This window comes from Rhinolophus ferrumequinum, chromosome X, assembly GCF_004115265.2.
Source record: "Rhinolophus ferrumequinum isolate MPI-CBG mRhiFer1 chromosome X, mRhiFer1_v1.p, whole genome shotgun sequence".
Lineage (NCBI taxonomy): Eukaryota > Metazoa > Chordata > Mammalia > Chiroptera > Rhinolophidae > Rhinolophus > Rhinolophus ferrumequinum.
The window spans coordinates 101919413-102063591 of record NC_046284.1 but is presented as its reverse complement, the minus strand read 5'-3'; the positions used below and the strand labels follow the sequence as shown (position 1 = coordinate 102063591).

Below are 144179 nucleotides of genomic sequence, written 5' to 3'. Positions count from 1 at the left end.
ATTTCCTTTGCAGAAGATTAATTTTAATTGATATTCTATAAAAATTAACTTGAACATATTAGAGTTTAGGAACATGTTACATATTCCATAGAGTGAAATTAATATGACATTTAAAATTCTTGGTTGTACTTCAGTAGGTCTAATTTATACCAAAGAAATCCATAAGCTAAGCTCTGGGGCAGTACTGCTTATCTTGAGGATGGGATGATAGATTATAATTGCTTTATTAAGTGCAACATTCTGAATTTCTATGAAGCTATAATAGCTTGTTGTGCACTAGAGATTTTGTTATTTAGAATATAATTGATTGTATTATATACTGTTTGCTCTTGAATAACTCCCATTTTCCACTTCAGAGAGATTTTCATTTTGGCATCAAATAATATGGTTACTGCATAAAGTTTTTGAAGCATTTTGAAATTCTTATAGTTGAAAAATAATTCAAAATTGAAATATGATATAAATTAAAGGGACAAATTGAATTTATCCCACATGCTTCGTTTTAAGGCCACGTATAGTGTATAGAATACCTGATCCTTGTTGTCCGTTACCCTGTAGTTGGCATTATTCAAAAGTAAGAAGGCAAATACCTGAATACGTAAGGAATTACTGTGTTTCCCCGAAAATAAGACCTAGCTGGACTATCAGCTCTAATGCGTCTTTTGGAGCAAAAATTAATATAAGACCGGGTCTTATATAAGACCCGGTCTTATATAAGACCCGGTCTTATTTTAATATTTACATTATATTATATAAGACCCGGTCTTATATTATATTAAAATAAGACCGGGTCTTATATTCATTTTTGCTACAAAAGATGCATTAGAGCTGATGGTCCAGCTAGGTCTTATTTTGGGGAAAACGCGGTAGCAATCCCATGAACTATTTTGGTTTCTGCTTTATAATTTGTCAGTCTTTGCTATTACTTGACATTCTCCTTCTTAATAATCGAGCAAAAATCCCTAACACCAAAATTGAAATCTCTATCATTAACTCTAAAATAAATTACCCCTGGAAATGCTTGACAGAGTTTTGCTACAAGTTCTTGCTTCTTTTTGCCGATTTTTCACATTTCTGCCCCTCTTTCCTAGTTTTTATATTTTTCTCTGTTAACTTCTTCTCTCTCCCCCCAATCTGATGTTCAGGTCTTAGGAACAGAGACACTTCCTCCTCAAGGCAAGATAATACTTCACTTCCTCTATCATAAATTGGTCTTGAAAGAGAAAAAAAAACTTGTTCTGTTCCTTAGTTGAGCAACTGAGAATTTCCATTTTACTGATGTTGTTTGTTTACCTATTCTTTGCAGCTCACGCAAATGAGTGTTTGCATGAACTCTGCTTTAGCCTCATAATGATTTACTTCTTTTAAGACCACGAGGCTAAAGACTCAACCAAGTAATCAATTTTCAACCAATCTCAATTTTCATGCATCAGTTTTTATCCTAAATCCATCTATCTCGTTATCCTTTCTTTTGTCTGCCTTTCAGACTTAAAAGAAGGAAGGCAAAAGGAAAGTTGGATCTGTTAGCATCCTTTCTTCTTCATGCCTCCCTAAAAGACTAAATTAGATAAAAAATACATATTAAATTGATAGGTTAAAATTGGATTTTGGCATCAGATGGATTCCATTCTCCTTACCATCCTTGTCTCTGCATTTTTAGATAATCTGAGCTGTAGTACAAAGATTGAACATGGTAAAACTTCAAATCCAAAGGTGATAGTGGGCTCCCTCAATGCATCTTTCTCTCCCAGCCTGACTGATTTAGGACAGTGGCTCTGGAGAGCAAAAGTCCCAAGCAGTTTAGAAACTGCTCTGCACCTATGCTTTTAATGAAAACTTTAATTTCTGTCACCAAGCAGTTGTTAGAAGTTCATAGGATCCTTCATGAGAGCCAATCGAACAGTTCCTAGTTTGTAGCCCAAAGGTAAAAGGGACTAGAAAAATTAAACCTGCATAATCTTTGTGAAGTCTAACCCCAGCAGATTGTACAATTTGGGTAGATTTCTGAAGAAAGAAGGACTACGTACTCCAAAGCCAAGTAGAAGTTTCTAGCACCCCAGAGAAAGTTCTAGATTGTTAAAACTTCAAATTCTCTTTGCAATGCTTCTTCTTAGTTTTTTCCCCCTTGATTCTATTTTTACCATGCCATTGTACTGACTCATGTTTATAAAAGCAGCCAGGGACCCATGAGACCTAGGGAGAAGAAACTAGAACTTCAGTCTGAATAACATTATTTCACAAATCAACAGGGAAGTGAAAATAGTGCCATTAAACCCTTAAGTCTCCAGATTTCTTCCCTTTGTGGAGAGGCTTCTGGGGTAGAACTTTGTCATCATATCTCCTACTGGCCACATCAAACACTCCTTTGGTTCCTGTCCCTATAGAGTAAAATTCATGCGATGTATACATTGTATTATAGATTCAAGAGCTAGCTGTGTTTAAGCAACTTCTATTTCTAGGTACAACATTTACAACAAGAAGAAAGGTCTATTCTTTGTAACTCTTTCCCTTGCTCTTTAACTCTTGGGGATGAAAAGAAAGATTTTTGAGGCTAATGGGGAAAAAAAAAACTTTTTTTTTTTTAACAGGACTTTATTGGGGAACAGTGTGTACTTCCAGGACTTTTTTCCAAGTCAAGTTGTTGTCCTTTCAATCTTAGTTGTGGAGGGTGCCGTTCAGCTTCAAGTTGTTGTTCTTTCAGTCTTAGTTGTGGAGGGCGCAGCTCAGCTCCAGGTCCAGTTGCCGTTGCTAGTTGCAGGGGGCGCAGCCCACCATCCCTTGCGGGACTCAAGGAATTGAACTGGCAACCTTGTGGTTGAGAGCCCACTGGCCCAGGTGGGAATCAACTGCAGCCTTCGGTGTTAGGAGCACGGAGCTCTAACCACCTGAGCCACCGGGCCGGCCCAAAAAAAAACTTTTCAAGATAAGTTGTAAACTTACAAGTCCCTCTGCATTCACACTTAGTAGAAATCAATCATTGGTTTTGAAGTTTAGAAACTAAAGAAATCTTTTCTATCAACTCTCTTGGAGGAATTACTGTGATGTGTATAACAATGCAAGCTTTCTTTGGTGGGTTCCTTATCAGAAATTCCCATCAAATAATGAGACTAGATGAGAATCTAATCCAGTGGATATGCGTGCTTAATTGCCCAGATATCACGTCAAATCAATTTACAGATCTCTTGGCTTTACTTGGACACACATAGGAATCGCCTGGGAGTATTGTTAACATCCACATTCAGTAGGTTCGGTGCGTGGCCTGACGTTCTAGATTTCTAGCAGTCTCCCAGGGGATGACAATGTTGTTCATCCGCATAGGACCATCCTTTGAGTTGCCACGATCTTAAGGCACCTGTGTTCTGCATCTTAACATGAGGCATTATTCGTAGCAAAAGTTTTTATGTAGAGCATACCTACTGTGTCTGCAGTGCTTACTAGAAAGTTTGATTTATGTCATTTAATCCTCAAAGTAACCCTATCAAATATGATGTTTTTTAAAGAAGGCAAGTTTGGCTTTCAGAAAAGTTGATTCTTTTGCCCACATTCACACAGCTACCAGTAGTAGATGCCAGGGATTTGGACCCAGGTGTTGTTGTTTTTTTTTTACGACAAAAGACAAAAGACCAAAAAAAAAAAAAAAGCCAGAACACTATTCTCTATGTTATTATATGCAAAGTCCTGTACAGAGCACTTCAAGAGAAAGATGAAGAGATGAGGAAGAGTTTCTACCCTTTGGAAATCAATAGTAGCCTCATGGCAGGAATTTGATATATACATAAAAAGATACATAACAGTTTTTAAGTATTGTGCAAGTATCAAAGAAATGTAGACTATTGAGTTAAATAGTAGGAAAAATGGAAAGGAAAAATGAATCAACAACATATTTCTATAAAATTACTTTGAATTAACTCTCATTAATTTCTGTTGTGGTAAACTACAAAAATATTTCCAATACAATTTAAAAACTGGCACTGGCATGCTTAATGGATATAAAGCATATTCAAGAGTTTAGAAAAGAAAGCCCTTGGTCATGGAGAAGTGGAGAAAATGAATATACCTTCAAAAAAAAAAGTGATAGGTGTTGGACGAAGAGTGAAGAAGACAAGGAACGCAATTCATTTTAGGGAAAGAGTATGAACAAAGGTGTATGAACAATGGTTTGTCATGGTGATTGAATGGACCTATTTGACTAGAGCAGAGAATTCCTAATTTGGAGACTACCCAGTTACCCATTGCTGCAGAATAAACCATACCAAAACTTTGTAGTTTAAAATAACAATCACTGGGCAGCCAGGTGGCTCAGGTGGTTAGAGCGTTGTGTTCATAACACCGCGGTCACCGGTTCGATTCCCACATGGGCCAGTGAGCTTCACTCTCTACAGCTAAGATAGTGAACAACCATTCGACCTGGAGGTGAGCTGCCATGAGCAGCTGGCTGTGGCTGGCGACCCACCAACTGGCTCAGCTGGGTAGAGCGCAATGCTAATAATGCCAACACAGGCCAGTGAGTTGCGTCCTCCACGACTAGACTGAAAACAACGGCTTGATTCAGTTGGGGGCGGGGGGGAATAAAATAAAATAAAATAACAACCATTTATTTAGTTCACAATTCTGTAGGCAAGTTCTGGTCTGGGCCAGGCTGAGCTGATCTCACCTGGGATTGCTCATGTGTCTGTGGTCAGCTAGGAGCTGACTGACCCCAGTGGCCTTGCTAGTATGTCTAACATAGTGCTTGGCTAGAGCAATGAGGATGAATGGACCCTTGTCTGTCATCATCAACAGGCTAGACAAGCGACAAGGGCACCAAGGTGACAGGCCCCAGTGAACCAGTGTTTTTCAAGCCTCTACTTGTGTCACATTTGCTGATATCCCATTGATCAAAGCAAATCACATTGGTCAAAGCAAATCACATGGCCAATCCATGTTCAAAAGATTCTACCTCTTGACAGAAGATGAGAATTGTGGGCATTCCAACAACTGCCGCTTGTAAATAACAGTGAAGAAGTTGGAACTATTCTGAGAGTTAGTGTTGATGGGGAGAGTGGGGTCTCCAAGGTCCCTTCAAGATCTGCACTTGTATGATTATGCAATTCAAAATTTAAATTTGTCATTTGAAAAATGTCTATAAACTAGCTGTTCATGGTTTAAAAATATATAATACTAGAGAGCTATAAAGGGAAAAGTCTCCTCCTCTAGCCCCCTCATTTCCACTCCCCAGAGCAAAAAAATTGTTTTCAGCTTTATAGTTATCTTTTCTGGCAGAACTAAGTTTTTCTTACAGGTTTTTACAAATTTTTGGTGTAAGCTTCATTGAACACAAGATACATTAAAGAAATTTGGTATAGAATTATTAATACTTTTGTACATTTTTAGCACTGAGCTCTAGACAAGTGATCACTACTATTATTGAGCATTTATTATGAGCAAGGAATAAGACATTTAGCACATAAAAACTATTAATACTAAGTCTCAGTCTCTACCTCCACTCACTCGTAGTTGAGTGATTTCTTTATTTCTCTGACCAGGAAAAAGAATGTGCTGCAGACAGGAAATTACTATTTAATACTAGGAGAGTCTTCTTCCTGTTTTACCCAAAGATAAAAAGTAGGCATTTGAGAGTGTATTCTCTTCAGGCAAGTTTCATTTCTCCACTGTGATTCCTATGAACCACGTTATAGACTGGAATCTAAGGTAATCCATTTGAACCACTCCTTGAATCTATCTGCCTTCTTACAATTTACAAGGAAATTAAACTGTTGCCTTTACAAAGTTTTTATTCTGGGTTCAAGACAATCAAGAAAAACTGGTTCTTGCCAGTCCTCTGACATAGGTCTTGGGCTGAGGAGTCAACTGCCTATGCAGAATCCACTCGCCCAACCCAGATTTATAAAGTGACTTCCCACAAAACTGTGTGAAACTTGAGTGGCATGAGAGAAAAGTCCCTCCATACAAGAATAGTACCTTGTCAAATAATTAACCACTTTGTCTTTATTCCTTTAAATTTTAAAGTTATTTCTGCATGCAAAATCTCACATTAAAAGGTAATTTCCCAGGGGAACTTTTAAGATGTGTACTCCAAACTCTGTGGGTTGAGTTTAGCTGAGTAATGACTATGTTAACAACTCACACCTTAGCTAGCCTGCCATCAAGAACGAGGAAGCTGGGCCCACACGTTACACTAGCACAGGTGCCTCTTCGCCTCTTGCTTTGGACCTCCTGCCTCAACTCTGCTCGAAATGGACCCCAGCTGCTCCTGCCCCCCTGGATCCTGCACCCGCGCTGGTTCCTGTAAATGCAAGAAGAACTGCCCAGTCTGCCCAGGGCTGCAATCTGTGAAGGAGCATCAGACAAGTACAGCTGCTGTGCCTGACGTTGGGGGGAGCCTGCTCCCCAGTATAAATGGAGCAACGTGTTCAAACCTACATTTTTTTCATTCCACCTGACCTATCTTATCTATGAAATATGTGAAGGATAATAAAAGTTGTTGAATTTTTAAAAAAATGCAACATTATTTACAATAGCCAAGATATGGAAGCAACATAACTGCCCATCAATAGATGATTGGATAAAGAAACTGTGGTGTATTTATACAATGGAGTATTACTCTGCCATAAAAAAGAATGAAATCTTACCATCTGCAACAACATGAATGGACCTAGAGGATATTATGCTAAGTGAAATGAGTCTGAGAAAAATAAATACCATATAATCTCACTTATAAGTGGAATCTAAAGAAGAAATAAACAAACAAACAGAACAGAAACAAACTCAGATACAGATAATAAACAGAGGGTTGCCAGAGGGGAGGGATATTGGTGGGCAGAGTATAAAAGATGGAGTAAGAAGTACAAACTGATAGTTACAAAATAGTCACAGGGATATAAAGCAAAGCATAGGAAATATAGTAAATAATATGGTAATAACTATGTATAGTGCACGGTGGGTACTAGACTAGTCAGGGGGATCATTTCTTATATAAATGTCTAACCACTATGCTGTACACCTGCAACTAATATAAAATAATATTGAATATCAAAAAGAATAAAGAATGAGGAGGTTGGGAAGAGAATGGTAAATGGTACAATGTTTCCCCCCAGCTGAGGCAGTCGGTCGTCCACTCACGGCAGCTCTCGCCGGCTGCTGGTCACTCACGCTGGCCACCGGCTGCGCATGGCAGCACACATGGCAGTTCACACTGGTTGCTGACCGCTCACGCTGGCTGCCGGCCACTCATGGCAGCACACAGCAGCCTGCGGCAGCCCATGCCGACCTCTGGCTGCTCACAGCAGCCCAGCTCCAGGGAGAGCTGTTGTTCACAATCTTAGCTGTAGAGGGTGCAGCTCACTGGCCCATGTGGGAATCGAACTGGCGACCTTGGTGTTAGGAGCACGGCGCTCTAATCCTGAGCCATTGGGCCCGCCCTGGGAAGAGTATTTAATAAGCTTTCCAGATAACTGTGGATATTCTTCTTTGACACAACACCAAAACTCAATAAGTGGTAATTTCTTACAGGTTGTCTGTAATGTTGCATCTAAAACCATATCAATGAACTTATCACGCTGTGTTACATTAAAATCCATTGGTCTACCCTATATTTTGAATGTTATCTTTTACTCATGCATGATTTTGTAACATCATGCATTGGCCATTTGAAAAAACATGGATTCACTGAGTTATGCAGCCCTTCTAAATGCTGACACATTTCATATTGTATAATATCAAAAAAATCACTTTTGTTAATGTCACAACCACTCTTATCAGAAAAATCTTTAAGTGTTGGGAAGCTGTCAAAATCATAATAGTGGATCAAGTATTTCCAAAAATTTTAATTTTTCATTTGAAAACTTAAATTTTATTGCTGATGACATACACTGTCAATAGCTTTCCTCAAGGTGAAAGACTCCCTTCATTTTCAAAAAGACGTCTGCCAAAATTCCAAGTCCAGATAGCAATAGTTTGTCCATTGTTCTTTCGAGTAAAATGGTGTTTTGTGAGAAAATCTACTACCCTGTTTCCCTGAAAATAAGACCTAGCCGGACAATCAGCTCTAATGCGTCCTTTGAAGCAAAAATTTATTAAGACCCAGTATTATATTTGAAGCAAAAATTATATTTGAATTAATTAAGACCCAGTATTATATTTGAAGCAAAAATTAAGTAAGACCCAGTATTATATTATAGTAAAATAAGACCGGGTCTTTAACATGATATAATATAATATGATATGATATGATATAATATAATTTAATTTTTGCTCCAAAAGATGCATTAGAGCTGATTGTCCGGCTAGGTCTTATTTTCGGGGAAACACAGTAGTTCTGCTTTCTACTCAGTCACCCAAGTGCTTTTCCTGGAGGCATTAATTTTACTTCAATATGCAGCAGAAGTGCTTTATACATACTTCACATTTCATTACAGATAATATTTTTAAAGTGTACTCGAGGGTCAAGATTTAATAAAATTAACATTTTTTGCTGCTTCATCAAGGGCATTCTTAAATTACATAGGCATTTTTTAATTGTGATTGTGTAGTGATGAAAAATAAAATGACGACTGGTAGAATTTGATGCCACTGCCTTGATTTGTGCTAAGGAGCCGGCTTTTTTATTTTTAATTGCTTTTGCACCATCGGTGCAAATATGAATGCAGTGAAAAAGGCAAATAGCATCTTGGTATTCTTATGAAAATGGTTTTGACCTCATAGACTTCCTGAAAAGATCTTAGGAACCATACTTTGAGAAGTGCTGACCTAAAAGAACAGAGAGCAGTATTAGTGGGGAAGTTGGGTGGGACAAGTTCTGTTGCCACTACACCAAGTCGTTTTCCTGGGTTGAATTACTTTGGGTTTCAATAACAACTACTAAGACTTAATGAGCACTTATTGTACACTAAAATCTGTTCTCAGAACCTTAAATGTATTAACTCATCTAATCCTCCCTGCAGGGCCCTTATTAGCCCTATTTTACACATAAGGAAAAAGAGACACAGAGAGGTTACTTAGCTTTCCCAAGGACACAGAGCTAATAACTAGGGAGCTAGGATTTTAACCCAAGGAGAGTAACTTCAAAACTATTTTGTTAAACTAATAAAAAATAATAAATATTTTAAAAAATGTTTTGTTAAAATGTCCCCTAATTCAAAACACTAATGAGAAACTTAAAATTATATATATACCAGGGGTGCCAAAAAATGTATACATGTAACTTGTATTCATCTTTTGTTATCGGTATATATTGAGTATTACAATTTTAATACAGTTTTTCCTTTCTTAAAATGTGTATACATTTTTGGCATCCTCTGTATATAGCGTACTTGTAATTATTACTTGAATAAGAAGTACTTAAATACATGAAACGGATCCTTTTGCCTGCTTGCATATACATAAAATGTCGTGCGATCAAAAGGTCTTGGTTTATTTGTTTCATTTCCTCAAGGAGAAGCAAAAGCATGTGTAGGGAAATGTTCTTAAGTGTGTGGAAATTTAGGCAAGAAGTTAATTCACATAAACCACTAAGAATAGAGTCCTAAAAGGAGCATAGTTCAGTTTACATTTCAGATTTTCAAGATCAGGATGTGGTGGCTCAGTTTGCAGATGGGAAAATGATGTGGTCTGTGTCATCTGAACATATGACAGACACCCGTCGAAGAGCACACCTGTTCCTAGAGAAGACTAGAGCACTGGAACAATCATGTGTGTGACAATAGAACCATTTCCTTTACCATCTACCACCACAAGAATTAGTCGCCTTGGGGTATATTTCCTTTTTCTAAAAATAAGGTAGGGGTATTGTTACCTAGTCCACTAAAATGTATTTATAGGTTAACTTCCAAGTCAAGAGCTCTTTTTCCTAAGTGGAACTCCATTTCCCCAGCCAATGGGAGACTCCCCATCTAGAAAGGAAGGTTATTCATTTTTATGTATGATTTTCAGAAAAATGCAAACAGGCTCCCCACTTGGTCCTTCCATGTGTATTCAAGAAACGGCCTCCCTCTGGACACAGAGAGGTTACTTAGCTTTCCTTTCCTCAGAGTTCCTTTCTTGCCCCTGCCCCTCCCCCTCACCAACTGCAGACCCTAATGTCGACTCTGACTCTACTTCCCTGCCACACCTCCATCTTTTCTCAGTCTCCCTTCCCAAGTTCTGATTGCACCTTCTTGCCTTTCTCAGGCCAAAGCAGGGTGGAGGGTCTCTGCAAGAAAGAGAAGGGACTTTAAGGGCAGGAAAACCCTCCCTCGGTGGGCAACAGCATCTACTAGCAAGAAAGCAGGGAAGAGAAAACCCTGTTCTATAACTAAGGACTCCAAACATTTTCACTGCCATTCCTCCTCCTCTCTCTTTCACTTGTTCCTCCCCTACTGACGTTTTTGGTCTCTGCTTATCACACTCAGGAACCTCCCCAAAGGTACAGATGAGAAAGGAAAAGACAACCTACGGTCCTCCCCACAGGAAGCTTCCTTTCCCCAGGCTTATCAACTCCAGCCCCTCAGGCCCACTCCAGCCCTTCAGCTCCAAACCCAATATGGGTTCCTCCCTCCTAAAGCCTTCCCACTCCCCATTAGAGTCTCAATTCTGATTTCCCAATCCTAGAATTCCCAATCCCTGCCCAGGTGGACTCCACCTAGAGCTTGAAACTGGAAGGATCTACCATCCCATTTAGAGTTACCTCAAGGGATCCAGGAGCCTCTGAAGACATTTCCCCTAGAAGTATTGCTACACCTAGTGGTTCTGATCTATACTGCTCTTAACATAGACTCCACCTCCATTCTGCTTAAATTAACTTTTCTGTGCTCACCTAGGAACCTAATTATATTTCTATCTAGTCATTTATTATTTATACACATTATCTCTACTCAAAATATTTTTTGAAACAGAGCCTAAGAACTGTTTGGGGCATTCTACAAAACAAAGTCCCTACTTTCATAAAGGAGGACAATCCATTGATCCAACTTGAGGGCTATCCACCGGAGGTAAGTAGAAATCTCCACCCCAGCCCAGGAATTATAACACCAAGTATAGCCTGGGCCCCTCAGAAGGTTGCCAGAAAACCTGTTCCCTTAGAAAGCAGGGAACAGCCATTAATTCTCCAAGACTTCCACCTCTAGGCAAAGAGCAGAAGATCTCTGAAAAGCTGAAACTCTAGTGCTCTCCTGGTGAAGGTACTGAATGATGGTCCTGGACCCCCTGGGAGAGCAGGAAAAGAGTCTCGAGACGGGAAGTTGACGCCCTCCTGGCATCTGTCCCAGCCATAGTGAAACAGTCATCTCAGGCAGAGTCACACAAAGCAGGCCCACACTGGCCTTGAGAGTTCCATCACGTCAGGGATTGCAAGAGGCAGGAGAACCAACTAGGACAGCCATGGCGATGTGCTATGAAGCACAAACTGTGGACTGTTGCTCGGCAGATGTCTGCCCTTTCCACATACAAAGTGGAACAAACCCAGAGATTCTTCAGGATTTCAGTAGTCCTTGTTCCTTCTCCGTGAATCTCTCTTTCCCTTCCTATCTCTAGTCACTGACCTCAGCCACTCCCATTCTCCCCAGCTTCCTCTCTCCCCAACTAGAAATGAGTAACTCCTTCCCCACCATTCCTCAGCTTCTGGCCAGTTTTCTACCATCCACCCCATAGTTCTTGCTCTTTACCTAATCTCCATTCTCTGTGCCTCGTGATATTAGCAGTTCTGAGTATCACTCAAAAGGCATTAGCTTCTCTTTAATTGTTTTAATTGTCTTAATTGCTGATACTCAAAAAAAAGGCATCTTCGACATTAATAGTTCCTGATACCTAGCAAAAGTATTGAAAATTTCAGTGAACTGAAATGTAATAGATTTTCAAGATCTATTGTAACAAAAATAACAAGATGTTGAATAATGTTTGGGATATGCTACTATTTATGTGGGGAAAATACATATATACTGGGGGTGCCAAAAACATGTATGCACATGACTTGTATTCATCTTTTGTTATTGGTATATATTGAGTCAATTTTAGTACAGTTTTTTCCTTTCTTTTTGGCACCCTCTGTATATAGTTCTAAATACATATATTATCTCTGGGAGGGTATGGAAGAAGCTGTATACCCTTTGGTAATTTTTGAAACTCATATTGTGTGTATGTGTTACCTTTTCTACAAAAGAAAGCAAATATTTAAAAAATAAAATAGTGTATGAGAAAAGTTATTTTCCACTTAATTACATTATAAGCAAGGTTATGAAGAGATTTGACTCTGGGTGGTGACACACAATGCAATACACAGATGACGTATTATAGAATTGTACACTTGAAATCTATATAATTTTATTAACCAGTCACCCCAATAAATTTTTTAAAATATTAAGAAAAATGTTTATCTACATTAGGGTAGTCACCAAAAATTAACAGTAGTTATCTTGAAAATATGTTATTTGAAAAAAATGTCCTGCCCCTACCTTTTTGCTTATTTGAAATTTTGCGTGTTATAGTAAATATTTTGCTCATATATTAAAAATAATAAAGTGGGAACTAAAATGAGCGTGTGGCGGAGGACAAAAGTAAATGGAAAAATCTCTGTACCTTCTGCTTAATTTTGCTGTAAACCTACAACTGCTCTAAAAAACAGTCTTAAAAAAATGCTTGGGGGCGGCCGGATGGCTCAGTTGGTTACAGCGCAAGCTCTGAGCAGCAGGGTTGCGGGTTCAATTCCCACATGGGTCAGTGAGCTGCGCCCTCTACAGCTAAGATTGTGAACAACAGCTCTCCCTGGAGCTGGGCTGCCCTGAGCAGCCAGAGGTTGGCGTACCGGGTGCTGCCATGGGCTGCTGCTGTGTGCTGCTGTGAGGGGAGGGCAAGGCTCATAATACCAGCATGGGCCAGGGAGCTGTGTCCTACACAACTAGACTGAGAAACAACGGCTTGATCCGGAGTGTGGGAGGGAGGTGAAAGAAAGAGGGGGGGAAGTTTGGAATATTGCCATATATAAAATACAAATTATAGAAATTCAAGGAACAGGAAAAAAAGGAAAATAAACTGTTTATGGAAACGTATCATATACGTTTCCGTACATATTTTCCTAATAGCTGTCCAAATTGAAGCTAAAGCTATTTTCTATTATTTATCCACTCAGTATACAGAGTGCCTCATTTGTTATTATAAACATACACCCACACAGCACAGCTTTATATCTATCCAGACACCCTCAACTCTCAAAAAATCCAAGATCTGAGAGCCCCCTCCTCAGGATACTCTCAGTTCAGGATCACCTAGGACATTCTTTCCCGGGTTGCTAGTATACAAATACCTTCGGCCCATTGCCCAGACTCGGTCAAGTTCTAATTTCAGGAACTGCTCCTCCTCCCCTTCAATGCACCTTGATCAGAATACCTTGACCAAGAAGTCAAGGATTCCGGCAGACCCCCTTCTTAGTCTTCTGAAATAACTTGTTACTCCCAGAACTAGGGCAACACGTCATTTCTACATGCCCTCAGCTATGACATTGCCATTTACTTTCCACATGCTGCCTTGTCTTCTACATCATTCTTCTTTATCTATTCAGTCATTTAATCATTCATTCATATCAGTAGTCTTTTTTCACCTAATCCTCTGTGCCAGAGGCTTGGAGATAGCTCCTACTATTAAGCAACTGTCTATATTCGACGTCCTAGTTAGTGACTGCTAAAATTGAGTCATAAATAGTTTCAAGTCAGAATACCATCAATACTTTAGTAGAGAAATTATTTAAAAGGTGCTACTGGAGTAATTAGTTATGGCCAACAGGCTTGGGGGAGATTTGACAGGTGACTAAACATTGGAGCTGAGTCATGAAGAATGAAGAAGCAATCTCCAAGTAGAAACTGATGAAAGAATATTCCAAGGAGAGAGCCCAGCGTGGGTAAAGTGAAGGAGATGTGAACACTGGTGCACATTAAGGGAATAGTCAGTAAGTCACCGTAGTTAGAGCACAGAGACTTGGAGCAGGGTTAGGGTGGGGGGTTGGTAAACGTAAAGGAGACAGAAGGAGAAGAGCTAGGAAAGAGGGGTAGAGAACCCCACTTGGAAAGACCTACCATGTCTTGTGGAGCCTTGACCCCAGCCTCACCTGAGCTGGGATTCAGGCTTACCTGGTATACTGGTCAGTAAAGTCAGGAGGGCTCTATTTGCACAAGAATACCTTTGGGCAATGAAAAGGGCCGCCTGATTACTATCCCATGTATGGGTTCCCTGTCCCTGGACTCCTGACTTACCATGGGGAATACGGCCTGTAGACAGAAGCTGAGGAGCTGGTTTTAAAACGAAATGTTGGGGCGGGCCCGGTGGCTCAGGCGGTTAGAGCTCCGTGCTCCTAACTCTGAAGGCTGCCGGTTCGATTCCCACATGGGCCACTGGGCTCTCAACCACAAGGTTGCCAGTTCAATTCCCGCAAGGGATGGTGGGCAGCGCCCCCTGCAACTAAAATTGAACATGGTACCTTGAGCTGAGCTGCCGCTGAGCTCCCAGATGGCTCAGTTGGTTGGAGCGCGTCCTCTCAACCACAAGGTTGCCGGTTCGTCTCCCGCAAAGGATGGTGGACTGTGCCCCCTGCAACTAGCAATGGCAACTGGACCTGGATCTGAGCTGCGCCCTCCACAACTAAGACTGAAAGGACAACAACTTGAAGCTGAATGGCACCCTCCACAACTAAGATTGAAAGGACAACTTGACTTGGAAAAAAAAAAAAAAGTCCTGGAAGTACACACTGCTCCCCAATAAAGTCCTGTTCCCCTTCCCCAATAAAAAAAAAAAAAAAAAAAAAAAAAAAAAAAAAAAAAACCTTAAAAACAAACAAACAAAAAAAATGTAAACAAAATGTTGGCACAGAGGCACAAGCAGACCTGGGTCAATGCCCAGGAGGTAAAGTACAACATTGAGTGGGGCACAATGAACGTTCTTCCCACTTCTGCATGTAAAAACCACCTCACTTTGGTATATCAAGGACTCCAGGGAATGAGATGGGCTATTGGCGCCTTGAGGGTTTACAGCATTTAAGAACCTAAGAGACTTAGAGTGATCATTTCGTAAGGTATGTAAATGTCTAATCACTATGTTGTATACCTGTAGCTAATATAATATTGTATGACAACTGTAATTGAAAAATAAAAAAGCAATTTTGTAAGCATCAAATTCCCTGTATTCAATCGCTTACTGCTTAAAATGCAAAAAAGAAAAAAATTAAACAATTAAAAATTTGTAATTAAAAAAATTTAAAAAGAACCTAAGATGAGAGTTCCCTTGACACACACATCAGTGTTCTCGTGAAGTGGGAAATCACCATCCGTGATAGGGTGTAGATACCAACCTGGGGTGGCTTTTGTGGGAGACAGATATCCGCAAGAGTACTGACGAGGAAGAACTTGAGATGACAAGTGATGAGCTTATGTGAGACTCCAACCAAGGCTCAAAAAGTTAATAACTGGATGTACACTTAAGATTGTGGAAGGAGGCTAGAGGCCTTTTCCTGTGCAGGAAAGGGCAGAGCCAGAATAATTGGAGTTAATGAGATAATGTGTATGGGACAAAGCCATCTCAGCTGGGAGGCCACTTGAGCAACAGCCTGACCACTATCAGTAAGTGAAGACATCCTAGGTCACTCAGCCTCCAGCGGATCCTGGCCAGAGAAGAACTGCCCAACTGGCACATAGAACCATGAGAACACATACATAATGTTTGTTGTTTTAAACCACTAAGTGTTGAAATGGTTTGTTACACAATAAAAACGAATTGATAAAGGCCCAAGATGAGAACTGATGGGGAAAGCTGCTTACGTATGGTCGACAGCTTGGTCCAGGTCCCCAAATGCTGGGAGCATAAACCTCAAGGACAAGCCTACTTGGGAAGGACGGGGAGGATTTGTATTGTGTCAGTTCAGCTAAGCTGAAACTACGTTTCCCAGAACTACCTTCCCTACATAGTTCCAGTTTAGCTGGGGTCGTGGGACATTCTGCACATCATTCAGAAGGTGAAAGTGGAAAAGTAGTCATTTTCTCTTTAATTCAGAAAGTTGGAGTGGGGTGTGAGATACTGTTGCAGCTCAGGCATGGGGCTGTCACTTGCCTGCTGGATCGCCTGATTGGCATATGGCAGTAGCAGGGCCCAAAGCTCTTCCAGCTTCTAGCACATGTTCCTCCAGCTCCTCTGACTCCCAGGCCAAGTGTATTTAACTCTGTGCAAAAGGTATCAGGTTCTCCTTTGGAACACACCCATCATCAATGTTAGAGGTTTAAAGGTTGGGAGAGACTGACAAGGGTTCCAGTCCCTCTTCCCGGGTTCCAGCTCAGCCTCACAAGTTCCAGCTTTTTCTGTTTCTCCCACTTCATGTTTGTTTCCTTCAGACTCCAGCATCGACAGCCTTAGAAATTACCACCTTATAGAGATTACTTTTAACTAGCTCCCACATTTGGATAAGGTCAAATCCCTGTAATAAATATGTAAATTTTATAATATAATGTACAATATACAGATGACATATAATATATAAATTATATATAAGATTCAAATTATATATATTTAAGTTATATTCAAGTCTTCAATCCATTTCGAGTTCATTTTGGTGTATGGTGACAAATAGCAGTCTAGTTTCATTCTTCTGCAGGTGACTTTACAGTTTTCACAGCACCGTATATTGAAGAGGCTTTCCTTACTCCATTGTATATGTTCGGCTCCTTTGTTGAAAATTAGTTGCCCACATATGTATGGGTTTATTTCTGGGCTGTCTATTCTGTTCCACTGATCTGTGTGTCTGTTTTTATGCCAATATCATACTGTTTTAATTATTGTACCTTTGTAGTATAATTTGAAGTCAGACAGTGTGATACCTCTAGCTTTGTTCTTTTTTCTCAAAATTGCTTTGGCTATTCAGGGTCATTTGTGGTTCCTTACAAATTTGAGGATGTTTTGTTCTATTTCTGTGAAAAATGCCATTGGGATTTTGATGGGGATTGCATTAACTCTGTATATTGCTTTAGGTAATATGGCCATTTTAACTATGTTGATTCTTTCAATCTATGAACATGGATTATCTTTCCATTTCTTTATGTCTTCTTCAGTTTCTTTCAACAATGTCTTATAGTTTTCACCTCTTTTGTTAAGTTTATTCCTAAGTATTTTATCCTTTTTGTTGCAGTTGTAAATGGGATTGTTTTCATTTCTCTTTCTGATACTTCATTTTAGTATATAGCAATGCAGCAGATTTTTGTACATTGATTTTGGATCCTGCAAATTTGCTGTATTTGTTTATTGTTTCTAATAGTCATTTGGTGGAGTCTTTAGGGTTTTCATATATATAGAATGTCAAATTATATATATTCAAGTTATATATACAAATTATATGGTGTGTAAAACAATCTAGTAGTTCTGTTTCTCTGACAAACACAGAGAGCCTAAAAGCCTTGGCCAGCCAAGATGAGTAGAAGGAACTTCTAGTGGCTTCCTTCCACACGGGGTGAAAGTACCACAGCCCTCAGGTGGAAAGAAAAACTGAGATAACCATCAGTGAATCAGAAGAGAGGAAATTCAGAGGACAGAAGCAGTGGTGGTGCTGTACCATCTAGTGTCTCACTAGAGGGACCCTTTAGCCTAAGAGCACCCAGTGTCTTCACAGTTCCTTAAGTGGACATTGAAGGGAGGAAGATATTGCTCAATGTGGAGGTAAAAGATGGCCACATAAAAGAAGACTTGTTCCGTGTTCGGTTGTGAGCACTGCACACTCAGAGGAATTGGGGAATGCACACTCAATGGGGAATTGTGTGTAAAACAATTCCCCATTGCACTTGACGCGATGATCAGATGAAATACCCCAGTCCTTAATGGAATTTTGCAAACATACATTTCAAATTTTGTTGGAAGCACTTGAATTGAAGTAATCTGTCTTTCCAAGCTGCAAAGTCTGTTCTTTTTAGCTGTTTATGTCATAAGTTGTTTTACCTGATGGTCGATCATGTGTTTTGGATGTCAAAAATAATGGTCTCTCATAGTAAGTACTTCACAATTTTTAAAAGTACTTCATTTTCCAAACACATACAACTGTTCTCAAAACTGTTCCGTAATAAATGTAGAGTGAGTATTATTATCTTATTATTACGTACTTGTACCTAATTTTGAAGGTACACATGACTTGCCCCAAAGTCACAGTGTTGGCTCATAGCTGGTTTCTGCAACATTTAGTGGTCTTTAAATTTGTCACTACCCTATGAGAGTAAGAGTAAGAGTAAGAGGGAGGGAGGGAAGGTGGGAAGGAGGGAGGAAGAACTCCTGAATTCCTTCTTGTTGGGGGGACCTGAGTCTTTTTACTTAAGGCCTTTAACTGATTGAATGAGGCCCATCCACATTATGGAGAATGATCAGCTTGACTCATTCTACTTATTTAAATGTTAATCACATCTAAAAAGTACCTTCATAGCAACGTCTAAACTAGTACTGTGTTTTCCCAAAAATAAGACCTAGCCGGATCATCAGCTCTAATGTGTCTTTTGGAGCAAAACTTAATATAAGACCCAGTCTTATTTTAATATAAGACCAGGTATAATATAATATAATATAATATAATATAATATAATATAATATAATATAATATAATATACTGGGTCTTATATTAATTTTGCTCCAAAAGACGCATTAGAGCTGATGGTCCGGCTAGGTCTTATTTTCGGGGAGACACAGTATTTGCCCAAACAATAAGGCACTGTAGCATAGCTAAATTGACACATAAAATTAATCATTAGAGTTGGTATTTGGAATGGCTGTGTGTGACCCATTCTAAATAAACAAGATACCTTTCAAATAAGCAGTCAAAAGCATCAGTCCTAAGCTGGTCTAGTGACTCTACAATCATTAAAGGTCCAGGCCCTTTCCAATTTGTTGCTCTACTATCCTCAACACATAACTTCTGCCTCATGTCCCGAGATGACTGCTTTAGCCTCAACTATCACAATCTCATCGAGTTTGCAGGAAGAGGGGAAAGGAGAGTAGAAGAGCACCTACCTCACTTTAAAGGCACTTCCTGGAAGTTTCACATGTTTTACACATGTGGTCTAGAATTGAATTGCATAGCCACACTGAGTTACAATGGAGGCTGAAAAAATTGTCTTTATTTTGGTGTCTACTTACCCAGCTGCAATTCAAGGAATCTGAACTTTGAAATTCAGGGAGAAAAAAGAATAAATAGGTATTGGGCAGAAGTCTACCATGTACAGATTATTACACAGAATGACTGAAAGAATGCTATGTCTATCACGATGTACAGCATAAATTATTCAGGACTGCTCATATGTGAATGCGAAGTAGTGAGCGACACATAAAAGTAGATGGAGTCTATGAATGGTTGAGAGGACTACACAAATCAAAGGACTCCAGTCAAATCACAGTTTATGTCATGGGTCTTTCTTAATTCCTGATATACTCAATGTGAAAGCAAGCGATGACCACATGAAAGTAGACATTGCATATATGGTTGGGTACACTGCACAACTGAAGGGGGACCATTCATATTCTACTCTATTCCACAGACACAGAGCTTTCCGGATTCTTCATATGCTCAATGTGGAAGTAAGAGATGGCCACATAAAAGAAGACTTGTTCCGTGTTCTGTTGTGAGCACTGCACACTCAGAGGATACCCTTCACCGTCACATCACAGTCTAAAGTTTCTTTCAGGACTCCGAATATGCTCAAAATGGAGGTAAGTACTGATAGATGCACTGAGCAACTCAGTCGGTGTCATTGACATGGCAGTGTATACTATGTACTTTCTGGACTCCTCATATGGTCAGTGTGGAGTTAGTGGTGATCTCATAAAAAAATGTGGGTGTACTCCATAAGTTAAGGGATTCTATTCATATTACAGTCTATGCCGTGACTCTTTCTGTATTTCTCATATATTCAATATGGAAGTGTTGGCCACCTGAAATTAGATTGTGCACGTAATGTGGGTGCACTGCAAAACACGAGCGGTTACAATCATATCCTAGTCTATGCCTTGGCTCTTTTGAATCTCCTTACATGCTCAATGTGGAGGTAATGGATGACCATATTCAAGAAGACTGTTACATGTCCCTTTTGAGTGTGCTGCATAACTCAAGATGTGCCAATAATATTCTTGTGTGTGCTGTGGATTTTAGTGTATTCCTCGTGTGCTCAATGTTCAAGTTCTTATTGCCACATGACAATAGGCTTATTTCATGTACATTTTTTGAAGGTACTGCACAGTTTGACGGGTGCCGTTCACATCACAGTCTATACCATGGATCTTTTGATCATCTCATATTGTCATTGTGGAGGTAAGTAATAGATACATGAAAGTGTACTTATTGCACCCGTTATTCATTTACGTTTTCTAGCTGTATTTAAATGTTTACAAGTAATGGTAGTCCTCACGCTATTCACATGCTTCAAATGCCCCTAGATAACCGTTACAGGGACTAAAGAAGAAAGACCAGGTTAAACAGTACATAGAAAAATAGTAACATTCTAATTCTTCACCAGATTTGCAGAGTAAACGCTTTCTATATGAATATTTTCCCAAATATTTTAGTCCCTTATGAATTAAAACTTAAAATCACAGGTGTCACTATGTTTGATGGAAATTGTTCTAAATAAATTACTAATTTCACTAGTTTCTTTAACAGACAGTCTTAAATGTCATTTAAATTATTTTTTATGAATTGGTACCATTGTAATCATCTGTTATTATCCTGTCCTCAGCGGTTACTAATCAGACCTCAAATAATGGTTTGGAAACTCTTGTCAACTTTTTATAGTTTCTTTTCCTCCTCTCCAACCTGAAGTTAGTTCAAGCTGGCACTCTATTTGTCATGCAGTCTTTGTAAGACTTCCCATCCTTTCTGTTTTAGGCTTCTACTATGTAAACCTACTGGATACTCCCTTACATGTGCCTCTCCACTCTCCATCTCAATGAGAAGACCCCTCTTTGTCTGCAAAGTTGTCTCTCCTTCACTTCAAGGACCAGGCACATATTTATTACGTAGCTGGTTCCTGTCGGATACCAACCCATTTCTCTCTGTCCTGTGTGCTTTGTCTGAAGTCCCTTCACTTGCCAGATAGTTTGATAATTTTGTACTACTGTTTAATCTGGATGTGGTAGATTGTTTGCACAGATGACCACGAAAATTACTCCTACCCCTAAATGTATACCCTTCGCAATATAACTCTTCGCAGACTCTTTGCAATATAGCTGTTCTTCCTATATTGGAATATATATCAAGGGATGATTTTATTTTCTCATCCCTTGAATCTAGGCTGGACTTGTGATTTGCTTTAACCAATAGAATGTAGCAGAAATTATGCCATGCCAGTTCCAAGGTAGCCCTCAAGAAACCTTGTAGCTTCTGTTTCACCTCTTGAGATGCTGAAACTGACATGTGAGGAAGCCCAGACTAACCTCTTTGAGGATGAAGTCCAAGGGAGAGAGAAGCCCAGCTGGCAGCAAGTATTAACTACCAGACACATGAGTGACACTGTATGGGACCATCCATCCATAGTCAACCCACCAGTGGCTGTAGCCACATGCATGACCAGAGGCAAGAATAGCAAAAGAATCATCCAACTGAAATAAGCTCAAATTGCTGACATAAGCCCAAGTTGCTGACCCACCAAATAGTGAGCAAATAAAATGGCCAGTGTTTTAAACCAATCTACGTGTGGGGGTGGTTTGTTATATAGTATACACTGGATATGCCAGCCCAGTTACACTATTCATCATGGGGCTTCTCCTCAATAATTTCAATAAATGCTTTTGACTATCTATTCTTGTCTAGGCCCTGTGCTAGATATGGGAAATAGAGCTGTGGATCCCTAGTATCAGGGATCTTCTGGTGTCATATGGAGCCAGACCCTAAACAGGTAATAACAAGTATGATAAATTTAAGAAATAAGAAATGTAGGTGATACAGAAGTGGATAAAAAGAGGGTACATGACCTAATCCAGATTAGGCGGGGTCGCCCCTGGAAAGAACTTTTCTTTTTTTTTTCTATGTATTAATTTTCTTTTTTTTTAATTAAAGTTGATTGGGGGCAGCCGGGTGGCTCAGTTGGTTGGAGCACGAGCTCTGAACGGCAGGGTTGGCAGTTAAATTCCTGCATGGGATGGTGGGCTGCATCTCTTGCAAGTAAAGATTGAAAACAGCGACTGGATTTGGAGCCGAGCTGTACCCTCCACGGCTAGATTGAAGAACAGCGACTTGGAGTTCCCCAATATTCCCCAATAAAAATTTAAAAAATGCAAGTCAGAAGATCTCAGACAGACATAGGCAACCACTATGCATATAAAGTTCTGTATTAATTAATGTGCTCTGGTAGCTGAGCTTCCATTCTATTCAAAGGAGAAGAAATTTAAGATTTGTAAAAAATCATAATCATAGCCTACACTTGATCTGTTTCTAATAAAACAGTCAACTATGACTGAAGCTAAGAGAGTGCACACACCTCCCCTAGGGGGAGCTCAGCTCACATTGTGAAAAGTGAGTTACGGCAGAGATGAAAAGATGTGTCTAGAGGAAGCCTTGTTCCTCTAGTTCCACTACTACTACTTGTAGTAGTGTCTTGTTCCTGCTGGGTGTGAGCCTTCAAACAGATTCCAGAACGGTACATCAAGACCTTTCTAAAACAACCACTATGTGAATTAACAAATTAACCATTGAATAGTAAACTAACACTAAATTAAAATTCTTAGGGAAAAAATGAGTATTCTAGATCAAAGTCTCCATAACTAAATTAAGCCAACATAGTTCTTTAAGTTCTAGTTTTCGGTCCACTCCAATTTGTCTATCAATGCACTATGGAGTTGCTGACAAATTAGGGAGACATGGTCCTGTTTATAAATACCAGATGTTTCTGGAACCACTGCTTTTGCTAAGGAAATTTAATTTTGCCTTGCAATTTAATAAGAAATAAGAATTGCAATAGTTGGACTGTATTCTCAAAGCTGAAGTAGTCTTGAAGTTGTGGGACAACCAGTAACAACTATACTTATCGTAAAGGTTGAAGTTTTGTGGATGAGCAATTCTATGAATATTCAATGTCTTTTTCACGTATAAGAAGATATCACCCTTGATTGTTTTTTTTGGAGGGCCTAACTTCAATTTAAAGGATTTCAGCATGAGGTACCAGAGCACCAATTGATATAAATATTTTTTTCTTATTTTACTTTCACTGTGTTTCCCCATTGGGGGAGGGGGCGATATACACGCCTCACCAATATCTTCTCTTAGACTGGAAACGTGAATAATACCAATAAAAGAAGAGCTATTTCTGCTTTCCTTATAAAATGTGTTTAGTTTGTTGTTCAAACAAAAGAGTGAGCAGCACTATCATTTTTTTTTTAATTAGAGCACTTTTTTTTTTTTTTTTTGGTTTTATTTGGGAACTGTGTGTTTCTCCAGGGTCCTTCAGCTCTAAGTCGCTGTCCTTCAATCTAATTGTGGAGGGCGCAGTTCAGCTCCAAGTCCAGTCACCGTTTTCAATCTTTAGTTGCAGGGGACGCCGCCCACCATCCCATGTGGGAATCAAACCGGCAACCGTGTTGTGAAGAGCTTGCGTTCTAACGAACTGAGCCATCTGGCCGCCCCTCCAGCAGTTCAGCGGCAGCTCGTTGTCTTCAATCTAGTTGCGGAGGGCTCAGCTCACTGGCCCATGTGGGAATCGAACCAGCAACCCTGTTGTTCAGAGCTCAGGCTCTAACTGACTGAGCCATCCAGCCGCCCCAAGCAACACTATCTTGTTCAGCAGTGACAGTCATGACTCACTGAATGACAGAGAAGTCATTGTGGTTTAATGCCAGCAGAACTTGCTGGAAACCCACTCTAACTTGCTGGGAAAAATCAGTCCTCTAGGATTCTTAAGGAGCTGTTCACAGAGAGGTGTATCATGAGAGGCACTCTGCTATAAAACCACTCAAGATGGGTGCCGGGGAAGCTTCTGGATAATAGATGCTACTGACATCTGTGCACTGCGGGACCTGCCTGCTGAAGAAGTTGCGCTGGTGAAGCCCAGCATCCTGAAAGACACTGCTGAACAAGCACATCAGACCATGATAGAAAATCCTTTCCTCCTGCAGTGTCTCTCCAGCACCTTCTAATAACAAAGCTTCACATTGTGCAGCTGGCAAAGCAAGAAGATTTAAGGAGTCCAAGCCTGTTTATCCATAGCAGGCAAAAAGAGTAAAGAGAGTCAATGTGTGAGTAACTGGCACTGGACGTGAGAAGGAGAGGAGTCAGTAAGCAAGGTGATGAAGACCTAGGAAATGTCCACACAGGACACCTGTCACATACCCACCAGGTTCTAAGGAACAAAGGAGCTGAGTGCTGGTCTTACTCAGCCCTCCCCCTGTAAGGTTTTAGATCAGCTACTACGTAGCTCTCTGCAGATAAGAAGAGTTTAATATTTGCTCAGGGTCTATGTGCATTCCCTTCATAAACCTATGGTGTCTCAGGCAGAAAGAAGTATCTCCATTCTCCACGGTCTTCAACTCACACTGGCTGTACTTATAAAGTGTTAATAGGGGCCAAGGAGCATTTACCCAAAGATAATGGTTTGAACAGATTAGCAATATAGTCATTTTCCCAGCTTACCCTTCCCCGCAGACAACCAAAAGAAAGGGCAATGTAAGAAACATTTATTAAGTGTTCTTTACCACATACTATACGATGCACTTATATTTAGATATGTATACATGTAGTAATAGGTACATTTTACAAAAAACGTATCTGAAAATTAGTGACTTGCCCAAGTGACAAGAACTGTGACTTCAACTCTGAACTTCTGACTCCAGTTCCAGAATTCAGTCCACTCAGTCATGTGGAATATTGCCCCCCGCTCCCATAAATACCAGCTTTGATAAGACAAAGCTGAGTTCATTTTTACTGCAGTAAAAAAGAGTGACCTTGACACAATCTTTGACGGGGACAGGAAAGTCAGGATATTCATGAGATTTTGAAGCCTGGGTTAAGGAAGGCCTTTCCATGAGTTGTCTTGATTAGGATTAGGTAATGATCGTGATATAATAGTTTAGGATTGGTGGTAAACACAGCAAGGTGAGGATTTTTAAGGCAAGGAATTCAGAGTCTGGGAGTGTAATGTGTCTTTCAGGGAGTTCCCAGAATGAGCAATCAAGTTATTTGCAACTGCTATCTTCTTGGGCAAGAGTCTGCTGAGATAGTAAGTTGTAGTGATGAACACAGTGGAATATGGAGTAATAAAGTGACATTAATGATTGCAGACAGTAAGCTCTGTGGGTGTAGATGGTTTGGGTAGTCATCCATAATGGTTTTTTTTTTTCTCGTTGATCAAATTCAAGCATGATATGTGGCAAATTATTAATGGATTGATCATTAACCACTTTTAATATTAAGATCATTCTTAGCACATTAACTAACATTTACATAATACTTTCTATGTATTCTTCCCATATTAACTCATTTAATCATCATAACTATGAGGTAGGTGCTATTTTCAGCCACATTTTGTAGATGGTTGTCAATTGGCAAAAAATAACTCTCCAGGGGTGGCCGATTAGCTCAGTTGGTTAGAGCCCGGTGCTCTAAACAACAGGGTTGCCGGTTCGATCCCCACGTGGGCCACTGTGAGCTGCCCCCTCCACAATTAGGTTATAACAACTACTTGACTTGGAGCTGATGGGTCCTGGAAAAATACAATTAAATCAATAAAAGTTAAAAAAAAATACTCTCCAGAAATCCACCAAAAGAATGGTTTATTCAGGAAAAGAAAAAAGGAACAAAGCCACCAAGGAGTGTGTATACACACACTCGCTGGCCAGTGTCCCAACCGGTGGGAAAAAAGTGGGGGGACCGAGCCCAACATGGCTTCCCCCTTTATTCGCATCCCTCCCGCCGAAGTTATCACAAAGTTCAACAGAAAGTCAAGACTAGAGAGTAACAAGGGGCCCAGCTCCACCCCATAGTCCTCCCAGCTCTATGGTTAAGCATCTTAAGATGCCAGTTCACTTTTATCATGGTGAAATGATGCACAAAGAGGTTAAGTAACTTACTCCAAGTCACAATGCAGTAAGCAACTGAGCTGGGATTTGAACCCAGGCAGTCCTTTCTCAGGACCTAAGTAGTATACTAATTATTCCACGTTAGGGTTTTACAGCTACCACTCCCTCAATTCATGCGAAACTCATATAATTCAGAGAGGTGTTTCAGATCAATCCATTCCCTAAAGTTATTCAGTTACTAAGTTATGACCTTAAAACTAAGTTTTTAGACTTCCTTACCTGAGTAATTGTTTTCCTTACCCCCTACTTGGTCTTGTATAACTTTGGTCTTAATTTCCAAAGAACAATTAACAAATTCATTAAATACTGCCCAACCAAGAGAAAAAAAAACACACCGAAAAAATCTAGATCTTTATTAAATTAGGGGTCTTTGATTCCTGCTATAAAATAGAATAAGAAAACAACACAGAATTTTCATGTTCTTATAGCTTTGACGTGGCTTTGCTAAATGACTTTCATTAAAAGAGGTGACTAAAAGTAATAATCTTTTACTTAAAACAAACACTTAACTCTCACTAGAGAAATGTAAACAGAGCAATGATTTGTGATTTCTCAATATGTTCTTCCTTGCTGAAGTTCATTTAACTGCTTTTGATCTATAGTCAGGATAAACAGTGCAAACTTTAAATTTCCAACAATGAAGACACACAAATAGGAAAGATAAACCATGACATCAATGTCATTTGGGAAAGAAAAAATAAAGCACGGCACCATTAAATGTCTAATACTAATCACTTTTCCCCCATTAACTCAGGAAATAGAGCTTTATAATAGTCACTAGAGTTGACCTTTTTTGGATTTTAACAGAATAAAATCTCTTCTGTCTTTCAGTTGATGTGCCCTTTTTCTGAATTCCAAAGTTAATGGGCAAGTTGATACACAGTCACTCTGAGTGAAGGGGAAAAAAACGGTGTGCAACTTACGGACAATTTCCAATGAAGGTATTACTTCGTTGTGCTTTTCACAAGCAGATTACATAACTTTTTCAGGATATGTCAGCAGATTCAGCAACATATTTAAATAACATATGCTAACTACACAAAGGTACTGGGCTTTTTAGTAAATGTAGTTTGAAGTGAGCTTCATTGTTCCCTCTTTCCTCCTGGTGGGTACAGTGGGAGGAGACCGGGAGAGAAAGGCAGGGTGACAGGAATGTTTTCATAGGGTCTGCTTGGAGAAAGAGAAGCACAAATCATTGCTCTGTTTACATTTCTATTGTAAGACGCTCCCTATTTATCCCCCCCAACCCAACACAGATACCCACATTACATAAGGAACCCCATGCAGATGAACAAAGCTCTTTGCAGTGCCTTGAAAAATGACACAGTAATTGTGTGTCTCCGCTGCCTTTTCCTGGATTTATATGCCCAAAGCCATGCATAAATTCTACTCCTTATCCTAACCCAACACCTCCTTACCCACCCACCCCCACCTCCCACACTTTCCTAACATCATTTCCTTGCGAGCCAACCATTGTGGAGGCTGTCACCTGGTTTCTAATATTTTGCACCTTTAAATCAGGTTAAAAAGGATGTTATACTGGCAAAGAAACCATGTCAAGCAACAAGTGAGTATTTGCTGAGAGCCTGCTGTAGGCCCACACACTTACCTAATACCAAATAGATCAAATACAGGAAGTGCCCTCCCAAACAAGACACTAACCCTGTCCTTTGCCAACAAATGAGGGATTCTCCTATTTGGACAGCCACCTCAGCCTTGAAGTTTTGCCCATCCTTCCGAAATGCAACAAATCAGCATTTTATCTCCACTTTAAAGAGTAAAACCTCTGGAAGTAGAAGTCTGAAGACCTGCACTTAAGTTCTGACTTAGTTCCTTCATAACCCTCATAACCCATACCACCTTTCTAGGTTAGATCACTCTTGTTCATGATTAGCTCCTCCATTTTGATTCATATTAGCTGAATTTCAGATGGTGATTTTTTTTTTCCAACCTCATTTTCAAATTCTGAGTGAAATACTACTAACGCCATGGTGAGGGCTAAAAAAAAAATTTCCTCCCACCTTCTAAGTTCTTCTAGCTGGGCTAATAATCAAATTAATAGAGACAGATTAACAGGAGAAAGTGTCCAAGTTTATTCTATGAATGCACATTCGTGGGGTGCCATAGAAATGTGATCCAAAGAGTCAGTTGAAGTTTATAAGCCATTTTGGACAAAGGGGGACAGTGTCAGGGGTGTGGGATTTCAAAAGGGGAAAAAGGCAATTCACTGGTAGCTGAAGAGAGCGTAACACCCAAGGCTAACAAATTCCTGCAAGACGACCCAGAAACAATGGGACAGAGGGAGGAATCTAGTTAATCCTGCCTAGAGTCTTCCTATTTAAATACTAAGGTAAATATGCTAAGATTTCCTTCCTGGAACAGACCTTTGCATCTGAATGTCTTCGGCAGGAAAGGAGGAGTGTCAAACATTCTTTCTAAGTGTTTTGTTTTTGAATAACAGCATAAATCAATATCCCCAAAGGCACATTTTGGGTGGCAAAACTTTGGTCCCCTTTACCTTGAAATCAGAAGGGAAGATTAAGCTGGGGGGGGGGCGATTATATAATTGTTCACGAAAATGTGCACTTCAGACCTTAGAAAACGATCGACATTCCTAAACAGTATGATTCTGTTTAATTATAGACGCAATTTCTCTTATTATCTCCAAATTAACTTTTACTCCTAAATGTTGCGGGGGGTGGGGGGGTGGGAGGGGTTCTATTTCGTGTCAAATTGTACTCTCCTCTTTTCCTACATAAACCTCCAGAGTAAATTTTGTGATGTATGTCTGTGTGGGTGTCACACAAATACAACTCAAATCAGTGTTGCTAACTCAGAGCTTTTGTCAGTGAAGAGTGATGATGAGAAGTGTTTCAGCAGGGGCTCTCGTGAGTGGTAGAACTTTCTCAGGAAGTGTGATAAGGACAGAGTACTGTGACAGCATGATTTCACACTAGGATGTGGTTGTGTTGGTGGATAAAGGACTCCACAAAAGGGCAAAAGCACTGATGCAGACTTAGGGCCAGCAAAGACATCCTAACAGAAAGGGGCTGGGGGGTGGAGTTAAAGGAATTAAGCAATCAGGGTCCTATTTGCTTCCCAGGTTCAACTCAAGTAGGAAACTAGTGTAACAGGTTTTCCTTCAGGCTACCTTAGACTGAAGTACTGTCAGCATGACATCATAAAGCCACATTCAGCCTCTCTACATAAATTACTAGCATTCCAGCCCTGCTGTCTCCTGTCAGGAGCATCCCTGTATAGTCCCAGAAATGGCCATTATCTTCACATCCTGTGGTGGGCAGAATAATGGTCCCCCAAAATGTCCATATTCTAATTCTTGTAGGTGATGTAGGTGATGTTGGATCTGCCGGCAGTTTCTGAGTGTGGGCCGGGATCATGTCTCGTGAAGCCGAAGAATGGAAACACGGACCAGGGAGAAGCAAAATGTTTTTAAAAAGAGGATAGTTTATCAGAGGCAGGAGAAGAGGTTGCAGCTCCCTAGCGGGAGGGGGTCCCGAATGAGGAGTGCCCTATGACTGAGGCAAAAGCTCTTACTTTTATACCTTTCCTTTGCCTGTTTGGAGAGGAGAACTGTTTGAAGAAGGGAACTGGTGCCTTCTTCTAATGAAGTTCGTCTGCCAGGTTTGTTCTGCTTGCCCATCCTGAAGGAATTAGCAAAGTAACCCACTCTCCATCTATCAGGTCTGCTCCATTTGTCAGGCCAAAATGAATTTTATGATTAACCCCAAGGCCTTGTTACATTATGTCCTGGAGCGAAGGAGTGATTTTAAAACCTGAAGTTTTAGAATATGGCTGTCTTTTGTTTATTCCACCAGGGACTTCCCTGTCTACCTAGGGACATGCTAACTCTCCTGTATCATTTGCAGCCTTTGAATATGTATCCTTAAGGGCCAAAGGAAAATTAAGGTTGCTAATCAGCTGATCTTATGAGAGGGAAATTGTCCTGGATTATTCAGTGGGCCCAATGTAATCATAAGTCTTTAACAATGAAAGAAGGAGAGTGTTAGAGTGATGCAGTGTGAGAAAGACTGGACTGGCTTTTGCTGACTTTGGAGTTAGGCCGAGTCAACGGATGCGAGAAGCCTTTAGAAGCTGAAAAGGGCAAGAAAACAGATTGTCCCCTGGAGCCTCCAGACAGGAGGGCATCCTTGACAACACCTTGACTGAAGCTCAGTGAGATGCATTTTGGACTTCTGACCGCAGAACTGTAGGATAATACATGTGTGTTGCTTTAAAGCCTCTAAATTTATGGTAATTTGTTACACCAGCAATAGGAAACTAATACAGGCCCCCTGTAGCTTCTTAGTGATATTTTTTTTATTTTATTTTTTTACTTTATTGGATTTTTATTTTTATTTATTTATTCTCCCCCTTTTCTTCCCCCTCCCCCCCACACTCTGGTTCAAGCCATTGTTTCTCAGTCTAGTTGTGTAGTGAAGAAGGAATATGTTTCTGTGAGTCCCCAAATGATGTAGGGGACTTTTGAGTGAGTGAGTGCCGGGATCATGTCTCTCGTGAGACCGAAGAATGGAAACACGGACCCAGGAGAGGCAAAGAGTTTTAAAAAGAGGATAGTGTATTGAAAGCAAAGGGTCAGAGCTCCCGGCAGGAGGGGGTCCCGAGTGGGGGTGCCCCGTGACTGAGGCAAAAGCTCTTACTTTTATATCTTCCCTTGCCTGCTTGGGGAAGGGGACCTGGCCTGGCGCCTTTTAATGAAATTCGTCTACCAGGTCTGTTCTGTTTACCCATCCTGAAGGAATGAGCAAAATAACCCACTCTTATCTATCAGATCTGCTCCGTTTGTGAGTTCAAAAGGAATTTTATGATTAACCTCAAGGCATTGTTGCATTTTGTCCTGGAGCTAAGGAGTGATTTCAAAACCTGGAGTTTTAGAATATGGCTGTCTTTGTTTATTCCACCAGGGACCTCCCTGTCTACCTAGTGACATGCTAGCTAACCTGTCTCAGTAGGACACAGTTACCTGGCCCATGCTGGTATCATGAGCCTTGCGCTCCTGCGGCTGAGGCAGTTGGTTGCCAGTCATTGCTTGGCCACTCACAGCAGCTCATGGCAGTTCTCACCAACCTCCGGCTGCCCATGGCAGCCCAGCTCCAGGGAAAGCTGTTGTTCACAATCTTAGCTGTAGAGGGCACAGCCCACTGGCCCATGTGGGAATCGAACCGGCGACCTCAGCGTTAGGAGCACAGTGCTCCAACCACCTGAGCCACCAGGCTGGCCTGGATTTTTATTTTTAAAAAAGTGGTTTTCTGTTCCTCAGAAATCCTGTTCATCTGTTACAATGTAATAGTTATCCTTCCCCAGGTTTTTTCTTTTATGAAAAATTTTACTTTACAACTTGCTTTTCTCACTTACAATTCCATGGACATTTCTCCAGGTCAGTTTACATGGATATAATTCAATATAAAAGTTAAAATATTTATTCTTAAAAAAATATATATTTATTCTTTTTATCAGAGAAATATAAAGAAAGTATACGGAGACCTATAAAGTTGAGACAAGAAAGATAAAAAAAAATTGACCCATGACTCTGCAACATGCATGTTGACTATTTTAAAATATCAGTAATAGAAGTAAATAGGTAGAAAATCTATACCATACAGATTGGTATAAGATATTAAGTGAAAGCTTTCCTCTTTCCCTTCCTCTGTATCCCTCTCTGAAGGCAACTACTGTTCACAGTTTCTTTCATTTTCTTCTAGAATTCATATATATGTATGTGTGTATGTATGTGGATATGTGTGTCCCATACACACCAGGGAACATTCGTGATTGTATACCTTGCTCTTTTTCTCTTAACAATTTATCTTACAGACCTTTCTCAATTTGACATACACAATCTCATTTTTAGTGGTTGTATAGTACTCCATCTGAAGGATATTCCCAGTTTCTTTAACCAGTTTCCAATAAATCAATGCCTTAGCCTTAGCAATTTCTTTTTTTTCCCCATACAATAATGTTTTCATAAGCATCCTTTTGAAGAACTCTTGCAAGTATATCTCTAGGGTAAATTCCTAGCAGTGGGATTTCTGGATGAAATAACGATAGCTATTGCCACACTGTTCTCCAGAAATCACTGTGCCAATTGACACTTCCTCCAACACAATATGTTTCCCCAAACTCTCACCATCACTAGCTAGAATAATATGTTTTAAATGTATGACTAGACTTATAAATGATACATAGCACTTTATTATTTTGATTTTCATTTCTTTAATTATCAGCAAGGTTGAAGTAATAATACTTTTAACATTGAGTTACTCTAATGGATCATATGCTCATTTGGAGATATGGCAAATCTGTTCATAAGAAAATGAGTAATGCTCATATGTAACCTAAAAATGAATTTGCAACCCACAAGTTCTGTGACTTTGAACAGTCCCTTAATCTCCCTGGGCCTCATTGTCTTCATTGTCATCTATCTGGGGGTATTTAAAGGAAAATCTGGGCATTCCTCCAGAGGCTGCATGATGGTTCCAGGGGTCTGCATGGAGCTTTCCCTCTGGCAATGTGGTTCTCCAACCAGGAGCAGTGATGACAGTAACCTGGAAAGAATGCTCGGCCATAAAGATTGTGATCAGTAAGCATGGGGGCATTGTGATCAGTAAGCAAGCAGAAGTTTCAGGGTAATTATCTAAAGCAGGGAACTGGGACAGGGGACATTCTAAACTCAAATTGCAGGGAGGGCGTTAATCAATTGTTAAGCTCTAGGACAGGGAAAGGCGAGGCCAGGGACATTGCAGGGTCTCCTTTGTGGGGGTCCCAACCAGGCCCTGTTTCAATATAGCTGTCTTACACTATAAGTGTACATGGCAGAAGGGACAAGGCAGTTCTCTGGGGACTTTTATGAGGTCACTAATCCCATTCCTGAAGGCTCTGCTCTTATGACCTAATTACCTCCCAAAGACCCCACCTCCAAACACCATCTCATTGGGGATTAGGTTTCAACATTTGAATTTTGGGGGACACAGTCAGTCTATAGCAGTAAGTAAACCACATGCATAGATGTGAAAAAAAATTTAAAGGTAATAATGCACAGCCCCAGAGGAGAATTTAATTTATCTCTGACATTTTAAATGTATTTTCATATTTTTCTGTTTTAACTTTTTAGTTACATGGTATAAAATAAAGTCAAACCAAAATATTTAGGGGAAACCAAAATATGAGGGGGGGAATCTTGGTTTAAAAATTATTTGCTATTAGCAACAGAGACCCTTCCAACCCTACTGCTTATGCTCTAAATTTTATAAGCCTAGTATCAGTGTATGTATATTGTTTATTTAGTTTACTTAACATTATTTTATATGTTTATTTCCATATATTTATATGGTCTTAATATTTCTCAGTTGTAATAGGAATATTAATCCATTGCCCAAACACATCACAGTTTGCCTAGCAATTTCTTTACAGCAGTATTTTAGATACTCTCCAGTTTTGACTGGAATATGATATGCAAATGTAAATATCTTTGTAAAAGTGGGTCCTTTTCCTTTCTTTTGAAGTGTTTCCTTGGTAATGATTGCTCACATTCTATGGGCAATGTATAACAATATCCTTTTTTCTCCACAACTCTATCAACAATGACCTACTCAAATTGATTTATTTTTACTAATCAAATATAGTTAAAATGATACTTCATAGTTGCTCTAATTAACAAAAATTTAAATGCTTCTGGAAGCTAAACTTTGGAATAATATTTGATTACTCCATATATTTCTTCTTATATAACTGTGCAAATTATATTCTTTGACTATCCTCTGATTAGAAAGTAGTTGCTGCCTTTATAAACTAGTATCTCTCTTGCTTACATATGTTGGGGCTAAAATTTCTGTTACTACATATCAATTACAAATATCTTTCTCACTCAATTGTTTCTATTATTCATTATTGTGGGAAAACATTTCATTTCTTATTGTATCCATTTTACCACAGATATTTTTAGTACTTAAATTATCAAGAAATTATCTCCCTTCCACAACGTATTTAAGATCTATGATTCCATTTTTTTCTAGCTTTGTTTATAGATGGCAAAATATTTAACTCTAACTAATTTGAAATATATTTAGGATGTGATATAAGATATTACTGTAAATTAATTTTTCTCCATATTCATATCCATTTTAACACATGTATTAATATTAGTGATTCATTTTTATTACTTTGTGTCACTTGATTTGCTATATTGATATCTTAAAATGTTACTAGTCTACTTTTTATATTTATTCTAATTCATCATTCTATTTTCTCTACTTAAGATAGTACCAAAAAGAATATCATGCCAAGCAAAATAAGTCAGATGGAAAAAGTCAAGAGCCATATGATTTCACTCATATGTGAGATATAAAACTGAAAGCAACAAATGAACAAGACAAACAGAAAATGAAAACTCATAGACACAGACAACAGTTTAGTGGTTACCATAGGGTAAAATGGGGGACAGGGGGTGGTAGATAAGGGTAAAGGGGATAAAATATATGGTGATAGAAAGAGATGTGACTCTGGGTGGTAAACACACAATGTAAAATATGGATGATGTATTTAAAATTATATACTTAAAACCTATATAATTTTATTAACCAAAGTCACCCCATTAAATTGAATAAATTTTTAAAAATAAATTTTATTGGGGAATATTGGGGAACAGTGTGTTTCTCCAGGGCCCATCATCTCCAAGTAGTTGTCCTTCAATCTAGCCGTGGAGGGCGCAGCTCAGCTCCAAGTCCAGTCACCGTTTTCAATCTTTAGTTGCGGGGGGCGCAGCCCACCATCCCATGTGGGAATTGAACCGGCAACCTGGTTGTTGAGAGCTCGCGCTCTAACCAACTGAGCCATCCGGCCAACCCTGAATAAAATTTAAAAAAAAAAAGAGAGAGAGATTTAAAAAAGATAGTATCAGAAAACTGTAACAATCATTTCAATGTTTGGCAGAGTAAATCCTATGCTGTTATCTTTTTTTCTAAAAATATTGCTTGGTTGCATGTTTTTCCATAAAAAGTTTACAGATAGTTAAGTTCTGTTAAGTACTCTGTTGGTATTTTAATTGGTAATGTATTGAATCTATAAATTAAATTGTAAAATACCTTCTTTATTACATTGTCTTCCCAAACATGAACACAAATATTTCTTCTTGTATTGAGGATTATCATTTCTGCTGTTAAAATTGTTGAAGCCTCCTTTATAAGTTACAGTTATCCCTCATTAGGTTTAATAATGTTTTTATTATCCCCTACATTGCTAAAGCTTGGATCATCCAGGATTTGTTTTCACCATATATATAATCGCTTAACATTTTGTTGTTTACATAACAATTTCCCATGTATTATCTCATTTGAGACTCACACCAACCCTATGTGACAGGTGAAGTTTCAGGCTTGTGACTTCAGACATGAACACTTACATTTATAAGAAGTTACTCCAAGGTCACTCAGCCAGTAACTGCTGGAAATAAGCTTCAAGCTCCAATCTAAAACCCTTTCCACCTCCTTATTGGATTTCATAAGAAAACAGTGAAATGCCGAATGTTGTCTTTATTAGTAGTAGTCCTTTCTATCATTTCCTTCAGAATAAAAATTCACGGAGGGTCACGAGGTACAGGAAAAAGTACAAAAATCCTGGCGTGGTCGCTTATTACACTCATGCTAATAAGCAAGGCTTAAATTCTTTGAGCTTTGTTTTCTTATCTGTAAATTCAGAATACCACCTGTCATGTCTACTTCACAACGTTTCAAAGATAAAATGGCACCACATACATGAAAATCCCAAAGAAATGTTACCTGGTAAAGTCATCAAATTTTTCTTAATTTAATTTTATTGTAGAAAATGAGGAGTGATCTCCAAGGTTTCTTCCAAACAAATATTCTATCATTCAAGGCTGTTAATTAGGGGAGCAATTTACATTTAATTTAAGGATAAAATATTCTTGCTTGATAATTTCAGTTTCCACCTTTTACTGAGGGTAGCAGAGCTGGTCTGTGTAGAAAACAGAATTTTTGGAGTTCCAGCAATCTTCTTTAGATTTTAGAAAACCCTTATTACCTCTATTAAATGTCATATATGGCATGTGTATATTTTTTAAGTGGAAATGAGGTGAAACTTTGTTTTGAATTAGAATATAGTACTATCCTATTACTTTTTTTTTTTAAAGGTGGGCGCAGCTCATAGTGGCCCATGCAGGGATCGAACTGGCAACCTTGGCGTTATTAGCACTACGCTCTAACCAACTGAGCTAACTGACCACCCCCCTATTACTTTTTAAAAATGGTACATCATTGGGATGTCACTGGTACTGAGGTTAGAATTTCAGTCAGGTGACTTTGTGCAACTCCAAGCCAATACTTTGCATTTAAATGTTATGAAATTCTTGTGGGCTACCATTACCGCATCTACTTCAGTTCTTTAGGTAGGTTAGAGGTCATCCTGCATCTCCCCCTTTTTATTACCTATATGAATGGCAGTGTGAACCATTGAAAGTAGAGGCGAGTCGGTGGGAAGGGATTAAAGTACTCTGGTCTACCTGCTAGACATTGGATTTTGTATAGTTTACTAAGCAGAGTTAGTCTTGGGCAAACATTGTGAAGGTTATGTCATTATCCTCCAGCTCCTAACTTTTCTTTTCCAACCTCTCCTTGACCTTTTGCTCAGTTCTCTCCTATCAGGAGGAGCCAGATCTGAGAGGCAGAATGTAGAGGAAAGAGCATGGCTTTGGCATCAGAAAACCTATGTTGTCATCCTTGCTCTGCTACTTTGAATTTGATTGACTCCAGATGAATCATTTAAACCCTGAGCCTGGTTTCCTCTTATATAAATTTGGGCGAATGATAGCTTATTGAAGATTGTCAGAAGATGTAACAAATAGGAAAGTATTTATGTAATGTATACATTTAGGTTATTAATTGACCAAGATCTAAATCTAAATATTTAATGTATTACTCCTTATTTGTGAATAACACCAAAGTCTTTGCACATGTTACTGACTTCCCTGGAATGATCTCTGCCCTTTACCCTCAGGATTCTGACTCTAGAAGGCTGATTAGAGTTCCCTTCTTAGAGACCGCAATAGCACTTAAGCTTACTTCTGTTTAGTCTTCACGACATGTTACAATGGTCATTTATTTACCTGCCTGCATCTCCCTCTAGACCAACTAGTGTTTTGAGAGAAGAGACTTTTAGGACACACATCTTTATAGGCCTAGATAAAATATAGGATGTTCAATAGATGTCTAACACAGAGGGAAGAGGAAGGAAAAGATGGATAAAACAATTAAAGGTAAAATGATAATACGACGCAGACTATGAAATGGACTATGGGAGTTAGAGTAGGAATGGGTCATATTTGCTTAAGGAATCCACTTCATGGAAGATAGGCCTTGAGATGAATTTGATAGGCAAAAGTTGGAAAGAGTGAGTGTACTAGATGGCAGGACCAGCATAGTCAAAGACACAGAGTAGGGAAAGAGCAGGATGTCTTTGGGGAATGGAAAGCATGCTCATTGGCAGTGGGTAGAGTACAGATGGGGAAGTTGTGGGGGATGAGGCTGGGAGGGTAAAAAGGAGCTTACTCTGAATTCAGAGATGAGGAAGTTTAAAGAGTTCTCGCTGCTGCTTGGCCTAGATCCCTGTCTTCCCCTAAGTGCTTGGAGCAAGCTCCTCCTCCATTTCTCCTAACTTACAGTTGTGCCACAGCTTCCTTTGCACCATTAGTAACTAGCTTAAGCATTAGGAGCCACTTTCAGGACTCTCACAGTAAACCCTCCCTAATGATTTACTTTTATTACCCCTTCCTCCTACCATAAGTTTACACTTATTGGGTCTTCTGACCTAGTTACCCTGATTTCTCCATAAACTCCATAAACAATCTGAATCAACTATATAAACATGGGCCTGCTCTGAATTTTATTTTGAAAAAAATAGTTACATGATTTGTCACATGACAAATGAAAGAAACAGATAAGACGGAACATGAATTGCCGACTGAGTCATTTAGACAACAAGTGGTATGGTGGGTTGGGGGCAGGAGGCCCTGGGTTTACAAGACAGAAAAGGCACTATGAGCTAGCAGGATCAGTCCATGTTTGTTTTTTCTTGCCAGGCCCTAAAGACTTTCGATGACCTTGCATCTCTGGCCTTAGCCAAGCCTGACCAAAGCAGGCCTTTCAAGGCCTGAAGTAGTCTTTTCCTGTAAGTGCTGGGCCACTACTTGCTGTCATGCTGACACCTTGCCTCTGACCTCATCTGTTAGCCAGATATATGACTGTAGATCTGTGTTGTTTTCTTGATGTACACGGCAGTTTTCTCATTCTAGGGATCACAACCTAGCTGGCTCTCTCCACTGCAGGGCCATCTCATGGCCTAGAGATTGCTGCTATGGCACCACAGTGGATCTCCTGGAATAATAGTATTGATCCAGAGCAAGCCCATATCCAGTGTGTCTTTTTAAACTCTGTCACTTTGACAGTCTTAGAAGTCATTCCTATAGACAAGTTGGTTCCTCTAGGCCTTGGACCCATCACCATTAGTCAACCATCTCTGCTGGTCCAAAGATGAGCATATCAAAGACATGAAAAAAGGGGAAAGTGTACTAGGTTGCATTGCTGACCCCAATGCTTCAGCCTTACGTACAGGCAGACACTTGCCATGGTCTCATGATGGGTGCAGTGGATTTCCCTGCCCCTTGACTTTAGGCTTGGCCATGTGACTTGCTTTGGTGAATGATGTCTGGATGAAAATATTAGTGTGACAATTTCAAGCCTAGCCCTTAATAGGCCTTGCATGTTTCCATTTGTTCTCTTGTACTTTTACCATCACCATGAGATGAACATGCCTAAGACCAAACTATCTCACTGGACCAAGGAATATGATAACACACATAGAACAGAGCCACCCTGTCCGATACACAATCTGAAGTGATAAAAAGGGCCACCCTAGCTCCCACACTCTGAGGCAGTGACACCCAGCTGAGCCCAGACTAGACCCATGGAAATCCAGCCAATGAGCAGATGCACAGTCTTTTTGCCCACCCTATCTGTCCCGTGTCACTACTGCTGACCAGATTGGGGTGACCATCTGATTAAAGGGAAGCTTACCTATAAGCAGTAGGCAAATGAGGTGAGCCAATCAAATCTTTATTTATTTTTTTAAAGACACAAGGGAAGATAATTTTATTTATTTAATTTATTTTTTTACTGGAGTATGTTTCTCCAGGGCCCATCAGCTCCAAGTCGTTGTCCTTCAATCTAGCCGTGGAGGGCGCAGCTCAGCTCCAAGTCCAGTCGCCGTTTTCAACCTTTAGTTGCAGGGGACGCAGCCCACCATCCCATGCAGGAATTGAATCAGCAATCTTGTTGTCGAGAGCTCACGCTCTAACCAACTGAGCCATCTGGCCGCCCCTCAAATCTTCTTTTTGAGGGTTTGTATTTAGCAACACAATGTCATCAATAAGGGATAGAGTCTTCTAGAGTTAGAGACCGAAGTGTCATTTGGAGCCCTGTGCAACATGATGAATAAACAGAAAAAGCCAGTCTTCAGAATGCAGTAGGAAAACAGAACAGATGTTCAAAGAGTTTCAGAAAAGAGTCCCAGAGAGGCAAAAAAAAAAAAAAAAAAAAAAAAAAAAAAAAAAAAAAAAAGATGGTTTGAGTAGATTCAGGTCTCAGAGTCTCTCCAGTACCAGCAATCATGAAGCCTGGCTGAGCTGCAGGTCTTATGTCTAAGAAGGTGTCTATTTTGTCATCAAAACCATCCCTTACCTTCCACTCAGCATGTGCACATGCACACACACACAGCTTTTGGTTTTTTTTTCCACACAGTTTTGTTTTTAGCTAATTTAAATGTATTTGGTTCCTTGTACCTAAAGAACTAGAATAAGATATTTTACATAATGGGAAAAGAGGAAAGATGAGCAACCAGTTGTGTGACTGGTGTTCCCTAGTGATAGAAAACTGAACTGACTACATGTGGGAGTGTGTATCACGCAGCTTTTGTTGCATAACAAACCATCTTAAAATTCAGGGCCTTGGAACAACACAATATCTGATTTAGCTCACAATTCTGTGGATTGACTGTGTTGACTGGGACATTTGTGATGGCTTTTCTGGTCTGAGGCTAGATGTCCTACGATAGCCTCACTTGCATGTCTGGTGATTGTTAAGGTTGTTTTTCTAGGAGGGCCTCAGTAGCCATGAGTTGTCTCTGTTCCATGAGGTATCTCATCCTCCAACAAGCTAGCCCAGGCTTCTCCACATAGTTGTTTGAGGACTACCATAGGAGCAACAAAGGAGTTCTAGTTCAAATGAAGAAGTTCATTTTAAGTCTCTGCTTATGTCATAGTTAGTATTGCTCCCTTAGGCAAAACAAGTCACCTGGTCAAGTATAGATCCAGGGTGATGGAGACTAAGCAAGAGCTTGGATACAGGGAGGAACGAACACATTGGAAACCATTATTGCAACAACATACTACAAAGTGCAATGGACATGGTGGGAGAAAAGCACAGTGCTAAAGAAGAGCCTGTGAGCAAAGGCTAAAGGCCAGCGGAGTGGTATTTTTAAGGGAGTGAGTCTAAGAAAACCTCCAGTTTCCTGTAACTTGACCTGTATAGCTTTAGAAGAGTGCAGATTTTAATTCAGGGACTCATGATTCTAAAGCCATAGAAACACTGGTCTAAATAGTCATAAAATATGCAATAAGTATCTGTAGTATTTTCACTCTCATTTGAATATTAGTATATAAGCTGCCTTTCCTCCTTTAGAAAAAAAAAGAATTTCAGTAGAATTAACAGGGGGAAAATAACAAAAGAATGAAAATAAATTAGTTCCTGAATACAATCCACATAACAAGCTCTCTTATACTTGATAGAAGAGAAGACTGCCAAATAAGAAACATAATTATTGTGGAAAAACTATTCTGCTGCAAAACACTTCACTGGGGGTACCATAGAAAGCACCGAACCCTTATGTGGAATGGGACGTGTTCCTTTACACTTCATAACCTCAGAACTATGAATCATAAGTTAAAAGTGATCACTCTGTTCCCTGTTTCTGAACACATGTGCCAATCTGGGTGTCCATATCTGCAAGACAGGCAGACTGGAGGTCTCCAAAGGTGGAAGCAATATAGACTTTGTCACCTGTGGGATATGCAGGCATCCCAACGTGTCTGGACATAGGGGCAACATCAACGCCAGTTCTCTTTAATAGGCAGAGATGTCATATCACCCCATTCTGAAGAAGAGGGAGTCATACAAACCTATGGTTTCCTTACTGTACAAATACTAATTTACAAATAGAAGATATTTCCCCTTTAACAAGGTTCCTCTTGTTATGTTGCCTAACTGCCAACCAACGATTTTGACATCACTGTCATTTCCAGGCAGCCAGACAGACATAAACAACAAAAAGAAAATTTCCATTTGTAGACTATAGTGTCCTTAACCAGCAGTTAGGGAAAAGGGCATGAAGGGGAGTAGAGAAGTTACGGTATATTTGAAAATGTTAGTACAATGAAATTTTCCTGAAGAGCAGGGTTTTGGGGACCAATTGTTTTTACAAGGAGAAAAAACCCTCTATTCTCCATAAGTGAGTGTTTTCATGTTGTGCTGATATTTTACAAAATGTTTAAAATAGCCTTAACTTTGACAAATGATTAAATTCATAAGCTTATTTAAATACAACTAAAAATAATCCTAATAAAATTAATGTTATCATAATGCAAGGAAGTATACAAATGAAAGCAATGTGGTCAGAAGTAAAAGAGATTGAGACCAAAGAACTGAAATGGAAAAGGGAGGGAAAGAATAGTGAGTTCTTGGGGGCAGCCGGTTAGCTCAGTTGGTTAGAGCTCGATGCTTATAATACCAGGGTTGCCAGTTCGATCCCCACATGGGCCTCTGTGAGCTGCGCCCTCCACAACTAGGATGAAAACAGCTACTTGACTTGGAGCTGATGGGTCCTGAAAAAACACACTTAAAAAAAAAAAGTTTAAAAAAAAAAAGAATGGTGAGTTCTCAACCAAGGTAATGAAGGCCCAGTACTGTGCAGTCAGCCAGCCAAGAGGATAAGTAGGGTACAGAACCATCCAAATTTATCAAAGTATCTCTACAATTTTTTTAAAAAAACATATATTATTTTTTAGAGCAGTTTTAGATTCCAGCAAAACTGAACGGAAAGGACAGACAGTTCCCATATGAGCCCCGCCCCCAGACCTACAGCCTCCCCCATTATCAACATCCCACATTGAGTGGTGCATTTGTTACAACTGATGAACCTACACTGACACATCATTATCACCCAAAGCCCATCGTTTACATCGGGGCTCATTTTTACGGTTCACATTCTATGCATTTAGACGAATGTGTAATAACATATCCATTGTAGTATCAACACGGAGTAGTTTCACTGCTATGAAAATCTTCTGTGCTCTACTTATTCATCCCCACCCCTACCCCGCCTCCAACAAACTCCTGACAAGTATTGATATTTTTACAGTCTCCATAGTTTTGCCTTTTTCAGCACGTCATATAGTTGGAATCATACAGTATGTAGCCTTTTCAGATTGGTTTCTTTCACGTAGTAATATGCATTTCAGGTTCCTCCATGTCTTTTCATGGCTTTGATAGGTCATTTCTTTTTAGCACTGAATGATATTCCATTCTCTGGATGTACCAGAGTTCATCCATTTGCTTACTGAAGCACATCCTGGTTGCTTCCAAGTTTGACAATTATGAATAAAGCTGCTATAAACATCTGGTACAGGTTTTTGTGTGGACATAAGTTTTCAGCTTCTTTGGGTAAATACCCAGGAGCATAATTGTTGGATTGTACAGTAAGAGTATGTTTTATAGAGGATGTAAAACAGAATTGTACACCTGAAATCTATGTAATTTTACTCACAATTGTCACCCCAATAAACTTTAAAAAAAAAAAAGAGTATGTTTAGTTTTTGTAAGAGACTGACAAACAGCCTTTCAAAGTGGCTGCACCATTTTGCATTCCCACCAGCACTGAAGGAGAGTTCCTGTTGCTCCACATCTTCACCAGCATTTGATGTGTCTCTACATTTTTAAATTCCTCATTCTCTAACATAAAGAGATAGAAAACAGAGATGAATACGTAGGTTTTGTGTACAGTGGTGAGGAAGGGGGCCTTGGGAGAATGGAGTGCATAAAGTAAGGTAGGAAAACTCTGAGAAAAGGCCACAGTTATTTTTTCAGTGATGGCTTAATTATTTATACATATAATGTTTATATGTTTATAGGTTTACAGTATCTTTGGGAAAATGGTACTGTTGATTCACTGTAGATTGGCTTTTTTTTTTTTTTTTTTTTTTTTTTTTTAAGGAGGGCGCAGCTCACAGTGGCCCAGGTGGGGATCGAACTGGCAACCTCGGTGCTAGCAGCACCACGCTCTAACCAACCGAGCTAACCGGCCACCCCTGTAGGTTGGCTTTTACTCTGAGATTTTTTTCATAAGTAGTGATAAATTCATAAGACACATTTACATCTCACCACTTGGTGACCAATTTCATAGTACATCTGAGTCACTTTGGACAAGGTACCCCGATTCTTGCCTTTATTTTCTTCAGCTCTAATAAGTGCAGTCGAGCTAGATAATCTGTGAAGTTCTTTCCAATACTTAAATTTTTAAAAATTAAATCTATATGTTCCTTCACAAATAAGAAGTGCCCCCAAAGATACAGGTGCTTTCAGTGGAATGTTTGAAAAATGAGTAGTTAGTTTCCCATTAAAAAGGCAATAAATATACTTCAATTGAGACCATTGTTCCTCTTTCCTTACATGCTATTACTGAGTGATAAATGACATGTTTTCTTCTAATTTTTTTCCTAATCAAGTTTAAATATGGAGCCTAAACAAACTGTAAAGTTACTTTCTCTTTTGAAGAGCACACTTTTTAAAAGAAGAATCAGCAAATGAAGGATTGTAATTTCATTGAGCTTAGTGAATTCCCTTCATCCATTCAACATATATTTTGTATCTACTATGTGACTTGTCAGAGAAGGCACTAAATAATTATTGCATGATATGAATGTGTTAATGGAGGACTTGAAAAGTCAATGCCCCAGCATTATAAATGTAATACATTATTTGTAATCGTGAATGTATTTGAACATAACTGTGAACATAATTGTGGCTACTTGGGCTTCATTTTTGTCAGTATCCATATTTTTTACATCTCTCTATACAGTGACAAAAGGCAGAAAATAAGAAACATATATGTTTGTCTCTCTTAGCCTCTGGAGGCTTAGAGGTGCGCATATAAAAAAAAAAAAGACAAGGGGCGGCCGGATGGCTTGGTTAGAGTGGGAGCTCTTAACAACAAGGTTGCGGGTTCGATTCCCACATGGGCCAGTGAGCTGCACCCTCCACAGCTAGATTGAAGATAATGAGCTGCTGCTGAGCTGCTGGTGGGGTGTCCGGATGGCTCAGGTGGTTAGAGCGCAAGCTTTTAACAAGGTTGCCAGTTCAATTCCCGCGTGGGATGGTGGGCTGTGCCCCCCCCCCAACTAAGATTGAAAACAATGACTCCACAACTAGATTGAAAACAATGACTCCACAACTAAATTGAAAACAATGACTCCACAACTAGATTGAAGGACAACACGGAGCTGATGGGTCCTGGAAAAACACACTGTTCCCCAATATTCCCCAATAAAAATTTAAAAAAGAAAAAAGACAAAACAAGTACACAAAAAAGAAAACGTGAGGAAAATAAGAGGAATGTGAGACTGGAAAGCCAAGGGATCCTGAGGGAAGGAAATAAAAACAGCCAAACTGACAATAGTCTTGCCTTAGGCACTACCTTGCCCTTTACAAGACCTCAAGAGCATTTCAGGTATCATCCCTGCCCCAGAACTTTGAAAACCTCTCAACTTGTATCATTTGCAAATTACCAAATATGTTTGGAAAATGAGAAAACTTCTGGATGCTCATACTTTGATTTTTCCAAAAGACCCAGTGTCTTGGTGGTAACCAAATATGACCAAGAATTAAATTCTGTGAGGAGAAGAGATCACACCAAAATGTACTCATTGTATCATCTATCTGTTGTTGCATAGCAAATGACTCCAAAAGCAAGTGGCCAGAAACAACCACCATTTATTATGTCTCATGACTCTGGGCAATTTTGGCTCAGTTGGGTAGTTTTCCTGCTCTAGGTGATATTGGCTAAGGTCATTCTTCAACTAAGTCACTCATTCAGCAGCTGCAATCGGCTGGGAGCTCTGCTGGGGCTGAAATATTCATATATCTGGAAGTTGGTGTTGGTTAACTAAAGTGCCATAGTTCTCCTCCACGTGGCTTCTCATCTGCTGGTAAATTAGATCAGCTTTCTCACAGCAAGGCAGCTGGGTTCCAAGAGGGAAAGGCCCACTTTTGTACAAGAACTTACCAAATCTCTGTTGCATCATGTTTGCTAATGTCCCATTGGCTGTGCAAGTCACGTGGCCCAAGCCCAGTCTCATGTGTACCTGTGAAGGGACAAAAGTGAGTTGTGACTAATAAGGGTTGAGACTAGACAAGGTAGATTACTTACAAGCAGATGGGAATGTGTGTAAGGTAACAGATGGGTTTTGTCTGCTTATCAAGGGAAATGTTACTGTTTTATACCAAAGGTATTCATATGGGCAGCCTTTGACACAATGTATTCCAAAAAGAGTTTATATTATAGAAGTCATAATTCGTCAGGAGCCACCTATGCAGCAGTCTGTCACATTCATTCATTCATTCATTCATTCACTCATTCATTCAACAATTACTTGTAGAACACCCAGACCCTAGGGATATAATAACTATCAGGACAAAAATCCCTGGCATAAGGACAATCTCCTTGGGTGTGAGGGGTTGGGGTAGGAGGAAGGTGGCAGGAATCTGCATCCTTAACAAGTGCCCTAGGTGCTTCTGACAGACTAATGTTTGAGAGCCTCTGCCTTAAGCCTTTATCTATAATACCAATATTCTAAGTGGATTATTTGATTGTTAGCAGATAACTGAGATTTGCAAGAGAAGGCACTAACACAAATCACAAGACAGATTTCTCTCACCACACAGTTTTATCAACTCCTAGAAAAAGAGATTCCAGCAGCTCCATAGCCCAGAGGTTCTCCCTGTAGCAGCAGTATCAGCATCACCGGGGAACTTGTTAGAAATGCAAATCCTTAGATCTCACCTACTAAACCACAAATTTTGGGGTTGGGGCCCAGGAGCCTGTGTGGGTTTTTTTTGTTTCTTTTCTAAAAGATTTTATTGGGGAAGGGGAACAGGACTTTATTGGGGAATAGTGTGTACTTCCAGGACTTTTTTCCAAGTCAAGTTGTGCAGGGTGCTGTTCAGCTTCAAGTTGTTGTCCTTTCAGTCTTAGTTGTGGCGGGGGGCAGCTCAGCTCCAGGTCCAGTTGCTGTTGTTAGTTGCAGGGGACGCAGCCCACCATCCGTTGCGGGACTTGAGGAGTTGAACTGGCAACCTTGTGGTTGAGAGCCCACAGGCCCACGTGGGAATCGAACCAGCAGCCTTCGGCGTTAGGAGCACGGAGCTCCAACTGCCTGAGCCACCAGGCCGGCCCCGAGCCTGTGTTTTAACAAGTCCTCTAGGTGGTTCTGATATAGGTAAAGTTTGAGAATCATCGCCATATCCTAACACTATTACAACTGCAACATTGCATAAAGTGATACATAATCTTAGGTAGTTACACTGAGATTTCTAACATGCATGTGAAGGGATTCTCCAGTTTGTATGGAGCGAAGGGAAGGCTCCCAATTTGGCTATTTTTTTCAAGTATATATAAATTCTTAGTCTGTCTTTAACTCCTGATACCTGGGGCAAATCACTTCTTATATCTGCCTAAATCATCCCAGTTCCATAAAAATAAAGGAGTGCCTGTGCTATTTGTTGTAATCCTTTCCAGCACTAACTTTCCATGTTGTACTTTCCATATCCATATCAATCCATAGTCAAGTTATTATTACAATAGCAAAGATTAAGGAAAGGCTAGCTTTCCAAATAGACTAGACTAGAAAGAATAATTCAGGCAAATATGAGAAGACCAAGAAGCATTACTGGACAAAAAAAAAAAAGATTCTCTAGGGAAATCTAGTCTTTCTGCTTATATGAATTCTGTGTAAATTAAGAAAGAACAGGAAAAGGCAGAGGAGAAATAAATGAAACATCTAGAGACTCTCCAATGAGGGTTAGCATTCAGAAATCATCACAGTGAGCTTCAGATAACTCAAGCTACTTAAACCATTTGTCTGAAAGACCTTGGTCTTCACCTTTGGGTTTCTTTGGTGGAAACAGACTTGCCAGTGAGGCTACATTTTGCCTTTCATAATAAACCGTGCTGCTTGTAGAGTGCTTTCCTAGGCATTACATAATTTGTTTCACATTAACCCATCCACATCAGTGACATTTTCCCTATTTTACAAATGAGCAAAAGGAAGCCATGGGAGGAAATGAGTTACTCAAGGTCAGGAAGATCAAGTGTTAAATGGCAGGGCCAGGATCAGACCAAGATCCTTAGCTTTCCCATCCAGTGTTTCTTCCACCGCTTTGCCTTCAGAGCTGGGGTGAGTGGTAGGGATATCATAGTGGACTAGCACCCTCCCTTCTTCCTTTCCATCCATTTTCCTTCCTAATTTTCCTCAGCTTCCATTCCTTCAACCTGCTGTAAAAGGGCACAAGGCTTGATGACAGGAAATGGAAATTCTAGTTCTGGTTCTGCCACAGAAGGCTGGCTGGTCTTAGACAAGTCACTTAAGTTCTCCGGGCCCCATTGTTACTTCCAACTCTGTCTCAATGACAGTATGATGAATGAAATCAGAATATCTATTAGTTGATTTTTACATTGATATAAATTTGAGTTGTCAGAATGCAGCTGGGCCACGAAGGAATAGAAAGAGCTGGCAAATGGCAGTAATTCCAAAAGGAAAAGAGAAAGTAGGTCTATGAGAGTCAGAATAAATATTTAGGGTGTGGAGCTGAGATAGGCTTAGCTAGATTCTTCCATTTAAGACCTTTCCCTGATCTCTAGGAAGAAGCTTAGATGTGTGTGACTCCTGAAAGCTCCAGTAACATTTTGGCCTTTCAGTTTTGTTTTGGCGAAAGAAATCAAGATGTGGAATACAGACTGTTGTGGGAACCACAGGATCAACATATTTAAGAATGTCTCATGTACATCTAGCCCTACTTATTCTTAAATGTCTGAATTCTGATCCCACTATACTGCCAAACAAATAATTTGCTGTCCTGTTAGAATCTGAGAGTCAAAAGTATGTGCAAGTTCAAACATGGTCAGGAATTCTTTCTTTTTTTTTTTTTTTTTAAATGGATCGATATGGTAGGTTTGGTGGCTTTCTTTTTACTGCCTTCTAGAGTCATGGAAATCCTTATCTATATCTTTCAATTACAGTGTTTAGAGGCAAGTTAGTTTACTTCCTTTACATTTGCCTGTATGCCTGTGTCTTTTCCTCTTCCAAGAAATTCAGAAATACTGATTCATCTGCGTTCCTGTTCTAAAGCAAGCCAGTTTATCAGTAGTTATCAAGTCCAGCATCTCCCTAAGCAGGCCTCATCTGAAACACCAGAATCTGATTTCTAGACAGAGTATAGGAAAATTTACTTCCAGAGTAAGTATGGTAAAACTGTAAACAGGGAGATGGACGAGTGAGGTAGTGTAGAGTAAGGCTAGAGGGGAAAAACATAGAAATTATGTTTCAGAACACTGAGAGATTGGAAAAAAGTGACAGTGGGAATAGTAGAACACTTTCAGAATTGATAGGAAAACCAATTGTAATTTTCAACCAGCATTTAAAAAAATGATGTGCAATAGAATACAACAATGCAGAATACAACAATGCAGAATACAACAATGCAGAATACAACAATGCAGAATACAACAATGCAGAATACATAGCCTGGAAGGATAAAAATTGTTTGGAAACGTTTTTTCAGTATATGTAAATGAAGAGGTTCAGAACAGGCTTCTCCAAGATGTGCCACTTTGGCATGTGACCTACTTTTATTTATTTTCTATTTTTTAAAATTGTATTTGTTTATTTTTGTTTAAGTGTAAGTGATACACAGTATATTAGTGTGAGGTGTGCCATATAGTGATTTGACATTCATATACTTTACAGTGTGATCACCACACTAAGTCTAGTGATCATCTGTCGTTGTACAAACTTATCACACTATCCACTATTTCCCATTACCCTTTTTCACCCACCCCCCTAGCCCTGTAACCCCTCCCTTCTGGCAACCATCACTTTAATCTGTTTCTGTGAGTTTTTGTTTTGTTTTGTTTGTTTGTTTAGATTCCACAAATAAGGAAAATATAGTATAATATTTGTCTTTCTGTGGCATGTGAATTATTTTTGGCTGAAGGCAGTTGAGACCCCTTGGGCTCAGGAGAAACTTTTACCTTTCCCTTAAAGAATGTAAATTGGGGATTTGCCTAATATAAGAGTTATCAGAAATAACTTTTTATGACCTATCTATAGGGCAGGACAAACTTCTAATTACTGAACATCTATTCTTATCATCCTGAGACTTGCCCTCCTCTCTTCTGAAGCCTCAGGCGCCTTACCTCATCTAGAGCTCAGAAGGCCATCTATGAACCAGGTCAAACAATTAAGTTTGCAAACTCATCCTACAAAAATTGCTATATACCTCATTGCTGAATATCACTACAGTGAGCTTCAAAGTATTCCCCTTGGGAAGCTATGCACAGACCACCCTTCAAAGCAACTTTGGAACTCTTTTTCTGGAATGGCCATCAGAGCTGTTGTCGTATTACCCTTGATATCCTGAATGTCATCCAAATGTCTTCCTTTAAATATTTCCTTTATCTTTGGGTAAAGAAAGAAGTCATTGAGGGGCAGATCAGGTGAGAGGGGAGGGTGTTTCAATACAGTTATTTGTTTACTGGCTAAAAACTCCCTCACAGACAGTGCCGTGTGAACTGGTGCATTGTCGTGATGCAAGAGCCATGAATTGTTGGTGAAAAGTTCAGGTCGTCTAACTTTTTCATGCAGCCTTTTCAGCACTTCCAAATAGTAAACTTGGGTAACTGTCCAGCTGGTACAACTTCATAATGAATAATCCCTCTGATATCAAAAATAGTTAGCAACAGTGTTGCAACAAGTTGGCGAACTTAATTGTCAGACCCTGTATATCTCATTTTAACTTTCTGTCTCTAAATTTCTCATATATGTGGGGGTCTCTGACTCATGTATGTGGAGTTGTATTAATATGTATATAATTAAATTTGGTTATTTTCCCTTATTAATTTGCCTGTGAACTTATTAGACTAGCCAAAAGAACCTAGAAGGGTAGTTTTTTCCTCCCCCACGTAAATATATATAAAATATATTTATATATGTAACTATGTATACACACACACACACAATGAATGTAGATGGACACGCATGCCTGGGGTTGTTTTGTAAATTATTTCCCACAGTGGGTCTTGGTCCAAAGTTTGAAAGCCCCTGGAACATAGGACCTGAAAGGATCCTGGCAAGGTAAACTCAAGGTCAAAGGAGAGAGTCCGTTTTCTCTCCCTTTGCGGGCCACAGCAGTTAATGGGGGCAGAGGAAATGGCGTGTGAGGGAGGGGACACCAACGTGAGTTCCAGCGAGAAGCAAGGGCGCATCAGGACAGGGAGGTGCTTTCTGCCTGGATAGTCAATTGAGGGACTTGGGGAGATTAACTTTTGAGAGCTTCCTTTAAATGCTAAACCGAAAGAACTTCCGCGTTCCTTGTCCCTGAAAAGCCCACAAAAGTGAGGGATTGGTGATGTTTCTGGAGGTGACCCTACTTGGGGGTCAGTCCCTAGAGCCGAGAATTATTATCAAGGGCGAGGAGCGGGGGAGGTGGGCGGGGCGTAAGGAGCGCGGGAAGCCCTGGCTGAGTGGGTGCAAAGGACTCACGCCGTACTCTGCACAAGTCATTAGAGGAACAAGCAGTTCGGTACTTTGGGCACCACACGTGGGCAGGAGGCCCAGGACGCGGGTGGGGTTGTGCCCTTTCCGCCGGCCAGTGCCCCTGCCAATGGGCAACAACCGCCTCCGCCCACAGCCCTACAACAGGCTGCCTCCGTCGCCGCCGGGTCGCCGGGCCCCACGTGACCTACTGCGCCGGCCACCGCCCCCGCCGCACCCAGGCCCCGCCCCGTGACGTCACACAACTATCTAATTGTCTGTACGTTCCGCGTCTTTCAGCGTTTGCTAATTGGCCAGCCCAACAGACAGCGCCCCTCTCGCCACGCCCCCGGAGTCCTGGGGAACGCGATTGGGGGCGTGGCCTGAGCTAGAGGGGCGGGGTGAGGAGACTCCGCGCGGGTAAAGGGGCCGCCTGGAACGCTGTCTGATCGTTCTGCGCTCACTAGCCTCCTAGCCTTCGGGACTCGCCGCCTGCACCTCCCCCACTCTCCGCCGTTACCCGGGAAACCCGGCCGCGATCGCCCGTCGACCCGAAGCTGGTTTCATGGCAGCACCGAAGAAAGCAGTTTTGGGGCCATTGGTAGGGGCAGTGGACCAGGGCACCAGCTCGACGCGCTTTTTGGTGAGCCCGGGGTGACATTTGAGGAGGAGGTGAGCCCGGGCGGGAGCCCCGGGACACCGGCGCTGGGTGTCGCGTCCCCATCCCGCGCCTCTCCCTGTCCCGGGCCCTAGCTTCTAGGCAAGGGAAGGAGGCCAAGGCCCCCGGAGCAGGACCTGCCACGCTGGAGCTGCCCCGCCCGGGCCTGGGGGACCTCGGCCTCTCGCGAACCCGGCGGGCCAGCTGAGCAGCCCTGGCCTTGGTGGTGTAGCGGGGTCATCTACTAATGGGGGCACTCCTCCTCCAAAAGGGTGCTAGGAATCGCCGAGCATCCGTGCGGAGCGGCCCGCTTGCAGCCAAGGACAGGTGGCCACATTGACCGCTGCTGCGGTCTTCCTCCGGAGCATTTGGCCTGCGGGGCGCAGGACGTCCTTGGATGGGGGGAAAGCTGTGTCACGGCTGTGGTAGCCTAACACAACGCCGTTTGGAGCCGTAGAACAAATGCATTATTAGCGTGATGATGCGTTGTCATCCTATCCCACAGAAATTGCAGAAGGTTGAATGGTACCAGGAGGTGGGGGTGGCAGGACACATTATGGAAAAGACAGTACACTGCCTTTACCAGAATCTTTACTTAATTTTGAAGACTCACAAATTTCAGTTTTAATAGTTTGCCTATTACAAACACTTCATGCTTCACAGGGTAAAATGACGGAAATTCTGTTTCTCTTTCTATTTGTCATGCATGGCAGCAGAGTTTTACTTTACCAGTGCTATTAAAGTGATTGCTAGGAAACTTGCTCTTAAAGTGATCTAGCACTGAGTTCAGTAAGATAATTTAAAAGTAATTTAAATAAACGGTTCTTGATTAAGAGCCCTTGCTTTAGTGGACATTTGACTAACCTGACAAGTTGATGTGAATTAAATATTTAATGATTATTTAGCTCCATCTTCACTACTTTACCTCATCATGTTTTGTGCGTTATTAATATGTATATGTATGTGTATGTATATTATATGTATACATTATATATACAGTGTATATATTGTTCCAAGTTTCTGTTTACCGGCCAGTTGACTGAAACCTGCATTTATGCCTTCATTTTGATACTCCTCTCTCTTGTCTAAACTAGAACGCTTTCAGTCCAATTTTAGTTTGAATCTTACTTCATGAGTTAGTTACCCTGCTCTGAGTCGCCAAGACATAGTTTTACAGTCTTTTACATTGTTTGTCTTTTGATCACTCAGGACAGGTTTTATTTTGTCTTATTTTCATAAAATGTTTATAAGGTAATCCTGAATCATAAGTAAGAAGGTCTACCTAACTGGAATTAATATATAAAATGTTTAATCATCATTGTATGTTTAAAATGAAGACAGACCATTACGACTTGTGTGCTGACTGTTGAGTTTTGAAGCCATATTCAAGAATTGCCTGCGCAAATGCCTGCAGGGGCCAGGCAGGTAACAGGGAGGGTGGGCAGACTGGGGAGCAGTATCAGGCCAAGGGGGGGGTAGTCTGTAGTTGCCAAGCAGGAACACAAGCCCAGTGTCGCCAGATGTTCAAATTCTTTAAGAAAGACTGGTCATCTCGAGTTTTCAGTGAAATCTTCCTACTCTTGAATGTTGGCAACTAGTTCATAAAGCACAGTGGGGGGCAAACCAAACATAGTGGTTGTTTTCAAGTTTATACAGCCTTTGCCCTCTCTGAAAGTGGGTAAAATATTTTATAACTTTTGTGGGCTTTTTAGGAGCCAGGCTGACTGTGCTTGTCTTCCATTCAGCTCTTCACTGTTGCTGTCCATGTAGCCCAGCGGTGTTTGTCTACTGCAGGTTGTTCTTGGTCCCTCAGATTCTGTTGCCCAAGAGACATCTTTCTGCACTAGTGGGGAAAGGACTGAGTCTACTTCATATTCTCACAATCACTGGTTCATTGTGTGACATTAACATGGGCCTTTGAAATTGGGTTTCTGTTTATTGGGTTCTGTATGGCCTGATCTCTGAGTGAGCTAAAGTGCAAATTCAGGAGATTCCCATCCTGTTTATAAAAGTAGTGTAAAAGTTGATCAATAAAGTTTTCCACTCCTTGAGAAACTACTACTAGGAAAGAATGCTTCAGAGGTAGAGCAGAGATTTAGAGATCCTGTGCAAAGAACTAGAGAAAAACTGGGGAATGGTTTAGCGAGGTGTTTTTCCCTTTGGTTATAAGGAAAGAGCTTGCTAAACCACTCCCTGCAAAATGCAGATAATAGAATTGCTGAATAAGTGCTTCAATCACAAGATGATTCCCAGGAGTTATTCCAGTTACATTGTTCCATGTTGTAATTATGACTCAAAAATAATTGCTTACCTTTTCACAAAAACTAAGGTGAATAAGACTGTCATAAGGAAGCTTATAAAGTTAAAGGTATTTAAATAATTTCCTGACCATTATTCATTCAATTTGCATATCGAATTCAACTTTTACAGGACCAATAACCTCTCCAAGCTTTCTTCTCCCCTTTTCTCTGCTAGCAATACTAACCTTCTCCCATAAAGGACACGAGATTTTATTTATTTTATTTTTTTTAAGTGTGTTTTTCCAGGACCCATTAGCTCCAAGTCAAGTAGTTGTTTCAATCTAGTTGTGGAGGGCACAGCTCACAGAGTCCCATGCGGGGATGGAACCGGCAACCTTGTTAAGAGCTCTGCGCTCTAACCAACTGAGCCATCTAACCAACTAAGCTAACCGGCTGCCCCCACAAGATTTCTTTATTTATCCTCCTTCATCCAAGGGAAATGCCTCCTCCCCTATTCCCTGTACCTTCTTGAAATTCTACTCTGCCTCCAAATAGGGGCTCAACTGCCTTCTCCTGAAACCCTTAGGCAGAATTTCTCCCCCTTCCTACAGTACTTTTCTTATATCTTTCTTAGTAGCTCTTGTCACCTACTTTGTATTATAATTCTATGCCTGCTGCACTTCAGAGGACCTCCTTTTAAAGTCTTCATCTCTTTCTATTCTTTAAAACATCTTCACAAATGAACACCTGTTTTGCCTACAGGTAGCACTTTATACATATTGAATAAGTTTTGATTTTCATAGGTCAACTGAATTTTAATTCTGGTTATCCTTTATACCTAGTCAAAAAAGTCTTAGAACTTTCTGACTTGGGTATGTTTGATTATGTAATTTCTTCTATTTTACTAATAGACCTGCAATTTTAGAACATACTCATTTCTTCCTCCAGTTGTGAAAGAATTAATCTTGGCAACCTATGCATATGATTTGTACTAAAGGAAAATTTCCAGCTTGTCTGATAGGAAAGTGAACTCCGGTTGGCACATGGTTACTCAGCTTGCAGAGTAGCAACTTCTTGGAAATATAATTACTGTAACAGGTTTTAAGGAGAGGCCATTTGTTTATAAGACAAAGTTGCAGCTTACAGTCATCTTCCTTCTTTCATTTGGTAACTTTGTTTTTTTCATCCATTAAATTGAACCTTAAAACAAAGGCTTAGAATGTGTTGTGACTTAAAGCAAGGACTTTTACAGCATTATCTCATTTAATCCTTATAATAACTGTGATTCTGGTAGTATTATTAAGTTCCTTTACATAGGTAATTAGACCTTCCTGGGGATTGTGCCCAAGGTCACTGAGTATCTGGTGGAACTAGGATTCAAGTCCAGGTCTGTCTTACTCAAGCCTGTCTGTCCTCCCTGTGCTTGGGATTGTCCCCAAGGTGGCAGAGTATCTGGTGGAATTAGGATTCAAGTCCAGGAGACTGTTCTCCCTAACTCCTGCCTTAGGCTCCCTGGCTGCCTGGAGTACTGAAAAGAGAACATGGGAGGCTGGAGAAGACCACCTACCACCTATCACTCAAGCATCAGCTCTGATTATGGTGATAAATGAATCTTCACCAAGAAAAATATATGTACAGCTTGGTTTTGCAATATGTAAAAAATTTTGCCTTTGGATAAGTACTGCTGATTTGATCATACTGTGACTCAGCAGGTCCTGGGCGGGGTTCAGGTGTAGTCACTATGGATAATGGTTGCATAATAATTTTGTTCCAATAGCCAGCGTCTATGAAGAATGACTAGAATTGTACTTCTGTGCTTGTTTTGGCAGGAAGCGGTGCCTTGGCCCCAGTTGTCTCATTATACTTCGAGACCGCATACGAATTTCCGCTTTCTCTCTTTCTTTTATTTATTTAAAACATTTATTAAGCACCCATGAGGGTCCAGGACTAATGAACAATACATTTGGTAAAACTTATTTGGTTCATAGCTGGAATGGGGCCACTCTTGTGATAACTATAGTTGTGATTCTTTGACGCGTTTTTTTCCCCCCACCAAGTTGGTTTATTTTCTTGCCCATCACGTTACACAAATGGCAAGAATACGTTCTCACCAGAGAGCTGCCACCCTCTTGTCCTCTTGCCTTTCACAAGTGTAAGTGTTAGGAGCTTTCAAATTTGAGCTTCTTGAGGAGCCCGAATGGTGTCTTTTCCTTTTTTTTTTTCCCCCTTCCCAAAGCCTAACACAGCCTCTGGCATGAGGTAGGTGCTCATTACATGAATAGACATCAGCAGAGAGGGGCTCAGATGTGTTGACTAGAACTCTTGGGTTGGAAGATTAGGAAGGTAGACCTGTGGGGTCTTGGAAAAAGTGAAATTAATCAACTACAGATGTATTAGATGTATATGTATAAGCAATTGGCTACAATTTCATTTTTAAGAAAAATACAGTGCCATTTGCTATGTTTTCTTCTGTGGCTTGTTGGAAGATGCCGTTATGCCTTTTGTAGTCAAGTTTTCAGTGTAACATATTTGTAGCTAGTATTTTTATTTTAGGGCATTCAAATTTATATAGTGTCCTAGTGTCCTAGAGAGGGAGTTTACATTTCTGAATAAATGTCTTATCACATAGTAAAGTTGAGTGTGGCCTAATAGGGTAGGCTAGTGGGGAAATCACATGGGGAGGGAAATGAATCTGCATGTTTATGATGGGATGGCTGAATTAGTCATAGGAGGAGTGAGGCAAGCCTAAAGGGCAGTTAACTTAGTAAGGGCAGCATTTCCTCTCTCCACCACTCTCCTTCTAAGACAGAGAGGGCATGTGCTGTTTCAGAAAGTTCTTTCTAAACAACTTTTTATAAAAATTAATTTTCCTTGTTTCTTCATTTTTCTAACTATCCCCCTCCTCTAAATGTAGAATTGCGTCATGTCATAATTTGGGCATAGAGATGCGTACAGAGCTAGTGACTTCTTCTTTTTTCTCTTTGAGGACATGATCCACATTTTATTTACATTTTTAAGACTAACTTTAATCTCAAAATCACATATCCATACACCTATTTCCTTTTTGTTGATTTCACTTAAATGCATGGTTTGTCAAACAAAGACTGTAAACAAATATTTACCATGTCTGTTACATGTAACACACAGGAACAGCTCTTAACAGAAATTCATCGATCTTCCCCATGACATTTTTTTTTTTAAGATTTTATTGGGGAGGGGGAACAGGACTTTATTGGGATATCGGGGAACAGTGTGTACTTCCAGGACTTTTTCCAAGTCAAGTTGTTGTCCCTTTAATCTTATTTGTGGAGGGCGCAGCTCAGCTCCAGGTCCAGTTGCCGTTGTTAGTTGCAGGGGACGCAGCCCACCATCCCTTGCGGGACTCAAGGAATTGAACCGGTAACCTTGTGGTTGAGAGCCCACTGGCCCATGTGGGAATCGAACCGGCAGCCTTCGGAGTTATGAGCACGGAGCTCCAACCACCTGAGCCAACAGGCCGGCCCGACATTTTTTAATTATAAATACAGATATCAAAACAATGCTGGATATATTTTTGCTGCTGTTAGTAGTCAGCACCACACTGCTTCAAAAATTAAAACAATGTGTGACAATAGTCATTGTACCTGTTACTTTATATTTTTAAATTGTCTTTCACTTTAAATTGTCCCGTTAGCTAAGTTGGTTAGAGCATGGTGCTAATAATACCAAGGTTGCCGGTTCGGTCGCTGAATGGGCCACTGTGAGTTGCGCTTTCCTTAAAAAAAAGATCTTTCCCTAAGAGAGATGGATAAAGCATGCCATTTCTTTTTCTCTTTTTTTTTCCCCCTTCTGCCTCCCCGCCACTCCGGTTCAAGCCGTTGTTTCTCAGTCTAGTTGTGTAGGACACAGCTCCCTGGCCCATGCTGGGATTACGAGCCTTGTGCTCCCCACCCCCCAGGTAGTCAGTCGGCAGTGGGCAGCTAACAGCAGCTCTTGGCAGCTCTCGCCACCTGCCGGCCGCTCACGATGGCCGCTGGCCACTCATGGCAGCACACGTTAGCCCACAGCAGCTCACAGCTGTTCACAGGCCGCACACAGCAACCCGCGGCTGCTCCAGGGAGAGCTGTTGTTCACAATCTTAGCTGTAGAGGGTGCAGCTCACTGGCCCATGTGGGAATCGAACTGGCGACCTTGGCGTTAGGAGCACGGCGCTCCAATCACCTGAGCCACCGTGCTGGCCCACTATTTCTGTTTCCTTCTTGAGATTTTTACTTTTTAGAAACACACACGCTTCCACAGCTATCTCACCATGCTTTCATCTTGTAAGCCTGAATTCTATTTTGAGTGCTCCAGGTTTATATTTAAATGGCGGTGCCTTAAAAAAAATTGTGCTGCATTTTTCCTTCTGTTACCTGAACACATAATTGGTGTACATATATTAAATGTATTCTTACAAATGTCCAAGTCATGTTTACCAGCTGGAATTCTTTCACTAATGTGTGGGTAGTTTGCATTGTGGTATTTAATCAAGACATTAACATGAGTAGAAGATTGTTGATTTAGGACAAGTTTGATATCCAAAAATTGTATGTTTGTCCTTCTGGTGGCTGTGGAAGTTTCATATTTTCTTTGGATCTCATTAGATGTGTTAGCTCTTGGAGTACAATTTTAATCTGTATGAATTTTGCCATTTTGCTAACTAACACTGTTATGCTCCATGCATCCACCATTCCATTGGAATTATTTATTCCATTCATATTAATTTTGGTTACAAACCTAACTGATGGAGGAGCATCTGGGTATTTAGGTCCACATTCTACTTTCAGGCTATATATTGTTTTCATAATTGGTCCTTGGTGGCCCAATAATCATGCCTGTCCACCTGTTAAGTGTCACATATTCATCATCTTCAAGACCCTAGCCTACTCCTTTTTGTCCTTCTTCAAGTTCTTCCAGCAAGCGAAAATTATAAGAAAATAACTCCTGTGGAGACCGCCATCTTCTGCAGTTCCTGGTGACTTCTGATACTACCACTTGTAGGTAACAGTAGTAGTAATAATAGTAATAATAACAACAAAGACAATAAGTTGCAGTAATAATAACAGTAGTATAATAACTTTTGGGTGTGTGCTATGTACCTGCACTGTGCTCAAATCTTTTCCTACATTAACTTTCCTTGTTTCTTCCGTTTTTAATTGCCCTCCCCGCCAAAACAAAATCTGGAACCAATACATGATTTGGGCTTAGAGGTGAATGTAGATTAGAACTGGTGATTTCAAATCCTAACTCTGTCACATACAGTTGGTGGTGGTAGTAGTAGGAATAGTAGTAATGGTAATAAATATACCGTGTTTCCCTGAAAATAAGACCGGGTCTTATATTAAGTTTTACTCCAAAAGACGCATTAGGGCTTATGTTCAGGGGATGTCATCCTGAAAAGTCATGCTAGGCCTTATTTTCCGGTTAGGTCTTATTTTTGGGGAAACACTCTAGTAGCAGTCATCACAGCACCGGTAGTGGTAAAGTCTTTTGGGCAGGGCTTAAGCTTGACCCCTCACCTCCAGCTCTGCAGGCCTCCCAATCCTGAGCTCTTTGCTTCCCAGTTAATGCCCAGACCAGCATGGAGTTCTCTTCTGCCATATTAGCAGGTCTAAAATTTATCCTTTGGTTTATCTGTGGTTAAAAAGTCAAGAGTAGTTAAACTTAGACTTATTTAGCAATTAATGTTTCAGTAGTTTATCATGTTTGGAAATGATCTACATACTCTGTGAATTTGACTTGACTCATCATTTAACTTAACCTAGCAAAACTGTGAGGTTTCAAGTTACCAAAAGATTTTCAGAAACTATTTAAGGACATATACCATACAACTTAAATATTGCTGAAAAGTTTACCTAAAAACTTTTAAATCCATCTACATCTATTTATTTTACTTCTTCTCAATAATTATGTTTAGGTTAATTATGAAAATTTTGTCATACCGAGTTATTTTGCTTGCTGACAAATTTTGCAACAGAGAAAACATGGACTAGTAAACCCAAGCAGAATAAACGTGTTATACTTAACGATGATGCTCTAAGGACATGCCTATTTAACCAAACCAAACTCGAGCAGGCTTTAATATCAAATATGTTTTCAGATCACGTGATCCTGAAAAGGCATTTCGGTAGTTTTCTGTTTTTGAGAACTTTTATATAAGCATTTAATTCCTTTAAGCCAATTAAACAGAGCTCTTTACAAATCAGTTCTAGTAATATTCTTTGGAGGTGTACATACATACACATAGACAGATGCAACCAGAGACCTGATAGTTTTGTTTTTAACATTTTAGCCATGAGACAGGTACAATAAAGCATAAAACCCACTAATTTATAGCAGTTGGAATAAGTTTATTTGTTCAGATGGCTAAGACTTTTATTAATATTTGTAAAGGAGACAATTAAGATTTGTATTTGTTTTTGGCATGGAGCCTTGGAGCCAGAGCAGCAGTTTATGCTTTAAAAAACAAACAAGGAAATGAAAACCCCTCCTTTGCTATTTTTTATCTTCAGTCTTAGGACTTGAGGATGGTAAAGATAGGTGGGCTTTGAACTGCTTCTAGAGTTGCTTTTCTGGTTTCACGCAGCTTTGTAAGATAAGGACACTTACTCTCAATCCCCCAAAGAATTTGGTTGTAATTTAACGTCATAGGTTGACCTACCCTTCAGACTATATCATTTCTCATTTGCTTCTTTCACCCTGGGTATATTGTTTATGTGAGTTTAGGGGAGGAGGCTTTAAAAAAGTCCTTTTGTCTCTTAGAAGCTTTTGTATATCAATCAAAGAATGATGCAGTCCATTCTCCCTGAGAGGTTTGGAATTCTCTCCTTTAAGGCTGGAGGGAGCCTTGAGGTGAACTTAAAGGTTTTCCTGAATGGCCATTAGAATTCTAAATTATTTTGGCTAAATTGGTCCATTTTATTAAAAAGGCACAAGAGGAGGGACCAAAATATTTATACATAGACTAGCTAGAGTTCCCAAGGAAGGAACTTTTTGGGTTCTTTCCTTCTTAGAGGGTTGAAGATAACATGTTAAAGATAAATTCCCCAGAAAGCTGTCACAGGCCGAGAAAAAGACCAAAGAGATGTTAATCACTGCCAAATGCCTGCTGATACATGTACTTTTTTGGATGGCAGGGATCAAAAAGCCAACTTTCAGGATGAGAGAAAACCTCTGCTTTTTTTTTTTTTTTTTAAATTATAAGCACGTTAACAGCTTTAGCTAAGCCTAGGGTCTCTTGCAGCCAGACTTAATACCTAAGGGGGATGTGCCTGGGAGTTAGAGATTGTGTGCCATTTTACAGCTTTCCTTGATGCGTGGAAATTTTTCTTGAGGTTGGCAGGTGACCTAATGTCAATATAATAACCCCTTTTGTGACCAGACTGCAAAGACTTAGTACTAAAAACATGTTAAAGATCTCATTAATTTTTATGTTGATCGCATGTTGAAATGATAATTTTTAGATCTACTGGTTTAAATAAAATGTGTTATTAAAAATAATTTTGCCTGTTTCTTTTTACTGTTTTTAATGTGGATTGCATTTGTAATTTGCACTATATTATTAGTTTCAGGTGTAGAAAACAATATTTACTCTCCTCATAAAGTAAGGAGTCTACTACCCCTCTGACATACATTACAATACCACTGACTATACATGTATATATTTGACATTCAATATTATTTTATATTAGTTTCATGTGTACAGTGCAGTGATTAGGCATTTATATAATTTATGAAGTGATCCCCTGATAAGTCTAGTACCCATCTGACACCATAAAACTTGTTACTGTATTACTGACATTCTGTATTTCACATCCTGTGGCTATTTTGTAACAACCAATTTGTATTTACTAATCCCTTCACCTTTTTCACCCAGCCCTCCAACCCCCCTCCCATCTAGCAACCATCAGTTTGTTATCTGTATCTATGAGTCTGTTTTGTTCATTTATTCTGTTCTTTAGATTCATACATATAAGTGAGAGCATTATATTTCTATTGGATGGCGTTTCACTAAGAAAGTTGCAGATTCCAAAAACATTAAAAAGTTTCTGACAAACTTGGGAGTGGTGCACAGGGTCAGATCCTAAACAGCTAAAGGTGATGTCTGTGTTTTCCTCAGATTCAGTGCTGATGTCTGTGTTTTCCTCAGATTTAGTGCTCTCAAGAAGTAGGGTGGTCCAAGCTTCATCCTGTTACATCCAGATGCTCTGTGATCAGGAGGCGTCATGTTCCAGTATGGCAAATGGAATTTACCAACATCTTTCCCTTTCCTTTACCTATTCTAAAGGCCGATCAATCCATCTTTAGTGTGAGGCTCCTGAAGTTAGCCTAGTTAAAACTAGGAGGTGATAGAAGAAGAGTCCCACTCCATTCATAGCCCCATAGGTCTGCTAATGAGGTTTTATTTAAGAATCCAGCCAGCAAAAATGGATGCCTTGTTTCTTTCTCTTTTTTTTTTTTTAATTAAAGTTTATTGGGGTGACGATTGTTAGTTAAGTTACATAGACTTCAGGTGTACAATTCTGTAATACATCATTTATATATCACATTGTGTATTCACCACCCAGAGTCAGTTGTCCTTCCATCACCATATATTTGACCCCCTTGACCCTCTTCTATCACGCCCCTCCCCCCTTACCCTCTGGTAACCACACCTTGTTTCTTAACCCAGATTTGAGAGTAGACCCTGGGAGCAGCAATAATATGAATAAAAAGAATACAACTGTGGTTTCTTATTAGAGTTTCTGCCACATCACTTTCCCATTTTATTTGGTAAGTTTTCTCCTAGTAAGTACCTGATAGACCATATTTTTTCACACATTCAACAAACATTTATTAATCATCCACTCTGTGCCAGGCACTATTCTAGGCTCTAGAGATACTTCAGCAAATAAAATAGGGCAAATAAAGTGGACATCCTAGAGACATACCCCAGTGCTAAGTTGTAAATTAAATGGTGTTCTGCCAAGTGCCTTTTGCTTATGATGTGTTAAGTTAACCTTTGACTTGTAAGATACTTTATCTCCTCAAAGGGCTTGAGAATTTGCCTTCATGCTTTTATTATTTTTATTGCTTCCAATGAAAAAGGAGGTGTATGTATGGTGGGGAGGGAGGAGAGCAGTGACTCAGAGTGCACAGGCTCTTATTTCTTTCTCTTTCTTAATCTGCACTTAGGTAATTTTCTCTCACAGGAAACCTAGGCATGGGAACACGTACCTAATTGGATCTGACTTTACTACTGCAATTACAGTGATTTTGGAAGTTAATTTTAATGAAAATATGAATTCTTACTCTGAAAGACTAAGTACTTTGGTACTCTAGTATAGGAACTCCCAGATGAAAAACAATATAGTTACTATCAGCATTTTGCCAGCTCTCCTTTATTGTTGGTTTTCCTAGTCTCAAAAAGAAATCCGTATTATTAATTGGTTGATATATTAACTTTCCTGCCTCTGGAGCCATTTTTGTTTTTTTAAAGAATACGGAATTGCCACTTCAGCTTTATCTTCAATAGGTTTCTATTTATCTAAAGAGACGTTATTTCTGAAGCTACCTTATAATTTTATGTTTCTATCTGAAGAGAAGTAGAACATCTTGTATGGCATTCCATTTGGTTGGACTGTTTCCATCAGTGAATAAGAGCTTCAGTTGCTGAATAATTTTCAATCTCTGCTCTCTGCCTGCATTTTGACCATAATATTGCAATATATTTTTCAGGTTTTCAATTCAAAAACAGCCGAACTACTTAGTCACCATCAAGTGGAAATAAAACAAGAGTTTCCAAAAGAAGGGTATGTTTCCTAATTTAATATGTAAACATAAATCACATTTATTAGTCCATCTCACCTCATTGCCCTGGGGCTTTGTAAAGTAAACTTGGCTGAACACACTCCTGCGAAGACTTAAGGGATAGATAGGTGTTAGTCAAGAAAAGAAGCAATAACTTGGTAGTTCAGCAAAACATGTGGGTAACTGATGGCTTAGGAATTCAGGGATAGAAAAGAAGGGGATGATAAAATAAAGTAAGAAAGGCAGTGTTAACTATTGGAAATTCAACACTGACTTTGAAGTCATTTCCTTCTTGTCCCCATCATTGCCAAAACTGCTGCTTTGCTGATTTGAGTGTAAGGGTTTTTTCCTTAAATAAAGATAAGTATTTTAAAAAGCATTCACGTATCTAATACTAACATCCTATTTGGGAATAATGTTCATAAATAGTAATTGTGAGTAAATAGAATGCTAAGTATATTTAAAGTTTATTGATGTGTATGATACAACCACTTTGAAAAATTCTGTCAGTTTCTTATACAATTAACCATACATCTACAGCATTACATCCTTAGGAATTAATCCAAGAGCAATGAAAGCATATGTGTATAGAAAGACTTATACATGAATGTTTATAGCAGCTTTATTCATAATCACCCAAACTGGAGGTGACCCAAATGTCTGTCATCGGTAGAGAGGAAAGGCATTTGGAATTTCCTTGCTACTTGTAGGTCCTAGGGTAGGATTCTTTTAGCTTGTATCATTTCTACTTTTGGGTTTTCTCAGTCACCATTTATTTCTCCCACGTTTCTCTTCCTTGTCATTTATTATGCGACTTGCAGTTCTGAGGCCCTGGTACCTTACCAAAATTGCACTGGAATTGGGTCTGAAAACTTCAAACAATTGCTTGTCTACTTGAAATAGTTATTAGAACAAATTTAATTTTTCCCCTAAATTCTAACAAAATGTTTTGAGAAAAAGTGGCAAGAGAGATTAGTATACTTACTTGAGTTTTCAGAATTCCTTTTGCTTCATTGATATCAGTCCACCTAGAAAAAACTAGTGAAACATACATATATAGTTTATCAATTCATCAAACCTATAGGATATAAAGAATTGGGGAACTAATTTCTTATTGGATTTGAAAACATGATTTAAAAATTGGCAGAATATTTGCTATTTTGTGACCTGTTATTATTTGCCTCCTTTTGAATGATTAATTACTACATGAAGAATAATAAAAATGTAAGGGAAATAGACTTTTCTTTAAATCATTTCTTTAGTGTTAGGTATTCTTTGCTTATCTGATTTTAATTTATGTACCAGCCACACCATCATAAGCGAATATTTCTAGAGAAATAAACTGCAGTTGTATTGCTTTCTTGTGGACTAACCAAATACATTCTTTTGTTCAAAGATGGGTGGAACAAGACCCTAAGGAAATTCTTCAGTCTGTCTATGAGTGTATAGAGAAAACGTGTGAGAAACTTGGACAGCTCAATATTGATATTTCCAACATAAAAGGTATCTTAATAGAATATTTTACTCCATGGTATGAGTATCTCAAGCTAATTAATTAATTAATTCAGCACATAATTGAGTGCCTATACAGCCCTAAGCGTTTCTGTGGGAACTGAGGATAGAACAATAAATGGGAAGATTAGGTCCCTGTTTTGATAAAGCTTTTATTTTGGTGGGAGTGAGACTAATAATAAGAGCAGACAAGTGAAAGTAACTTCAGATGCTGATAAGTCCCATGCAGAAAATGAAACTGAGTGATATGGTGGTTGTGCCTAGAGAGGCTTCCTTTAGACTGGATGACCAGAGAAGTCCATTCTGAGGAGGTGACACTTTACTGAGGTGTCAAAGGCAAAAAGGGGCCAGCCATGCAAATATCTGGGGAAGAGTGTTTGAGGAAAAGGAAGTGCAAAGGTCCTGAGGTGGGAATAAGAGGCACATTCCTAGATCAAAAAGAAGGCCTGCATGTCAAAAGAATAAAAGAAGGGCTAGGGGTGAAGGTGGGTAGTAAGAGCTGAAATCAGAGAAGTAGATAGGGCTTTGTAGCCATAGTTAGGAGCTTGGATGTGATTATTAGTATCACAGAGAGCCATGAAAAAGTGTTAAGCAAGACTACAGGGAATGAGAATCTGATTTGCATTTTAAAGAAATTCCTGACTTGCTATGTGGAGCAGTGTGGGGAGTGCACAGTAAAGGCATAAGTGTGGACGCCAGGAGACCAGTGTGGAGACTGCGGTAGAAGTCCTGAGAGCCAATGATGACAGACAGTGGTAGCAGTGGAGGTGGGGAGCAAGGGCCAGAAGTTGCTGATGGATTGGATGTCAGGGTCGTAGAGAGAGTAGTGGGGTATGGGGCAGGGAAGGCTCAATGATGATACTTGGGTTTTTTGCTGGAGCTCCCGGATAGATAGGGATGCCTTTTACTGAGGAGAGAAAGACCAGAATAAAGAATAGCAGGGGAGGGGGAGGTTGTTTCAAATCAAAACACTTTACCTCTAAAATGTCCCTGAAATACTGTTTTAGAGTGTTAGACTATTACCGTGTTTCCCCGAAAATAAGACTGGGTCTTATATTAATTTTTGCTCCAAAAGACACATTAGGGCATATTTTCAGGGGATGTCTTATTTTTTCATGTACAACAATCTACATTTATTCAAATATAGTCATGTCATCTTCTTCCGGAACATCGTCATAACATGCTAAATGCGTCCGCCTGGCTGAGGATCTTAACTGGGGCTTATTTTCGGGGTAGGTCTTACTTTCGGGGAAACGCGGTACATAACTGTTAATTCCTAGTAGTTTTAATTAAGTACCTAAGCTTGGCTTTCCATCATTCATACAGAGAGAAAATAATAACCCATCTAATCATCTAAAATTGACATACTAGTATAAAGGCATAATGTGGTAATCGCCATCTCTTTATAGTTGAAATTTTTCAAGTTCATCCAAGGGCTATTGTTGCCTTCATTAGGTAGTTTAACTCTATGTAGAGGAAACCATCTATTGGTGATGGTGGTGCCTTGAGATTCACCCATCTTTCTTGGCTCTGAGATTTACCAGCACATCTAAAATGAAACTTTGATTTTGTTTTTCAGGCTTCCCCCTATTTGTATAAATAAAACTTGCTTTAAAAAGACTAAACATAAAACCATTCATTCAGCAAACTCAGAGTTCCTACTATGTGCTGGGTGTGTCAGGGAAACAGCACAAATAGGGTCATGCAGCTAATAGTCAAGTGGAGGAAACACTTTAATCCAATAATCACAATAATTGCAAATTAACTGTAATAATAGTTATTTCTGTTACTGCAGATTTTTAAAAGAAATAAACACCCACGTAGATTTACTATTTTGTTGACAATTTTTTTATATCCTACCCTCATTATATTCCTACGTCTAAGTGGAAGTGCTTCAAACTTCTTTTAGAGCTGCATTCACCAAGTTTTAGATACGTAGTGCATCAAAGGGATTGTTGATTTCCTTGAATTGTTCTCACACCTTTCATAGTCTAAACTGCATAAACATATAAAAAGCATTTAGCAGTACACTCTGCTGAAATATCTATTACCACAGATGTAAATCATCGAGGTGGCTTAAAGCCATGTCCACGCTGTAGATTCCACGGTGATTGGCCAAAGTTTTGACATCATTCTACCCCCCTTATAGGTAAGGTAGATTACGGAGCATTGGCCTTCTGGACCCACTCGGGTACCATTCCCTTTTCTCTTTTTTTGTTTGGTGTATGTGAAAATGACACATACCTTCTTTTCCCTCTATCTTAATTCAGTTCCTTCATGCCAAGTAAAATTGGGTTTCTTGCAGACAATCAAAATCCAGTGAATAGCTTCCCAGGATTCTCTTCCAGCCCTAAACACATCTCTATGACTGGTTTCTCCCCAGGGCACACGGGCCTTATGCAGTGCCTCTGAACTTTTTTCAATGTTCTAATCTCTTATCATTTTTACCTTGAAATCCTCTTTTTTTTTAAAGAAAACTTTTCCAGGTGTTAATTCCAACACATATACTTCTCTTACTAGTTCCTAATTTTAATTCCGTCTTCCTCAGAGTAAACACATTCAGGTTTTGTAATTCTTCATCTTAGCTCATCTACTGTTTAGGAGCATATGAAAGTTACACACATAAAATATATATCCTGGCCTCACAGTCTTTTAGTTACAGATACCGTAATGACTGGCATATGTAAAACCCAATGTGTTACTCTCATATCTAGCAGGTGTTCATGCTTCACATATATATTCTTTCTCAGGGGTATTTTTCTTAACACTGAGTGTCCCTAGTGAAATTAACTAGTTAAATGCTACATTCAACACCTCTGGTTAAATTTTGCTTAAAATTGCCTGTGAAAAGTTACCACAGTTAAGAAAATATACTTAGAAAAAAGCCTTTGGAAATATTCCAGGATATTATATTCCTATAATATACCGACTCCTGGACGTTGTCTTGATAGAATTATGGATGACAGGAATCCTTATTTAAAAATAAAAGCATAATTGATCATTGGAACACATTTAAAACAAAAAACTAAAAACAGAGAGCAAAATAATAAAAGCCCCAGAGGCGGCCTGGGGCTATTAAAAATGCCTGAAGGGCGGGGTATAAAGGTTTTTAAGAAAACAGTCTCTGGAATGTGTGTCCTTAAGGCAAGTTTTAACAATTACAAATGAGATGTGGGAACTCCAACTTCCTGCTGGGAAGTTCTATAGGTGAATGAGGTGTCTGAGACCCCTGAGGTGATGGAAATGCCTTTGACTTTGTTGGGTAGGCGAGTAGGAGCCTCCCAGGCAGTGGAGGAAGGGATGTGGCCGTTTGTCAAACACTCAGATAACTACTTTTGATACTAGGGAAACTAATTGCAGAGAAAGCTATGCTCTCAGCTTTGAAACAGTTTATGTGGTGTTTCGATTGTGTCAGGTGGGAGAGGATGAATGAAGAGTATCTGGTATTGTAATCCTTTTTTTTTTTCTCCTGAAGAACAAGTATTTAAAATTAATGTAGATTAGTGACTCCTTGATTCAAATACTACTGTAATTTAATTACACCATAAGGGCTTAATGATAGTTACACTATCATTAGAAACATTAGAAACACTATTTTAGATGTGAAAACTGTAAATTAAGAATATATCAACATAATGTGAATTTTAGTTTATTTCATTTTTAATCTGACATCATTTTCTAATGGATAATATACGCTTTGATTAGCATAAATATGCACTCATTCTTAAAGTAAAGTGAATAAAGTATTTCTTTGTACTTTATAGTTCCTTCAGTCCAATGACAGGCAAACAGATCAGCCCGACTCGCTAAGTCAAGAAGGAAAGAAGCCTATTTACTTGCAGTGGGCTCATGTGTGCTGTTTAGCTAGAGAGTGGACTTTAATTTTGGAGGCATTGTTCATAGGGACCTGAAATCAACAAGCTTTCTGACAGCTGAGGACAACTAAAACCAATGAAACTGGAATTTGCAAAAGAAATACAATCGGCTATGATGAACTCTTTAATGATTATCGGGTAAGGCTATAAGTGAATCACTGTTCAGCTGGAAAAACTCTTTTATTTACCATACTGGAACTAAAAACTAAAGTGGTTTGTGAGGTTATCACTATGGCTCAGGAAAAAAAGCACGGGACCAGGAGACAGGGGAGCTGTGGTTTAGTTATTTACCACCCCAGAGCTACATAAGCTGTAATAAGTCTCTCTCCCTCATTTGCAGCTAGGTCTAACTGATGGAAGCTCCTTCACAGCATTGGCCTTCTGTGATGTCGAGTTCTATATAGGCAAGCAAAAGCTTGACCTTTGGCAGAGCCAACTCAATAAATTACCTGGGAAACAATTTGTAGCACAACTGGCTTGGTATGGAGGAGTGGCTTATGGAACATTCTCTTAGGTTGGCAATTGTTGAGAAGGAAGTGCTGGGTCACTTTGGCCCAGGTATGGGTTTCACACTGGCCAGACACAAAAGAATAGAGAGCAGAGCTCAGCATGTTCAGTATTCTTACAGACCAGTTAATGCAAGTGGAAGACCAGTCGCTTGGACTGGAATTGTGTGTCATTTTCACATGCACCAAAAACAAACAGAGAGAGAGAGAGAGGAAGAGAGAGAGGGAAGGGAATGGCACCCGAGTGGGTCCAGAAGACCAATGCTGCACAGTCTACCTTACCTTTAAGGGGGGTAGAATGATGTCAAAACCTTGGCCGATCACCCTGGAATCTACAGCGTGGACATGGCTTTAAGCCACCTAGATGATTTACATCTGTGGTAATAGATATTTTAGCAGAGTGTACTGCTAAATGCCTTTTATATGTTTATGTAGTTTAGACTATGAAAGGTGTGAGAACATTCAAGGAAATGATAGGCTGTGCATAGGGATTGCCGATCTAAAACTTGGTGAATGCAGCTCTAAAAGAAGTTTGAAGCACTTCCACTTAGATGTATGAATAAAATGAGGGATAAAATATGACCAATGAATCAGATAGAAATAGCTCTAGGTTACATTCTGAATACAAGTAAGAAGGAGCCAATAAAGGAAGGTAGCGTGAGGGGCATAGAATGGTGACTTAAGGATTGTGGCTAAGGAAGCAGCCAGCCGGTTTATGGAAAATTAATGTAGTGGGGAGGAATAGGAGATTGTAGTCAGCTGTGATGTCATCATGAGCCCACATTGTAAAGTTGTTCCTTAAAGTATCATGTTCACAATATTCTACTTTAGGTAGCAGCCCATGGCCATAGTCCCACTGAGGTTTCTGGCCTCTGTTCTGCCCACAATGTTGCTGGGGAATTCCTTTATGTGTCCTGCTTAGCTCAGTCCCATTCTCTGCAACTCTACTCTTCTCCTCAATAATGACAATGATTAGCAGCAATATCATTTATTGAGTACTTACTAACATGTTGCCCCCAAAATAAGACCTAGCCGGACAATCAGGTCTAATGCGTCTTTTGGAGTCAAAATTAATATAAGACCCAGTGTTATATTATTATATTATTATTATATTATTAAAATATTATATTATTATTATATTTATTAGATTGTATAAGACCCGGTCTTATAATAAAATAAGACCGGGTCTTATATTAATCTTTGCTCCAAAAGATGCATTAGAGCTGATGGTCCAGCTAGGTCTTATTTTCGGGGAAATACAGTATATGCCAGGCACTGTTTTTAATATGCATTAGCCCAGGGATTCCTCACTGTAACCCTGTGAACTGGGAACCATGTTTTATCCCCATTTTACAAAAGATGAAAAACAGCCAGGGTCATGTTGCTAGGAAGCACAGGAATTGGGATTGGAACCCCAGCAGTCTGGCTTCAGAGTCTGAGCTCTAGGAATAATGCCCCAAACGTGGGATTCTACCTTCGCTAAGCCCCATTTCTGCAGACAACCTGTGTGCCACTTCACAGAGAAAGTTGAGGCTCTGGGGCCTTAATGCCTCAATTTCCTCCTGTCTAGATCTTTTGCCACCTTGCGTCCATCACAAGGAAAGCAGTCGCCTTCTGCCCTCCTTGAGACTCCTCCCTCCAACTGGGCCTTGATCCCATCCCCTCTTTTCACTCCCATGATCAAGACCATGTCCCACTGACTCCCAACCCCCCTGCCCCCCACATTCTCCTTTCTCTTCTTTAGCCCGACAATTATGTCCTCTATTTCTTCAAAAGCACTCCCAGGGCCGGCCCGGTGGCTCAGGCCGTTGGAGCTCCATGCTCCTAACTCTGAAGGCTGCTGGTTCGATTCCCACATGGCCCAGTGGGCTCTCAACCACAAGGTTGCCAGTTCAATTCCTCGAGTCCCGCAAGGGATGGTGGGCAGCGCCCCCTGCAACTAAGATTGAACACGGCACCTTGAGCTGAGCTGCCGCTGAGCTTCTGGATGGCTCAGTTGGTTGGAGCGCATCCTCTCAACCACAAGGTTGCCTGTTCGACTCCCGCAATGGATGGTGGGCTGCGCCCCCTGCAACTAGCAACGGCCACTGGACCTGGAGCTGAGCTGCGCCCTCCACAACTAAGACTGAAAGGGCAACAATTTGAAGCCAAACGGCACCCTCCACAACTAAGATTGAAAGGACAATAACTTGACTTGGAAAAAAAGTCCTGGAAGTACACACTGTTTCCCAATAAAGTCCTGTTCTCCTTCCCCAATAAAATCTTAAAAAAATAACAACAAACTTCCTTTAAAAAAAAAAAAAAAGCACTCCCAAATCTCTTCCTTTTATCCTGTGCCTCTAAGTTTCCTTGTAGTAGAATCTCAGTCATCTTTGTACCTCTAGGAAAGGTATTAAACAAAGTAAGTAAATCTGCATTGGACAGAGATTATTTAGAACAGGGTCCCCCTTAGCTCTGTGTTGTTGGTGAGGACATTCCTATTGTGTTTTTTTCTGGGTGTACAATTTGAGTAATGCAGATAATTGCTTGTTCCTAGGAGAGGTGGACCATGCCACATAGAGTCGGAGGTAGTGGAAGAAAATTGGATTGTTTAGCCTAGACAGGGGAAGAGAAGCCTTGAGGGATGAAATATGTTTCAAGTGTGAAAGACTGACATGTGGAAGAATGATTAACCTTATTCTGTGTATCTCCAAAGCATGTAGCTAAGATCTGTAGGTGGAAGCGACAAGGAAAAGGATTTTATTTTGAATAGCAAAGCTGTGCAGTAGAGATTGCCTGCCTGGAGAGACGTAGGGGGAGTGTTTTGTCACTACCAGGGCTGTTTGAATGGTCACAGGACAGGTGATTCTAGAGGAGATTTGAGCTTAAGATGTGTTGTTGATTATATAGCCTTTCAAGGTCTGCTCTAATCTGAATTTCTAGAATCGCTCAATTTTTTTTTTTAGCCCAGTGCTATGGGCTGCATAGTAGAATCACCTGGGATTTTTCAGAAAAAGTACTTATTGTCAGATCCCTCCTTAGATCAGATAAATCAGAATGTTTGGGCCAGGGCCTGGGCATTGGTATTTTTAAAAAGCTCTCCAGCTGATTCTAATGTACAACCAAGTCTGAGAACCTCTGATTTAGCTGAATCAAGCTGAATTTAATAAGTCAGTATGGATTCGTATACTATTCATAGTGACTTCCTGTAACTATAGCACTGAGTTGTATGTAGGTCAGTATAATGGAAACACCATCACATATTGTACTTATGCCTGGTTCAAACTTGTATGTTTCGTATCATATTAAAATACAGAAATAAAACTGAATTTCTAACTAACCATAACATTCATTTGCCTAGCATGATGGATCTTATCTGTGGCTATTTTCATAACACGGACACACACACACGGAAAGAAATTTCTTGTAGCAATTAGTAAATAAATGAGGTGATTGTTGGCCTCAGAATAATAAATTGGGTATTGTAAATTTGGAAAGTTATTGCATTCCCTTTTTATAAGGCAAGCTGGGAGACTTTCATTTGGATTATGATCTGGGTCCATGTCATTCATGGTGTGCTGGTTGTGAAGCAGGAAGGAGTCTGTAGTAATAAAAAGAAACACTTGACATGGGGTGTTCACTTTTCCTGGGGCCACTCAACAAAAATAAACTCAATACCATTACAAATGCTGCAAATGTTTCTTTGAATTGTTGTGTTTAGTTGTGTCTATAAAAAAGCAAAATGAGAACTATTCTGAAGTAGTTTTCTACTTGTTTAACTTTCTACTCCCTTTTGCTTAACTCTTTTCAAAGCTATTGGTGTCAGTAACCAGAGAGAAACCACTGTAGTCTGGGACAAGTTGACTGGAGAGCCTCTCTACAATGCTATAGGTAAGCTGTCGTGCATGGATGTCAAGTCCAAGGCCTTTTTCCACTTGCAAGTATTATACTAAAATATCTGGCTAAAAAAAAGCGTGCAGTCATGATTCCTATAATCTGATGGGATGGGCAGAAGAGTCCTCTAAGAAATTCGTTGTTATATATTTACCATTTTCAGATACTTATCATGCTCTCCCCTTTTCCTGATTATTTGTATCATACAGAAATGGGTTGATGTTGCCAGACTGTTTTATAATTCCTGCTGTTTCTGATACCTAAAAGATCTCACCTCCTCCCCTCAAAAATCAAAATGACAAACGTACGCAGTCATCTCTCCATAAAGCACTTGTGTATTTGGTCTTCCCAACCAGGAATTTGTTAAATCTCCAAATTTTAACTCCTGCTACAAATTAGGCTATTACAGTAGGGGTTCCAATCTCAAATAGATCACCATTAGGTATCACATCTTATGAAATGTAAATGACCCTGGGTATATTTTAGCATCACTCTAAGCACGTGATAATTGAGCACTGAACGACAGTCACTTGCTAAAAGGAAAATTTTATTCTAAATATACAAGCACTAAAAAGGCGTCATTCCGTCAGAAATAGCAAAGTGCAATTTTTTGTCAATAAAAGACCAGGTTGTGGGGTGGGGATTGGAGATTGAAATTGTCAGAAATGGGATGGGATGATTTATAGACTGAGCTATTTTTACTTTACAGTGACTTTAGTAATAGTTACTTTAGTATTAATTGGAAGAAAGTGATATTCAAGCAGAAAATACACTAAAAAGGTGCCTGTAAGAGTACCATGAATCCATTGGAAATAAACTTTATTAAAAATAAAAGGAATTTAATGTTATCGTGTTGTAAGTATTAGTATGTCTTCTGTATTTGTGATAAAAAATGTCAAAGAATTATAACCAAAGGTTCTATTACACAAAAGTACATCCTTTAAATCTTTATTTTGTTCTCATTCTCACGAGCAGCTCATTTTGATTATAAGTAAAGCAGGACATTACAATTTTAATGACTAGTACCTAAGAGAGTATTCTTCACAACAATTTTGGCCAACTTCTTGAACTTGTTAGGGTTTTACCCCCCCCCCGCCCCCCCCCCCCACCCAGGGAAAGGAACACGAAAGTTCGAAAGTTGCTGTTAAACTCTAAACTTGAATTATAAAAATGCAACTTTGGACTTTGAATTGTCATTTTCAAATAATGCAAGTAGGTTAGTTAAAGTTAAGCTTATCGTGAAGGATTTAGGTAAATACTTTACTGGAAAAAGTTTTTTGTGTGATGCGCTTACTCATTACCTTTTCTTTTACCTATGTCCCTCTGCACCCCTCCCCCATTCTGTGTGCTTTGAAGTATTAATTCAAATTGTACCTATGGAATATGAAGAACTTTTTCTCTATACTGAACCTCATGCATGTTTTGAGAACCTCTTTCGTGTTTGGTGCTATATTGTGTGTGTTATGGAGAATACGAATTATTGGCTGTTTTTGTAAACACTTTGTAATCTAGTTTTGGAAAGAGACCAATGGAAAGTTGGGGAATGGTTGATTGTGTGCTGCTAGTTGAACAGGAATTAGAGCAAGTGCAGGTTAGTATGGATTTTCAATTTTTGGCATATCTATGGGGAAGGTTGAACTGAAATTCCATTTTAGGTCTTGAAGAATGTGTTGGATTATGTTACGAAAAAGGGAGAATTGAAGGAATAGTGTGAAAAAGCTATGAAGGTGAAAATGTCTACGCTTATTTGACATTTGAAATAGCTATGAAAAAAGCTATGAAGGTGAAAATTCTACACCAAAGAGTGAAGAAGACTGATCAGATTCTAGCATAGAACGACTTACGTATTTAAGAGTTTTAATGTAATTAGCAGTGACAATAGTGCTCAATAAGTTCTAACTGCTATCATTGTACTAAACACTTCACACCCACATAATTTAATCCCAGTGACCCCGACCCTGAAGCAGGTTTTACTAGCCTTATACTCTAAATGAATTATGGAAAAGCTATGTAACTTGTCCAATGCTGTTTAGCTGTATGTAGAGGTAAAGCCACAGTTTGAACATAAAGCTCCCCCACCCCAAAGCCTGTGTTCCAATTTGGATAGACAGGGGCTGGTGAGGATAAGAGGGCACCGAAGGCTGTGCACTGGGTAACATGGGACAAGTGAGTAACAAAGGGGAGTTTAGCTTCCCACGGTGGTGGAATAGGTTATTTCAAATGCACCTGTCTCCTGAGAACAGCTAGAGAAGTTGGGGGAAAAAAATGACTGAAGGACTGTAAGGCTACCAAGGCAGTGAGGAATTGTGGGACCAAGATCCAGGAAAGAAGCAAAACCCAGAGAGGTAAACTTGGCATTTGGTATTGCTTTATTCCCTAGAGATATCTGTAGATTCTGAAAGGAGCATCCGAGAGTCTAAACAGCACTTGCATAGATTCCTAAAGGTAGGGAGGCAAAAGATGGAGTCAGGGGCTGCCAAGGGTGGGGATGAATATTGGTAAAATCCCAGATTTTGATTGGGACTGTGAAGGACCAATCCTAGAAGTAAGGTAAAGTAGACATGTACCAACCCTGGGGGCAGACGGTTACCTCAGTTAGTTGGAGTGTGGTGCTCTTGACAACAAGGTTGCTGGTTCAGTCCCCATATAGGCCACTTGAGCTGCGCCCTCCACAACTAGATTGAAACAACTACTTGACTTGGAGCTGTTGGGTCCTGGAAAAACACAGTTAAAATAAATAGAAGTTTAAAAAAACAAAGAAATATACCAACCCTCACAGGAACTGAAGCCCAGATTTTCAAATAATTTTAAACCCTGATTGGGTTAAGATGATCTGAGATTATCAATGCTCCTAGCCTAAACTTTCTTTGAGAAACAAAAGTGAATCTTTCTGGAGGAAAACTATCTCCATAGTTTTCATATACAAGTTCTAGTTTTCTATAACAAAATAATAAGACACACAGAACAAGACATGACTAAGAACCAATAGAAACAAGTGACGTTAGAAACAAACCTATAGGAAATCCTGGTACTAAAAGTTATCAGACTTTAAAATAACCATGATCAGCATTTTCAAGGAGTTAATTGACAAGATTGTTAATCTTAGCAGAAAAGTTAGACATTTAAAAATGGAAATTCTAGAACTGTATTAAAAACTCAACTGATGAGTTTTACATCAGATTAGACACAGCTGAAAATGAATTAGTGAACAGGGAGATCAGAAGTAAATATCCAGACTGAAGCATAGAGAGACAAAAATTTAGAAAATACAGAAAAGAATCTAAGAAATATGGAGTAAGGCGACGAGGTCCAACATATTTGTAATTCGAGACCCAGAAGAAAAGGAAAACGATGATAAATTTTTTGAAAACTGATAAAAGATTTAAGAATCACTGTGATGAATACACAGGCAAGATGAATACACAGAAAGCCTTACATAAACATGCTGAGACCTGAAGATAAAAAAAACACACAACTTTTAAAGTAACCAAAGGACTCATCTCTCTGAAGTAAAATTGAGACTGCTAATTGATGGGATTAGTGCATGGAGGTAGAGAGTGGAGAGAAGGCAAATCAGCGAGAACTTTCAGAGGGAAGACATAACCTGTATGTTTGCAAATTGGATAGGGTATACAGATGAGAGAAAAATAAGACAGGGCTGCAAGACTTTTAGCCTGACAGACCAGAAGGAAATTAAGTAATTACAGGCTGTCAACCTGGGAGAAAAAAACGACTTTCTGTTTTGGTCAAGGTGAGTATCAGACTTGCAATCAAAGCTAATTTCTGGGCAATAAGAAATTTGTAGGACTATTGTAAAGAGATTGTTCAAAATGTATACATTAAAGTAGGTGCCAGGTGATAGTTTATTATAGATGAATTCACTATAGGAATGAATGTAAAATTAATTAATCCAACAAAAATGTAGGTGCCTTTCTATGTCTCAGGTTCTGTCATGACCCCCTAGGCATAGAGTGACAAACCAGGCAGGCACAGTGTTTGCCTTTGTGACACAAAAGGCTAAGGATAGGAATTTGGAAGAGGAGGAAGGGGAATAGAAAAGGAGGAGAGAGAAGGAATAATTAGCTGGGAAGAGAAGCCACTAAGTATTGACAAGGATAGATTCTTCTTCCAATTTTATTTCACCAGGAAGACACTACAGTTTCATATCTCCATGCAAGCCTTCAGTTGAGAATATCAACATAATATTAAATCTTTAGCAGCTTTATCTTAAAACAGCGCAAGGCGGGATTGCTGGAAACAGACCCAGATTTTCATATATATTTATCTTTGTTTATATCACAGTCTGTGGGTTTTACACTCTCGCGCTCTCTCTCACTCGCTCTCTCATGCCCTCTCTGTTCCTTCCCTGTCTTTTTCTCTTGTAAATCTGTCACTCTAGGACTGTCCTTCTCCTCTTTGTTTTTCTTTCTCTTTTCTTACTAAATTATATAACTGTTGAGCAGTATTTGTTATAGACAGATATGAGCAAGGAGTCTGAGCAAGCAAATGAGGAGGAGCCTGCATTTCTCTTTTTAAAAATTTGCCTTTTATGTGGCCTTTTTTTATGGCTCAGGGGTCCTTGACAAGCAGTCAGCTCACTCACCCCAGAATAGTAACAGATAGGAGAATTTCACGGTAGTTTTAGTGGACATGAAATACGCTCGTTGAAGAAGTTGAAGACTGAGAGGCTATTTGCTTTTGCTTGCAATAAAGGTGTGTTTGTATGCTGACACCTTTTATGACAGATAGAATTATAAGCATAGAAAAAAAGTTTAAATGGGTCCATTGAGGCACAGATGGCCCTGTCAGAAGTTCATATAGCTTTAGAATCTGTGTTAATTCTGTGATGAGTGAGGTACACATTGTTGTGGTATCTAAAATGAAGACATGTCAGTTTGTGCCACTGCTTCCCAGTCACTATGCCATGACACAGCCATTTACTATTATGACCTCACAGGTGGATTGCAGGAGCCTTGTATATGACGCAGTCCTTCGGCTGCTCTTACCCGTCTTCAGTTATCCTCATCCCTCTGGTACTTTTCTCTCTCCCTCTTAACCATTATTTTCTTCAATATTCTTTTCCAAAGAGTTCCCATCACCCCACCCACCCCTGCCATGTTTTAAGCCCTTTTCTTCCTCAAATGAACTTGCTTAGTGATCTACATATCTTGGTGTCTATTATTGAGAAAAAAAAAGAGGTTTGGGTTTATAAATATATCGCAGACTAAACTGATGAAGACGCACAAAACACCCGAAGTAGTTCAAATGTCAAGTGGGGGAGGGCTTGAATCAATGATATCGACAGTGTTCATATGTACATTTCACTGATGCCACCAGTGAAATATTCTGGCCCAACGATGGTCCAGCTGTTTCCCCCTTGGCCAGGTTTTGTCACTCACAACTGCAGTTGATTGGTGTGCAATATGACTCTCACTCCTTTCTGTAGCTTTCTGTAGAGCACGATTCATGATTTAATATAAAAAATTATTCATAGTAAGGACTGATGTCCAGGCAAGAGTCACTGATTTGAGTAATCATATCAGTGACCAATATGCTAAAGGTATATTACAGAAAACCACGAACAAAAAGAATTTGTCTCTGAACCATTTTTCTTTGTTTAAGTGGTATTGCAAACATTTTCCCTAAGATGTTGGATTTAAAATTCCCCGTGACACAGAACTCTTTATGTGGAGTTCTTATCCTCTTTGCCTTTTTTAAATTTTTACATGTTGGTTTATCCTGGGCCAATGATTAAACCTGTGTAGTCATCTGTTGAGATGTGAAGGAACCTTGAACTCAGCTTTTTAAGTGTTTTCTAGAACTGTTGTTTTTCAGAGTATCAGCATGAAAGAAAACCATAGATGGCAAACCATCTAAAACTCCTAAGAATACTTGGCCTCAAACAACAAAAGTGTAGTTTTGTTTTTATTGTTTTGCAGATTTTTTATTTTCATAAAATCTAGAATATTCAGCTTTATCAAGATCAATTATTTTTCATTATTTCATGTGTTTTATTACACGGTTCTTTGAATGCCTCATGTCTCCTTCAATCCTCGGTAAAGAAATACCACCATATTTTGCAATGATTGAATTCTTTAACCAGATTAATTTAAAAAAAACTGAATTAGATTTCAACTTGGAGGTCTTCAATCTTTAATATTTCTTCATATTCTTTTTAAGACTATGAAGTCATCCTGACTATACTGACTATATAAGTCATAGAGGTTTAATTCTGGATTCAGACTCTGGGTTCAAATCCTGGCTTTCCCACTTACTACCATTCTGTGCCTGTTTCCACAACAGTTAAACTGGAAAAATTAAAAGTCTGGACTTTATAGGCTTGAAGTAAAGATCAATGAGTTAATACAAATACGGTACTTAAAACTGTGCCTGGCAGACGATAAGGCTTCAGTAAGCGTTAGCCATGGCCACTGTTCTGAATTGGCTGATAGCCTTTTTAATCCTGGAATGCCAGATGAAATGACTGATTTGTACATGACAGGTGTTCTTAGGGGAAATGCAGAGCCTACCTGGGATCACACACACTTATGTCAGTCATTGGCATTTTAGCATTTATACGTCTCAGAGCGGGAATAGGTTTCAGCCCTCACTTTTTGGCATACATGTTTTAACTCATTCTCTTCCCCCCCTTTCCATTTTTTTTCTTTGGTCTCACCTGATTTCTGAAAATGTCATCAGGGACAGTCATCCATCTAGTCTCTTCCCCTTTGGAAACAACCTCTTACCCCCTCCCCCCCCCCCCCCCCCCCCCCCCGCTTAATTAACAGCTTAACTTTTGGCAAGTGATAACACATGGCAATTAAATCTGGTTTACTATTATTGTGTCTCTTGTGGGGTAAACAACCCGATAACACTGTGTAGCCAGCAGCAGTCCTTGCGTAGGGTGTGTTCTGTAACCTGGAGCCTCCTCCCCTCTATCTCACTTCCTGTCAGGCCAAGAACTCCTCATAACAACCCATCTCAGAGGAGATGTATTATTTGCCTTCGCTTCTAGTCAACTGAAAATAATTTAGATTATACCTAGTGTATTTTTTTTCCTTAGGTACTTTTCCCGTCTATTGTTACAACTAACCAAAAGTAATGGAGATTTCTAAATATTCTAAAACATTTCTTCCTCTGTGCTGTTACTACACCACTAAACTAACTGTGGTCCATGGACATTGAGGCAACTGCATTTCTCCTTACTCTTAAAACTTTGTATTTCAGAACAAACCAAATCTACCAGACATTTTGGATGGACTTTATTTAATGCAAATGAAAGTTTCAGATCATCCAAGTTGATTTTTTTTTTTTTGACCTATTCATTTATTGGTCTGAACAATTTAAATCCAATTTACTTGGTCTAAATAAGGGACAGGCCTTCTAGAAGCAGGCTGCATAATGTTCTGGACTCCCTAGTGTCTATTTTCCTTCTTGTTTATTTTTAAATCACTTCAGAACTTAGCAATTTCCTGTTCCCTCTGGACATGCTCCTTTGTTGTGGACGAGGCCTTTACTTCCTGCCACTCCACCAGGGAAGTGCTTTCTTGGAGCCATGTCTTCTCAAGCAGCCCTTTCATGCCTTCCTGCAGATGATCCCAAAAGAGACTTGTGACACATTCCTCAGCATTCCTTTCTAGCATCCTCTATGAATGCGCTCGCTCATTCCATCACAGTCTTTCAATTTAGTGGTTGGGTGAGCAGTGAATAACCAACTGAGCCCCTTTTCTAACTAGGTCACAGACATGTGGCCAGGTAGGGAAGAGTCATCCTGAGCAATAAGCAGGTGTTTACCTGGTCTTTGTTCAAACGGAAATACTATAGAACCAGAGACTCTGAGTAGACTGTCTTTGTTCCCCTTCTACTCCATGTCTCCTCTTTTTCTGCACTCAAATGTGTGGAAAAATGTTCATTCTGATGAACTTGCCCAAGCGAGCTACCATTTCCTAAGTGGGCAACAAGAGAACACAGACCTTGAATCTGGCCATCTCTAGCATGAATTGCCATTATTTCTCCTAATGCTCCAGCCGCTCCAGTTTCTCCTGGCCCTTCAGATCCAGTTGCCGTTGTTCCCTCTGGCTCTTCAGTTCCAGCTGCTGGCACTTCCTCAGGTATTGGTGCTCTAGCTCTTGCTCACTTCCCGGCCTTCCAACTCAGACATGCTGGGGGAAATTGACCACTGCGGCTGGATCTGATCTTCTGATTGTTCTCAGAAATTGCCTCCACAATGGGCTTAGTCCTTCAGCTTGGGGTCTTCTCTTTGGCTTTTGGTGACATATACTGCAAATCTAATTCTGCCATCTTAGCTTCCTTAATGAGTTTTCTAATTGTTTTGTTCTTAATGTAATTAATTTTGAGCGTTTGTGAATTGCTTGGTAGTGTACCAGCCACTGACATTTTTTTCCTCTTTGGCAGTCTTACTAATTCATTTCATGTATTCTAATTGCCTTAAACTCATGGGCTATTAAAAAATAAAAGTAAACTATTATGCCAGCCTTCTGTGATCATGGAATAACGGGAGGAGAGGGACTTTGGAAACCATCTAGTTCAACTGCCTTATTTTATATTCAGGAAATCCAGGCCACAGAGGGTAAAATGGCTTGCTCAAGTCACATAACCTGTTGGTGGCAAAGCCAGAAGACATAGAACTTCAGTCTCCTGATTTCACATCCAGTGTTTTGACTCTGTGGTGAGGGATTAATTCTGCAGATACCACTGTGGATACTTGCAAGCTTTCAAGTGAGGGTAAAGTGCCTCGTTACTTATGTGCTCCCTTGTCAAGAAGCCGCTGGACTCAGGGAGCTACCTGATAGTCAGTTTGTCTTTAGTTTTGTTTTTGAATAAATGATTGGAACAAATCCAGTATCCTAAAGAAATTGCCCTAGAAAAGAGGTTCTCCAGTTCTAGTATAATACTGAATAACTTGGGATGCTTATCACAAAATTAGACTCAGGCCTTCCTTTGCCTAGACCTACAATCAGAATCCTGCAAGGTAGGGCCTGGGATGTGTGATTTCAGAGTTTTCAAGGTGGTTCTGGTGTGCTTTCTGGATAAGAACAACTGCTGTGGAGTCTAGCAGTGGTTTTTTTGTTCTAGCAGTGTTTCTTAAAGGGGGCACTTATTTAAAAGGTACATTTCGGGGCCCCCTTCTCAGACCTAGTATCCTGGAATTTCTGAGGGTCACCTTTAAGCTCCCTAGTGATTGTTGTGTCCATTAAAATAGAGAAGAACGCTGATATAGAAGGCTTTGAGTCAGTAAACAAAAAGCCTAGAGCAGTGGCTTTTCATGTCTCTTGTTCACGTCCCTTGGTAAGAAATATGTAGGTATTTACATCATGTCTCAGCAAACCCACAGAACTAAAACAAGTTTCACAAGTCAGTACCGAGTTCTCTGATATTTTCCATTCTAATCCATCCTATTCCATTTTTTGTAAGTAGGTCATTAAAACTCACTAAATTGGTTTTAAACCTCTAGCCCACCGTAGTTTGAAACACTGAGGACTGAGATAAGCTTATCAATTCTACCCTTCACAGATTTTAAACTTTTCTCTCGAATTCCTCTGTTTTTCCCAATTACTCCCTGTTACGCCATTCACACCTGCTGGGGTTGCTTGCCTGTGAGGAAAGTCCACTTGTGTCACAGTCTTACAATAGTGCCACTGTGTAAAAAGTGGACCACCCTTTTTCCCTGGACACAGGAGATCTTTCCAACTCCACGGTGCCGCTGCTAAGGGCTGGACTCAATCACACTGCAAGTAATAGAAAACTCAACCACACTAAATAAAATTTTTTAATATTTTTTTATTTTGTTTCAGGTGTACAAAACAACTTAATGATTAGACATTTACACACCTCACAAACTGATAACCTCAACAATAAATGAAAAACATTTCAAGGAATTTTGCTCATGAAAGCAGCAATCTAAGAGTAGCTTAGTCCAGGTGCTGTTTGATTCCAGCCTCAGGTGGTCACTGGCATCCTGACAAGCCTGTCCTTCCTGGGATGGCTCTGGCTGTGGCCAATTCAGCTCTCTTTCCCTGACGGCAGCAGGCCCCAGCCACACACTGCCCAGCCGAGCTGAGAAGAGGAACTCCTGCAGACTGAGCACAAATCTCGCTTTGGCTGATTAGACGACATGCTCTCTTCCTGAACCGATCACTGGGGTCAGGACAGGAGATGGAGCTGGTGGTGGGGGTCGAGTCAGGCAAACCACATGACTGAGGCTGAGGGAGGGATGATTTCCTAACGAGAACTTGAGGTACTGCTCCCAGTAGCAAGAGGAATGGATGCTGGGCGGCAAATGCAGATGTCCCCTTTGCTTCCCGTTTCCTTGGTTGTGATGAGCCTTTTCTTGCTGCTTTGCACACCTGTGGAAACCAGGAGAGTGTCCTGAAGGTGCCATTTAAGTCTTAGGTGCAGGAGCCACTGTCAAAATCACAGTCAGCGCTCAAGGGAAATGACAGTTTAAGTAATTAGAAAGAATTGACTAAAATTCACTACAGGAATTTTACTGGTTTTTTAAATGAACAGAAAGAAACAGTATAGTTAAGGGTGACCCAAGCTAGACAATCACCGTCGGCATTCACCTGTGTTGTGGGCCAGCATGTATAAACCAGCAAATAAAGCTCAGCTGATCCTATTACGCAGTTACCTTTCACAATTGCTTTCTGTACTACTGTTTAATGCCTTCTCTTTCTCAAGCTTTTTGTTATGAAACAGAACAGAAATGCTTTCTATTAGGAGATCAGAAAGTGGATGATAATTTAGTTAAAAATAATGTTGATCGGTTAAAATGGAGATTTTTTTTTCTTTTGCAATCCAGCATGGGAAAGAATGGTGAAATAATTATTTTAATGATTCCAGGTTCTTGCCTACTTTGAAAGAGTTTAATGTAAGCATTTCATACATGAGAGACTGAATCTTATCTTTTCCTTCAATAATAGTATCAGGTTCTCTACTTTGTCATAAATTGCTCCCAAGTTTTCAAAGATACATGCTTTATTTACAGTATGGGGATTCTGGGCTGTGCATTCTGCCCTGGCAATGAGGCTGCCTAGCATTTAGATTTTTCTCTGCACTCATGTATGCTTAAAAAATCTGTATCCAGGGATGGCCGGTTAGCTCAGTCGGTTAGAGTGCAGTACTAACAACACCAAGGTTGCTGGTTTGATGCCCCCATGGGCCACTGTGAGCTGCACCCTCCTTAAAAAAAAAAAATCCATATTGAAAACTTTTTTTCCTATAAAAAATATACAAAATAAGTGCCCTAAGGTTTGTATTGTTCTCTTAACTTGGTCTGTGATTTTGCATAAAAGCTTTAAATTCTCCCACATAAATTTATTCTCTTCTAACAATATGCCCATTCATTTCTAATTTTCTAATTTCTGTCTTTTGAAAGCTATAGCATTTTAATTGCTTATGGAAACTAATCAGTCTCCTGATCTCAGCAGTGATTTCATTAAGGTCTGATTTTTTTTTTTAATGAAGTTTTTCAAATATATTATTATATTTTGGTCTATAGTGTGGCTTGATCTAAGAACCCAGTCTACCGTTGAGAATCTTAGTAAAAGAATTCCAGGAAATAATAACTTTGTCAAGGTAAGAGATTTCTTCAAAAGTATACTTATATGAATGCTTGTTTTAAAAAAATACTTAGAGATTTCACCAGAAAGACTATTTGGGCCTTCCATCTTATTTCACAGCAGTTGTTTGATAAAATTTAGAGTATTTCTCTGCAGATAATTGAGGGCAACTCACATCTTTACTTTCCCTTCTTCCTTGTCCTGTGGTGGATTAGAGGGATAATATTCCAAGGATGGTAGGCTGGAGGGTATTATAAAGTATTCCTGTGATTTAAACCGTCCTGTAATTCAACCCTGCTTTCCAAATCCATCCCTCTTGTTTTCCATCAAAGCAAGTTCTGGGTGATTTTGCGTTTTTAGGCATCTGGATTCAAGGAAAGAATGTAGAAGACACTTCATTGAACTCTCTTTCCCTTCTACTTTCTTCATATGAAGACAGCTAATAAAAATGGCCTAATTTTCAGTCCTGATATATAGATCTCTCTTCAAATACATGAGAAAGAATTTTTGAAACAGGCAAGGTATTTTTCCTAGCAAGGAAGTTCAAGACCAAATTCTCCTAGTGTCCAATTCCTTGTTCTGGTTTTTGGTTTATCCCCTTTATATTTGTCAATGGGACTCTGTGAGGGCAGTTTCTTGTGGTCCTTGGTTCTGAAACTGGTGTTAATTACAGCAGTTTAACAAGCCATACCCTGACCCCAGCTGCCCAAATAACTTCAGGTTAGTCCTGAATATACCCTTACCATTTCCTATTCTGTTCTCTGTCACCCTGCCCAACCCTCCTCAACCCCACCTCCAGCTACACTTTGTTTCAAGGGATACATGGTTTTCTCTCCAGTGCCATTTTAGGCAACTTTTACAGTATCTAAATCATGAAAATGAGATGTTATATACTACCTCACTATTACCTCTGTAGGATGAACTTTGGTCCTTCAAATCAAAGAAGAATATTCCCATAAATTATTTCCTTTGATTATTTTTGATCATTGATTTTTTTTTTTTTTTTTTAAGGAAAGTTAGAAAACTGTGAGTTAAGTTGCATTAAAGCATTAAATCCTTTGGTTTGGGTTTTCTTACCAAACATATCCATAGAAGAGAAGGAGGAAAAGGTATCACTTTCTGTAGTTAGGTGACAAATGAGAAGACTAGGGGTTGGGAAGAGAGAGGAAAGATGGTTGCATTCTTTTGATGTATGTATGTATTTTCTTAACAACTTTTGTTAGCCCTTATAAATAAATTAGATTTTTAATATACAAATAAAAATAAGAGTGGGCCCTGATCCATTCTCAAGGAAGATTGTTCAGCCCATATATGTTTCATTATTACCCTTTAACTTTTGTTTGGTTCACCCTCCCTTTGTTTAATGTATTCGCTGAATTTAGGCAGCTACTTTCTTACACAGAGCAACTCTGTGTTGCTTTAATCTGGCATGTCGTTGAGCTCTACTTTATTCCCCACTAATTTTATATTGTTATTTGAATATGAACGTGTGTAAATATTAATATATACATATAATTTATAATATAGGTTTTTACACATAAATATAATGTTAAATCTTATGCATATATGTTTTAAAACTTAACATTTTCTGGTTATGGTCATTCATTTATGATCTGATATACTCTCTGATTGTCGATAGTTTATCACTTTCATGGCATATGAAATAAAAAGCAGAGTTCTGGACTAGGTTAATACTAACTCATCACAAGAGTTAACATCTACTTTTCACTATCTAGATTATAGGGCGTTGGGATCATTTAATTTTCTCTTTGCCTTGCTACGTGGATGCTCTTTGAACTGCAAACATACCACTCTGATCTTTGTTCATGATCATGCTTTCCTGTGCCATGAGATAGGAAAAGCATTTTTATCCCTAATACCGTGGGATTGCCTTTAAGGTCATTGAATATTTTATGATTTGTTGAGTCTTGGTTTGGTGTTTTGTTTATTTTGAACTGTTATGAATTTAATTTGCTGGCTGAATTTCCTGTTTTTAGTCCAAGACAGGCCTTCCACTTAGTACTTACTTCAGTGCGGTGAAACTTCGTTGGCTCCTTGACAATGTGGAAAAAGTTCAAAAGGCTGTTAGAGAAGATAGAGCTCTTTTTGGGACCATTGATTCATGGCTTATTTGGGTATGTTTAAATAGAATATGTGTATGGAGAAATTTTTTTAGACTGTCTTGCCTGCTATCTGTTTTCTAATAAGAGTTCAAACTTTTTGGTTGGTGGCATTCAGAAAAGCCACTCAAGGAATAGAACATTTCAGCCTCCATTTAAGAGGCATTTTTGTCTGTTTCCTCTATTTTTCTTGGCTCATTTTAGTAAAAATGGAAGATGATTACAAACCATATCTCATATCCATTATCTTTAGAATATTAGGTAATTAGTAATTGGTAATTTAGGTGGCCTTTCTCTCTTGCCTATCATATACTTTCCCACTAGCCATTTCTTAGAAGAAATAACTATTTAACATGATAAAACATTTAGGCCACTTTTATCATTCACTTTCAACATTACACAGCTGTTATTTAATTAAGCCACAAGATGGAAAATCATAGTGGAAATTTCTGCTGTAAAATCTTTTTGCCTAAGCTGAACATGGATAAGTAGAAGTTAACATTTCAAAGATTTCCCAGATGTATCTTAGAAGTACATGTTTTCCCTTTCTCTCTCTCTCTCTCTCTCTCTCTCTCTCTCTCTCTCTCTCTCTCTCTCTCTGTTATTTTTATTATGGGCATTTTCAAATATACCCAAAAGCAGAGGGAATAGTGTAATGAACCTCTACAACAGTGAGCCAACTAGAGCAAACAACTATGGCCAATCTTGTTTCAACTATACTTACTCTTTCTCCCCACAGATAATTGTAAAGTAAATCCCAGACATATAATTTTACTTGTAAATACTTCAGTATTTTGTCAACATTCAGGAAGCTTCAAGGGAATATTGTCCATATTCTTATTAGCCAGATGTACACAGCAGGTCTTAAGAACCGCTATCCGAGAAGCACACCTCGTGGACACACATTCTCTCTCTCTCTTTCTCTCTCTCTCTCTCTGTCTCTCTGTCTCTCTGTCTCTCAGCCCAGTGCGGGCTGTGCTTTGTGTGCTCATGGCCAGTAGTTTTCACACGTGTCAGTCACAGTTGAAATAGTTCTGACAATTACCTGGAACTAGAATCGGGCAGGATGTGGGAACTGGAAGTGCAGGAGACTCAATGGAGCACATTTGACTGGGTCTCACACATGATGTTTTTTCTGCATTTTTGTTCCTTTCTTACCTCATTGCTTCCACATAAAAGAAAGCAGCAGTGCTTCTAGTTCTGGTCTGAGGGTATTAACATTAGAGAGTTTAATACTTGGCTTTCAAGATAAGTGCTTGGGTCAGTGCAGGCCCATCCCAGTGAGAATTGTTATTCCAAAACAAACCCAAAAAGAAACAACGGCAGTACAAACAGGATTCAGTAAGATCCTGAAGAGGCAGACATTTCAAATGTTCTTCACTTTGCCAAATTTAGTAAGACTCTGCATTTTCCAAAGATAAGAGGATGAAAACAAAACTGATTTTTTTGGTTGTTGTTTTGAGTATCAATTAATTAGAAGTGTACTGTCTAATATGGTAGCCATTTAGCCACATTTAGCTATTGGGCTGTTGAAATATGGCTGGTCTGAATTGAGGTATGCTGTGAGTGTAAAATTCATACTGTATTTCAAAGAGATAGTACTCAAAAAAAAAAAGGTAAAATGTCTCAGTAATAGTTTTTATATTGCAAGTATATTTAGATATATTGGGTTAAATAAAATATGTAGTATTATTAAAATTAATTTCACCTTCTTTATCCTTTTTAAGTGTAGCTCTTAGAAAAATTTTAAATTACAAATGTAGCTCACATTATATTTCTATTGAACGCTGCTGAAAACTAGAAAATTAAGTAATTGAAATGTTCTATTCTCCTGCTTTATGTGCTCTGCTGCTCATTATGACCCTGAACAAAATGTAAATTAAATTGCAAATAAGTACAAATTGAACGCGTCCTTTTTATTCTGTCTAGAGTTTGACAGGAGGAGCCAATGGAGGTGTCCACTGTACAGATGTAACAAATGCGAGCAGGACGATGCTTTTCAACATTCATTCTTTGGAATGGGATAAAGACCTCTGCAAGTGAGTTGTATTTTCCCCTAAGAATAGTTTTCCAAGTACGTTACCTATTTATAACCTAAATCTTATTCTTTTAAGATGTCAGTGGAGCACCAAACTTTAATTGCTGGTATTTCAACTATAATACACAACAAGTCTGTTGTGTGTTCTCTTAAGAGAGACGATGTTGCATATACAGTAAATATGCCAAATTAATTGCCTTGATTATTCTCTGAGGGAGATTAGGTTCCTTTAGAAAAGTACTTTGGTTTCTATGTGTTTTTTATTTTTTATTGATCTGCTTGTATAAAATGACAATGTTAAATATCCCGTCATACAACTATGTTGTGCTGGCTTATTTATTTGTTGCTATTTAATTCTATACTCAGATCCATCCATTTACTGTTGTTACTTACATTTTTAATGCATATAAATGTTTTCCAGATATTTACTTAAAATAGTATTAAATATCCAATCTTACCTTATTTTTCAGATTTTTTGGTATTCCAAAGAAAATTCTTCCAAATGTCCGGAGTTCTTCTGAGATCTATGGCCTAATGGTAAAAAAATAAAAAAAAACTTTTTCATTAAAAAATTTTTACTATTCAAGAGTTTAAAAGTCAGTTGTGTTACATTTGATAGTTTGAGAGTTGTGACTTTTCTGTGAATGTTGGTAGTGTGTAAAATAAGAATTTAGTATTGTTTAGATTTATAACTTAAAAATCTTAGAGCTCTTCTTACCAACTGATTTTACATTTTATAAATTTTAGTTGGCTTTTCTACGAGTATTATACTTCTGAAGTATTGCTGGGATAATCTAACTATAGAGCGTGGCATGGGAATGTTTGAGCCAGTTTATTCTTTTAATACAAATAATTGTTGAGTAGTTTTGGTGTCTGCCTTTAATTATAGGAGGGTCTCTTCACATTTTAGTGGTGTTCTTTTTCCTGTTGAAGCTCTTTTAATGGCCAAACCATGTTTTATATTAGATTCTTTGTCAGCCTGAGCAAAACTGTAGCAAAGAAACTGAAAGCAAGCAGTCTTTCTTATGTGTGAATGCTGATTAAACTGGCTTCCATAATGGACATTTCTACTGTTGCTTTCATTGAAAGTCAGAGAAAAAGTGGTCTCAGAAAAAAATATGCTTAACATCATTGAGTATCTCTGATTACACATCAGAGATAAATAGCTCTAGGAGGATTTGAACTGGTGTTTGAGCACAAAATTCTGGAATTTATGATTAGTACTTAATGCATCTAAGGTAAATTGCAAAGATATATTTAGACATTTCATGGCAAATATTAGGAACTCTACTTAATAGAGTTAATACTAATAGAGTTGAACACTAAGTGCTCTGGATAAAGCTTGAGCAAAAATACTTAAATGTTTCATTCATAATAAAGCCTTTTAAGGCAACATGGAATTTTTAAAGGGATGGTCACTGCTTATCTACAGTAAATGGGCTTTGATGATTTCATAGCTGTCTACAAACGGAATTGGGTGAGAGGAAGAAATCTGTTCTTGAGAAACTGTTTCAGAGGATGGTTGAAAAAACATTTAACAGGCCTAGTTTTCTCTTGCATTTAAAATATTATGCTTCTGTCCCCCTTTTTCCCCCTTGCTGACTATAGAAAATCTCTCATAGCCTGGTGAGTAGGTTGCCCACCAATTATGCTACCCATTCATTTGGAAAAGATACAGTGCATTTCCATTTAGTTTTAAATAAGCAGAGGTTCATTTACCAAACAGAATCTGTCTAGCATCTCTATGACCCTTCAAATTATTAGAAGCTCTAGTCAAGCTTTAGGGTGTTTTTTTTTTAAAAACTTGGTCTTATTTGTTTTTAAGTGTTCCATAAGACTGAGAATGATGTTTCAAAATAAAAGACTATAAGTTAGTTTCCTGGCATGAGAAATTCTGGTGTCCCCATTGCACAGTACAGTTGCGATGTGTTTTGGGCTTTAGCATAATAGGGGAATTAGATGTAGTTTTTAAATATCCTAAAAATCTGTCTTGACCATCCTTTCAGACCAGTTAGTTGGAAATGCACTGTCACTTTTTCTGCATGCTTCACCAGAGCATGTTCCCAGGAATCCTCCAGAGCTCCATCCCTGAGAAGAAAAAGAAGCGCTTTCCATGCTGGACTGCACATAGTAGATCCTGCTGGTAGTTTGATAATAACATAAATAGTATAAGCAAAGACTTCATTAGTATTTAAATATATTAAGATATACAGCCTCTAGGTTTCCTACTGTTTTATTTTCAGCCCTTTATGAAATTTACCCTTCACATCGTATCCAGGTTCAGGTTTTCTAAGGATATATACAGTAAATTAAAATAGCAGATCTTGAATTAACGAGAAAGCGTGAAAGAAATAAAATAACACCTGCTATCTGAGGGTGTTCTCTATTTTGTCAAGGGTTTCCACATATATGCTATTATTTCCTATCATCAGAGCTATATGAGGTGGCCTCTGTTACCCTCACTCTAACAGCTAGGGAGCCACACGCTCCCAGAGGCCAGGAGACTGGTCCACAAATGGCAGACTGAGGGGTGAGTCCAAAGCTTTTGTTTGGTGCTCTTCCTAGTACATCACAACTACTTCAGGGATCATATTCCTTTCCCCCAATTCCTTAATCCCAGGACAAATTGCTTGGTGTTAGTGTATGTTTCTTGGGGGGAAAAAAAAATTTGGTGAAGTACACAGTTAGCTACTTAAATCTCATTTTTCTTTCTGGAATGCTGGCTATACTTGATCAAAATAAAAACCACTATTCATGACATAAATTAATTCTTGCTTATCTAAACTTGATGATGTTGGCTATGAACAATTAGTACCCAATACCTGAACACTGTTGTGTTTCTTACCTAAGAGCAATTTAGGTAGGAAGAATAGATAGTAAAATAAGTTCAATGCTGGTTTGATAGCTATTTTTATATATTCATTTTAAAGAATGTGTTAGTCTTTTCTTAGTAATGGCAGTAATAGCAAAGCGCTAATGGACTTCAGCGTTTATGTAGCCCAGGCCCCATTTTGTAAATCAATCAATTGAGGCATAGAGAAGTTTCAGGGGCCTGCACAGTTGGCTTAACACTAACCAGGAGTATAGCCCATGTCTCCTGATTCTCAGTCCAGTGTTTCATGTCCATTTTCCAATGCCATGTCTCTTCTTGTCATTGTAGGAATACTTCTAATATCTGTCTCTGAACCACTCATGTAGTTGAAATTGAAACACTTGCTTTGTCTTGTCTACCCCACATGCTCTGGCATGTCACTGTTCGTGTTCATTCCTGTCGCAGTTTTGTTAGTACAGCCAACAGTTTGTGATTATTCATAATCCTTTTTTACATTTTTATTAGAAAGCTGGGGCCTTGGAAGGTGTGCCAATATCTGGGGTAAGTTTCATCACCAGACATCTCCCTGCTTCTTTCGTACCCCCACTCCTTCCATGTTATGGCTTTCCTCCTATATCTTAATTGATCTGCCCCTTCCTAAAGTGTGGAAAACTATTAATGGTAAGAACAGCAAAATCAGGTAATCCTTATTCTTATATGACACTGTGTGAGCCATTGAGAATCTTTTGAATAAGTGAACTCTTAACTCTCCCTTCGCATACCTATTATCTCATAGGGGTATTAGCAAATGGGAAAATGGCCACATGGAGGCAATGCAAAAAACATAAATCAATTGGCTCCTTGATAAATAAAAAAGGAAAAATAAACCTTATGGCTCTTCTAAAAAGTTAATAATTTTGTCTTACTTCCAGTGTTTGGGGGACCAGTCTGCTGCATTGGTGGGACAAATGTGCTTCCGGGATGGACAAGCCAAAAACACGTGAGTTTAAGAAACAGACCTAAAAACCAATGGTGTTTTATTTGTTTGTTTTTCCCTTTGATGCTTTGAATGAGGAAAAGCTTTTGAGGTTCTTCTGGGCTGAAAAGCAATAGCTTACGAGTTCCAATAGGAATATATAAGTTTTCTGCCGTTTTTTTTATCTCCTTCAAATAAAATATATTAGGCCATATGTAAGCATATCGATGAGGCTTGTGAAGACCTTAATTTATAAAATTCAATACCTTTTCCATCCAGAAAGTACATTTTGATTTTTAAAGTATTCATGCCTTTTGGAGGGAGGTTGGTGGGGAGCTGGGGTGGGGCTGAGCAGAGGGAGGAAGAGCCACGATTTCAACTACAATTTTCAACATATTATTCCTGCCATAGATTTTCTCAGTATAACTAGAAAGTCATATTTTTGTAGGATCTTCAATGCTATTCTCCTGGCTCTGCTTTCTCCTGTTATCTGGAGTGTTTCCTTTGACAAGAAACAAAAGGAACGATGGAAGTGGAGATTTGGTGCATTTTTCTCCTGATCTGATGTCATTAGTACTCACACAAGCACAGTCTGTAACAAGCCCCATATCTAAGAGTAACAAGATTACTCCTACTTCAGGATGAGAAAACAGATGTTCAGAGAGGTTAGGCTAGTAAGTGAGAGAAGCAATCTTTGCACCCAGATGCATCTGATTTATCTTAGTGTGGAGGCTCTTAACCACTACATTTTACTGTCCCCTGTGTGGTAAAGATTTCCATAGACCTGACAGGAAACTATCTACATCTGGTTTTTCTTTCCTTAAGGATTTCCTACGTCTCTCACCAATGTTTAACTTCAGTGATTAAATTCTTCTTTTGTGAATAATGGAATGTCTAAAGTTTTAGATGAAATGTTCTTGTAGTCTAGCAGGGTCAGCAGTCCTCTGAGAGTGTAAGGGTTTGGGGAAGGAGGGGAGATAATAAAAATTCTTTGCAGGTCGTGGTATCCTGAGGTTACCATTAAGAGAGCTTGAGTCATCATGGGTCTGGAAACATTCTTTGAATTCTGGGTTTCAGGCAGCTAAATCAGGAGTCAAGAGAAATGATAGAAAGCTGGGCTATCCCCCCTCCCTTTCTTTCCTCCTTGGTAGGCACACTAATGCTAATAAGTTAGGTGCTATCTCTGTTTGTCAAGTACTTAACACAGTACCCAATAAAATTGCCTGATTTTCCACTTTCTACTCTCCTCCTCCTTAAGCATTATCAGCCAAGTCCTGAAATTATGAATTTAAGTAAGGGAGGGCTTCCAACCATTGCAGGTTGGAGGAGGAAAATAGCAGATTACAAGATTTTGGGCTCATTTCTCTTCCTAGGGGGCAAGAACACAAATACACAGTTAATCATATTATAAATCAGAACTTCTGTGCCATAAGAAACTTTGAAGTACGGCTGTTGGGTTTCAAAGGGAGGGGAGAAAAATCACAAAAGAATATGTTAGTGCCGAGATTTTAATTGTAGAAAACAAGGCCAGGATCATGTTATGAAGCCCTAAATTTCAGTCTGAGGAGTATTTTTCTTGCTAGGCAATGGGATATTTGTGAGCTGGTGTTCAGAGGTGACTGGAGCTGTTCGTTAATAGTATGGCAGTCCTAGGTCAAAATGAGGAGAGACTAGAGGCAAAGAGGCCGTGGAGAAAGCGATTACAGTGTACTCATAACGAGGGCAAGGACTAAGAAAGATGGGGACAGAGAGGAAGGCTGTGGTTGGATGTCCACGGCACTGGAGAGGGACGAGAGACAGGAAGTAGCTATGGAATCTAGTCACCTGGCCCAGTGGTTAGTTAGGCTTAGCCAAAGTAAGGAACCGGTCGGAGTAGGAGAATTTCTGTTTTGGAAATGTTTGTGGTACTGGTAGGCTATATATTGCACACATTTGGAAATGTGGAATGAGTGTAGTATAAGAGTAGAGAATTTTAATTTCCCCTATTTCGAGGTGATATTTTGAAGCAATAGGAAAAGGTGAAATTACCAAGGAAAAACCATACAGTTAGAGGAGATATTTAGAAATAGAGACACAGTGATGGAGAATTCAGAAAAATAGAATGCAGTTATTGTATCTACATTATTAATGTGGAAATCCAGGGTATAGATATTTAAGAGGGAGGCTTGGTCAGCAGTGCAAAATACTACAAAAAGGTCATGGGGGCTGAGATTGAGAACAGACCATTGTATATAGAAATTAGGTCTTCGGTGGTGCCCTCCAAGAATGAAGCTTCAGTAGAGCACTCAAGATGGAAGCCAGGTTGCAACATGTCAAATGGGTGTTGTGGGTAGGTAAAAAAATAGAGACAGCAAGATAGTACTTTGCAAAAATGCAACCATCCAGGAATGGTGAGAGAAGTAGGTAGTTTCTTAGGGAAATAGGATCATGCCAAGTTTGGAGAATTTTGTTTTTGTTTTTAGTCACAGCAAGACCACAGAATGATTCTTTGGCATCTGGTACAGAACAGATGGAAGTTGTAAAATAAATGGGAGCTAAGTGATGGGCAGAACTAAGTCCTAAGAGGTTGGAAAGATTGGGACTGAGAATTTAATTAATCTCTCCAAACCTCAGCAGGGAGAAAATGACAGCTCAGAATTCAGTGGAAAGCCCATTTCTGTTTCTGGGTGGAGGAACAGATTATGGGTGATTCTAATTTTTCTTTTAGTTTATCTGTATTTTCTAATTTTTCTAGAATGAACATGGATTATTTGAACATTACATTTCGCTTTTAAGAAAGAGAACCTAAGATAGATGTCTCCTCTCTCCAGAATCACTAAGTGTAATAAAGGAGGCCTTTTACCTCCTTCACGACTTCAGCCCGGGTCACTCAGTTTCCCTCTGTGCACCATCTTTGTAGCCAGACATCTTTTGGGGATGTTTGAACACAGGATAATCTTGAGGAAAAATAGACCATATAAATGCTGAAAGCACCATATATGTTAGATCACTGGGAAGAAAGTAATAAAACTTGAGGGGAAAATAATTGCCTGTGTACTGCTTTGAAAGCTGCGGCCTCGGTGTAGCAAGGGAGTCTCTTCATACATTGCTAATGCTCATTAATTACTTATTAAGTATACTAACTAAAGGATTCACTTTTAGTAAGTGCCTTGAGCCTTTGCGTCAATTTTGTACTTTAAGACTTGTGCACCACTGTTCAGTACACAGAGCGTCTATATGGATGCTCAATTGGTACAGCTTTCTCTTCTAAAAAGCATGAAACAGATCATTAACTTTCAGTTTTATGAATATTAGAGGGGAATAACGTAAAATAATACAACTTTTTCAGTATTATGGGAGTAAAAAAGTTATAGTGATTTATGTGTTTTACTTTGTATAAATGTATTATTACCTGCACCTCATGTTATTTGACTGGTGTCTTCTAAAACTTAGATATTTATTAATCCCATGTTCCTTGAATGTGTCAGCAGTTCATCAAGCAGGCCGAGAATATATCTGGGTGAGAAGAGATAGAATGTCTTGTGCTAGTTCTTATTCAGAGCAATGGTGCCTGAAAACACATTTATCGGGGGGAAAATTGCCCTTGGTTTCTGTTTGCTCCACAAGACAAAAAGGCAGCTGATAGCGTCTGTTGACTTGGGGCTTGACTGGTAGTAGCTTCTGTAGAAGTCCTTCTGCCACCCCTAGATTGAGAGCTGCCCCTTCTCTCACCTAGCAGGATGTCACAGAGCATAGCAACAGGGCCCGGGGGAGGGAATCCTGAGCTCAGGCAGGATAGCTTGTGGAAAGCCAAGCTGTGACAGTCCCAGCCAACTCAAGGGTGACAGTCCCAGCCGACTGAGTTGAAAACTGTTCCCCTATGACCCTTACTGGTATCAGTTTGGGCTGCTTATCTACCTGGCACAAGTCAAATTCACTCACTCATGTTCACATGCGAGACTTGTTGCAGAATCCAAAGCTTATGCTGATAAAACCACCACAAAACAAATGCAGTGCTTCCATGGCAGCCATGTTACATTCTGACCCCCACTACTCTCCCGCCGCTGTTAGAATGCCTAATTCTGCCAGGAGAATGGTAAAGCTAGGCCTTAAATAGCCTTCCCTTCTATGTCACTCCTGTCCCTCCCGCCCAGCTGCACTTTCCTGCACTCTGGACCTGGCCTCCTCTTTCTGCCAGAAGATAGCAGTGTTTCTGTTTATGACTATACTAATGATAGAACTACGCTGGCCAACTCCATTGGTGAATGTCTCTTAGTCACAATGCTTCGCTCCACATGAATTTGTAGCAACAAACCTGTGACTGAGTATAGAATTTGTTGTAATTCAGTGGTATTTTATAAACAGCCCTGGGCTATGACTGACTGAGCACTGTATACTATACCTGCATTTTCCCATTAAGGTGCACTAAGCAGGGGGTGACTGGTTAGCTCAGTTGGTTGGAGCATGGTGCTGATAGCACCAGGGTTGCTGGTTCGATCCCCGCAGGGGCCACTGTGAGCTGCGCCCTCCTTTAGCATAGTTTCTTCTAGACTGATCTTTAAAACATGATTCTACAGAGTATGTAATGTTTGTCAGCTTTTGGAACTTTATCTAAAACTTTAATATAATTACTTTTACTGTACTAAGTTTCAGTTTAAATAATTTGGATTATTAATGTTTCAGCACTTAATTTTAATAAAATGGACACTTTCATTCTTCCCTCACCTATAGGTACGGAACAGGATGCTTCTTACTGTGTAATACAGGCCCTAAGGTTGGTTTCTCAAATTAAAAGATTGATGAAAGTCTTCTTTAACTTCATGTAAATAATGCTTGAGCATAATTTGCTATTTAGTTACTTTTGAGCCTGCAGCTTTTATTTACTCTTTATTAGGGTTTAATTAAGAGCTCAATAAAAATGATGAAAATCACTAAATTTGAATGGTTCTGGTAAAAACCATTGTAAGTTCTCTGAATTTTATGTGTGTTTCTAATTGTGTTGGTGGGATATGTTCACTAGGACCATGTCAGATTCTTAATGCAAATCTAATTTTGAACAAGGGATAGACTTTTTCTACTGTTTAAGTGTATTGTTCTTAATACTGGTAATTTTGACTAAGATTTATTTTTTAAATTGTTATATTTATTGAATTGTTTTGTACCTGTGTTATTTTAGCTTTAAAAAATATGCTATCTTTTTATTTTCCTGACTACTGAAGTCTTTCTTTCTCCTACAGTGTGTATTTTCTGATCATGGCCTTCTGACCACCGTGGCTTACAAACTCGGCAGAGACAAACCGGTATACTATGCGTTGGAAGTAAGTACTTTTCAATCAATATGTCAAACATTTTAAACTAATGAAAATCACAGTGTTTTCTACAACTTTTTCTGGTAAATCTTAATACGTAAGACTGACAAAACTTGGTTTTCTTCTAGACATTTGGTTGAGTGGAAGGAACCTGGGATGGGAGACCTTAAGTATATCACTCCTCAGTTCTTTTACCAATTAATTGTGGGACTTAACCACTTTGCAATTACTTAGCTGCTTTGGGATGTAAAATTTTCTATTTCTAAAGTTTAAGGAGGCATTGATTTGCTCTCTAATATTTCTTTCAGCTTGAAAATTCTGTTTTTATAACCACAGTGCCCCAGTGTTCCAAAGAGAGCTACTGGGTGTGAAAATGCAGAGCACTCGATTCATATGTCTCCCTATAACAATAAAGTTTGTGTCACGTTTTGATGTGGGAAAGAAAGTCAGGAGAGATTTATGCCATTTTTCACTAGAAGCATTTCTTTCGAGCAGTTTTGTAAATTCTAGTAGAAATATGTCAGCCTAACTCTATAGGGCATGGTGAGTTTGTATTAGAAACTTATTTGTAAAGTCAGTGAAGCAGTAGTACTCTTAGTAAAATCAGATACATTTCTTTTTTTCCCCCGTCCTCCAACTTTGGTTCAAGGCGTTGTTTCTCAGTCTAGTTGTGTAGGACACAGCTCCCTGGCCCATGCTGGTATTATGAGCCTTGTGCTCCCCCTGGCTGAGGGGGTCAGTGGCAGGTAGTGGGTAGGTCAGTCGGTCAGCCGGTCACAGCAGCCCACAGCAACTTGGGGAGAGCTGTTGGCTGCTCATGCTGGCTGCCGACCCTCACGCTGGCTGCCGGCCACTCACGCTGGCCACTGAGCGCTCACGGCAGCTCACAGCAGCTCATGCCAACCTCCGGCTGCCCATGGCAGCCCAGCTCCAGGAAGAACCATTGTTCACAATCTTAGCTGTAGAGGACGCAGCTCACTGGCCCATGTGGGAATCCAACCGGCGACCACGGCGTTAGGAGCACTGCGCTCCAACCACCTGAGCCATCGGGCCGGCCCAGATATATTTCTTAAAAGCATTTCTTTACAATTAATTTTAAATGGCTCCCTAGTAATGTGGAAATAGACAACTGATATAAAAATGTATTGAAGCTTGTTTCCTGGAATATCTAATAATTGGTCACAAGTGTTAGACTTCTGTTTTTAGTTAAAACATTTTATTAGTTTTTATGCCTAGAGCATGAGGAATTTTAGTTTATTTCAGTTTCTTCTTGCCCTGTCTCTATAATAAGCACTTAAACCTCCCCACAAACCCTTTTTCTCTGGATAATAGGAGCATTTGGGAAATACTTTGTCTGTATATCAAAGATGTCTTAATACTTTTCAGAACTTAAAACACCTACAAGCCCTCCCTTCCTCTGTTCCCCTGATGAAAAGTGCTTAGTCCAGCACTAGGCATATTGACTATGTGTTACTTATAATATGTAATAATAGTAAGCTGCTCTCTTTCTTCCGTGTATTGGCGACAACTAGTCATTTAGAATTATAGATTCCTTGGACCTGGAAGGGGTTGAGGGATACATGTTACCTGGTCTTAATTTCCCTCCCAATATGGAAAGCCTTCTCTTCTATCCTTTGCCTATAGCGTTCCAACTTCTGTTTGAAAACAGCACCAAAAAACCGCTTCTTATTATCACCTCAACCATCGGATGTAGGTCTGCTTTCAAAAGCATTCAAACACTAAGAGGCAGCTATCAGTTTTTCTACATCTTCCTACTCTAGGAAAAACTTCCCCAGTGGCCTGATGGCACATGGTTTCGAAATGCTTTTTAGTTCTGGGCTCCCTTCATTAGATACATTCGAATTTGCCAGTGTCTTCCAGAATGGAATAGAATATTCCACATGCAATCTGACCTATACTTGCTAGTGTGATTTGGGCATCTGTGACCATAAACACTGCTTTAGCTACTCTAGCTTCAGAGTTCATTAATTTAGTCTAATAACCCCATTATATTGTTGGCTCCAGGAGCACATGTTAAAATATCTAGCTTTTTTTTCAAATGTATCATTGTCAAGCCAAGTTTGCTCCATACTGTATCTGCACAGAAGATCTTTTGTTACTGTAAATTCAGGTCTTTGTTTCTTCCTCTTAAATTTCATAATAGTGATTTCAGCCTATTCTGACACAGTCTGAACTCTTTTTCACTCTTTACTCTGTTACTCTTCCAGTTTTGTCTCATCTGGAGACTTCATACATATGCTTGATGACTTTTGTTTTAATTCATGTAATGTTTGTTTAGATTCATAAAATTTTAAAGCTGAGAGGGAAAGTAGATTAGATGACAGATAACAGGCTTTGCTGCACCCTGCTGTCCCCTTGTTTTGCACACAAATCAGAGAGTAGACAAATGAAATTGGAATTACTTGGCCATGGTACCTTTTGACAGCTGGTAGTGGCCAATCCATCCATCATGCAAATCTAGACTATTGGACTTCAAAGTCTAGATGCCTAGGCTACCCCACCCCACTGTGCTGTCTCCTCCCTTGTAAATCTGCATATTCAGGGCTCCCATCTCCCAAGTCCAGTGTTCTTTTCACTGAATCTCACAGCCACAAATGTGTGCGTGCGCGCGCATGCGCGCACACACACACATACTAATATGTTAATAATAGATAGGGTTTTTTTTCTGTTCCATATTTTCTAATTTTTTAATAACAAACATTAATTAAACATTTAAAAAACATTAAACCAAATTAAAAAACGGCAGGGAATAAAGCTAGATTGGTAAAACTTTCTCAGTAAATTCATGCTAATTATACTTAGTCACACTACTTCCTTTTTCTGTAAGTGCTTACAAAGCATATATTTAATACTCATTGCTTCAATTTGACAGATTATTTGTTTGGCTTGGCAATCTGAGGTATTAAAATTTTACTTTCTACCCTTTTTAAAAAGTGTAAAACTATAGTTATCCATCTTAGCTTTTAGTCGTCTTTCATTCTCCCTCTGCTGATTTGGAAGCACTAAAATGTATTTCTAATTTTTTTGTTGTTGTTTTCTGTTGTGGGACCTTTAAATTTTTAAGGTATTATTTAATTCCCTATTTTCCTAAGGGTATTTATAGTTGTTTAGTCTTTTCCCCCTCTCCCCCTTTCTTTATAGTTGTTTAGTATTTTGAACCTGGCTAGGATGAGATCCTCTAATGAGATCCCCCCCCACCACCTCCACCAGTAATCAGGTTATTGCATTTAAAGTTTTCATTTCCTCTTTTTCTTAAACATGCAATCATTAGTACTATTTTCTTTTCAGTCAATAGTAAATTATATTTATTGACTTAACTTTATCAATTTCTGTGTCCAGTATCATTTCTTTGGTCCCTCACCTTTTGTGTCCCCACCCCTAGTTTTCTCTTGCTGAGGACATCCTCTCATAGTTCTTTAATTAAAAGTCTGGGGTAGTAAGCCTGTTCTTTTTAGGTTTGTCTTTATATTGCCGTCTCTCTGGGGTGGGTAAAAAATCTTAGATTAAAAGTTAGTTTTCTGGGGCGGATGGGTGGCTCAGTTGGTTAGAGCGCAAGCTCTCAACAACAAGGTTGCCGGTTCTACTCCCACAAGAGATGGTGGGCTGCGCCCCCTGCAACTAAGATTGAACAACGGCCACTGGACTTGGAGCTGAGCTGCACCCTCCACAACTAAGATTGAAAGGACAACAACTTGACTTGGAGCTGACGGGTCCTGGGAAAAACACACTGTTCCCCAATAAAGTCCTGTTCCCCTTGCCCAGTAAAATCTTTTTTAAAAAAAAGTTGTTTTTCCCACATCCCTTCTGGCCATGTTTTATGCTGATGAGATTTCTGCTGCTCTGATCTGTGGTTTGTTTGCTGACAATCTTGTTTATTGTCTACGTGGTTTGTTTTGTTTATTTGTCTTTCTTTTAAATTTTATTGGGGAACAGTGTGTTTCTCCAGGTCCCATGAGCTCCAAGTCGTTATTCTTAAATCTAATTGTGGAGGGCCCAGCTCAGCTCCAAGTCCAATCGCTGTTTTCAGTCTTAGTTGCAGGGGGTGCAGCCCATCATCTCATGCGGGAATTGAACCAGCAACCTTGTTGTTGAGAGCTTGCACTCCAAACAACTGAGTCATCCGGCCGCCCCTGTATGGGTGGTTTTAACATTATCTCCTTATCATTGATGTTCTATAGTTTTACTAGGATCTGCCTGGGTTGGGATTTATTCTTACTTACTAGTTAGATACTTGGGTACAAGTCTGGCTTCAGTTCTGGAAGATTCTCAGCCAATTATCTCTTCAAATATTGCTTCTCTGCCATTACCTCCATCCTCTTCTGGAATTGTTATTGTATGGATATTGGAACCTTTCAATCCATCTGTCTTTTAACTGCCCTTTTATATTTTTTTATTTTTTTGTTTCTCTGTGCTGCATTCCTAGTGAGTTTCTCAGTATCTACCTTATGTTTTCAAATTCTCTCTTTAAAACATAACCTTTTTATCATGAAATATAAGACACATACAGAAAAATGCATAAAATATCAATATACAGGTTAACCAATTATTATAAAGAGAAGACCCATGTAGCCTCACCCAGGTCAGGAAACAACACTATTAACACCTAGGAACCCCCTATGTGCCCCTGCCAACCACAGCCTGCTCCCTCTCCCTAAGGCAACCAGTACCCTGACTTTTATTATAAATATAATCACTTCCTTAATTATCTTCATAGTGCTAACACTTACCTGTGCAGCCCTAAACACCAGAGTTTAGTTTTGCATGTTTGCAATATTTGATATATTAAAAATAGAGAGAAAGCAAGAGAGACTAAGTCATACAGTATGTATTCTTTCATCTGGCTTCTTTCAGTAAACATTATATATGTGAGGTTCACCGTGTGGTTAGGTATAACTATTGTTTTATTCTTTTTCATTACCATATGAAAATACCACCAGCAGTGTACGGGAACTCTAATTCACTCATCATCTCTGTCTATTCGATAGTTGAGCCCATCTATTACATTTTTAATGTCAGTAATTTCATTTCTAGGATTTTTAATTGGTTATTTTTCATATCCACCTGAGTTTGTTTTATTTCTCCTTTCTTTTGATTTTTAACTTCAGGCATTTTAAAAAATGGAAATCGTACCTTAATTTATCTCTTTGGATATTTTTTTATTTTATTTTTTTAAGAGGGGTGCAACTCACATTGTCCCATGCCAGGATCGAACTGGCAACCTTGATGTTATTAGCACCATGCTCTAACCAACTGATTTAACCGGCCACCCCCTCTTTGGATATTTTTAATACATACTTATTTTAACTTGTTTGTCAGACTGGAGTGAATTCTATTCCAGCTGTTAAGTTTTGTTGGCTCATGTCTTAATAATAGATTTCTTCTTGTGTTTTGGAATTTTTCACTTCCTGTCTCATCTTCCATTAAGCCGTAACCTTAGTCAGCAAGTAGACAGGTTTCTATCACTAGTACTCTGGTGGCAGAGCGCCACCTAGCCCCTGGCTTCAAGTACTGAAGCTGATTCTATTCTTTGTCTTACACAAAACACTTTGGATCCCTTTTCTCTGGAGGAGCCAGTTTCCGGCCACCACTCATGCTCCCTGACACGCACAGAAAACTGAATCAGAACCCATTGTGCTGTGGCTTCAAGTCCTGCTCGGTCGTGCATTTCTGTTTCTGTCCACATAGGCGCTGTTCTGTATTTGAGTCAGCTTGTGTTGTTTCCGTTTTCTCTTTTTACATTTGGCCTGTGATCCTCTGTGTTTAGAACAGAGGGGGATTTTTAAAGCACAAACTCACCATCTCTGTTGATATGAACATCTTCCTCTCTTTCATCATGAAGAGAATTCTTTCATTCTCTCCCTACCCCCTGGCGTGTGATTCATCCAGGCCTAACATTTTAACATTTCTAGGTTCCTGTTTTCATTCTCAGTAAAAAGGAATTTGAGCACATGACCCTTCAGTTGTTCTAGGACTTCAAACACATATTAAACTGGTTAAATTTGTCCCACTCTTCCTAGTTGAAAATTTTTTATTAGTGGTGAAAGAGACTGAAGCAAAATAGGGCAGTTGAGTAGTTCTGCTTTTCCTCTGCCGTCTATTAATAGTACACTGTCTTCCTGAAGCTGTGTTTCTCTCTTGTTCGTTTTTTGCTAAATGTTTTTTTCACAAAACAGAATCCTTTGGGGGCCTTTAATATGATTATGAAGTTGAGCTTACTTAGGATTTGAGACTACCGTGTTCTGTATTCTGTCACTAGGATATAAATTGCCTGAGGCCAGGGTACTTGTCTGTCTTGTTCACTCCCTCCCAGCAGACTGACATATAGAAGATACTCAATAAATATTGTTTACATACCAGATCCTATGTTATGCCATTTTTGTCTATTTAAATACGAACTTCAAAGAGGGTTCCCTATGCCCCACCCCCTCGCATTTGTTTCTTTAAATGTCCTTTCTCCCATCTCTTCTTTGGTATAATTTATAATTATAGTGTTAAGATTTTCTTTTTAAGAATTTTTCAGCCCTCTTGAGCCAGCTATTTCATTTTAGTATAAGCCTATGTATTAACGATTGCTTTATAACAATATTACCACAAATGTAAGTGGCTTAAAACCGTGCCCATTTATCATCTCACAGTTTCCATGGGTCAGCACAATGGCTTATTAAAATTCATAGTTTACTCATCTAAAACTATTGAAAATATACACTTTTTTTGTTAGATGCCGTTTCAGGTCATTGTCTTTTTGAGAGTATAAGGAGAAGGTTTTTTTTTCAATGAGATCTAGAACTATGCTGTCCAATATGGTCTAGAACTATGCTGTCCAATATGGTAGCCAGTAGCCCCATGTGGTTGAGCACTTGGAATGTGCCCAGTCCAAATTGAGATGTGCTGTAAGGGTAACATACCTGATTTCAAAGACTTAGTACTAAATAATTTTTATATTGATTACATGTTGCAGTGATAATATATTGGGTTAAACAAAATATGTTACAATTAATTTAACCCATACCTTTTTCCTTTTTTAATATGGTCACTATTAAATTTAAATTAGGTATGTGGCCCACATATTTCTATTGGACAACACTAGTCTAGAAAGTCTTACACATTTACTATTCTTTGGCAACTATTGTCTCTGAATTGTTTGCTTGCAAAGGAAATTTGAGAGTAAAGTTCTTGTCTCTAAGAAAAAAATTTACTTAGTTCTCCTTGATGGTCTCATTAAGTACCTAAATATGTAAAATATCAAAGTTAGAAAGTGTATTAAGAAATTATTTTAGGGAGGGACACAGTGTTAGAGTCCCTTATAAGGAATTTGTTGAATTTTTCTTTGTCCCAGTTTTAAAGCCTGGTTATATTTGCACAGCGATGTCAAATCTCTTCCTCAAATTTTTACAGCTAAAAGGCCACTGTATAAAGAGAAAAATTGTGCTGGGCTGCAGCTTTGTACTAAAATATAGTGACTTGTTCTTATATAAAAACTATGAATGATAGATTGCATTGACATAATCAGCCTCTAGTTCGTTTACATCCTGAAAACTGACAGCAAGGAGGGGTGATCATTTGTAATTCAGTTCATTGAATTGGGAACAGGGAGGTCGGCAAGAAATAAATATTCCTCTTACTACACTATCATTAACAACCTATGTGAATGAAACATCAGAACCAAAAAACATTTTTTGGAATTCCTAGTGGTTTGTGCTAATACTTTTTTTTTGCCTTCAGGATCTTATAACAGTTTTATTGAGATATAGTTCACATATCACCCGGTTCACCCTTTTAAAGTGTACAACTGAGTGGTTTTTAGTATATTCAGAGTTGTGCAAACCATCACCACAATCTAACTTGAGCACATTTTCATCACCCCAACCCTAGGCAACCACTAATCTATTCTTTGCCTCTATGGATTTGCTTATTCTGGACATTTCATATAAGTGGAATCATACAATATATGGTGCTCTGTGACTGGCTTCTTTCACTTCACATGTTTTCAGGGTTCATCCAAGTTGTAGCAGAACTTCATTCCTTTTCCTGGCCAATCCATTGTGTGGATGTACTGCATTTTATGTATGCATTCATCATTCAGTGGACACTTATAACATTTAAAACATTAATGAAACTAATATTTACATCCAGTAATAACCTTCTCGTATCTTCTCATATTGAGCCTCATAGTGGTTTGTTTAGGTAGGTATTGTTAAAGTCACCATCATTTTCTAGGTGAAAAAAATGAGGAGGCTCAGAAAGCCTAACTGATTTGCCTAAGATCACAGCAATAAAGAACTAGAACTCAGACTCAAATCCGGTTCATCTCACTCCAAATTATGTGTTTTCTTCCTAATTGCCACCTGCCCCCGCCCCCCCATCCTTTGGTGATTTTATTGGGAAGAGTAATTACTTTATTAATTTGTAGTTAGCTTCTTTGCTAACTTGTTGTAACATACTGTTAGATATGGGAAATGGACTTGAAAAGAACTTTTAATGTGGCTTCTCTCCATAACTTTGTGGATAAGATGGAAATGTATGCTAGGTGATAATGTACCTCAATAACTTCGCAACAGATAGAACAATCATACAAAAAGCAAATTGCTCAACCCATTGATATCCACACATAGAGACAGGTCCAAGGGTATGCTAGAGGGCTCTCTTGTCCCTGTCTCATGAAAAACTTCTATAATTACCTAAATAAAACTATGTTTGTATTAAAAGACCTACTTTATGCTCTTTGGAGAAGTCCCCAAGCTGAAATGTTTGAATTTTATCCATCTGGTAGTATCATACACAGAGAATATGCTCAATAAAACTTTTTATAGTGATGACATATATTATCTTCTGGCTTCCTTTTTTTCCCGTAGGGTTCTGTAGCAATAGCTGGTGCTGTTACTCGCTGGCTAAGAGACAATCTTGGAATTATAAAGTCCTCAGAGGAAATTGGTGAGTATGTTGTAACAAAGGGTTAGAATCTAAATAATGAAGTTTTAATATTTTACCTTTGCAATCTGTTCGTACGTGTGCTTTTGCCCCACGTGCAACATTAAATTATATGGATCCCTATCATGAGTTTGATTTATGCATAAAAGACTATTTTGTGGAGATTTATAAAACAACGAATTGACGTATTTAGTGGTGGTTATTAATACACTGGCAAGATAGGACATAAAAATTACCCGAGTGTAAAATTGGACCCCAAAGATTGCCAGAATCTGCAGGTGAAGTAGTCTAGTTAAATTTATCTGATGCGAAAGAACTTTAACTCTTAGGTTAGAATGAATATTAAAATTACAATAACTACAATTTAAGTATTAATATGGCTATTTTCAGTTTATAGATAATTATTTGGAACTCAAACTGCCCACTCTATCATTTAACTTGTTAAATTTTGCCTGAAGCTGCGATAATCAGAAACACATTTTGATTAGGGATGTACTGGAGGCCACTTCTTCATCTTTTAGTCAGCAACCTTAAAAATAGTGGAAATGAGCTAAAATACCTTAATGAAACTAACCCAATTCCTTATTTCTTGGCCTGGGTTACATTTTAGTGGTGGTAGTCAATGTGAGGAAATTTGGTTTTATTATTCCTAGCATACTGCTGTTATCAGGAACATTTTGCTGTACTAATGAACAGGAAACCAAAAGCCCGATCCTAATTTTTTAAGTAGATGTGTGTTTATTGACTGAAGTAAGTAGGATATCGTAGAGTGATTTTTCTTTTTGTTTTTCTTTTATTTAATGTTAGAAAAACTTGCTAAAGAAGTAGGTACTTCTTATGGCTGCTATTTCGTCCCAGCATTTTCAGGGTTATACGCACCTTACTGGGATCCCAGTGCAAGAGGGTAAGAATTAAAAATAAGGTATGCTTTTGTGAGTCTAATAACTTATTAGTTGTTTCCTATCTATTTTCAAGTGATTTTAAACTGTTCGAAACCTTTTCTATCTGGAGAGTGTAATTTCTTAACCTTTAAACTCCAAGAAGTTACAAATCATCTGACAATAAGCCCTCACCATATCCACATTCATGTTAGTGTTACTATATTTTATCTTTAAGACATCTGCAAGTTAGACATCAGAGAGACAGCATCTAGAGGAATACCGCTTTGGTTTTATATTTTTGTCATCTATTCAGATGGACCGCGAACTTTTTCCTATGTGGCGGCAGGATCGTGGACCACAAGGACTTTCCAAACTACTCAATGTTTACCTCCAATTTTATTTTATTTTATTTTATTTATTTATTTAGTTTTTGATGTCTATTTTTCCCTGCACATTTCTATCTACTAAATTCAATCTTTCCATATTCGGGACATTTCAGATTGATGACTCATTTTTTTTTATCACTCTTATCACGCTTATCACTCTAACCTTAAACATCTTTGTACTTTTAGGATCATCTGTGGGCTCACTCAGTTTACTAATAAATGCCATATTGCTTTTGCTGCATTAGAAGCTGTTTGTTTCCAAACCCGAGAGGTAATAAATATGAACTTGTTTTCTTACACTTCATCTGCCTTTATCATTCTTAAACAATTTATAGATGAATGTCAGAAATCGATTAAATACTTACTCAAAAATCAAACCCTGCCTAAACACTAATCTAATCAGTGTAAGATTTTGGTTTTGTAGCTGGCCTTACCTTCTAAGTTCCTGTCGTCTGCCAGGCACTGAGCATTTTGTGATTGGGGGGATGCTGAGTGGGACATTAGGCAAAGGGAAAAGCACTGACATAGGCATTGAGGTAGGAAACCTGGGTATAAAATAGAGTTGTTTGGTTTGGCTGGATATACGGGTGAGTGCAGAGGTGTAAGGAGAGAAAAGGTTGCTTGCGACCAGACTAAGGAGGGCTTGGAAGACCAGAGTACAAAGTCTAAATTTTATCCTGTAAGCTTTGGGAAGCTCTTTGAGTGTTTTTGAGTAGAAGATTGTCATTTTCAGAGATGTTACTAGTATGCAGTAGTTTAATTATGTTCATTATGTTGGTTTATTTAAGATTTTGGATGCCATGAACCGCGACTGTGGAATTCCACTCAGTCATCTGCAGGTAGACGGAGGAATGACCAGCAACAAAATTCTTATGCAGCTACAAGCAGACATTCTGTATATCCCAGTAGGTTAGTAAGCCTTCATTCCTTTAAACTCTGAAAGTAATGTTTCTTTCGGAAGAATTGGTTTTTTAGACATATGTAAAAAAAATACAAAGATTTCTTTAATTAAAAAATTTTTTTCAATTATAGTTGATGTTTAATATTTCATATTAGTTTCAGGTGTACAGCATCGTGGTTACACATTTGAATAATTTACAAAGGGATCTCCCTGACTAGTCTAGTACCCATCTGACACCCAGTTAATACAATATTATAGTATTATTGACTGTATTACAGTTATTACAATAGTATAATATTATTACAATATTATTGACTTATGACAATATTGTTGACTGTATTCCCTATGCTGTGCTTTATATCTCCTGTGACTATTTTGTAGCTACCAATTTGCACTTCTTAATCCCTTCCCCTTTTTCACCCAGCCCCACCAACCCTCCCTCCCCTCTGGCAACTATCAGTTTGTTCTCTGAAAAAATACAAAGATGTCAATGTAGCTCTTTCCCTTCAGTGAAGCCCTCAATGCCGGAAACAACTGCCTTGGGAGCCGCCATGGCAGCAGGGGCTGCAGAAGGAGTCGGTGTTTGGAGTCTCGAACCTGAGGATTTGTCAGCCGTCACGATGGAGCGGTTTGAACCCCAAATCAATGCTGAAGGTACATTTAAGGAATGAAACTTTTCATGGTGTACTGTGAAAATGACCTCAGTGAGAAAGAGCTTGCCTTTCTGTTTATTCACAAGTTAAGAAACTAAGTACAATAGCAAATGCTACTACTGTTTCAGCTTTGGCTACTAAGTATATTGGGCTACACCCGGAAGGAGTGTGGGTGAGAGAAATAGTTTCTTATTTTAAAAATTCTAGAATCACATTTTTACCATTCATTTCTACTGTTTACAAGTCCTGTCATGTAGGCGGATGACACTGCCACACTATCAATGCTAGATTGTTAGAGTACCTTTTTTTAAGAGGAAGAAGGGAGATATATCAGCCACCCACCCCTAATGCCTATATCGCATCATCTTTGTTGTTAATGACTTGCTTTTAGGACATGATAAGCTGGACTAAGGGACATTCTGGTAACAAGCACAGCAGGGCTAGCCTCACAAAAGCAGCAGCAGTTAAAATAAATGAGCATTAAATATCCAATTCACTTCCTAACAAACTAAGTTAAGGCTGAAGCTCGGGCCAACACCTTTATTAAAATGTAGTGATGCATCTCTTAAACTGAAATAAATGTGAGTACAAAAATAAGGTTTTGTATAGACTGAATTTGGTTTCATAACCTTTTACAAAACGTATGCATAAAATGGCATTAAAGTGGATTTTGAGCTACTGAAAAATAAGGTTCAAATGCATTTTTGTTTAATTTTCTGGAAGACTGCCATTACTTCTTAATTGTAGTCACTTTTTTATGTACAAGAAAGTGGAATATTATACTAATAATTTTATAATCAGACAGTATGCCATGTACCTTGATATGAAAATGTGTTTAAAATCTGACATTCTAAGTAATTTTTCACTTTTGCAATTGGATAAAATAAGTTCAAAAATTTTTTCTGCTTCTGAAAAAAGAACAACTAATTTGCTCTGAAAAAAGAGCAAATAATGTTCAGAGCAAGTATATGGTCTTGAGATGCCAATCCCACTCTTAAATCCCAGGAAGTTTTGTGCAAGGAGTTAAGGATTACTGTTTCCTGAGGCGCGCCATCTTGTACTATTTTTTCTTTTTCTTTTTTTTTTAAATTTTATTGGGGAGCAGTGTGTTCCTCCAGGGCCCATCAGCTCCAAGTCCAGTTGCCGTTTTCAATCGTTAGTTGCAGGGGGCGCAGCTCACCATCCCATGCGGGAATTGAACTGGCAACCTTGTTGTTGAAAGATCGCGCTCTAACTAACTGAGCCATCCGGCCGTCCCATCTTTGTACTTTTGAGGCTTTAGCCCGGAGTTGATCAGTTATGTTGATTGTCCTTCCCTTCTCTAGCCCTTCTCCTCTCCCTACAACACGCACACATATGAATGGGCACTTAGATCTAGATCATTTTTTCAGCAAACATTTGTTTGGAGTCAACTACAGGCCAGAAACTGTCCTTCCATGGGAATATAGAGATGAATAAGACCAAGTAAGTCCTTGCCCTTCAGGAGACTTAAGTATATTGGGAGAGGTAGACAAAACTGAAAATTCACTGTGGTAGCTGATATACTGAGGTGTGCGTGAGGTGCTGTGGGAAGTCGGAGGAGGGGCCAGAAGTGGGGCACTGCAATGCTTTTTGAAGTGAGGGATACTAGAGCAGTGTCTCACAGGAGCTGCAGCCTTTGGGTGCCATGGAAAGGCAGGGAGGCCTTTGAAAGAAAGGTATCTTCATGCGTGTTCCCCATCTTTAGGAGGAGTGCAGTGTGTGGGGACACACCAGCACCCATTTTTGTTTAGTCCTTTTCTTGTGGATTTCCACCTTAAAGGAATCCTGTCTCACAGGAATGCAGTTTGATTCTTTTGAGAAATCTATACTCATTAAATTCTTTGGCTAGACCAAAAATAATTCTCCTCTTAGTCTTTCCACATTGTAGCATACCCCTTCCTGTATCCCAAGCTCCCCCTACCCCCACCCCAAGAAAAAGAGAAAGCAGATTAAATGAAATTCCCCTTTCTAATTCATCACCATTTGTTTGCAAATGGCCTGGTCTTAGCAGGTAGCCTCCCTCCCATTCTCCCCGCACCCTGCACACCATGCTGAATTTCCCATCCAACTTCTAAGCAAGCTTCTCTCCCAATCACTGGCCATCCATCTACTAGCAACTGTTCTTCCAAATCTGAGTCCTGGTAAAGCCCCACTCAGTTTTAGCACGCGTCACAATTTGTCAAGAATGCTGAGTGAACATAAGTATGGGGCTTAGAACATCTCATTAAACTGCCTTTCTGTGTGTTTTTCCTATCTTTTATTTCTAGAAAGTGAAATTCGATATTCTACCTGGAAGAAAGCTGTGATGAAGTCAATGGGTTGGGTTACAACTCAGTCTTCAGAAAGTGGTAACAATGTTTTATTATTATTGCCACTTTTTCCTAGTATGTTTAATAGTTTATTTAAGTATCAGACCATTTATACTTAGCAAGGCTGCTCTGAAGAAAAGCATTATAATATATCCAGTTTCTAACATTTTGAAAACACTTTATAAAGTTCTAAACATAAAAATGTATTAAATTATCAGGTTGATATAGATACATCCTGCCATGTCTTTTTTCTTAGTTTTTTCCTAGTACTTTGATTTTATAGCTTAGTTTTCTAAAAGTAAAATTATTTCTAGTTTCTTCTCAATGAAAAAAAAATCAACAACAGTCTGGTTTTTTTTTTGGTTTTGTTTTCTCTTAATGTCTTACTTTACCTTTTTGGGGGGCTGTCTTCATGACCTGAACCAACCAAAATCTATATTAATTTCAGAATTTATCTTGTTACTTCCTAGGCTGATTCCAAGTTCTTAGCAAGTGTACGTTATGAGAATTCATTGGAGTCAGACAGCAAGAAATGCACCAAACATAGTAAATTAGAAGTGTCACAATAGATTAGGAAATGCTCTTGGCAGAAAACAAGACTATATTTTTCAGTCATTTAGGTAGAAAGGTATTCAGCATAAGTTGGCCATTTAGCTGTAAATAGCTTTAAGCTTCCTTTAATATGCCTTTCATTTAAACAGCCTTAAACGTGTTTAATATGGTACAATATATTAATTCTTTGCTGAATTCAAGATTTGGAACATAATGAATGGAACAATAGGCAATAATATAATGAAGCATATATAGTAGTACCTCGGTTTTCAAACGTCTCCGTTGACGAACATTTCGGTTTACAAATGCCATACACCTGGAAGTAAATGCTTCGGTTTTCCAACATGACTCAGAAGTAGAACATGTCACGCGGCTTCCGCTGAGTGCAAGATCCTGAGGCCTCGCTGTTGGCTGTCTTCGAACGTTTCATAACTCGTGGATTACGTTTGAAGACTGAGGTACCACTGTACTTGAATGAAGAAAAGTTCATAAATGAAATATAATCTGCCTTCCAACCCCAAAGTGAGTATAGAACCACCACCACCACCCCCTCACCTCCACCCCATAGAACCACTTTTAATCTGTCTGGCTTTTAGGAGAAGCTTCTGGAAACATCCACTACCACAGATCACTGTGGTCTATATTTTCAGTCTTGGATGTTCTGACTTGAAGCTTTTGCTTTTTTCTCCTAAACAAGCTTAATATCCTTTTTCTTTCAATCTTTTGTTCTGAGACTCCGGTTACAAAACATCAAAACAACCATGTTCTCAGGCAATATTTTAGAATGTAGATTAATATAATTTAGTTTTCAAGTTGGAGTAATATTAATAGGTACATTTCTTTATACACCAAATTCTGTTTAAAAAAAGAAAACGAAACCAATAGGGTTTGAAATTTATTTTCAGTAGGCTAGTATAACTCTTCTCTGATAGCCAAAGGATCTGTAATTGGAATTATGGAGTAATTGGATTGCTTATTTAGTATCTTTTAGGGAAGAATCAAGATAAGTAAAAAAATCAACAGCCTCCCAAAAAGTTCTCCATTGGCTTCCTCTGGCTTTGCCAGTGGAAGACTTATGGTCTATATGTATTTATTATGTTCTTGGCTATTTGTGGCATACTATCTGTATTGTTTGTTAATTATCATAAACCTTCTATATTGATTATATTTTTGATCTGAAGTAATAACTCTTTGCTAGCTTTTATGAATATACTATTTTTATAGCTTATTTTGTATTGCTTCCATGTGATTCTTAACACAAATATTGTAATTATGTGTCTCTCTTTTGGTTTGCTTTACTGGAAATCCCTTCTACTTGGATGACCACAGGTGACCCTAGTATCTTCTGTAGTCTACCCTTGGGCTTTTTTATAGTGAGTAGCATGGTAATGTTAATCGGAGCAAGGTACATCTCAGGTCAGTTACTCTTTAAATTAGACAATTTTATTAGTTAGCGTTAATGTATTTGTGTATAACTCAGCAAAAAGTTTTCAGTGTTTTTCATTTTTTCTATGCTTAGGAACCTGGAAAATCCATTAAAGGTCTTATTAGTTAGACTAATTAATCTTTTGTCAGAATTAAGGACTGTGAGTCTGCTTAACCTCTTTTATTTTTAATAGATGATGTTTTCTTTGAGGGACTACATTCTGCTGTCAACTACAGCAATGAGCAAAAGTGAAAGTACTACTGTTAATGCTAAATGAAAAGACTCAAGCGTGACAGATGAAAGTTAAAGTTTAATTTTGACATTAATTAAATTGGCTTTCCAACGTACATACGATGTTTTTCATACTTACAATAATTTGCTACGCAAGTCTTAAGATTTCAATTCTGTAAGAGTTTTGGCCAGAGTATGTTAGCAGAGTTTGTATAAAACTCTAAAACTGGAGAAAATTCACAGTCATATTTGTTTTAATTAAAAGAATACATTTGGTGAACTGACATTTTAAAAATGATTGCTTAAATGAATTGGGGTTGAATTAAAACTGAATTATTATTTTTGCGCATTAACTTCTGAATATTCTTATAAAAGTAAAATTGTTAAGCATGTGATGAAATACATTGCATAACCTGTGTTAATTTAAGTATAATAATCATTTTTGGAAGCTGTTCCTGATAATCGCTCAATTTTTCAAATTAATGGTTTAAGTGGAAATAATTTGTTTCATATGTTGAAAGTGAAACATTTTGAAAATCTTCATGATTAGGGAAAGAGTTAAATTATTTCTCTCAATTACTTAGATGATAACCTGGGTTTAAAATGTAAAATTTATTGATATGGGGAAACATTTGTAGAAATCTGACAAGCCTTAATTCAGCTTGCCATCATCTGTTTAGTGCTATATATAAATATGGAATGAAAATTATTTACATCAGCGGAACATTACATTACTTTTTTTAAAAAAAACAAAACTTTTATTTATTTTAAGTGTGTTTTTCCAGGACCCATCAGCTCCAAGTCAAGTAGTTGTTTCAATCTAGCTGTGGAGGGCGCAGCTCACAGTGGCCCATGTGGGGATCGAACCGGCAACCCTGGTGTTACGAGCATCACGCTCTAACCAACTGAGCTAACTGGCCGCCCCAAGATTACCTTTTAATTAATGATAAAATACATGTTACTTGCATGAGAATTTAAAACTAGATTACCTTTCTCTGTATTTTTAATATTTAGGATAAATTTGTTTAAATCTTCTGCTTCCATAATAATACCTTATGTTGGTGTTACAGCTTTACACCTTACAAAGGGCTTCTGTTTATATAAATCTATAGTGAATTAGCAGATGTTTATTTTCTTGGTGGAAGAGTCCAAATATTCCCCAGAACTGTAATTTAAATTCGTAGAGAAATTTATATACTGTTTGGGGGAAAGTTCTATTATTCTTTTCATTATCCTGAGTTTTCCCTTTTTTTTTTTTTTGGCTGCATAATGACAATCTGGAAAAAGAAAGGAAAAAACATTGCAGCTGAATGTTTTCATTAATTTTTTTTTTCTTCGTTGTTTCTCCTTTGGGTCCATGACAGGATGAAAAGGGCTGGTCTCTGAAAATTGAGACATGTGGCATATCTCTAAGTTAAAGGATACATTAAGTGTCCAAATTCCTATGCTTCCAAAAAGGATATTGTTACCCTCTTTAGGTTCTCTCTTGGTAGCATATGCTGAGATCTGAGAGCAGTGGGAATTGTTCGCCTTGGTAAGCAATTAGCAATAGTGTTAATATTTGCTAATTTGGGAATTGGCCATTACATGTGTTGCATTTTAAACTGCGAAGCAATATTTAGAAACCATATGAAATTTCTAACTGTAGAAATGATTGAATAGTCTTCATTGCTTTAACTCCTGAATTGCATGTAGGTTGTTGTTGATATTTATGGTTTTTGTCCCCCATTTTAGGTATCCCATAAATAATATCAACTCATGGAGTCGAACAATGCGAGAGCTCTTTACCTAACGAGAGAATCCAGCGATTCTGTCTCTTAATGTGATGACACTATTCATAGACTGATTTTATTTATAAGCCACTTGCTGCATGATCCTCGAAGTAGACCTGTGGCTTGAAATAAAGAAAATGCAGCAGAACGAATGCTATAGAAACATTTGGTGTGTTTTTTAACATCAACCATTAAGATTGGACCAGCCACCTTTGGAGTTGACCCCTCCTTTACCATCACTTCCTGCCCCATTCCCTCTAAGATCTAGGAAGAATTTAGATCCTGTCCATTGGCATCTTTCCTCAAACATTGTCAAATGCTGATGGGCCAGGATTTGATTCTCTGTACTACACACACTCAACTAAGGGGTGGAGTTATTACTAACTGGCTAAAAATGAGCGACTTTGTGTTTCCTTTTAGCAGAATACCCCCAAAAGTCCTCTCTTCTGCTTATTAGGGAGACCAGCATCTTTACTGAATGCTTAAATGGAAACCTCCACCAAATTCTTAAAATGGAAATTTAGTACTCTCCTAGCCTAGATATTTTTCTGAAAAATATTTGCCAAAACTGAGATTCTTCAGACATTTTACATGGTCTCACTAATTACAGTGAATTGCTGTCTGGATCTTATAAGGAAGGACACTTTTCCCCTTGTTTTCATCTCTCCTTTTTATATTTTTTACTTTCTATGTATAACATAAATACCTATATATTTTATATGCTGAGGGTAACCCATTTATAAATTAAGAGTACATTTTACATGGTCTCACGAATTACACTGAATTTCTGTCTGGATCTTACAGGGAAAAATACCTTTTTTTTTTTGCCTTTGCATCTCTTTTTTATATTTCTTACTTTGTATGTATTACATACATGCCTATATATTTTATATACTGAGGGTAGCCCATTTATAAATTAAGAGCACATTGTATTCAGTAGGTTATTATGGGGCTGGTCTTAAGTGGACCACTCTGTGTATAAATATTTTGGGGAAAACAGTTATATACATTTTTGGGCAATGGTTATGCATATTATTTACCAGGAGAAACATTTTCTTAAAGAGCCAACATTTAAAATTTAACATATATGTTCTATGTCAATAAAAGAAAATATACTTTATTGTGACTTCAACTATATTTCTTATACCTTACATTTTTGTTTGATTTACCTGGATATATCCTAAAAAAAAAAAAGAAAAGCTGTGGAATACTACAGAAAATATTGTTTTCAAACACAAGTACTACTCCATATAAAGTTATTTTCCTTTGACATAATTTAAATATATTTGGGATCCTTTTAAGGGGATGTCAAAAAAGGTTAAAATGTTAAGTAGGAAAAAAAAGCCCTTAGCAATAAAGCCAAGAATCTCTTTCCATCCAAATATGTTATTATTTGCTGATAAGCAATTATAATTTCTATTTGGGATGACAGAGAATTACCTCTGCTTACTGTCATTACAACTTAAAAAAAAGTTTACTATTAGAAATGGCTTCCAGTAAAATTAAGAATTTCTCAAAATAGTTAGTGTCATGTGTTATAAAACTTACCTAATCTAGCTTCTTAATGTCAATTTTTAAAATATCTGAAGATTAATTTCTGTTTACTACAAATAAGAAAGTACTGCCTCCTAATTATTTTCTTTAATCAGCGATTAAAATGGAAAAATATTTATGTTAATATAAAAAGTTCTGTTTGGAATTAATGCTAGCTAGCATTTGCAGTTCTCATTGTGCTATTTCTAAATTGTTGAATCTGCTGTGTTTTATTGATGCAGCTGCCACTTTAGTGACATAAATATTATAGCAAGTTACTGTGAAATTACTACTTTGTGGCAGGGTACTTTTAAACATAATTATGTTTCTACAAAGGTAGGTTGAGTTAATTGTAAATAATTGTGAAAATCACTGTTCAAATAATTTTAAGATTACATTGATTTTTCTGGTAATTGCAATATTTATAAATGTTTGAAATTGTACACACTGATATTTCATGATAAATGTACTTAAAATAAATTGACCCCTCATTCTTATCTGCATTTCTCATTTACAGACTAGAACTAGATCAAAGTTAAATTAAGAAAGATGTTTCAGGAAACGTGAAACTCGGCTGTTAGCACTTGATCAGGCACATTCTGAAGAATTAATCAACAGTCAAGGAAGTAGTTTCTAGAATGTTGAGCACCTTCATCATTCTATTAGAAAACATGACACTGTCCCATCTCAGCATCCAGAAAATACCCTGGCAAGGTCACCATAATCAATAGGGTCTAACCATGACCTTGTTATACTGGTTTCATTCTATGCCTCTGTTTTTCTCCACCTGGTTAGTCAATGGAGTCAACTATACCATCGTTCTCTCAACTCAATAGCCAACACCTCAATCTTTTGTTGCCAACTAATCACAAAAATAAGGAATGCATCTTTGCTTCCATAAATGTTATCTTAGAATTTTTCAGTGTGCTTCTTTTGAAGTGCCCAAAGCTCAATTCTTTGGTTTATGAGTGTTTTCTATCACATGGGAATGAAGAATAATATTTATTTAGGAGAAACCACCAAATGAAAGATGTCATAGCACAGAAACCAACAATATGAACAGTAGAGAGGTAGTATTTAACTCAGAGTATCTACCTAATAGTAAATAGAAGTACAAAGGTTATTTTTTACAGCTTTATTGAGGTATAATTGAGATACAAAAAGCTACACATGTAATATATAATTTGATGAGTTTGGACATGCATACACCCATGAAACCATCACCACAATCAAGGTAATAAACATCATCCACCTCCAAAAGTTTCCTTGTGTCCCTTTGCTCTTTTTTTTGTGGGTGTGTGGTAAGGATGCTTAACACGAGATTTCCCCTCTTAATTTAAGTGCACAATATCAAATTGCTACCTGTAGGCACTATGTTGTACAGCAGATCTCTAGGGTTTATTCATTTTGTATAACTACCATGAACAACTCCCCATTTTCCCCTTCCCCTCAGCCCCTCGTAACTACCAATTTACTGTTTCTATGAGTTTGACTATTAGATTCCACACAATAGTAGATCATGCAGTATCTGTCTTTTTGTCTTTCTGTATGGGCTTATTTCACTTGGCATAAGGTGTTCCAGGTCCATCAATGTTGTCACAAATGGTAGGATTTCCTTTTTAAAGGCTGAATAATATTCCATTATATGTATATACCACATTTTCTGTATCCGTCAATGGATATTTAGGTTGTTTCCATATTAGGCTGTTGTGAATAATGCTGCAATGAAGATAGGAGTGTAGATATCTCAGATCCTGATTTCAGTAAATTTGCATATATTCAGAAATGGAATTTCTGGATGATATGTTAGTTTTATCCTCCATACTGCTTTCCACAGTGACGACCAATTTACATTCCCATCAACTACAAGGGTTCCAAAAATTAACTTTTAATAGCTTGTTTTAACTAATATTTAAATAATGGAGTTTACTGGATCTGTTATTCTTGCAACTTAACTTTCATAAGGTCACATAATAGACAATTAGAAAACTGACTTTAAAGCAACTTGAGTGCTACTTGGTCTATACTTTATAGATACATATCTGGTCTCTGATACAATATAAGATGTGCTAGATACTGTAGACAAAAAACTCAAGTATTTCCTAAGACTTCTCTGTCATCAAATTTAGTGAAAACGACGCATTAAATTAATTTTGAGGACTGTAAAGATAAATTTTCTGAGAAGCAGAAAATAGGTTAAAAACAAGTTGTCCAATTAGACCAGTATCTATTTGCCACTTTTCATCCTGTTTCAGATAACTAGTTCTACCTGATAGCATAATTGTTGAGAGGATGGCAATATTTTTAAACAGCCTCAGGCCTTTATTTTCCTGTTTAGTATTAAAATTAAGTAGCTTCTTGTTTTCCTCATTAGACCTGATATTTATCTCATTAGTTGCTTGTTATTGTATGACTAATTTACAAGTAGATTTTGTAAACATCAAATCATTTCAATCACCACCAAAACATCAATCAAAAAAGACAGGTTAAATTGGTACAGCTACACAATAGAAAATCTGTAGCTGTAAAAAATGAGGACACTCTAGAAACATGGAAATATACCCAGGAAAAGTGAAAAGACAAGGCGTTGAGTACTGCGTAAGTGTACTACCTTACTATTGAAAAGAGAAAGCTAGGATGTTTGCCTATGCTGGAAGGACATATAAGCTGCTAATAGTGTTTACTTGTGTGTTACATGCCAATGAGTCAGCTCCGACTCCTGGCGACCTTATGAATGAGTGACCCACAATGTCCTGTCCTTAGCCCTGTTCAGCTCCTGACACTCATGCCGATGGCTTTTGTGGAGTCAGTCCACCTCATAATTGGACTTTTTCTTGCTACCCTCTATTTTTCACAGCATTTTTGTCTTTTCTGAAGACTCCTACCTTCTCTTGGTGTGCCCTAAGTTGAGGAGCTTCAGTTTTGTCATGTTTGCCTCCAGAGACATTTCAGACTTAATTTGCTTTAAGACCCACCTACCTGTTCATCTTTCTGGTGGTTTGGAGTATCTGTAGAGCTCTTCACCATATTTCAAGTGAATCAGTTTTTTCCCTATCAGCCTTCACTGTCTAGCTTAAGTATCCATACATAGGAATATGAGGGTGTGGATGATCTTAGCCTTGGTCTCTAATGACACATCTTTGTTCTTGATCTTCCCTAAATCCCTGTCTGTCCCAAGTCTCAGCCTTCTCTTGATTTGTTGGCTGCAATCGCCATTTTAATGGATGACTGAACCAAGGTAAGCAAAATCGTGAACAATGTCAATGTCTTCGTTGTCTGTGTTAAAGTTGTGTATTCTGTAGGCATAATTTTTGTCTTGATGTAGAAATCACTTGATAAATTGAGCATGTGGGGACGGGGGTGGAAAAAAGCATATATACCGGAGGTGCCAAAAAAATGTATACAAGTGGACAGTGGGCAGTGTTGCTCAAGCAGTAGTTCGCCGTCATCAGAAGTGTCTGGACGCTGATGGTAACCACTTTGAGCACCTCTTGTAATTGCAGACGTCCAATGCGACTTGTATTCATCTTTTGTTATTGGTATATATTGAGTATTACAATTTTAATACAGTTTTCTTAAAATGTGTATACATTTTTTTGGCACCCTGTGTGTGTGTGTGTGTGTGTAATTTACAAAACCGGTTTAAAATTTTTGAACTTAAATTCAGAGGTCATTGTACATGAATATTCATGGCAGCATTATTCATAATAGCCAAAAACAGGAAAAATCCAATGTCTCAATTAATGAATGGATAAACGAAAGGTGGTCTATCCATACAATGGTATATTACTTAGCTATAAAAATGAATAAAGTACTGATGACATGCTACAACATGGTGGAGCCTTGAAAAGTATGCAAAGTGGAAAAAGCCAGACACAAAAAGCCACATGTTGTATGATTTCATTTATAGGAAATATCCAGAATAGACAAGTCCATAGAGACAGAAAGATTAATGGTTATCAGTCCGGGGGGAGGGGAAGTGGGAAGTGTTAATAGGTACAGGGTTTCTCTTGGGGTGATATGACCAGTAGGTTGCCTGATGGCATGTGAGCTTGTAACCCCTGAAATGAGCCCTTTGAAGGAAATAAATTTTATTCCTTGAAAGATGGAGGTTAATAAATTTAACTCCTTTTTATTTCCACTTTCACTATTTTTCAAGCATTTAGTATTGGAAATAAGAAAAGTTCTTTAGTCACTGATACATAAAAGATTATGACGAAACATGATCTGGTGTTCCATTCACCTTCCCAGGGGTTTTCATGGTTTGTCCAACAGAAGAACATACTGATATTAAAGGATGCAGTTAACTTGTTTGCCCCAAAGACTTGATAAATGAGGCAGTCTTCTGAAAGGATTAACCAAAACATATTACCATCATTATCAGTAACTTTTCCCTAAGTGAACCCTCTTAACTGCCATTTCTTAGTTTTCGGAAAAGTTTAATTTCGTCTGTTCATCTTCTTTTGCCCCAAACTCAGTTTAAACCTTCTGCCTTTAATTAATTCACTACCATATCTTTTTACTACAGAGCTTACAGAAGGAAACCATAGGTCTGTTTGTAATCCACCTCTTCAATTAATTGTAAATCTAATTCAAATGGCAGTAAATTTGCAAGTTCACGTTCTACATCACTGGTTTCTCAGCAGCCAACAAAGCTCTTTTTAAAACTTTTTTATCAAATTATTTGTTTGGAAATAATACTGCTCTTAGAAAAATTGGAAAATAAGATTAGAAAGACGAATAGAAAATCATCCATAGTCCTAAAATAATGCCTGTGGTTATTTTGATTTCCCCCCCAAACCTTTAAGCATATTCATAGATCTTGAATGTTCATAAACTTTACATGACACTGCGTATTGTCTTGCATATTAAAATTTTTATATATATGGACACATAAAGGTGAACCAGAAGTATAAAACTTGCATAGGGATGATAGATACCAAGTTTAGGATGTGGTTACCTCTGGAAGGGGGAGAATGGAATCAGGAAAAGACTTCACTGACACCTGAAAAGTTACATTTCTTAAAAAATTAAAAGAGCTAAAGCACGTAGAGCAAAATCTTAAGATTTGGCTGAGTGGTGGGTACACATGTATTTACTATATTGTCTATTTTTCTGTATGCTTGAAGTACTTCATAATAAAAAGATAAGGTGGATTGCCCTAATTGTATGTATCTAAGTCCATCACTCGCTGTCTATCAGTGTAATTTTGTTTATCCTGATAGCTCTCACAATTGAAAGGGCTGAAATCTTACTGATCTAATGGGACAATTACTTCAAGCACCTTATGTAAAGTGTGAATATACAGAAGCAATAATGTGTATCAGAAATTATATCCTTGCTTAGCCACTTATGAACTGAATTTAGAAGATTCAAGAAAAAATACCCATTTGCCTTATTTCCTGTATAGTACCTTCCACAAATTTTAATAGATAAATGCACTGCTGTAAGCTCACCACATTTATAATTACATATTAAAGGTAGAACATTTCGGGACAGAAAAGTCTCAACTCTATACCTAAGTTCAATGTCAAGGGAAAAAAATAATAGTGATCGTTATAGTATTGGATTTTAAGTCAGGCACCTGTTTTATTGCAGGTTCCAGTTCATTACAGTCGAAAAAGCATTAAATAATAAAACTGGATACAATTTGTCTCCTGAACATGTGTTTAAAGGACCACAAAGACATGGATAAAATACAATGGTAGGGTGATGATTGAAATGATTAACACCTAAACACCTACTATGGAAGGGAAATGTCTGCTCTGAAACTGAACAATTACCCGGTTTCACCTATGCTGGGTTTGCTTTCCCATTATGGCTTAGTATCTCACTTCTCTTTGCTCATGCTCTGTAATGCCAACATTAAGTGACTGTAACATGGACAGATGCCGAACCTTTCTGATGAAATGTCTCAAATATCTAGTCACAATGTGTGCTATACAAGATTCCCCTATCTGTTTTTGTAAAATCTGATACATTTAATTTTGGCATAATATTTATATTAATATTTCAAAAATACACTTTCGTGTTTAATAAAACCACCAAAGAATGCAATCATGGCCTATAGCATGTTTTTGCTCCAAACACCAGACTGCTGTTGCATTGAAGGCAGTGAATTCCATCACCGGGGTTATAAGATCCAGGGCTGTAAATCCCACAGCACTTAGGACATTTGGGATGTTTCAGGGTATTTATTTATTCCATACCCCGGAGAGCAGCGATTAATCCAAACCATATGGAGAATACCTGCAATATAGTATACCGTGTTTCCCTGAAAATAAGACCAGGTCTTATATTAATTTTTGCTCCAAAAGACACATTAGGGCGTATTTTCAGGGGATGTCTTATTTTTTCATGTACAACAATCTACATTTACTCAAATACAGTCATGTCATCTTCTGGAACAACATCATAACATACTAAATGCGTCCATCTGGCTGATGATCCTAACTGGGGCTTATTTTCTGGGTAGGTCTTAGTTTCGGGGAAACACGAGTATTTCAGGCAATGACTCTGCATGTCTGCCTAGAACTTCTACTTGTTGATTAAAAAATCTATGAGATTTTTAGCCTTCAATAGCCTTTTGGAAGATTCACAACTATGGTCTGCACGTGGCTTGGGTCCTTTTTCAGTGTCTAGAGATGAAATGAAAATGTAAAGAACAATTCATTTTGCAAATCAGCCTTTTGCATTTAATGTGATGGCATTCAGACTTCCCATGAAAGGTCAAGAACCAATTTGCTCAAAATCTGAAGTTTCTTCTCAAAATAAATATTATAGATACTATTACAGGGATCTGCATGATATGGAGCTGTGAACTGGAATAAAAACGAGGCTCATGATAAGCATATACAACATATTTTAGTTGATGATTTTTTGATAATTTCTTCCCCAGTAGGTTTATACTCGAGGAAACATGTGTAAACACCAGTCATCCTCTCCTCGAAGCTCTGAAATGCAAGGCTTCCTGTGGATGTTATTTGTGCAGCGCTGTTTTCTGAAATAATTTTTCCTCTTGGCCCGTGCCATCGGAATGATGGCTCTATCAGTTCTGAGTTTCGCAGTCGTTGGGTTACACACAACACATGCGGAGTTTTTTGATGGAGCAGAACATATACTTTCACTGGAAAATGTGATGACCCTACTATTTTCAGCAAATCTTGGGTCAAGCGAAAACCTCTTGGTAATCGAATCAAAAATCGAACTGACGGGGGCGCCCACACTACACAGGCGGAGAGCAGAGGACAACCGCTGCCCTGGAGAGCCAGGAGCCCGCGGCCCCGGCCCGCCGCCTGCCTCGGCGAGCCCGGCGTGGGGTCGAGACCTCCATCCACTACGCCGCCACCTGCCGACTGTAGGTGCAGAAGGTCGTTAGGCAGCTTGCACCTACCTGCATGCCGGAAGTTGGCCTTCCCTGTGTTTTCAAAGTCGATCACTCGCATTCTATATTTCACCAGCTTGCTAAAAGCCTTGTGGAATAGGATCTAGTGACTAACTTGAAAAACTGGTTTCTTGTTAGAAACAAATTCAACTCTAGGGGGCGCTGCTTTCCACACTCAGGCTTTTCGGTCTTCTCAGGCATCTTTCCTATCAGGGTGTACTGCAGAGGTTGCTAGAGTACTCGTTTTGCGGGTGTTCATAATTAAATGAAAACACTGTAGTGACCGCGGAAGATGTCCAGGATGCTTTCACGTTAGGATTATAAAAACCAAAGACTTAAGTGATGCCATCAATCCATTTACACTTTCCTGCAGCTGTGATTTTTCTTAAACTTTTCAGCTCATGATAAAAGATTTATAGAGGGGCCAGCCTGGTGGCTCAGGCGGTTAGAGCTCTATGCTCCTAACTCCGAAGGCTGCCGGTTGGAAGTACACACTATAAAAAATATATATATATATTTATAGATAATTTTCTTCATAATCTATAATTTAACAATTATTAAAAACTGAAATATCTTTGCTAATTACACATTATATACTCTCCCAACTTTATTCAATTATAAAGATCTTAGTTACAGCCTATTTTTATTTTTTTTTATTTTTATTTATTTATTTAAAGATTTTATTGGGGAAGGGGAACAGGACTTTATTGGAGAACAGTGTGTACTTCCAGGCCTTTTTTCCAAGTCAAGTTGTTGTCCTTTCAATCTTAGTTGTGGAGGGTGCCGTTCAGCTTCAAGTTGTTGTCCTTTCAGTCTTAGTTGTGGAGGGCGCAGCTCAGCTCCAGGTCCAGTTGCCGTTTTCTAGTTGCAGGGGGCACAGCCCACCATCCCTTGCGGGAGTCCAACCGGCAACCTTGTGGTTGAGAGGACGTGCTCCAACCAACTGAGGCATCCGGGAGCTCAGCGGCAGCTCAGCTCAAGGTGCCGTGTTCAATCTTAGTTGGAAGGGGCGCTGCCCACCATCCCTTGCGGGACTCGAGGAGTTGAACTGGCAACCTTGTGGTTGAGAGCCCACTGGCCCATGTGGGAATCGAACTGGCAGCCTTCGGAGTTAGGAGCATGGAGCTCTAACTGCCTGAGCCACCAGGCCAGCCCCATCCTATTTTTAAACACCTCTGTTTTGACGCTTAGGATGACATAGTAGAAGCGACAATCAACCAATTCCAAGGCAAAATTGTGCCCACATTATTTTGCCAATACCAACCAAATTCATCATTGCTTATTTTATTGTTTTTACCTTTCATCTGTTTGGTTCTGGAAAATTCTAAAGAAATAATCTCTTTTTATAGCAATCCACAGACATGATCAAATCATGACAAAATTGTGTTAATTATACCTTATGTTGATACCATCATTATTGTCTCAGTACCAAGCAAATGTTTAACTCTATTATCAATGTCATTAGCTTTTTACATATTAAGCTTTATGAAGTCATCAAGAAAATATCCTATATTATTATAGTCCATCACCTTTTTGATCATATATTCTAAGTACCATAAACACTTTACCATCCAAATGTAATAAAATGTAACTTATTTGAAAAATGGTGAATAATCTAATTTATAGAATCTTTTGTAGTAAAAACATTTTCTACATACATTTGTATGAGACAAAGGGTACACTCTGAAAAAACAATCACAATAGATTCATATCAATGTTAATAAGCTACAAATAGGGTTATAGTTCTTTCATCATAAAATAGGTATTGAGCCAACAATTTTAACACCCTAATTTCTTAGGTATCTTTTGGGTAAAGTGTATTTTAAGTGGAATTCTTTTTATATAAAGACATTTTTAAAAAGAAATTTCTTTGAATATACTATAAAAAAAATCATAACCCACATTGGAACTGAGTAATCCAAATTAATTTTTATCTAAGAGAAGTAGTGATATTTTGCTTTGCATTGTACTGTTAGTGAGAAATTTAATTGCAGATTTATAGATGCTAAAAATACATAGTGAAACATTGTCTTGCTCCCAAAACTCTTTTTGGAGCTCTGCTGTAAAAGACATTTAAAAAGTTTTTTTCCAAAACATGTGACTAGCGTGTTAACTTGAAATAAAGCAAATGGCATTGGAGTTATACTATTCCTTTCCCTGCCTTCAGGTTTCTAGGGTAAGGAATAATGAGTTTTGTTTCTAAAATTGCTTTTAATAGAGCTAATTTTAGTCCCCCTGGGAAAGGGATTGGAGAAAGGAAGTTGAGTTTTTCTTACATGCTTTAGTGATCAATTGACTTTAGTCAATTGACTAAATGAACTTATCCAAATGAACTTGGTCATTCTAACCATGTATGCTTAAAGATGTTCTGAAATCAAAAGGAAAAATGAATTAAAATTTAATTCTGCCATCAAATATTTGGTTACTAAAGTAAAATATACTTAGATTATTAACTTTATGTAAATATCGTCTCAAAATAATAAATAACAAAAAATTAAGTTAGTGATGTCTTTAGCATCAAAATTTCAGTTTAGGGTAGTCGTAGTTTTTGATAAATAGTGACCTGGATGTATCGGTTATCTGTTGTTGCATAAGAGACTACCCCAAAACTTCGTGGCTTAAAACAACAACCATTTCATTGGTCACAATTCTGTGGACCATCAATTTGGTCTGGGCTCAGTGGGGACAGTTCTTCTGTTGGTCTTGTTTGGATCACTCATGGGCCTACAGTCAGATGACAAGTTGGCTGGGGGCTGGCTGGCCCCACTTGACTTCACTAACACATCTGCTGTTAGCTGAGGCTGTTGGCCAGAGCACCTAAGTTCTTTTTTCTGTTGCCTATCCAGCAGGGTAGCTCAGGCTTTTTCCCATGGTGGCTGGGTTCCAAGAGGGCAAGAGTGGAAGTTCTAAGTCCTTTTGAGGCCTTGGCTTTATGGGCCCAGCACGCTTCTGCCGTGCTACTCTGCTATCTGTTGCCTTGGCTTTAGACTCCACCTCTTGATAGGAAAGGCTGCAGATAGCCTGTGGCCATATTTATTTATCATAGTAGGTTATTTAGATCAACCTTCTCATTGACAATATCAAAATAATACCTTAATAGTATTGACGAGCTGAAAAGACAATAGCAAACTCCCAGGCCAATTTTTAATTTGGGGATGATTGCCTGTCATCAGAGATATACACTATGAGAGCAGCAAAGATGAATAAGCTTCACACTTGGAATCTAGACATCCAGGCCCAGGACGCATTCAAAATAAAGGGAGGCTTATAGGCAATTCTCCATATTACAGAAGGACCCAAAAAGACTACACCTCCAGGATAAGGACTGGTTCTACTCCCTATCCCAGCAGACTACAGAGAAGCCTGCCTGAGCTCTAAGCAGAGCTAAAGAAGAAGAAAGAGAAGGTGAAGATCTAGGGCTTTCTGCCTGGGTTTGCACAGTAATTAGTCGTGTGGCATTTGTCTAGTTGTTTACCTTGTTTGCATCATTCCCACATCTAGAAAATAAAGATAATAACAATCCCCACCTGTTAGAGTTGTGAGGATTAAATAAAACAATACATGCAAATTACTTTGAACAGGGGTGTCATCAGCAACTGCTCAGTAAATGTTAACTATTATCATTCAATATGTAGGAAAAATGGTCATGGTAAGATAAGGCATTACGAAAGGAAGAGGGTCTAGTGGGATTTTTCTCCTTCCTTCAGGATCCTCCTGGTTCCTTCATGCCCTATGCCCAGGCCAAAATATCAAATGCCTACAGAGGCCAGGGAAGAAATGTAAAGAGGGAAGAGGGAAAGGAAAGAAAACAGAGAAAGACAGAACTCTGTAGAAACAGACCACACACAGCCTTTGTGAATGCGGATTGTTGCCATGGGGGGACACTCTGACATGGTAATTTATTGAGCTATTAGAATGTGTTTTGTTCCTGCTGTGTGTTCTTTGTTTTTTTCCTTTGATTGCTGGAGGGCTTTATGCTTGGGAGGGGAAGAAAGAGATAAATGCTTCTGAGGGCAGTGAGTGAGGAAAGAAAGGAAAGAAAGAGGACAGAGCCCCGAGTTTCCACTAGAGGGGAGACTCATGTTCTTCTCCCTACAGAGACTCGGGCGGGAAACTTCAGAGGCCTCTCAGGTGGGCAGGAGTGGAGAGGAGCAGGTGGTGGAGTGCTGCTCAAGGCGGCTGATCCTTGGACTAGAATCTTACTAAGTAACAGGCAAGCTCCCTCAATCCCGAGAGGCTGCTCAGAGAAGTTGAGTGATTTGCCCAAGGTCAAAAAGCAAGTGAGTAACAGAACTGAGACTCCAGCCCAAGTGTGTCAGACTCCAAAGCCAGTGCTCTTCACCAGACTTCTTAGCATCATTGACTCTCTTCTGATCATCATTAACTGTTGTTCTGCTATATGCATTTCTGGGGCCAAAAGCTGGGTAACATACGCTTTCAGGAATGTTACCAACATATGGTAGTGGGACAGTCGACAGTAAACTGCAATTCAGCCACTCAACCTGACATCCTACTGGGTTAACATTGATTGCACAATCTAGCCTATGACACAGGCTTCCTTCCTAGAAATGTGGCCCACTTTCACTCAGTAAAATTGCCATGATGAATATTTGCAGTTACATTTACTTGCAAGCCTTTGTTTTGTACACCAGCAACCTCTGCCATTAATATTTACTATTAATCCATAAAGCATATGTAATTGTATCTAAGTACGTGACCCTAAATTAGCAAATTCCTATCCCATCAACTACAGAGGATTTATCTGTTCCAGGGGTAATTAATTTTTTTCATCACTGATTCTCGGGGGATTTCAGAGGCTTCTTTCCATGGCCATTGCTTCTCATATAACTGGCAAAATAGCCTGAGCAGCGTTTGAAAGGGCTGGATGTTTGATAAATGCTTAGAACTTTCACTTAAAGTTAAGGACAGAAGATGATCCTTTCTCTGTGAATAATAATACCAGAAAAGGAAAGAATGTGTTCATATGCTTGGGATAAAAAGGGCACAGTGAGTGATAACACTCGATAACTTAGTTTAGTGATCAAATTTCTTACCCACCTGTTCTGGCAACTGACAGCTGTAGAAATAATAGACAAACTAAAATGTCTCTATAAATTTCATAAATAAAATGGATAAAATAAAGGCACCTCAGATAAACAACAACATTTAGGAAAAATTGGAAATAAAAAGTCAAAGAAATAATCTACTATGTCTTAAAACTTCTTTAAAAACACATTTCAAATACAGACGGGTAAGAGAGTATGATGAGAGAGAGAGAGAGAGACAGAGAGACAGAGAGAGACAGAGAGCGCAAATGAAAAAATAAACAACCTAACCAACCAACCCAGGAACTCAGTGAGGGCAATGGATTTAAAAGTCATTGAAAAACCCTTATTAGTTAAATATCTGGTGATGGAAGGAGAACTGACTCTGGGTGGTGAGCACACAATGTGATACATAGATGATGTATTACAGAATTGTACACCTGAAACCTATGTAATTTTACTAACCATTGTCACCCCAATACACTTTAATTAAACAAAAAAAAGGAAAAGCCCTTATTAGCTAACCCTGCAGATCAAAGACAATGAGAGACATGGAGCTGACCCAGATTCAGTTTCCATCAGCAGACTCCCCAGTTGCCCTCCAGTCATGTGAGCAAAATCAGTGTTTCTTTCCGTATGTCGTAGCAATTTTGTTTTGTCATTAGGTACATATCAATAGTTGACTGATAACAATCATTATGTCTGTTAGAAAGCAAGGAAATTTTTTAAACGGAAAGATTACATAAGCAAATGCATAGTGATCCACGAAATACTGTGAGTCAAATACAAGATATTTGAGACCAGAAAATAATTCAAAGTTTCCTCATTAGAAGCACAAAAACGACAAGAAGTGATCCCGCAGTGGCTGGAGAGTCGGCTGGGGAATCAATTCATCAAAGCCATAGTGATCCAGGAGGAGAGTTAAGGGATGGGAAGAGCATCAATTAAGTCTGTGCCATGGTCTCGACTACTGAGGACATACATTATGTCACCTCAGCTAGACACTAGGTCGAGAACACTGTGTCAAATAGTGGTTGTGCCTAGATAATAACATATTGATTCTACATAAATGTAAATAAACCCCCGAGATCACAGGAAATCCTCCCACAAGTTTTGAGGTCATTCTTAGTTAAAACAACGAAACCATGTGTGGCAGATTGTTTTAGTAAATGTCGCCAATTTGGTCACAGCCCCCTATATCCATGCCCCTGAGTGATCTTGTGCAATGATTGTGCAATGACTGGGCCAGACGACGTGACTTGCTTTGTCCAATGAGACCACAGCAAATGAGGAGCAAGCAAAAGCTTCAAAAGTGTTAGCACCTTGGGAATGGTTTGTCTTGTTACTCTTTGGAGCCCTGAGACCACTGTGTATAGAAGCCAGGTTTGCCCACTGAAGATGAGAAGATCATGTGGAACAGTGAATACGTTATCTCAGCTGAGGCTTCTAAGGCGGCAGAGCTGCCCACTGACTGCATTCACATGCAAGAGCGCAGCGATAGCAGCCATACAATAAATGACCAGCCGTAAAATAAATGATTATTGTTTTAAGCCATTATTACATTTTCAGGGTAGTCTATGACACAGTAAAAGCTGATACACCATGTGAACGACCTCATGGATTACCTTTGCAATTCTTATCCAAAAGAAAGTGTGTCTCGTTTCCATCTCTAACAAGTTGGTAATGTGATACTGTGATTTATAATAACAAATATATATTTGGTCTCCTTTCCCGTTCCTGGAACAGAACTCCTAAAACCCTTTGAATTTCCTGTGTTGAGAGCCATAAAGGTGTTTTTTGTTATGTTAAAGAACAACTTTTGGAAAGCCCCTAGGTCACCTAGGGATGGGAGCTGGTTGCCAAGGAAACCAACCACGTGATTAGCAGGGTGAACCTTTCAGTTCCACCCCCTGACCTCGGGGGATGGGAGAGAGTTGGAGGTTGAATCAATTACCGGTGGCTAATGACTTAATCACTCCTGCCTGTGTAATGAAGCCGCCAAAAATACCCAAAGGACGGCATTTGGAGAGCTTCCGAGTTGGTGAACACGCGATGAAGGAGAGTGGTGCTCCAAGAGCGTGGCAGCTCCAGTGCCCTTTCCCCAGGCCTTGCCCTGTGCATCTCTTCCATCTGGTGGTTCCTGAGTTACATCTTTTTATAACACACCGGTGATCTAGTAAGTAAAATATTTCTCTGAGTTCTGTGGCTGTACTAGCAAATGAATCGAATCTGAGGAGCGGTGTTGGGAACCTCTGAGGTATACCTGGTGGATTAGGTACAGTACATCCTGGACTTGCGATTGGCGTCTGAAGTGGGGGGAAGGGAGACAGTCTTGTGGGACTGAACCCCTAACCTGTGGGATCTGACGCTATCTCCATGTAGTGTCAGCACTGAGCTGAATTGTACCCAGGTGTCGGAGAGAATTGCTTGGTGGTGAGGGAAAAAAACCCGCACATTGGAATTGGGTGCAGAATCATAGAAACCGTGCTAAACGTATTGAACCATTTGGGGACCTAGGAGTCAGCTTTGATACCTCTCTCTCCCTGTCTGCATATACCTATCGCCAAAGCCTGTTGTCTTTACCTCCTATAAACCCGAAATCCATCTCTTTTTCTACTTTTATACTGGCACCACCATAGTCCAGGCTCCCATCTGGACTAAACTGGGAATCCTCCTACCCATCTCCCCGCATCCACCCTGGCCCCACTTGGATCTGTTCCCCAATGTAACAGGGCAGTCATTTTAAAAACAAATCTGACCATGTCCCCCTCCCACTTAAAACTCTTCAGTCACTCATTTATCTCAGGTATTTACCGTGACCCACAGTCCTTCACAGCAGGAGCCGCCCCACCCCCCACTGCCAGCCCTATTTCCACATTTCCCCACATCCATCTCTCTACCTCAGCCCTTCCTCCAGTTCCACTAATGGGCAATGCTCCTCCTGCCAGAGCCTTTTTGCATGCTATTGCTTTTATCATGGATTCTACTCCTCTTGCCCTGCCACTGACTTCCCAACTTTCTCATCTCACCTCAGGTGTCACTTCCTTTGGGAAGCCTTTTGTGGCCCCCTAGTGCAGCTTACCGTATTTTGCTGTGTATAATGTGGGAAATTTGTGAGGGAAAAATAAGGATGCACATTATACATGGGTAGTACTCATTCCGTATCTATATAAATGTTTTTAATTCTTTCATTTATGCTTATGAGTTAAAAGTGTAACTCTAGAAATCTATAACGATATCTATATACAAAATAATACCCTGGAATATGATAATGGGGTTTGTTGAACTTACCATGAACTTGCAATGATGAAGAGTTCTTAGCTTTCTATGATGGGTAAATATCGTATCTTGTACCGTGTATCTGTTCTTGTTTCGTAATTACGTTACATAAAATTTCTTGTACCATAATATGTTAAAAAATAAATGCTAAAATTCCTTTATAATACAAAAAACAAGTACCTAAATGTAAACAAATAAAAATTTGAGTTAAAAAATTAAAACGAAAGATTCCCCCCCCCCCCGAAAGTTTGGGCCAAAAACGTGGGTGCGCATTATACACAGCAAAATACATATATTCTTTTCCTTTATTTTACTTATCTCTGATTTCATTTTGTGACTGAATGTGCTGACATATACTCACATTCGTATGATTTCTAAAGTTAATGCCTGTATTCGCAGCTACACTATAAACTCCAGAAAGTAAAGAGTGCCAAGCTTTACTCACCCCAAGAACTCTAATGTTATAGTGCCTGGCATATAACAGACACAGTACATATTTGCTGATTGAATGAATGAGTTTGATATGCAGAGTCATAGTTGCACTTGGCATATATAAAATAGACCAATAGATATTTGTTGAGTGAATAAGGAATGAATGAATAAGCTTGGGATAGGGAGGGGATAATAAATGGAAAAACCCTATCTTACATGGCCTGGCATTCCTTCCACATAAGTTAAATAACTATTTTTGGACTGGATGAGTAATCTAATTAGAGGATTTTGAAGGAATAAATAACAATGTGGACAAAAGGAACAAGAATTTGTTACGTTTATAATTGAAATAATTAAGTGGTCTCCTTTGAGTAGGCATGGAACTAATTTGTAAACAACAAATAAATTTAAATGAGTAATTCTCTGGATGTAGATCTATAAACAGTGGTGTGATTCTACGGGATAATACCTTGTACTCATAATTACTTAACATTTGTATAGTCTATGGGATGAATTCTCTTGGTTTGTGGAACACTAAATTTTCCTACTAGAAAAATGAGCATAAATTGAAGTCAACTTTCTTTCTTTCTTTTTTTTTTTTTAAGATTTTATTGGGGAAGGGGAACAGGACTTTATTGGGGAACAGTGTGTACTTCCAGGGCTTTTTTCCAAGTCAAGTTGTTGTCCTTTCAGTCTTAGTTGTGGAGGGCGCAGCTCAGCTCCAGGTCCAGTTGCCATTGCTAGTTGCAGGGGGTGCAGCCCACCATCCCTTGCGGGCGTCAAACCGACAACCTTGTGGTTGAGAGGATGCGCTCCTCCAACCATCCGGGAGCTCAGCGGCAGCTCAGCTCAAGGTGCCGTGTTCAATCTTAGTTGCAGGGGGTGCTGCCCACCATCCCTTGCGGGACTCGAGGAATTGAACTGGCAACCTTGTGGTTGAGAGCCCACTGGCCCACGTGGGAATCGAACCGGCAGCCTTCAGAGTTAGGAGCATGGAGCTCCAACGGCCTGAGCCACCGGGCCGGCCCTGAAGTCAACTTTCTTAAACATAAATAGAAAATATACCAGGGTGCCAAAAAAATGCATGCACATGACTTGTATTCATCTTTTCTTATCGGTATATATTGAGTCTTACAATTTTAATACAGTTTTTTCCTTTCTTAAAATGTGTATACATTTTTTTTGGCACCCTCTCTATGTTATCCTGTCCCTGATTATTGTCCTTGTTAACCTTCTTTAAAGCCTCATCATCCCTCAAATGTACACAAATGTAAATATGTGTACTCGGGCCACAGATGACATAGTAAAAGCCTCTACAGTAGACTGCTGCATACTGGTCCTTAATTTGTTCACAGCTTGCTGTGACTGGTCCCCATGTGCACCCACTCGGTTCAGCTATGTGATTTGCTTTGCTCACAGAATCATGAGCAAGAAAATGATTGTCTCTTTAAGTCTCTGTTTGGGTTTCAGTTTTTAACACAGCAAAAGTTAACTTTCCCACTCTTGCTGCTCTTAGTTTTTTAAACATGAACATGATAGGTTATTCCACTATTTAAAAGCTTTTAGGATTCAGTAGTGGCGGAAGGAACCCTCAATCTGAGGAGTCAGGGGCTGGATGAGGAGGTCTCAGAAGAGAAGTCAAGATTTATTTAGGAGTTTGGTCAGGTCTGTATTTGTGTGTATGTTTGAATGGGTCAGGAAATGCTCAATATCCATGAAATTACATGTTTCTGTAGAGTCTAATCCAGGGGCAACTTTTTCATCTTAACAGGATAATTTGAAAAGACTTTAAAATAGGAAACACAGATTGGGGATTTTTGGCCACATGTGACACTGACTGAGCATTAGTAGTCTTAGGGAAGGAGAGACGTTGGCACTCATTTCTCTCCTTGTTGAATTTCTTTTCCATGCATACCCAGCATCTTAATGCAATATTCTGGTTAGGTTGTTAAACAGTGATAAATAGGTCCAGATGCTTTACACTAAAAGGACATTTTAGTTAATATTCCTTGAGGAGAAGCAATAGTCACCAATGTTGCCCATTTGTCTGGTCATTCTGGGCTCCAGATGGCCTCATCAGTGATTGAGAAAATAGGAATTTTTTTTTTTTATTGGGGAATATTGGGGAACAGTGTGTTTCTCCAGGGCAGCTCAGCTCCAAGTCCAGTTGCCGTTTTCAATCTTAGTTGCAGGGGGTGCAGCCCACCATCCCATGCGGGAATTGAACCGGCAACCTTGTTGTTGAGAGCTTGCACTCTAACCAACTGAGCCATTTGGCCACCCCGTCAATGTGTGTATTTTAATGGCAGCACCATACTGTTTAAATTACTATAGCTTTACAGTATAATTTCAGATTGGGAAATGTGATGCCTCTGGCTTTGTTCTTCTTTCTCATGATTGCTTTGGCTGTTCAGGGTCTTTTATGGTTCCATACTAATTTTACAATTGTTTGTTGTATTTCTATGAAATGTGCCATTGGAATTATTTTTAAGATGGTAAACTTTTTTTTTTTTTTAAGTTTTATTGGGGAACAGTGTGTTTTTCCAGGACCCATCAACTCCATGTCAAGTCGTTGTTTTCATTGTAGTTGTGGTGGGCACAGCTCACTGGACCATGTGGGAATCGAACCGGCGTCCATGGTGTTATGAGCACTGTGCTGTAACCACTTAGCCAACTGGCCGCCCACTGGAGGCTCAGCTCCAAGCTCAAGCCGTTGTTTCTCGCTGGTCCATATGGGAATTGAACCAGCAACCTTGGTGTTAATGAACACTGCACTCTAAGCACTGACCCAGCCGGCCACACACCAGTGGCTCAGCTCCAAGCTCAAGTCATTGTTTCTAACTGGCCTATGTGGGAATCGAACCAGTGACCTTGGTGTTATGAGCATTGCGCTCTAACCATTGAGCCAACTGGCTGCCCCAAGATGGTACATTTTTTTAAATTGGGGTATAATTGACATATAACTTTAGTTTCAGGTGTACAACATAAGATTCAATATTTGTATACAGCATGAAATGATCACCACAATAAGTCTAGTTTGCTTTTCTCCCTGTCACTTTATAAAGTTATAAAATATGCAGTACAATATTATTGACTGTAATCATCATGCTGTGTATTACATCCTCATAACTTTTTGCCATTGGAATTTTGATAGGGGTTGCATTAAATCTGTAGATGGCTTTATAAAGTATGAATATTTTGACAATATTAATTCTTTCAATCCATGAACATGAGATAGCTTTCATTTGTTTATCTTCAATTTCTTTCATCAAAGTCTTGTAGTTTTCTTTTTTCTTTTTTTTAATTGAAGTTTATTGGGGTGATAATTGTTAGCAAAGTTACATAGGTTTCAGGTGCACAATTCTGTATTACATCATCTATATATCACATTGCGTGTTCACCACCCAGAGTCAGTTCTCTTTCCATCAGCATATATTTGATTCCCTAAAGTCTTGTAGTTTTCATTGTATAGATCTTTCACTTCCTTGGTTAAATCTATTCCTAAGTATTGTTTTTGGTGCTATTGTGAATGCGATAGTTTTCTTCATTTCTTTTTCAGATGTTTTTTTGTTAGTGTGTAGAAACACATCTGATTTCTTTGTGTTGATTTTTATATCCTGCAACTTCCCTGAATTTTTTGATTAATTCCAACCATTTTTAGTTCCAAGCATTTTTTTAATTGTCTTTGGGATTTTCTATCTTAGCATCTGTAAATAATTACAATTTTTACATCTTACATTCTGATTTGTATGCCTTTTATTTATTTGTCTTGCCTAATTGCTCTAGCTAGGACTTCCAGTAGTATGTTGAATAAGAGTGGTAAAAGTGGGCACCCTTGTTTTGTTCCTAATCTTACAGAAAAAAAGCTTTCAGCATTTGATTCTTGAATATGTTAGCTGTGGGTTTGTGATATATGTTTATTATGCTGAGTTATGTTCCTTCTATACCCTATTTGTTGAGGGTTTTTGATCATGAAAGAATGTTGTGTTTTGTCAAATGCTTTTTTGGTAACTATTGAGATGATCATATTTTTACCTTTCATTCTATTAATATAGTGTATCACATTTATTGATTTCTGTATGTTGAATCACCCTTGCATCCCAGGGATAAATCCAACTTGGTTGTGGTGTATAATCCTTTTTATGTGATGTTAAATTTGGTTTGCTATTATTTTGTTGAGAAGTTTTGCATCTATATTTCTCAGGGATATTGGTCCATAGTTTTCTTCTAGTGTCCTTATCTGGCTTTGATATCAACGTAATGCTGGCCTGGTAAATGAGTTTGGAAGTGTTTATTCCTCAGTTTTTTGGGGGGAGTTTGAGAAGAATTGGCATTAATTCTTTAAGTGTTTGGTATAATTTGCCAGTGAATCTATCTGTCCTGAGGTTTTCTGTGTTGGGAAGTTTTTGATTACTGATTCAATCTCCTTACTCATTATTGGTCTGTTCAGATTTTCTATTTCTTTATTAATTCAGTTTTGGTAGATTATGTTTTAGGAATTTATTAATTTCTTTTAGTTTATTTAATTTGTTGGCATATAATTGTTCATGGTAGTCCTTTATGATTCTTTGTATTTCTGTATTATCATTTGTAATATCTTTCATTTCTGATTTTATTCTGCTCTTTTTCTTAGTCTAGCTAAAGGTTTACCAATTTTATTTTTTTGAAAAACTGGCTTTAAGTTTCATTGATTTCTTTTTTAAAGTGTTTTTTCTGGTCTTTATTTCTTTACTAATAAGTGTTTTCAAAAATTTTTTTAATTTTTATTTTTCAATTACAGTTGACATTCAATATTATTTTATATTAGTTTCAGGGAGTGTTTTTAAAATTTTCAGATAGATAAACAGAAGAGGGATTGCTGGATCATATGGTAGTTCTATTAATTTTTTGAGGACCCTCCATACTGTTTTCATAGTGGCTGCACCAACTTACCTTCATACCAGCTAGTGTATGAAGGTTCCCTTTTCTCCACATTATTTCCAACACTTGTTATTATTTGTCTTGTTGATGATAGCCATTCTAACAGGTGTGAGGTGGTATCTCATTGTGGTTTTGATTTGCATTTTCCTAATAGTTAGTGATGTTGACTATCTTTTCATATATCTGTTGGTCATCTGTATGTCTTCCCATTTTTTAATCAGATTTTTGTTGAGTTATGAGTTCTTTATACATCTTGGATATTAGCCTCTTATTGGAAGTATCATTTGCAAATATCTTCTCCCATTCAGTTGGTTACCTTTTTGTTTTGTTCATGGTTTCTTTTGCTGTGCAGAAGCTTTTTAGTTTGATGTAGTTCCATTCATTTATTTTTGCTTTTACTTCCTAGCTATTCTTTAAATAAGCCTTCTGCCCCCTTTTCCCACCTCTTTTCTTTCTGGAATTCTGATTATTCTAATATTTGTTCTTTTGATGGATTCTCACGGTTCACATAGGCTTTCTTCTTCTCTAAGTGGGTATTTCAAAATTTCTATTCATACTCTCACTCATTCTGTCTTCCATTTGCTCTTCTCTCCTGCAGATGCTCTCTATTGTATTTTTTCATTTATTCATTTATTTCGTTAGCTCCAGAATTTTTGCTTGATTCTTTTTTAGGATTTCTATCTCTTTGGTAAATATCTCATTTTGAACATGTATTTTTTTCGTGATTTCATTGAATTGTCTGTGTTTTCTGGTAGCTCCTTGAGTTTCTTCAAAACAGCTCTTTCAAAATCTTTACTAGCTAGAAATTTTGTGCCTTTCCGGTTGTGGAATTAGCTAGCTTTTGTCATGTTTCCTTGATATTTTCATGTTCCTTATAGTTTTGAATTTCTGCTTTTACATTTGAAGCAGCAGATGCCTTCTTAAATCTTTGCTAGATTGCCTTCTGATGAGGTATTCTGTTCGTTGGTGCTGTTATTTTCTGGGGTTTTCTCTGCTTTTGTATGGGTACACCAGCTCCGCTCTTCTTGCTCCCTCTTGTGGCAGAATTCTTAAGCTTTTCTGTCTTTTCTGGATTTTACAATTTACCTGGCTGGCTACTGGAAACCTCCTATTTTCCAGAAGGTGGTGCTACAGTTCAAGTTTGTAGTTTCTCCCTTGCCCACAGACTTGGCCTGTTTTCTGAGCACACTCGTTAACTACCTAGCAGAGCTAGCTCCAGCTGCTGCTGCTGCAGCTGCCGAGGAGCCAGCAGCAGAGTGGGGGAAGGTGTGTGTTTAGCACTCAGGATATTGAGGGTGCCAGTGGATCTGGCAGGGAGTTTCCCGGGTATAGTACCCCCAGAGGCCCTCGGTTGGACTTCCTGCTGAGTGTAGCCAGCAGAATGGTGTCCTTTTAATGCCATTTGATATACTTATCTGCCTCTTTCCTGTTTTCTTCGCTACTCTCAGTCATGGAGTTTCCCGTGTCTGTACCCTGGGTGCTGCTTCAACTGCATCCCGTACTGGTGGAGTAGCTGGGCACTCACTCACTGCTCTCCTTTTTCACTGCAAGAGAGGTTGGCACCATCTGATTGTAAGCCCTGAGCAATGTTGCCTTGGGGAGGGATGGGTGGTGCTGGTTAAGTTCTTACTATCTGCCCTGTGTCCAAACTTTTATATATACTTTTTGCTCCAGTGGCATGCTGGAATCTCCCCTCGGAAAGGCTGGACTTCTGCAGTTTCTCTCTCTTCCACGGGTGCCTGTCCGGGTCAGCACTCTCCAGGTTTTTTCTCAACTGGGAAGAGAAGAGTTAGGGCAGGTTTGCTGCTCCGCTGGTTCTGCAACCTGTACTGGGGTCTGTATGCCTATTACCAGATGCATAGGTGGGCAAGAGTCCTCCCCAGTCCCTTGGTGTATGGGTGTTGGTTCCTACAACTTCCACAAAGGCGCTTTTGTTCATGGATAGGTGTCTAATTCTTTGTTGAAAAAGGGGGACAGAAAGGAGGAACATGTCATCATGATGTTCTTATAATTTAATAAAAATACATTTTAATGGGAAAATATAATGTATCTGTTCATGGTTTTGAGATTATAGGTATTTAGATTAGGTTGAGGTTTAGCGAAGTGTAGGCTCTGGGGTCTGACAGATAAGGTTGAAGATCATCTATACCATTATTTAGTTCTTTGACATTGGACACTTTACTTAACTAACCAAGCTACAGTTTCTTTATAAGGTACTTAGCATAATGCCTAAAACAGTAAATATTCAATATGTTTGGCTATTGTATATTAATTATGGCATTAATAAAGGAAGCTTTAGGATATGAAATTTAGGAAAAAACCTCATAGTCTATAAGAATATGTGTTAAGATACTAAAGAGGGGAAAGTATCTACATCTCTATATGATTTCTTTCTTTTGGAGTGAGATGAGTGTATACTTTAGTAATGCACAGACCTGAGCCAATGACAGGAGCTCACTCTACTTAGAAGACACTCAGATTAAACAGGGTGTTGATTTGGTGGGAAAACTTTTGGTTGTAAGCAACAGAAACTACTGTTTCCCTGAAAATAAGACCTAGCCGCACAATCAGCTCTAACGCGTCTTTTGGAGAAAAAATTAATATATAAGATTGGGTATTACATTATATTATGTAAGACCCGGTCTTATTTTACTTATATTAATTTTTGCTCCAAAAGACGCATTAGAGCTAATTGTCCGGCTAGGTCTTATTTTTGGGAAAATATGGTAGCTCTTAGCCAAAGGAAACAAATGTGTTTATTGGATAGACCTTATGGTGTATTTTGGACCCCAAGGACAGGAAGGTAGCCTCAAAGTTACATTGTAACCAAAAACTAGATTATCATCAGGTCCCTGACACTCTTTCATCTCTGCAGGCAAAGATCATTATTTTCTGTCACTGTAGACTAGCATTATCTCTTTCATTATCTGTTTCTTCAGGGTACACATTATAACTAGCACAACTGCCCAACTTATACTCTACATTTGATGGCCAGTGGGAGACACTGCCTTACTCTTCTTGTCCCTGCTGTAGTGATTGTGAAACCAAGTGTCATGAAGGAGCCACCCTTGGCCAGAGCCCCTGAGGTGACTATTTTGAGCAGAGGCTGTACCATAAATTTTTGCTGTATTGAGCCACTGAGATTTGGGAGTTATCACAGCATAACCTAACCTATTCTGGCTAATAGAATATGCTTGATGTTCAAGGCCTTTGTAGATTTTGTCCTTATCCCTCCACGACAGAAATACATGGACAGTTATAGGAAAGAGAACTTACATGAAAACTAGTTGGTGTCCTCTATACCAAAGCTTGCTTTCTTAGTTATTTTAATGTTATGAATAGCAAATCTATAAGTAGAGTTAACTAAAAACTGCTAAAAATTATGTCTCCTAGGGAATTAGTTTGCTTGTTGGTTACAGAGTATTACTTTTAAGGCATATTCTTGCCTACTAGTGTAAAACGCAGTATTTAAAAGCTGCATGCAATAAAGTCACTCAAAAGTTTGGTTCACTTAATACAATCAAGATTTGAATAACTTAGGGCCGGCCTGGTGTCTCAGGTGGTTGGAACACCGTGCTCCTAATGCGGAGGTCGCCGGTTCGATTCCCACATGGGCCAGTGTGCTCTCAATCACAAGGTTGCCAGTTCAACTCCTCGAGTCCCGCAAGGGATGGTGGGCTGCACCCCCTGCAACTAGCAACTGGACCTGGAGCTGAGCTGCACCCTCCGCAACTAAGACTGAAAGGACAACAACTTGAGGTTGAACGGCACCCTCCACAACTAAGATTGAAAGGACAACAACTTGACTTGGAAAAGAGTCCTGGAAGTACACACTGTTCCCCAATAAAGTCCTGTTCCCCTTCCCCAATAAAATCTTAAAAAAAAAAAAAAAAAGAAAGTTTGGTATATACTGGAGATGCCAAAAAATGTACACATATTAAGAGATGTTATCTATGTATCACTTTTCGAAGTTGAATTGAATTACGGTAACAATGTGTAGTATGACGTTCGCTCAAAAGATGGCGTTAATCAAATGAATGCTAGCGTCATTCATTGTATTACAATTTTCATACAGTTTTTTCCTTTTTTAAATTGCGTATACGTTTTTTTGGTACCCTCTGTACTTCGGTGGTTTTGGTTTACCTAACATCACTCCTGTAGCAAAAACCGAATGTATGGAAGTGATCAGATTTAGAAGCACTTCGAGGTCAGGCATCTTACTGCTAGTTTCCAAACAATACTCCAGCATAGCTCTAGTCTAGCAACTTGCTTCTCTTTATCTCATGTATCTTTCTTTGAGACACAATAGAAAGTAAAAAACAAAGAACAGAGAATGTGATTATAAACAAGAAGCATTACAATACCAAATCTGGGCTCATGCCCCATGACCATAGAAAAGAGAACAAGAAAATAAAATGTGGTGTTTTTTTTAATCAGAAATTTACCAAGAAGTCTTCTCTATTTCTTTTAATAAATTATCCTTGAATTAAATTTTGTGCGCTAAAAGAGATAAATCTAATTATTACTAAAAAGCGTCACATCCTAGGAAGTTTATTTAATAATGTACTGAAAAGGTACTTAGCATAAAATGGTATTTGAATTACTCTCAATTTTTATTATGTGAAATGTATCTGTCTCTGCTACTTTTTAATATAGTTTAAAATTAGTGGTTCGGATTCCAGTCAATAGATTTGTCCTTTTTAAAACAGGCAATTTGGCTTTAAAAGGCATTTTAATGATTATTATTTGCATACATTATGCTATCAGTAAGTTAAACTTTGTCCTCTTTGTTGATACAGTGATACAGAGTTTACTTATGGAAACTTGTTTCATATCCTCCAGACGTTATTGCTTCCAGATTGTGGTTTTCTATTTTTGTGTAACTCTTGGTTTATAAATGACATCATTTCTTCACCACCTACCTAAAGTCATACAAATATTATTTTTTTAATTAGCTTATAACTGTCTTTTTGGTTAAATCAATACATTTTTTCTTCAAGTCATTGTCCCATGTGTTCCAAAAGTACATATTATGTGTACTCACACATTTAGACATATTAATATTCTAAGGATTTTTATCACTGCATTTCTGTAAGCATGAATACTTTTGTTAATAAATGGAAAAGCACTCCTTTCTTTCCAAATAACATTTTAGAAAAAAAAATAATGGTGAGGATAGCTATTGGCTGCGACACCGTCTTCTGTGGCCAGAATTCCAGAAGA

The 144179-nt window shown here is 38.8% G+C and overlaps 1 protein-coding gene and 2 pseudogenes across 6 annotated transcripts; 1 reads left to right on the top strand and 2 right to left on the bottom strand.

Annotated features, from left to right (window-relative positions):
• Positions 1–51395: 51395 nt before the first annotated feature.
• On the top strand, positions 51396–116526 carry GK (glycerol kinase). Of its 6 annotated transcripts, XM_033106928.1 has the most exons (22): positions 51396–51638; positions 63629–63702; positions 65097–65203; positions 73386–73463; positions 81494–81577; positions 84988–85064; positions 87046–87183; positions 89098–89207; positions 89677–89743; positions 90815–90832; positions 92544–92579; positions 92951–93018; positions 97705–97747; positions 98211–98291; positions 107156–107234; positions 108039–108135; positions 108685–108769; positions 109287–109407; positions 109910–110053; positions 112341–112421; positions 114264–114350; positions 116326–116526. In XM_033106928.1, exons 1-22 carry the CDS (start codon positions 51561–51563, stop codon positions 116334–116336), a joined length of 1764 nt encoding a protein of 587 aa, XP_032962819.1. In that variant the 5' UTR covers positions 51396–51560; the 3' UTR covers positions 116337–116526. The 6 variants fall into 6 exon arrangements, with proteins under 6 accessions (XP_032962819.1, XP_032962838.1, XP_032962829.1 ...); XM_033106947.1 differs by lacking the exon at positions 81494–81577 and having other exon boundaries at positions 51397–51638; XM_033106938.1 differs by lacking the exon at positions 90815–90832 and having other exon boundaries at positions 51399–51638.
• On the bottom strand, positions 58432–58871 carry LOC117024774 (ubiquitin-conjugating enzyme E2 variant 2-like; annotated as a pseudogene).
• A 7848-nt stretch (positions 116527–124374) lies between the features above and the next one.
• LOC117019467 (zona pellucida-binding protein 1-like) lies at positions 124375–125789 on the bottom strand (annotated as a pseudogene).
• Between the last annotated feature and the right edge of the window lie 18390 nt (positions 125790–144179).

Excerpts from the sequence above, each read along its gene's own strand:
- GK (XM_033106928.1), top strand. The coding sequence starts at position 51,561 with ATGGCAGCACCGAAGAAAGCAGTTTTGGGGCCATTGGTAGGGGCAGTG. Across the intron at positions 51,639-63,628 it reads CCAGCTCGACGCGCTTTTTG|GTTTTCAATTCAAAAACAGC; the intron begins GTGAGCCCGGGG and ends TATATTTTTCAG. Across the intron at positions 108,770-109,286 it reads TTTGTTTCCAAACCCGAGAG|ATTTTGGATGCCATGAACCG; the intron begins GTAATAAATATG and ends GGTTTATTTAAG.